The 144179-nt window shown below is 39.6% G+C and overlaps 1 long non-coding RNA gene across 1 annotated transcript; it reads left to right on the plus strand.

Annotated features, from left to right (window-relative positions):
- Positions 1-29907: 29907 nt before the first annotated feature.
- Positions 29908-101034, plus strand: LOC132593706 (uncharacterized). The gene is made up of 3 exons (XR_009559486.1): positions 29908-30036; positions 30391-30482; positions 100869-101034. It is a non-coding gene; the product is annotated as an uncharacterized lncRNA (long non-coding RNA).
- The last annotated feature ends 43145 nt before the right edge of the window (positions 101035-144179 follow it).

Genomic DNA, 144179 nt, shown 5'->3' on the forward strand with positions numbered 1-144179 from the left:
AGGCCATGCAGGGTCACATTAGGTTTGCACTCTGGAATGGAGTGAACACCAGGGAGTGTGGGAGGCAAGCTTTGTAGTACCAAGAGGATGAGATGCCCCTGGTTCCCACAGGAGGATGTGATTGGCAGGGGACTGAAACCCACTACTCAGAGTTAAGCAAGTACAACACTTGTCCCCTTGATAAGGAAGGTTGTTTGTCTGGGGGAGCTTATCTATAGCAGCAGAATATGGAGGGAAATTTGGGGTGAGGCCAGAGGAGGCCTTCCCAATTTCACCAGACATCAAGGCAGCACATAATATTGAGCCTTAATTTTAGGCCTTATACCACAGTTTTACTAGAGACAAGTCTTGAAAAATAAATGGGTGTGCTTCCACCAGGTGGCTGGATAAGGGTAGACTGGCATTCCAAACAGAAGAGTGAGAGAGAGCAAAGGTCCAAAGGCAAAAGGCAAGTTTATGCTTGATGGAAAATATGTTATACTTTGAAAAAAATGAAAAATTTCTACAGTTGTACAAAAGAAACCACAATCTGTCTTTGAAGGTTAAAATATTTAAACATTAGGGGTAATGAAAGAAGAGAAGAAATGTTAATTGAGAACAACATGACCCAATAGAAATATAACATGAACCAGAAATTTGAGCCACCAATTTAATTTTAAGTTTTCTAGTAGCCATATTTTTAAAAAGTAAAAAGAAATAGGTGAAATTAATTTTAATGATATAATTTATTTAACCCAATATATACAAAATATTATTTCAACATGTAACAATATAAAAATATTAATAAGATGTTTACATTCTTTTTTCATACTAAGTCCTTGAAATTCAATATGTATTTTTATAGCTACTGTATAACTCAATTTGGACTAGATGCACATTTCAAGTGCTCAATACCACCCTTAGCTGATGGTTACCATATTGGACACCACAGATTTAGAGCGTCTTGAATTAGCTTAAGTTTGGAACAAAATGCTATGTAGTTTTCTCATCTGTAAATCATCTGTTAAAATAGAAAGTTCACACAATTGAGTGTAAGTATTTAGATGAGGGATGGAAATGCCTGATATGTGTATTGTTACTGTCACAAACTCCTTACTGTAACAATTACAGATAATACTTCTATCCCAACACACTTTCCTGCTAAGTCTGCAGGCTGCCACTCTCAAAGACTGCAGTTGGCATGTAAGATGAACCCATATGCTGTCCCTTTCCCAGACATGCAAATATTAAGTCTCCTTTCCTAACTAAGCTTGAAACACTAGATTTTAGGACACTGGAAATATAATTCAAAAGGAGTTAGGGCAGTAAGTTTAAAAATACTCTTCAATTAATATCATTTATTAGATCCTCTAGATGACATCTGTAACTTAGCTGCTTGACCACATGACTATACAGATATTTTATATCTGAGGTTAAGTACCCTCTAAAAGACCTTATTTGTTTTTGAACTTCTGCATAGAATACTGATGGTTTTCAAGATATTTACACTGAGTTCTTCAGAAAATAAAGGCAACTATAATAAATAAGCTGTGTAGCAGATCCCTAAAGATACAATCCAATGATTCACACACACATACAGTTGCTCAACTTACCAAATATATTTTTAGTATGTCTATGTGACTCAGAGAATAACATATACCTGATTCAACATAGTTTTGTCAAGTCTGAATTTTTTGGTTAAAAGATCTGCTTTATTTTAATGATCTATTTTCAATTGTCTCTATGGGTTTTTTTTCTCTTAGTAGACGTATTTTCTCTTCTGACTGCACCTAGATTCTTTTGACATCTTAAAAATGCCTTTGCCTAAGAATTCATATTTCATGCCATGTACTTACTATATGACATGGTAAATAATTTATTTTTTGACATAGAGTGATAGGAAGAAACCTAGGAAAGGAGGGGCAAAGATTCAGAGACCTTGTTTTCATATTTGTTCTTAGTGTTTCAAAATGAAAAATAATTAGTTCTTACATATGTGGATTGTGATCTAACTGGGAGAATACTGTGCCCACAATGTATAGGATTCAAAGCATGGAAAGGTAATGGAAGGAGGCCCCAGTGTAGTCTAGCAGAGTCAGGATGTGCACTGATAAATAAAGGCAGTTTACAGGATTATTAAAATATTTATGAGGCAATATTAGAAAGCTCTGCTAGAGGTTAACTAATAAAGTACTCCGTAGAACACCTTATGGACCAAACCAACACCATTCTCCATTAGGACAAAGTGGAACTTTCTTTCTGATCATATAAAAGGTCCTTTGCTTGACGAATTTTTTCCCCACGAAATATATGCATTTCAGACTGAAAATTCCCCCAGCCCATCACTCTAAATTTTGTCTTTGACATACATTAAGCAAATAGAAAAAAAATTAAAAAGTAATGAGGAGGGGGCCGAACTGCTTTCAGAAGTTCCCACATATGTACTAATTAGTGATTCCATCTGAAAATATTCCCAGAAAGCTGGATGAGTAAAGCAGACTGAGATAAATAATGCAAAGACCCTGTGGCATTGTCACAAACACCATAAGCAGGGGTGTTTATGAGTTCAGAGAGTCTCCAAGTGCTATGCCTGAGAATAAAACATCAATGAAGTAAAACTGTGCTAATAACCTCGGGTTATCACATGTGTGAGTGGGAGTGCGCGCGCGCACACACACACACACACACACACACACACACACACCCCACTTTTTTCTTTCAACATTTTGGTTCAGCCTAAGCAACACTTTCAGGGTTTATATCTCACTCACCCCCCAATGTCAGGTCTGTTTTTACATAAAGTGAAGTAGAATTTCTTACATCTAGTTTGTAGTGCTGTTGAAATATGCAGTCTTCTTTCAAACACTGGTCCAGTTACATAAGCACATGGAGATGATTAGCTGTGAAATAAGGCATTAGTCCACAGCCTCAAACACCAGATGAAATACTCTTCAATTACAGGTACAGCAACCTCTGCAGTCTCTTTTGTGAAATGACAAGCCTGCTGGTTTAGTGTTCGGATACAACGCCCAACTGTGTTTTTTAAGTACAATTGAGTTTCATCAACCAAACCAAAAATACTGCGGTTGAAATGCATTCTGTAAAGTCAGTGGAAAAATAACACTAGTAGTTCCATAAATGAGGGGTAAATAGCACTATTATGGTAATTTCTGGTTTTAATGCTTTCAGCTAACACAGGAAGACTATGATTTGAAAGTTGCAGTGGAGGTATTAGAAGAAACACCTAGATCCTTCACTAGAAGAGCTACAGAAATGACAGCATAAATTGTGCAATTTCACTCTGGGCTCTCCCGACCACCAAAAAAAGGGGGAAAAAATCATTTAATGGCTTTATGAGTGTGTATGTGATGTGTGCTTGTGTATTTTATTAGCAACATTTCTAAGCCTCCCTCATTCAAGACATTAAGATTGCACATGAATAAGTCAAAGTCTCTCCTCCTCCCAGCCCTGCCCCACCTGCTGAGGAGTACTCTACAGCCTGATTGTCTGAGACAGAGGGGAAGCTTGGGCACCCCCCAGACAACCCACTGGTGTCCAGATTCCCGGCATAGCAGCAGCCTGGTACTTTGCAAAACCAGAGTGGGCTCCCACTCTATGTCAGTGACCCATTTACCGGACTGATTTTACTGCTTCCTCAAACTTATTGGGCATGAAAACAAAGTCTGCTCTATAGAAGTAAACACAAGGTCTGGAAACAGTTTGAAGCCTGCCTGCTAATGAAGGCCTTTGGTCTCTTCTTTCTGTGAAATCAAGGCTTCCTACAAAAGGAATAAACTGCCCTCCATGACAGGGATTCAGGTAACCAGGTATTCACATTTAGACAAGATAGAGTCTCATCTGGCAGGCTGGAAGAATGCCCAGCTGTCAACAATCAAATAAAGGCTTTCAGATATCTTTCTCAAAAGCCAAGGATGCCATTTGAAGAACAAAGTAGTGAGCAATTTCCCACTAACATCACAGGAATTTTAAAAACTAATTCTGTTTGAAAGACATAACCTGCCCATATCCATCGAAAAGTCTATGGTCCAAGACTTTAAAAAATATTTTTATAAATTTTAACATACTAGACTTTTCATTACTGCATAGTAAATGTTTTTTTCTTTAAATGGAATAAAAGATCTGGTGTACTGATTTTTCACTATACAACAAATTTTTAACATTTGAGGCAAAAAAGAGGTTTATCGCATTCTTATGTATATCCCAATATATGTTCTTTTTACAAGTTTGATGAAAATGTCAGAGTTAATTGCTATCCTATGTTTAAATCTTGTTACAATAGAAGATTATTCATACCATACATAAGGGTTCCCTCATTTCTATTCATTTTAATACACTAGGATACTCAGTAGTTTTGTGCCCTAGAATTTGGGTTTTGGGTGTTCCTGGAAATGTCTGGAGAATTATGGGGACAGGGTGATGGAATCCAGAGCTTCCTTGAATGACACTGGGGGTTGGAAAATGGGAGATAGCAATTCTGAGTTCAGTAAGACAACCCTCATTCAGACTACCCTCTACCTCAGCCTTCTTAGCCTCCTGCCTAGGTCCTGGTAAAAGGAATATGCAATAAAACAAAGTAAAATTAATAAATAAGTAGATAATAAATGCATACACAAATGCATATATACATGCAATATTCTATCATTCAACAAGTATTTATTGAGTTCATGGCACTGAGAATACTGCAATTACATTAATGAAGGACAGAAATCCCTGCCCATCTGGATCTTATAACCTGGTGGGCATGGGGAGTTGTGAGGAGAAACTGTATCTAAATAACATAGGTAATATATTTACAAGGTACTTAGTTCTAAAGGAAACAGATAAATCAGGGAAGGGAATATGAAACTAAGGAGGTGGGTTGACATTTTAGATAGGTTGGCCAGTTCTGTCATCTAGCTGAGATGATGCTTGAGTAAAAAACTGAAGGAATCGCTGAGGGAAAATCTTTCCAGGCAGAAGGATCAACAAGTGCAAAGGCCTTGAGTCTGGACTGTGTTCAGGGAGCAGTAGGCTGAGTAGGTGAAGTAGAGTAGAAGGTGGGTCAGGGTGAAAGGGTAAAGGCAGGTAAGGGCAGGTAAGGGCAGGTAGAACCCAATAGGGCCAATGTGACCATATATGCTTTTCCTAGAATGACAGCTATTGAAGTGTTTGAGAAAAAGTGTGACGTGATCTCAGTAATGACAGGACAGGGATAGAACAGAGAAGCTTACAATTGGAAAAGGAGACATGTAAGTTGAAACTTTAAGAAAGAACAAGAATTCACTAAGGCTAAGTAGGTTTGGGGGAGATGAGACAGAAAGAATTTTTACAGCCAAAAGATGTGAGATGGCTCAGCGGGATTGGTGCTGTGTTATCTGAACTATTGGCATATGATGGTAGTGATGGTCACACCTTCTACATTCTCAAAATCAGAGGTCAGTTTCTTTCCATGGAAGAGTATCATGAAAGCAGTCCTTGGGCATTGGCTTTTGTGAGGACAGCACTACCAGTATGCTCTGGTGTGTGTCCCTGTCATACCTGTGGCCTGGGTATCAGCAGTGATGAAAGACATGGCTACAACAGGCTGAAGCAGAAGAGTCAAAGAGTGGTAGATGCCATGTGGGAGACAGCAGAGACCCACCTGAACAATTTACAATTACTGAGACCTGGTCCTGGCTCAGGGCCTTTGTACTTGCTGTTTCTTCTGCCAATAAAGCTTTTCTCTCAGACATCCCTCATTTCCTTCAGTGTTTTACTCAGTTGTCATCTTCTAAGGTAGAACAACTTACAGTTACAATTACTAGTATTTAAAGATCTGAAGCTGGAGTTTTCCAAGAGTTAAAGCAAAGCCAGAGAAATAGAAAACAGAACTGTAGAAACAAGTGCTAAAAATGAAAAATAAATGGATAGAAATAGTGTGAATTTCTTTCAAAGAACTTTTGAATCTGTCACTTCTTTTTGTCCACATAAGTACACTGTAAGTTAGAGAGGGCAAATAAAGAAAGCGGGTGACAGAGAGAGTTAATGGATTATATAACACCACAGAGAGAATTAATGGCAGATGGGAGAATGTGAATACAAGACCCTTGGTATCTAACTCAAGTTCTTTTAGATCAATCCCTTCATGCCAATAAAGACAGGCAGGAATGGGGGGAAGAGCAATGGAGAAAAGATAGTTTGCGTCTCCTAGAACAATGACATAAAAGAGCTCTAAGTTGCCATATACTTGGTGACAAGATTATTTTCATGCAGCACAAAATAAACTTTAGCATGTTTTCAAGATGCTGTATCACTTGTTTGTAGGAGAAAGAATTAGTAGAACTTTGTGGGGGGGATTTATGATTTTAAAATTCTTAAAATCAGAATTTTAAGCACTAAAAACCTTAAATTTGATTACCATATAGTTGATGCTCTTTGGGCTATACATTGGTCTATAAGTAAACAAAACCACAATCATACTGCTTTAGAAATTAGGAACTGTATGGACTCACAGAACTAGATGTGAAAAGGCTGAGCAGGTTGCTGTCTTGACTTAGTCCAGTGGCTCTACTTCTGTTCCTGTAACTTCCCATGTTTGGGAAGAAGAGGGAGGAGTTGCAGGGACCACATAAGTGTCCAAAGTAGAGGATTGATTAAAGTGTGATGGACTATTATACAGCCATAAGAACATGTTGGAGTACTTCAAAGACTTGAAAGTATGATAATAATAACCATTAAATCAATCATGTTCAACATGATTCCATTTTTGTTGGAAAAATAATGGTGTATTTTTAGAGAAAGAACTAGACAGATATATACTGAGATGTTAACAGTTGTAAATTATAACTGAGCAATAGAAAGAAGGGATGTTTTTCTTCTTTTTTTGATATTGGTATTTTCTAAATTTTCTACAGTAAGCACATATCGCTTACAGTAGAAAAAGTAGAAATTACTTTAATATCATGTAATGATATTTTGGAGTTTTATGTTAAATTTTATATGTAAATTTTCTTCTCTGTTTTATGGTCTGGTACGTCTTAACCATTGATGCTTAAGTTGTTAGAGGTCAATGTGATATGGCTCAAGTCAACTAACCATGTGGAAAACTGCTGTGCTGGACTGCTGGGAGAACTACCACAGCCATCTAAGTAGATTATGTGAAAACAAGACTCGTAGAAGTCCTCACATTAAAATTATTTTGAAAATAAACTAGGTTGTTGACAAATAATCTAGGCAGTTCACTTCCATGGAAGAGCTTTCAAAGCTTCTCATGAATTTTCATTTATTGATAATAGCCATCGTTTGTTAAAACTCACAATGTGACTGGCAATGGGTAAGGACCTTTATAAAATCCTTTGATTAGATATTAATAATTCCATTTCACTGATGAAGCTGAAGGGGCTAAAGAGGTTATATAACATGTCACACAGATGGTGGAACCAAGATTTGAGCTCAGGCCTACTTACTGAAAAGTCTCTGGGCCTTTTCATAAGGCTCACATTGTTTCCAATCAAGCTGTTTGGAGTGCCTTCATTTTATAATCCCCACTCACCTTAGGAAACATTGTTTTTCATTACACAGAAGACTCCAACAGTTCATGATATATTTTGAAAAAAAAGAGAGATAGATAATTTTATTAATAAAAACCTTGCATGTGCTCAAATTTAAATATTGTTCATGAAAATTGTTCCCCAAAACATCTTCATTAGAAAGATGTCCTCCCAAATGAATTAGTCCTCATGAACACATTTCGAGTATAGGATCTGTCTTTCGATAGTATGTACTATATCCACATTAGCAAAACATGAAATAACCCATCACAGAGAACTAATTTCCTGGGCTAAATCACAGACATAGGAGTAGACCTTCCACCCAACAGATATTAATAACTAGGAAAGAGACCACGGATATGCTAGAATCAAATCTCTAAGCCGAGGAATGAGTAGAGGAGTAATAAAAATCAGAAAAATACATTAAACTGGTCTTTGATATCCCCCTTCTTTTCTCTGTGATGTCAAGAAATTTCTGGCAGTCTACTATTCCAAAATAGCTTATCCTTTGGTAGTGTTATAGTTGATAACACTTATGAAAGATAAGAAGAGAAAAAACAGTTCTAATATCCTTCACACGCATTCATTATGTATAACAATACTTCACTACAGATTGCTTCTGACAAAGTGAAATACCTTATATATTAATATTTTTCTCTGGAAAAAGCCAATTTATACAAATATATAAAAATCCATAAAATGAAAAATGTATTCTAGTCATTGAGTACTTCCCCACATAGAAATACAATCTCCCCAATATTCCTCTAATATATAATATACCACTGAAATATAATTGCAATATAGTCATTACAACACTTAGCAGACTATTCTTCTAAATTCTATCCTATCCATTTTTCTTCTCTGTATTATACAAAAATGATTAGTTCATTTAATGATGAAATTAATATATATTTTTAGCACCTTACCTCCATGATTTCACTCTTGGATCTGACCTTTTAAAAAAATGTATTTCCTGGTAGGAAATAAAGCAAGGAATTTCCTCTCCTCTTCTAAGGCTCACACATGCTGTGGTGATGCTTTCATCTAGTGTAAATCAAGTTAAACCTGTATGATATTTGACAAATATTTCACATGTCACAGTGAGCTTTTTGGTGGCTGACTTTTCCTGCTATATGATACATAATACTTTGTTCTTTAACCCACGGAATGGAAGCCAGCAGTATCACAACAGCATGTAGAGCAAACTTCCTGCCTATATGAATGAGGAGGATCCAGTATCTCCTGCTACAGAAATAACTGCAGAGGAGCACCTCTATTTTATGGCTTTGGAGGATGTGCTACCTAACAGCTAAGTAAGTCCTCCTAGCAGAAGAGGCCCAGGATATTATTTGAACACTGCAGGACAACGTCCATTTGAGATCCCCACAAGAAGGAAAAAACAACTTAGGTGCCAAGATCAATAAAATGGACCAAGAGCTGTCAAAAATAAGACCACACTTTCTTCTTCCCAGTAGAATTCAGAATCTTAGAAGGAATCTCTGCAACAAGTTCATATAATCTTTTACACAAGGAAAACTTGCTTTGCAGATTCCTGCCCTCTTGCCCCCACAGACTGTTTATAAATACCCCCTTACCCCCCACAAACACACCCTTGATAAGAAGTTTCCTCTTTGCACCTTGATGATTCCAGCCCCCTTTATCACTTGGCATCTGCCCACGTCTACAATCACATTTCCTGCTAATCATCTTTAAGACTCAATTAAGCATTACTTCCTCTCTGAAGTAATGTTTCCAGCTCCTTTCCCTGTTCAGAAAATTCAGTCACTCTGTTTTTTATGCCCTTACTCTGTCCAGGACATAATCTATCCAATATATGGCAGCACCTATAGTTATATTGCATTTATTTATTTACATATGTGACAGTCTCTATTAAAAACTATTGAGAAAAATAATCATGTTTAAACCATTATTTATCTCTATTACACAGAACTTAGTGTATAGTATTTGCTCAATAGATCTTTGATAAATAAACGAATAAACAAATCATAGATTAATGAGAGAAATGTGAAGTTAGAGAAATTAAGAACCTTGCCCAAGATCTCCCAGATAGGGCATGAAGCTACAATTGGAAACCAGACCCCATCTGTCTGACTCCACAACTCACATCTTTTCTACTATATCCAACAGATAAAATAAAAATTATTATTTTCCCTGCTTCAAAAGGATTGTTCACTTCAGTGTTTCAACATTAAGGGAATTTCATGCATCACCCAGGTTCAACAGCTCAGTGGTTTCCAGTGAACACAAACTCCTCCCCTATTCTCTCTCCACCCTGAGGATAGCCTTGTTTAGTCACAGTGACACCATCTGAAAGAGGACAAGGGCCCAAGGAGAAGGACCTGAGAACCCCACCCCACCATCTCTCGAGCAGCCGCCTCCAATGCACAGAACACTGAGCACCCAGAGCTCCACCCTCTCCGGCCCCTCATGACTATCCTACTGCTCAGAGTGCTACATCGTGAGCTCTGCTCTCCAGCACCCTATGAAGCCTCCAAATCTCCTCTGTACTGACAGCAACTCAGTACCTCCTTCCCCAGTCCGCCACAAGTGGTCTCCTCTGGTGTTGTCTCAAGCTCATCCCGGCCCCTTGGGAGCCTCAGGCTTCAGAGATCCTCACTCCCAGGAAGCCACAGAACTATGAGAGCTAAAGGCATATACAAAGTTCTTTCTTTTTTATATTCAGTAACATTTGAAACATCATTTTGCTGCTGTTCCAGCACCTATAACAATCTATCCATTCCTCCTTGTAAACCAACATTTAAATGAAAAAAAACAAAGGTTTATCTTTTTTAAATCATCTATACTCAATACTTCCAACAGAACAAAGCTAATTCACAAATATGCAAAAGGACTAAAAGTAGTCGAAATGAGACTTTGCCTATGGTCTTTCCTTTCTCCATCAATTAATACCCAAAGGAGAAGCTACCCAATCCTGATGTTTACAGAATGACATCCATCACACAGGTAATTACTCAGCCATCTTAATGCTTCCTTTTAAGTTTGCCCTTAAGAAGCCTGTGATCTCCCAAGTCAAGGGCTTCAGTAAAATCAATAAAACCTCGTCCTATCAGGCCACCAGCCAGATCATTTTCCACCTTTTAACAAGGCAGTGGTTATTAAATGCCTTGTCTGAAAACCCAAGTGGGGTCATCAGACTTTCATGATGAGAATAATCCATCAATTGTACATGTGTTATCTTTTCAGTGTCTTTGATATGAGTGATAAAGTAGGTAATGGCTTACAGTTTTTCAATATCTGAACATGTTCTCCATTGCAGCATAGCAAAGGGAATTTCATGACTGGAGGAAGCTTGTTAAGAGAGAAAGGAATTTCACTACATTATTTCAGTCAATGCATAAGATATGCTGTTGGCTCCAGCTTTGAGAGCTAGGCTCCAGGCTGTCAGTGCCTTCTTTAGCTATTCAATGACTTAGCTATACAATGACCAGAGATTCAGAATCCATACATTTACAGTAAGATACATGTTATCATAATGACTCATACCATACTTTTTCATTAGCAGAATACTTGCCCTGGATTTGTAGGGGGGATTAGAGATCAAGGATCATAGAAACTATGAAGTGTCAATTAATGTTGGACTCTTCTTAAATGCCAAACAATCTTAAAACAACTACAACAAAAAATCAAATACACTTTTTGTGGGTGTTTATGAAAATATCAATAGTTCTGTCCTTGAATACCTTTTTGGCATTGTAATTGCCAAAAACTTGTGTTCTGCCACCATCGGACATCTGTATGAATGACAAAACAATACATAACTTGGCAAATGGAAGCTCCCTTTCTTTATTCCATATCTGTTTGTTTTGGTTGGGAAAGCATTTGGAGATTATGCATTTTCTACTTAAGGCATAATCCTTTCTAGTGTTTCACATTAACGATGAAATAAAAAGGAGACTATCTCAAAACAATCATTGCATTATTCTAAATTTGCAGAATTAATCTAAAATTTTAATTCAAATTTCAATCTAAGAAAATTTCCATTAAGAGATGATTATCTGGCATTCTACTGACTAAAAATGACTATTAAGCCAGCACTCCTGCCCTTTGTCAGGACAATGATCATTGATATGATGGTAGATATTCTGAGAAACAGCAAGGTTCTTAAGCAACTTTGAGATTATTAAAGATTAAATATATAGTTTTGTGGTTAAATATATTTTTCTACTCTAAGTCTTTGAAATTAGGTAAACCTCAAATGGTTTATCTGGTTATCTCAATTTACCAGATTATTTAATTGCCTAGACACTTGATTTCCAGAATACAAGAGCATAACAGACAATAAGCTGTTCTCATCTTGACTGTTACCTGAAAAATAAGCTTTGGCACCCAGGCCGAAGCAATAATGCCACAGAGTCAATGAGACACAAATGCACTTTGTATTTCCTACTTATTCCTGTTCTCTTTAGCTTTTACTGGAATTTATTTAGAGAGAAAATAAATTAGGGGAAGAAATAAAATGGTTCAACTTCAGCCAGTTTACATTCCCTTTGTTAAAATGTAATAATAGAAGGAAAAATAATACTTAAGAAGGTAATGTGAATAATCGCAAGCCTTTTAGTTATGGATTTAAGTTTACTTTCCTGTGTTATTTCTGAAGACACACTCTGGGGTGAATGACGGGATGGTGCACAGCACCAGCTCCATGCAGGCAGCTGGGCCTCGGCTCAAATCTCTGCTCTGCCACTTACAAGCTGTACAACCCTGGACAAGTTATTTACTATTGTCTGCCTCAGTTTCTTCATCTATAAAATGGGGTTAATAATACTTACATTGTAACATTAATGCAAGGGTAAATGAGTTAACCATTAGGAAAATAGCTAAGATTCTCATGCTGTGTGCACAATGATTATGTGCATTTTCTTACCTAACCTGCACACTCCCTAAGAGCTATAATTGTTATATCTATTCTACCAAGGAGGGAAGTGAGGCTTGGCAAAGTTAAGTGACTTGCCTGAGGCCACTTGCCTAAATAAGTGGGAGTTTGGATCGGTTCTCGGTATACATTTACTCTTCCCCTTCCATCACCATAGACTTGTTCATGTCCTTTGCACACACTCTCCTCCCCTTTCCCTTTGCACCTGAGGGTCCCTCTGCCTGCAATCCGCTTCCCTCCCCTCTGCCTGCAATGCACTTCCCTCCCCTCTCTGCCTCCATAACTCCTACGTATTCTCCAGATCTCAATTCAGGAATGATTTCCTTAGGGGAGTCTTCCCCAAGGCCCCTTGTAGATCAAATTCTTCATAGTAAGCTCTCATTACACAAGTCCCTCTACAGTAATATGTTTTCCTATTTGAAGTTTTACAAGGCTTTGTATGACTACAAGTGTGATGAGGAACTGTCTTCTCCCCTAGACTGTAAGTTCCTGAGACAGGCTCCCTGTCAGTGTTTGCTCATCACCAGGTCCTCAGCACCCAGCACTCTTCCTGGCATGAAGGAGGTACACTATGATATTTTTAAAAGAATTGTGAATGAGTGAGTATACTAAGTGCATCATACATTCTGGCTCTTATTTCTATCTATTCATTTGCAGATGAAGAAACTAAGACGCAGTCAGGTTAAATAAGCTACCCAAGGTCACCCAGCTGTGGTGTTCTAAATTGGACTCAAACTGAAATCTTCAGACTCTTTGCAAGGCTCTCACCATCATACTCAATTTTTTTTTTTTTAGTGAATATCAAATTTAGATGTTTTGTTAGAATAATACCCCCCCAAAGATATCCACAGTCTAATCTCCAGAACCTGTGAATTTGTTACCTTATATGGCAAAACAGATTTTACAGGTGTTTAAGGATCTTGAGACGGAAAGATTATCTGGGTTATCTAGAGAGGACCAGTGTAATCACAAAAGTTCTTATAAGAGGAAGGCAGGAGGATCAGAGTCAAAGAAGGAGAAGTGATGAAAGAAGCAGAGGTCTGAGTGATGCCATTGCGGGAAGGAGGTCATAAGTCAAAGAATGCAGGGAGCATCTAGGAGATAGTAGGAAACAAATGGATTCTTGTTAGAGTCTCCAGAAAGAACCAGCCCTGCTGACGCCCTTCCTGTTTTTAGCCATGTGAGACCTACTTTCAGACTTCTGACTTCCAGAACTTTATGATAATAAGTTTGTGTTGTATTGTTTTGGGCTATTAAGTTTGTGGAAATTTATTCACAGCAGCAGTAGGAAACTAGTACAAATGTTAATAACCTCAGGTCCATTGATAAGGTTGTCTGTGTGGCAATGCAATAATAAAGTATCATTGACATTATGCAGCAAGATCAAGGTCAGTGGATGGATATAAACAACACACAACAATAAAGGACCATTTGTTGAACTCGATCTATGCAGTTAGTTACTCAAACCAGATATTTCAAATAGATGAACCAAAAAACCTATTCTTTAGTCTTTATGCCTGAATAATCTAAATTTAAAGAAAGCAAATCCCATGGAAAATTAATCTCATCTTCTTTTTGTTCTTAGATAGTGCAACATATTGTGAAAAGTCAGAAGAATTGATTTTAGGGTCACTCACTACTTTTTAGCCATGTGATATCAGGCTGTGCCCATGCCCTCTTTTTCCCCATTTGCATATTAGAGGAATTGAGAAGCAGATCCTGAAGCTACCTCCCAAATCTACCACTCTATAATCCCATCATATTATTACTTGGTCTGAAAGACTTCACTTTTTCAATTAAGAATGCTTACTGTATTCTAATCTGCTTCTCCCGCCATGACCCTTTCCAAGGTTCTTCTTACATATTGCCCCATATTGAAATCTAAATTTTTTTCTAAAGGCAAGCACACCATTTGTACAATAGTTCATGAAGATTACAAAAGAGTTGAAAGTTCAAGCTGCCACAGGTCATTTGTGTATAAGTCCAGAATAGTCCGTAAACTGAGTGTTAGAACGTGGTTCCACTATCAGTCTGCCTCTAAGGTATGGTAAAATCTACATGGGTCAGGAACCTCATTCTTAATAAATTCTCTGCCCTAACTTACAGGGATATGAAAAATAACTAATAAAATAAAGCTCCTTAAGCATGATTTTCAAAAGCTCACAGTTTTACCAATGAAATATACATATCCTTTCTCTTAGATTGCTTTTAGTATTTACAATTTTAAAGACTCAGACAAGAGAATAAAAGATATTAGAGAGAGTGATCAAAAGAAATGGGTGACAAGGAGAGTTTTCAAATAAATCTTTGTCTTTTTCTCTACTGGAGACCTGTAAAAGTAAAAAGATTTAGAACAATCAAAATCAGAAATGCTACAGGCGTCACCACACGCCTGCTGACAGACAGTTAATTTTGCTAATATACTCAGTGGAACTTGAAAAATTGAAAAATCTATTCCCTGTATATTGTAATGGCTCAAGCAATGAAAAATTTATATTAATATTGATAATGAGATCCTTGGAACAAGAAAGGAGCAGGGACTAAAAGAGCATTGTATTTTTAAACATCACACCAGACATAATTTCTGTAAAGACAGAGTTCCTGTCTTAAGTACAGTTTCAGTGGCTTATCTTCATTAAGTAATATATAGGATGAAGAATATTAGTAAGTTAGAGATGAGACAATAAAATGGCCTTCTTCCCAAAGAAACATTTTTCAATTTGCTGTATATATATACACCAATCAGCATTATTAATGCATAGGGATATTTATAGCTCTGTATACAATGTAGAATTGATTCATGGTTGGTTCTGAAAGGGAGTATCTAAGAAACCTGGCTCATGGCTACCTCTAGGACTAGAAGTGACCGTAGGAGCTCTCTCAGGAGCACCGTCAGGGAGAAGACTGATCTGTTGAGAAGCACCAATCTGCCAAACCTATCCTTGTATCTCTCAATGGGTCAGATAGAGCAGCCTCAGTTGTGAAGTTCCCTACAAAATCACTAGTTATAGTTTCATAAGGAAGGTAGGCCAGCAGCTTCTAAAAAGAAACAGTGAGTCATTTGTGAAGACCCAAGTTATGTAAGTCATCTAGCAACATCTCAAAATATTAGGTTTCTTCACTTTCCTAAGTCCAAATATTTACTGGGTTTGTTGGCTTGGCTAATATTTATTGAGTGTCTATGATAAGCCAACATAGACAAAGAGTGATAGACTAGAGTCAGAGTTGGAAGGGGCTTGTGGAAAAAGAGAGTAACTAATGGTTTGCTGTGGTACCAGCCTCCAAGATGGCCCCCAGTGATCCATTCTTTACACACTGGGTATTCACACTGCTGTACAGTCCTTCATACATTGAATTAGAGGGGATTGGGTGACCGATAGAATGTGGTGGGAGAAATAGTATGCTGCTTCTGATGTTAGATCATGAAAGGCATTCCTGCTTCAGCCTTGATCTTTTGAATCACACAACATAGGGGAAGCCAGCCACCATGCTGGAAGGACACTCAATAGCCCTGTTGAAAAACAGAAGTATAGATCAATGGAACAGGATAGAAAGCCCAGAGATAAACCCACACACATATGGTCACCTTATTTTTGATAAAGGAGGAAATAATATAAAAAGGAGAAAAGACAGCCCCTTCAATAAGTGGTACTGGGAAAACTGGACAGCTACGTGTAAAAGAATGAAACTAGAACACTCCCTAACACCATACATAAGAATAAACTCAAAATGGATTAAAGGCGACTTCTCTGGTCCCTTTCTCTTGGACCAGTGAACCTCGCCCGGGAGCATTCCCAAATAAAGCATGTTTAAGCTCTCAAAAAAAAAAAAAAAAATGGATTAAAGACCTAAATGTAAGGCCAGATACTATAAAACTCTTAGAGGAAAACCTAGGCAGAACACTCTATGACATAAATCACAGCAAGATCCTTTTGACCCACCTCCTAGAGAAATGGAAATAAAAACAAAAATAAAGAAATGTGATTTAATGAAACTTAAAAGCTTTTGCACAGCAAAGGAAACCATAAACAATATGAAAAGGTAACCCTCAGAGTGGGAGAAAATATTTACAAATGAAGCAACTGACAAAGGATTAATCTCCAAAATTTACAAGCAGCTCATGCAGCTCAATATCAAAAAAACAAACAACCCAATCCAAAAATGGGTAGAAGTCATAAATAGACATTTCTCCAAAGAAGATATTCAGATTGCCAACAAACACATGAAAGGATGCTCAACGTCACTAATCATTAGAGAAATGCAAATCAAAACTACAATGAGGTATCACCTCACACCGGTCAGAATGCCCATCAAAAAAATCTACAAACAATAAATGCTGGAGAGGGTGTAGAGAAAAGGGAATCCTCTTGCACTGTTGATGGGAATGTAAATTGATACATCCACTATGGAGAACAGTATGGAAGTTCCTTAAAAAACTAAAAATAGAACTACCGTATGACCCAGCAATCCCCCTACTGGGCATATACCCTGAGAAAACCATAATTCAAAAAGAGTCATGTACCACAATGTTCATTGCAGCTCTATTTACAACAGCCAGGACATGGAAGCAACCTAAGTGTCCATCATCAGATGAATGGATAAAGAAGATGTGGCACATATATACAATGGAATATTACTCAGCTATAAAAACAAATGAAATTGAGTTATTTGTAGTGAGGTGGATGGACCTAGAGACTGTCCTACATAGTGAATAAGTCAGAAAGAGAAAAATAAATACCGTATGCTAATACATATATATGGAATCTAAAAAAAAAAAAAAAAATGGTGCTGAAAAACCTAGGGGCAGGACAGGAATAAAGACACAGAAGTAAAGAAAGGACTTGAGGACACGGGGAGGTGTAAAAGTAAGCTGGTATGAAGTGAGAGAGTGGCATGGACTTATATATACTACCAAATGTAAAATAGATAGCTAGTGGGAAGCAGCCACATAGCACAGAGAGATCAGCTTTACAGGGGTGGGATAGTGATGGTGGGAGGGAGATGCAAGAGGGAGGGTTTATGGGGATATATGTATATGTATAGCTGATTCACTCTGTTATACAGCAGAAACTAACATACCATTGTAAAGCAATTATACTCCAATAAAGATGTTTAAAAAAAAAAAAAGCCCTGTGGAGAAATCCACACAGAGAGCAGCAAAACACCTTGCTAGCAGCAGCACCAATCTATCAGACACATGAATGAGCCACCTTCCAGTCCCAGTCAAGTCTTCAGATGGCTCCTTAACCAGCATCAGATTCCACCTTCATGAGAAGCCCTGTGTGAGGACTGCCCAGTGAAGACACTCCTGAATTCCTGACCCACAGAAACTGTGCAAGAAAACAAGTCATTATTGCTCTTTTAAGTGTCTAATTTTGGGGGTGATTTGTTACACAGCAATAGAAGACTAATACTTTCAAATGGATGGCATGAGTTTAAATGTGACCTAAAAGGCTGGGTGATTCTGTAAATTATTTTACCTTTCTAGACTTCAGTTTCCTTATCTGAAGAAGATGGATAATAATAGTATTTACCTATTACTGTGCACAAGGTCACATATTTCTGGACTGCATGACTACATGACCTCTAGAATCTATTCAAACGCTAAAATTCTGAAAGACTATATATATATATATATATATATATATATAAACAAAAGACAAGAAAGACACTATTTATTATGAAGCATTTATTCTATTTTGGCTACTGGACCAGATAGGTACCTTACATATTTGAGGCTGCCTTTGAGTAAAATTTTACTTGATATCAATCGGAGCCATATCATTGAAAAGCTCTTTGTTTTTAGAAGAATCCATCCAAGATGGAAGTTGACTGATAAAAGCTACTGAATTGTCATCAAATTCGACTGTGGCAAATTAATCTTTGTGCAAAATCTGCAAAGTATTTCATCAACCAGAAACCAAGAAGGAAGCTTTATTATAACCTAGTAGTGAGCTGACCCTGTGATCCTCGGAGGACAGGGAAAAGTAATCAATCTCTGGTTGTTTACAACCAGACAAAGTGAGGCTTAAAGGGGAGAAGCTTAGCCCCAGGGGGGCAACACTGCATGTCTGTCGACTTCCTGATAGAGCTCCTGGCCTGGACCCAGCACTCCCCTGGCCTTCGAGCATAACTTACAAAAACAAAACAAAACACAAAACTTTATTAAACAAGTCTTTTGTGATTGAGACCTGAAAAATTCACTAGGCTACAAGTATTTTTTTTGTGAAGCATTCTGATTTGAAATGATATTTTATTTTGTTTTCCTTTTGTTCTCTTTTCCCTGTCTGCTTGCCCCACAGCTTCTGGTAATCGTGAGAACTCTGGACATTATCATTCCACTCTCCATTTTTTGCCAATTCCAATTTGTCCTGAGTCCTGCAATAAATGAAATAAATAATAAATGAAAAGGCCAGAGGCAACAGCACCATCACCCTGCACACCCAGGGGAGAACCCAGAGGTTACAGGGAGCTCTCTGCAGAGAAGATGGGAAACAATGTCTCAGGGGCCCAATTATTTATTGTAGCTGCTGAAATGAGATGATTTATGTCAGTGACAGGCTGTCCTGGAAATAGTAACCAACTAATATAAATTTAGATCTATTATTAAAAAAAAGGCCCTTGGACCAAAAAAAGCCCAACGTAGAAAGAAATTAAATGACTCTGGATTGTACAAATACATACTGCACTTTATATGCATAGACAGGTATTTGGTATTTAATAATAACTAGGTATTCTGATATAGTTAATTGGTGGAGTTTCAAGATAAAAATAGAAATGTTTTGTATCTCAAAGTCCTAAGGTCACACAAAATAATTTGAGTTGGCCATAGGTGAAAGAGGATGGACTTTTAATTAAGGACCAGGCCTAACTGTCTGGTACTTTTTGTGAATACAGAAGCATTTAATTGGCCATGACCTTGGTAGAGAAACAGGCAAAGGTTAAACTCGCTTGACTGAGATCAGGATTTGGTTACTTCAAAACAACAGCCTACAAGGTCACATACAGAAACGAAAAATTCAAAATGTCAAATAACAAGGCTGGCTCCACTGGACCAGCATCAAAAGGAAATTCATTAAACCCTGGGAGAGTCCAAAGCATGAAATTCCCAGGCCTCAGATAGTCACCAAGGAAGAGGAGTCAGTGGCTGGCTAAAAGCTTAGAAGATCAAATTGCTGCATTGTCCAGAGAGTTGTAGTAAAGTTTTTTGAAGGTGTACACAGTCAGTTAAAGAAAAGTGAGCATGGATATTATGTGAATGTGTGTATTATCATTTATAAATATATATGTTCCACTGCACATCATATACATTATAAAATACATGAAAAATAAAAACTTAAAAAGCAACAATAGGGCTTCCCTGGTGGCGCAGTGGTTGGGAGTCCGCCTGCCGATGCAGGGGACATGGGTTCGTGCCCCGGTCCGGGAGGATCCTACATGCCGCGGAGCGCCTGGGCCCGTGAGCCATGGCCGCTGAGCCTGCGCGTCCGGAGCCTGTGCTCCGCAACAGGAGAGGCCACAACAGTGAGAGGCCCGCGTACCAAAAAAAAAAAGCAACAATAAATAAATATAATTATATGTCCCTTTATATTCTTCCAATATCTCATCACTGTTTACAGCAATGTTGTCAAGATTTAGAGATGAGGGACATTATAGAAATAGGACCCGGAATGAGGTGGGAGAAAAGAACTAGGCGGCATCATGACTACTGACATTTTAGGTCTGCCTGCCCAGTACTTAATGTTCAAGAAAATAGTGAGTGAGTGGATATGGTGGACATCAGTGTAATTTCTCACCCCTCCAAATAAATAATACTTTATTCCTTTCCTTGTGATTGTCAAGGACTTGCATCCACAGGGAAGTATAGTCTTGATTTGCCCTCATTCCACCACTTCTTGGACTCTACTTTTCTGCTCTCCACATGGTGGCTGGGAAGCCAAACACCAATGTGAACAAAGAAGTGAAAGTCAATAAACCCTGACACAGATTGTGGCAGTAACAGTACTGATGCCAGGATTTTCCCACAGACTGTCTGCCCATCTATGTAGAATGGCTCTCAGACTTCAGTCACCTACACAGAATGTAGATGTCTGAGCTCTACCCCATCCACTTGGAAATTCTGCTTTGGTTGGTGTCCTGTGTGCCTGGAATTCTGTCTTTTATAATTTCCAGATGGTACTGAGGCTGGTGACTAATTGCAGCCCTAAGGAAGTGGCTAGACTTCCAGATCCTGAACCCTTAGTCTTCCTTGCCCAGTCCCCTTCCCTCCACACCATTCTTCTGAAGACAGCAGATTGGAAGATGTTGGCTTTGAGGAATTGTCAGACTCCCTCCATGGAGAGGTCAGACAGGGCAGAAGTGAGTAGGTCCCCTTGACCATCTGTTACACTGAGATCCAGAGATGCCTTCTGCTACCGTCGCAGTGATCTCCTCCAATGACCAATCTGTGGGTGCTGAGCTCAGCCAGCAACCCTTCAGCTCCAAGCCCTGACAACAGGCATTTCTGTAGGACAACTGGAGCTGGAAGCACACTGGGTGAGGAGTGCTGGGACAGCCTGGGGATACTGTGAAGAAGTGGGAGTAAGGAAGGGCACTGATGGGTATGTGGGACTGGAGAGCATTCAGGACTTGGGCCTGTGGTGGAGGACAGGAGAGGTGCCATTGATGGGATTAGAAATCTACGTGAGGCAGACAGGGAGGGCAGTGAAATGCTGCTAGGGAGGTGGATATAATTCAGTAAGCAATGGGAGCTCCTGAAGGTGTTTTCAGAAGGTAAATAGGGACAGTAAGATGAGCCTGAGGAAACTAATCTCAGAGCAACATGAGTGATATATTAGAGGCATGGGAATTTGAATGCAAGAAAACCAGGCATACTTGCAGGTTCAATAATTCACTATTTGTCACCTTGTTGAGGAATTAACTAAGAAATTAATAAGACCTAGTGATAGGGATAAAAACAGAAATTCTCACCTATGTGTGGCTGCCTACATAGAGATACATGGCCACCTATTCACAGATAAATACATATACATCAGAGTCTTAAAGTCAATCAGCCTGTTTAATACAAAAATGCCTCCTCCACTCACTCCCAGTTCTCTATCCACACCACATCCATTATGACCAAGGAGAAAAAAATTTAGGATTCTTAATAATTGAATTTCATTTTACACATAGGGAAGGAAATTATTTTTGGTGATGCACTGGCTTTAAAATACAGAAATATATAACCACATATTTTTGTCCAGAAAGAGGAGGAAATGCTGAAAAATGATGTGGCATAGCCTGCCTTGCCTCCATGAAAACCCCCATCACTGTATTTTAAATTTCTGTTTCCCCTCTAGGTTATAAGATTCCTTAGGGCAGGGGTCAAATCTGTCTTGTTCATTGTGTTAATCCCAATAACTAGAGCAGTGCCTAGTTGACATACAGGAAATGCTTATGAAATACTCTTGATTGATAAATTGTTTATTCAGGTACATTATAATGTCATAGAAATAATTTCAGACCTCATAACCAGAAACAGGTATTTTAAAACCCTGCCAAATAAATCCAGGCCTCTGAGGACTGAGGTCAAGTGACCGGATTCAAAGGCCATTCAAAAGGGTGGCCTTTTCTAAACATGTTTACACCACGACAGCAGAGCAGGCTCCCCTCACGTTAAGTGTCTGTGGCCTGGGTCTGACACAGGGAAACTAATCTGAGGGGTCCCATGCAAGTATTACATGAATCACGGCCAACATAATGTAGCTCCTCAGAGAACTGAATGATCACTTATTTTCATGACCTATATTATGCATACTTGATAGAGTGAAGTTGCAATACCAACTTTGTTCAAGGTCTGAAGACCTTAATTCATATTTCTGTAAACAGTTATTGAATTAACTACAGTGTGTTATATGATTATGAGGATGAATTGGAGAAGCTAAAGGAGGTAAGTATAAAAGTGAAAGTGTCTACATCATTTCATTGGAGGGTGTACTAAGACAGAGTAACCACTACAATAAACAATGTCAAATTTCAGTGGTCTTGCGTAATATACAGTTAATACCTTGTTCATGCAAAAGCCAGGGCAGAGATTCCTAGTTACACAGCCTTCCTAGGGAGCCCACCACTAAGTGTGCCCAAGGCACCCAAGCTCTTTCCATCTCCGGAGACCATTGTCTTCAACACGTGAGCCCCACAGAAGGGAAAGTCAGAGACTAGAAAATCAAGCATGAGAGAGTTGTATAGGCCAGTTCTGGAAGTGGCAGATATCAACCAGGTTAATGGGAACTAGGGTTCAACAATGGACCCAGAAGGAAAATGAAGTAGATTTAGAGAACACATAGCATTATTTCTCCACAGATGTTAGCAAGGTTTCTGTTTATCTCCTTAGTCAGTGGTTTTACCCTAAAGTTAGACCTAAATCAATCAAGCACAAACTAAGAAGTGATGTGGTACATACAGTAGGAAGCTATAATTATTAAATTGTATTATATTGTATATAATTAATTATATGTAAATATTTATTAACACTATTTTTATCAAATAGTGGATAATTTTATTCCCATCTCAGTTTCATAAACCTTCTTTCTTATGAACTTTAGCACTTATACACTTGGCTACTTTGGTAGACATCCAAAATCAGGCTGGCGCTTTCTAAAGTTTTGTTTTACAAGTATGATCCACTTTTTCCATTCTAGTAGAGATGACCTTTATAAATTCGAAGATCTAATCATTTTAGTTAATTCAAAACAGGTGGAAAATACCTTATAGGAAGTCATTTGTTATGCACGAGATCAAGCTGAAATGTCATCGCCTCTCTGTAACTGTCTCTCCTTGAGATTTCCTTTCCCAGATATAAGTAATCGCCCCTCATCTGGGCAATCTGTGTTTTCACAGCATTTTACACGTACTCAGTTTTAAAATGAGTCATGTTATAGTATAGTTATTTGCTTATATATTTGTTTTCCCCAGAGACTCGAACTCCTTGGGGCTAAGAGAGTTTGTATATTCAGGGCCCAAAAGAATTTCTGGCACATAACAGGCACAGAGTAAGTGCTACTGAACAAATCAGTGATGTTTCTTTCATCATGCCTTGTAGCATTGTGTCCACACCAACTTTATAGCACTTAGAAAACTGCACTGTAATTTGTTGTTTTATGTGTTTGTTGTGTTGTATTGTTTTTATGTGTTTCTATGACTCTCTGGCTAGTAAATTGTGTAAATTAGGGCAGGAATAATATCTTATTGCCAATTGCCTACCATATGTTTTTCTATATATTCAAATCCTAACTTGTTCTAAAAATGATTTTGTATGCTTCATACCATATATCCAGTACAAGAGGATAAAAAAATAGATAACTGAAGAAATAATGGCAAAGGGTAAATAAGGGTAAGAAAAGTGATCTAAAGAGTCCAAAAGTGAGATGAGTACATAAAATGCCTGGCAGAACATCCTTTATATTATATTTTCAGTCAAACAATCCACAAATTAGGATCTCCATTTCATCACTCTAGACCTTCTCTGTGAAGGAAAGGATTTGACTTTCATGATTACTAAGTTTTCTTGCAGCTCTTTTAAGACAGCTACCATGTCCACTCAAATCTTGTGTCAAAGCAACTTCCAAGGAAGTCTGTAATTTTCTCTCTATTTTACATACACCATCGAGACAATTTGAAAGAACAGCTGCAATATTACAAACTTTTAAAACAATTTCTTGGCTCATATACACAAATGTTGTCTAAGAATCACTTTCACATAAGATCAGAGAACTGAAGTTGCTAGATAAATAATGACATGAGGGAATCATGTTAGTAGGTTTGCTTATCCTGGGACCTCTGGGCTTTGGATACAAAAAGAACCCAACATGCCTCACATAGAGCACGTCTGAAGTGCATGCAGTTTGTTCAGCTGATGCATTCAACTCTCAAGAATCACCATGTGGATATGTGTGAATTTCCATATGCTGGTAGCTCTAGCATGAAGGAATATGACTAAGACCCCAGAGAAGACAAAACATTCCATGAGACTCCCAGGGAATAAGCATTAATGAAAGAGGAATTTTGATAGATGTCAGATTGCACCTGGTGAAAGTACCAGGGTATTTGCATGCCTATTCCTACCTCTGAGCACACTCATACCCATTCACACACACACACAAGCACATACAAATACACAGCTGGTACAAATATGGGAGAGTCCTACAGTCAGGTGAAGACCCAGGGCCATGTGAAGAATTTGGGTCAGGGGAAGAATGGAAGCCTGGAGTACCCAGTCCTAGAGTACATGTGGCATGTTTGTCTTCTTCCACAGTAAGAATCATGAGAAATGGATCTTGCTTATTCATTTACATCCTGCACATCTCATTTAGACCTAGGCATACAATCAGTTATCAATGCGAGTCTGTTGAAAGATTGAATAAATAAATCAATGAATGTATGAACGCTAGACCAGAACAGTCCCCATAGACTAGAGCTCCTGTAGAATGACCATCCAGCCTCCTGATTGCTCCTGCTGCCCAGACAGGAGCTAGATAATAATACTGCCTTCCATTATTAGAGTGTTTTAAAAGGTACTAAGGAAGTTCATGTCTGTTAAACACATTTTATCCCCACAACAGGCTCTTGTTATGGAGGGCAGACACCTTGACCCTACCTTTACCTATTAGGGAACTATGGGGCACAAAGGTAAAGTAACTTGTCTCAGGTCATGCATCAGTGGAGCCTATTGATAGAAATGTACCTGAAGACATTCAGAGTATCATTCCCTGTCGCCTCTTCTACTGGGAGACACACACACACACACACACACACACACACACACACACACACTATACATCTAACAATCGATTTTCATTATTCGTGGTAGTTATGTTCTATAAATTTCTGCAAACACTGAATTAGTGAGTCAGTGAATACTGAATCATTGCTCCTAGGAAATGTATATGTATATCACATAGATCATAAATTCTAAAAGCAACTCAGATCAGTAGATTCTTTATTTTATTTTACGAAAGAGAAAATGAGGCTCAGAGGTGTTGAGGGGTTGCCCACAGCCGCTCCACTGACACTGCCGGAGTTGGGATTCAAATCTGGTCCAGTGGCCCCAGAGCCAGGGACTCTCACACTGTCCTGCACAGCCGCCTCTGGTCTCTACCCCTTGGTCCCTTCTATACAAGAAGGAGACAAGAACAGAGGGGCACTTAGTTCAGCCTCAGGTGGAAACTTGTCCTTAGGAGGACATGAATTGTTCTTACTCTGTACTTGTCTGTGAATGCCAGAGAAAGCACTGGAGTATTGATTAGAAATTACAAATAAATTTTAGTGAGGAGGCAAAGTCACAAATACAGAATCTGTGAATGTTGGGGCTTGACTGTTTGTATCATGTCATATCATATCACAGGAATGACCTCTCCCTTATGGCTGGTCTCTTGACAAGGGGAGGAAGGCCAGATTTGTGATAAAAAGATGACCCACTGGTAAGCAACAGAGACTTCCACCAGCTTTCCACCTCTACATTCAGTCTACAGTCTGTCCACCACACAGACATAGTTTAACTTCTGGCCTCCATACCTTCAGTATTCTTATAATAATTGTAGGTCCTGAACCAGTATAAAAAGAGAGAGGGGAATGTATCTTATACAACGGACTGTGTTCCCTCTCAGGTAACCACCCCCTACAGTACAGGAAGGGAACGACCTTTGCCAACAAGATGAGAGTGGGAAGCACAGTGAGGAAGCCACAGCAAGGCAAAGGAAGCAGAGGGAGGAAATTCGGATTAGGAGCTTCAGAGAGAACAATTCTGTTGTGCGGTCATCAACGGGGACACAGTTGATTTTGAACAGGTTTTGGGCCTGTCTGACATCTAAAGAGCACAGTGGCAACGTTGCTGGACTAGCAAACAAGGTAATGGCAGCAGGTCAGAGAACAGACAGCAGTGCCCAAGGTGAGGAAAGCAGAACACCTTCTGCCTTGATCTCTGCACCATCACCTGAGGAGAGCAATCAGGGCAGCAGCTCTGAGACCATCACCGCTATGCCCTGAGTCTCTGCTCCTAACTGGCCCTGTATTAGGTATTTTGGTATTAGGTATTAGTAAATGTACTAAACATTTAGTTCTCACAAGAACACCACCAGGAACGGTATTGTGCTTTTTCCACAAGTGAGGAAAGTAGGTCTTAAAGAGGTGAAGTGATTTGCCCAGGGCCATTCAACCAGTCAGCAGCAAGGCCAGGACTGAAACCCAGTGCTGGCTGAAGACAATGGCCATGTCCCCTCCACTTTGTAGATGCTCAGATGCCTTCCATGGGTAACAGAGAAACACATAGGTATGGATCTAAAAAGAGCTGGCAGCAGTTTCCCGGCACTAAAATTCTCTACTCTATTCAGTAATGAAGCCATATTAAAGGGCTACGCTGAGAGAAAGGAAAATGCAATTCATCAAATTGTTACAGGCTTGTCTTCTTATAATAAGAAATTGACCTTCTGAACTAAGTGTTTCAGTCTACATGGTAATAATGGCCATGTTCTAATAATTATAGATTTTTCATTCTCATTATCATTAAACAAATAATTTGTTATAAAAGACATAGCTCTAAAGTTATTCAACTACCTTATTGTAAAAAAATGCAAAAGGTTTTGGAATCATGTAGATTTTGTATCCTCTTATATATGAATCAATTTTAAAACTAAATATGAAGTAGCATTCAGCTAAATATGTTTGATGTTTTGCTGAATGCAAGACATTTGAAAAAATAATATTCTGGGATGTTCTATGATTCCCAAGCATGGCTGGATATACTCCTTCTTACCCAGGTACACATGAAACACACCCATCAAAACATAAGGAAACAGGCAGTTACCCTGTGCTTCCAGGAAACAAAAGCATTACTTCAACACTCTTCTATCCAGCTACCTCCTTAGTCTTTGCAGAAAAACAGATACCTTTCCTTCAGCTCCCAAGTTTTATGTATTGTATTTTTTAAATGATGTACAATTGATTCAGTGCCTTTGAACTTCCTCTAAACATCCAAAGCACTTAGGATCATTAAGATGCTTTCAGAATGCAGAGAATGTATCCCTCAAGTACTCTGCCACTTGCTGTAGATTGAACATTGCCTCTCTCTCACCCACCCTGGGTGTCAGCTCATGGCTCATTACTGTAAATTGCTACCATGGTGAATCATGGAGATGAACTGTGGAAAACTTAGTCAAGAGGAGTTACTAGGCCATGTGTCTGTGGGAGGTGCTAGATGTTAATGCAGGAATATAAGATTCAAGGGTTCTGAAGATATCTATCTTCTGAATCAGTGATCATACTGCTGTGCAGGAACATAGGATGAAATTTTTTAAAGTGGGCACCACTATCCTGATTTGAAGCCACTCATTCTGAGACATGCCACAGGTGTGACAATGTATAGGACCCAATGGGAATGACAGCAGAGGGTCCAGGCTCGCTGGCCAAAGGTAGAAATAACACCATGTTGAACTGAGTTCATTGTCTTGGGCTCCTCATTTGAGGGATCTCCAATCTATGGTGGTGAATGGCAAAGGGACAGGGACTCAGGGAGGTAAAACAAGTCAGGAGGCTTAATACAGGTAGGGACAGTGAGTTTAAAAATAATCAATACAGTTTCCATAAGTCACACAAGGAAATCAAGTATAATACGCTTATTCTATAGTAGGACTATCCTAATTTCTACTCACATACCTTAGACTTGTGAAATCTTTCAAAGTTGCCATCCTTGATGCTCATCTTAACCTGATTTGCCTTTGAAACAAAAACCTTAAAGGGCAATAAGTAGTTTCAGAACTACTTTATAAGTAGTTTTCTGTGTCTTTCAAATTTTTTGACTCTAATCCATAATAAAAAATACATTTTATATCACGACAAGTACAAATATATAAATACATAAAAGTATACATACATAGAGACAAAAGCTTAATGAAATGATATTTTAATAGGTGATGATGACTGTAGGAAAAAGAAAATAAAGGAAGATTATGACCAAAAAGTGATGTAGTATGCAGTTAATAATTATATTTATCTAGAATATTTCATAACATGGTACAATGTTGACAATAAAACAATAAAATGAAATAAAGGAAAAGATAGGCAAAAAATTGTGTACAAATGGTATGACCTCAAGTTTTAAACCAATGCTACCTTGATAAATTCAGTTTATTAATTCAATTTTTCTTTAGGACTCAGAAGGGAAAAGGACATTCTTAAAATGAACAGGGTCCAAATCCTACTTACTCTACAGAAAACCAACAGAAGTGTGGCTTATCAAGGAAAAAGATGAGAAGTTCCATAAAATTATAAAAAGGAAGCCACGGTTTTCTGATAAATTCAGACTGTGTACACAATCTATTTATATTATTAAAAGTATGAGTCTGAATTAATTAGAATAAGAGCAGTCACAACTATTAAGAACCTACATTTGGGAATACTCTTTCACCTACCCAAAAGAAAAATAGAACTAGAGTGATTCATAATTTGTGCCATGCAACTAATGAGAAATATTGAGTTATTTTACTACTTATCATTCATTCATTCATTCATTTATCTGAGCACCCAATATTTTCTAACCACCATGATATTCCTGGCTCTTTAAAAGGGCATGGAGACCCCAAAGATAAATAAGACAGAGTCTTGTCCTCAAGCAGCTCAAAACAGAGTGAATTATCCAGGCTAGTAGATACTGACATTGAACGTGATAAGCACAACACTTGAGTCAAACATAAAGGGCTTTGGGAACAGGGACACTCTAGGTCTTGGGAAAATGGGAAAAGATTTCTCATTTGGGCTGAGTCTTAAAAAGTGTGTGGACTTTACCAAGTAGACAAAGGAGAGAAAGGCATTCCCGAGAGAGAACAGAGGTTCAAAAGCTCAGAGATAAAAGAGGATGCTCCCAGCCTGGGAACCCATATGTTTCAGTATGACTAAAACATAGGAAAATTGACGGAGAGAGAATGGGAAGAGATGAAATAAGAGGAAAAAACAAAGTGGTTTTTATGCTATTCTAAACGGGTTGGGGTTCTCCTGAATGCAACTGAGAGCCCACAAAATGTCTGGGACTAAGAAGTAACAGATCTTTTTTGTGTTTTAGCAAGATTATTCTGGGATGAGTTTGGAGGCACGCCGAGTTAGAGACAAGGAGGTTTATTTAGGAGTTGGACTTAGGCCGCAGACACTTGTCACCAAGAGAATCTGCAAACAGAGACACTGCCCTCAGTGAATCCAACGTCCAACTTTAGATCCCCCAATTGCAACCGATGGAGACATGCTTTTTCTTGAGATAAATGTGTTCTGTTTCCTAGTACTTTGACACAAAGAGAAGTGCTGGCTTCATAGATATAATTAATCCTCTTTTTTCTGCCACTGGGATAAACAAAGGAAGAAAAAAGAAATAGATGTTATAAAAAAATAAAATCCAAGGCAGATCAAAGGGGATGTGGCGGAGGATTCAGCAACTGCCACCCTTAAGCAAAGAACAATAATGAAGAAATGAGTTTTGGCAGCCCAGCCAATGGGATATTAAAGAAATTAATCCAGAAGGGATGTAATGACCTGAAAAAAATGATGAGCAAAGACCAGAAGGATCAGATGCGAGAAGAAGGGAGCAGGCAGGTAAGAGCCATTTTCTTCTCTGTCCTATTTGAAGGATATCAGATTTAAGGCCTCAGCAAAGAAAGAAGATATGAAAAAGCAAGCCAAAGAATTGATTCGAGAAAGTCATTTAAATTTCTTATTTTTCTTATTCATTTCTGTTGTTAAGGCAAAGAATGGTATTTTAATTCACTGTCATAACAGAAGAACTGGCTATTATAAAGGCAGACTGATTCAAGAATGATGAAGTTCCACTATACTCAGGATGCATTTTCAGATACTTTGTTTTTCCAGCTAAAGATTAGATTAGAGTTGCTTTTGAGACTCAGACCTTTAATATACTGTATGTTGATGGTTTTTATTTTTTCATTCCAGAATGGACTTCAGTGCAACAGGGAATTAAACTGAAATCATTAAATTATTTCTACTTAGCACTTTAGAGAACATTTCTATCCAGCCTGCCTAAGGTTAGTGAATACTATAATAAATTGTTAATACTGAAGTCTTCGGGATTTATCTGATTTTTAAATGATTTTTCCACCTCATTAGGTAGAGTCTTATTTTCTTTTGGTTCTGTGAGTTAGAAACAGAGAGGATAATCTTGTTGGTCTGAGAATATTTTCCTAACCAAAGGCTCTCAAATGAACTTTGAAATGGCATGGCCAGTCACAAGGACAGGTCAGCATTTATAGCAAGTTCTGAGTAAAAGCTGCACAGGTTCAAATTCTCATTTATTAACTAGTTTGTGCTTTTTACACAAAATTGGATGTCTGTTCCTTGGGCCTAAAATGAGGGTGCTCATCGTTGGAAATTTAAACCGACCATTCAGTCCCATATTTTTGAAAAGATCCATCCTTACCCATTGTTTTATTAATCAGGAAAATGTGTTACCAAAAGTTCTGATTATTGAAGAAACTGCAGGATAAAAATCAAAATAAGGAACCCTCAGATAATTTGACTTCAGTAGTCAATACTATGCTCCAGAATATGAAAAAAAAAAAAAGTATGTAACATTATGACCATTTACCTTTTTTTTTTCCCCACTAAGATATCTTTTTAGTTCTGATATTCCCAATATTGGTTAAGTCTGCCTGTGGTCTGTTTTCTAGAATTTTAGCCTCTGTTTCTCTACCCTAGTTACTGCCCACACTGAAGAAAGAATTTAGACTCACTCCCCATAAGTCAAGGTAAGGGAGAATTTGCCAAGAAACCTGCCCTTTACCAGAAGTGGGTGAAGTGGCAGCCTCAGCAGACAACCTCCCAGAGGCGTTGTCTTGTGGTTGGCTGCAGTGAGAATGTTCTCAGCTTCCTAGGGGAGGGAGCCCTGACCCAGCTTTCAGCCGGGGCCTGCTGCTGCAAAACTAATTACCAGTGTGAAAAAAAGACTGAATTCAGGTCAATGTTCCCTCAAACATTGTTTACATTTGATTTTAAATCCATACAATGGCAGAATTGACATTTGCAGCTCACGACTACATTCATTTGCAAGGTTTTATGTTATTTTATTTTCAGGTTAGAAATGTTTGAAGAGGCATTTATCATTAAAGCCGTGGCCTTTGCTCCTGGAGCCTTGCCTCCCAAGTACAATAACAAAAACTGCTAATTAAAAGAGGGAAAACATCCAGGAGTGATCACAAAGGGGCATCACTTCCTCATCAGCATAGAACAATAGACCAGCTCCTTCCAGCACTCCAGACAGGGAGGCTTAGTATTGGGAAGCCTGCTCTACCCACCCAGGGCGTTCACTTAATTCTACTGGCTTAAGGACATGAGAGGACATCCAAGATATGCTAGGTTATGCACAAAAGCAAACAATTCCCAAATCTCTGTGATTGAATCCAACAAAAGTTCATTTCTCACAGTCACAAAATCCTTTGTGGTTCCAGGCAACACTCTGGAGAAACTTGCCCCCATATAGTGACTTAGTAATTCCACCTAAGAGAGGTGCTGCCATCTTGTCAATATACCATCTGGAATATTACCCTCCTTGTTCTATCCAGGTGGGGAAGAAAATGCTAGACTCACACCAGTAATTCAATGCTTCATCCAGGAAGTAATGAATGGCACAGTTAATTGGCCAAGCTGGTCACATGACCCCACCTAACTGTAAGAGGGCAAGAAAACATTCTTTCAGAGATAAAATGAAGAGAATCTGATAAGGATGAGCACTAAAGTATATACATAACACTTACATATATATGATCCTTCTCAGTTTATGTAACACTCAAATACATTGTGGGATAATTGTTTCTTAAAGAGGGATCCTTTCTCTTTTTCAATAAATTTTTAAATTACTCACAGATACCTCTACTTTCCTTTTCTCATTTATTTGCTCTTTCCATTGACATGAATTTTTTTCCTACCACATGTCAGGTAAGTCCGTTAAGAAAAATTGATTTATTCAAGAGAGAATATTCTTATATGTTTAACATAGCTCTCAAAAATGCATTTTGGTACACTCTACCACCAGAAACTATCATCCAAAAGACAATTTTATGACCTCTATGTTATGGACAAATAAAATGAGACTCTAAGGCAATTGTGTTCCAAAGCCCTCTGAATTAGGAAATGTTTGAATTAGGACCTTCCATTTTATATATGGGGAAACTAAAACATAAAGAGGTTAAGTAAATTGCCAAAGGTCACATAGCTAACTAGTGGCAGGGTCAGTATTCAACCCAGATATCCCGGCTATATATATCACTTTTAACCACAGCCTTATGTACAAAAAAAAATTTTAATATTGCCTTCTGTTAAAGAAGGAGTTAAAGAACATGAGTCTGGACAGGCAGACAGAGAACATATGTTGGAGGGCTTCTTGTGTCATGCTAAGAAGGATGGGTTAATCCTCTAAGCCAGAAACCAGCAAAATGTTTTCTATAAAGGGTCAGATAGTAAATATATCATGTTTTATAGACCCTATACTGTCTACAAATACTTAATTCTTTTTCATTGTTTATGGATTTTTTCATGTATGGAAGAGTTGAGTTTGTATATGAGTTTTGTTTGTATAAAAACAGATCATGGGCCAGATTTTTCCCATAGGCCATAGTTTTCCCTGCTCTAAGCAATGAGGGACCTTGGAGAATTCTAACTGAGCATTGATATAATTAGATTTGTGGTGGGTGGATGATGTTTGTGGTAGATGGTTGGTGAGGGGCAAGATTAGGAAAAGGAAGCAGCAAAAACTCTCCATCTAAGAAATGATAGGTGCCTAAATGGAGGCAGTGGCAATAGGAAGTGGAAGAGGGCATGCACAAGAGAGATCTTAGGCTAGAACACTGATGAGATTTGTCAGTTAACTGTGTGGGCTGAAGGAGGGAAATAAATCCAGGAGGACCATGGGTGCAGAGTGGTACCAGGCACCTCTTAAAGAATATCAGAAAGAGAGAGTAAAGGAGGTTGAAGGGGGAATATACCCTGGGATGAAGAAAGTTTGAGGTGTCTGGATTGGCCTGGTGTAGTTGTGCATTAGACACTTGAGCATTTATGTTTGGGACATAGGAGAGATATCTGAGTAGGACATATGGGCTCAGAGTCAACAGATGGATTTTAAGCTATGGGAGTATATGAGACAGCCCAGGAAGGACTAAAGAAGAGAAGAGGCTGATGAAAGATCCGTGATATCAATATTTAAATAAATATCAATATTTAAGGATGCTATGGAGAAAGAGACACCTGGAAAGGAGACCAAGGAGCTCAGTGAAGAAACCAAATGAGGGAAAAAATTAAGAAGGATAAAGAGGTCGGCAGTGGTAAATACTGCAAGGAAACCAAATAAGATGACTGAGAAGTGTCCGTGGAAGTTGACCATCAGAGGCTCATTGGTGGTTTTAGAAAGAAGAGTTATGTCAGACTGGAGAGGAAGGACGTCAACTTGCAAAGAATTAAAGAGAAAGATGAAAACAGGAATTCAGGTGAAAAGGATTTGTACATTGGGTGATGGGAAGGACCCACATGAGCCAAAGAGAGGGATTCTTTGAAAATATTGGAAAAAAGAGAGAGATAGCTTTATGGAACAATGTTACTGAGAGGTGCAAGGTGGAATCCAGAACACAGGGAAATGGGTTCACTTTACGTGTGAGGATGCAGAGAAGCAGGAGAAATGCTCAGTGTCACAGAGACTGATGCTCTGAAATAGACAAGCAGAATGGTAAGGAAATTCATAGCTGATGAAACTCTTTTGGGTCTGTGAATAAGAAGCAGTGCCTTAGGTAGCTGTATATCTAGAGATTCAAGAAAGGTGGTGAACAGGGTTTGTTCCCAGGGTCAAAGAAGCCACCATCCATCCCTACCTACAAGTTAGTAAGTCCAGATATTCTTTGCAAGGATCTACTGGTGTAGAAAAGGCAACTTCCACTACCTTTGGAAAATTTTGGCTAAAGTTCCTCTTAAAGGAGTCCCAAGAGCTCTTTGCCTTCTTTGATATGTGGCCAGTAGGTCCTTCACTACAACATTTCTATGTAGGCCAGTTATACCATTAGAATGTGTCTCAGTGGTGTAGGTAACATCTTCAGGTTGAGAACTCATGGTTTAGAGGGATTAGTTGACAACTAGCTGAATGCAAGAGGGGTGGTCTGAGCACCACAAGAGTGTGAGTGTGGTTAGGAAACCAAGAGAAGGTGAACTGTATTGAAGTTCAAGTTCACTTCCTTCATATGGAGACTTGTGCTGGCCTTGAGCATGGAGTTGTGGTCATGTGGCTGTTTGCAGCAAACCCCACAAAGCACTCGTTCTTTGCAGCCTTATAGTGCCCATGAAAGTCAAGCCTCTGGAAGGGAAAGAAAAACATACTATTAGTTATTTATGAAAAGGTATTTTTAACATCCTTCAAAATAAGACAATGTGGGAGGAGAGATTTATCTCTATGGGAATAGCAGTCTTGAGAGAAACATGACTATTGTTTTTAGAGATCAGGGAGACAAGGCAGTCCTGGAAGAAGGAGAATCATTCTCAGTAGAAATCCACTGTGGGGTGGGGGTTCCTGGGAAGTAGTATTCTGACTAGGGCATGATGAGTTTATGATATGCAGTACAGACCTCACACGCAAACACTTGGAGAGGCTGGGAGTACAGAGAGGTGTGCTGCCTTCTAATCTGAATTGCAGATGGAAGCAATGATGGGATGGCCTTGAAATGAAGAATCCTGACAGAGCCTCAGGCTTTTCATCCTGAGTCCTCAGATCCCTCAGAGTAGACACAATGGATGAAGGTTAATTGCAATGAGCCAGGGGAGGGTCTCAGTGAAGAGGTGACTCAGGGAACTTTCCTCTCCCCTTACCTCTTTCCCTCCCTCTTTCCCTCCCTTCCTTCCTCCCCTCTTCCTTCCTTCATGTGCCCTGAGTGAGGTTCTGCTCACTGTTGACCCAGTTCCAATATCAGCTCTTTGTGAAGCTTTCCCCGATGCTCCTCTCACCCCCAACACAATTTAGTGAGCCCGCCTCTGTGTTTCCATTAAATGAAGACAATATTTTCAACTCAGCAGCTTGTTAGTTGGCTGTGAATATGTCTTCCCTTCTCACTGGACTCTGAACACCCAGAGAGTGGCCTGTGCCCACCTCCTTCATCCTTCTTCCCTTGTTCCCTGACTAGGTGCTGCCCACGCAGAAGGAATATTTTTTAAAATGTTTGTGAATTTAAATATATGTGGGGATTTTGCAAATCAAGAATGTTTTTGAAACTTCAATTTCTTGGCTAATTAGACATAAAATTAGGAAAGTGACTGAATGACAAATATTAAACTCTGAATCCTCTTCAAGATGTATAATAATGTGTGGAGCAGCAGGAACCTTTATTCTCTCCCTCTGAAAATATAATTACAGAGCTAGAGAAGACTAGAAGAATCATTTGCCCCATTCTCCCCTGCCTCCAAGTAGGTTATATTAAATTATCTCAAACAGATGAAAATCTATCCTCCCTTTATTTCAAAAAATGAGATTTTAATTCTACCATTCTAGTATAAAAAAAGGCCTCAGTCAAGCATCTCATCCTGATTTCTTCTCTAAAGCCCACGTGACTCATTTTAAGTTAGAATAGAGCCAGCTTGATAAGATTCCTTTTGTCATAATCTTACAAATTATAAATACATATATAGTCTCGACCAAACCAGGTTTAAGATGTGAAACATGATGGTAAAAGGACACAATAAAATGGTTTTTAAGTCACTACATATACAGTAGTTTCTTCTCAATCCCTCTTCCCTGTACTTGAAATTCTAGGATGTAGGGACGGATGTAGGGATGTAGGGATCATTTATTCCTTTCTGTTTTCATGAGAATTTTAACTCTGAATCTGTAAACAGTAGTAGTCATCCCTACTAATAATCAGAAGAAACTGAATGGATTGGGAGGAGGAGAGAATGGTGAGGTATGGATTGAGGTTGTAGTGGGGAAGACTCAAGAGATTGGGGGATTGAGGAAAAGCCAACAGAGACTGTCCCACATCATGGATGGAGGAGGGGTGGGGCACACAGCAGGTGTGCCAGCCTAGGAATGGGGGAGGGGATCTCTGAGGACTACCCACATAGCTACTCCAAGGAGGTTAAGTATAAGTTCCCACTATCTCTTCCATGTCTTCTCTGTAGTTCCATGTGTGGGACTACAGTCAGATTTCAGAAGTGGATTTCCATAACTAGGAAGGAAAACAAAAATCAGAGAGGCATTGGATATCTGGAAAGAGGACCAAAAAGGAAAATAAGTTACATATTAGGATAAAATGATAGAGTTAAGAGTAGAGTTTCCGGGGTCAGCTGGATTCAGACTCCAGTTCTGACATGTGTATGTGAATTGGACAAGTAATTTGTTCTCTTTAGACCTTGCTTTTTCCATCCATAATAGGGATAATGATATTTTTCTTACAGGGTCTTATGATGATTGAATAAAATAATAAATATCTGTAATACAACATGTGCTCAGACAATAGAAGTTACTTCTGTATTGCTTATAACAAAGAAAAATATATGTATCAGTATCTTATTAAAGCTTAGCAGGAGGAAGATCCTGAAGGAGAGAAATAATAAACTATTTAGTTGTACAGCATTAATTAGTACTGATTTAAGATATGGAAAAAAACATTGATAGCATCTTTTTATTGTTACATTTCAGTAGAGGTAAAGAACAGATATGAGATTCCTCTTACCTTTACTTGCAGCCTTCATTTCTTATAAGGTCTTGTCTTCCTCAGATGGGAATTCTACAATGAGGCATAGTGGATGCAGTCATGCCCACCCAGATCCACCCTTGTAAGACCAAACACTCATTCCTCCAGCTGCTAGGCCTGTTGGCAACCAAAGGCTCCCAGCTGAGACCGTTCCCAGGAGAGAGCTGCCCTCAGTCATGGGGAGCTGCCTCACCCAAGACCATGCCCTCCCCAGAGCAGCCAGCCTCTGGTGCTATTTGATGTTGGTTTACGGAGACCCAGCCCCCATGCCTCCATTTGGGACAACTCAGAAGGGTCCCACAGGGGGTCAGCTGAGCCTTTGTTGTGACTGCAGCCTAGTCAGCTTCTCCCTCTGTTCTATTCTGCTGCTTTATGCCTCACAGGGGATGGTCCGGAGAGTATCTCCCAGGCTCCATCTCAGTTTGTTTCTCATGACCCAACCTGTGAGAAAGGGTTTCAGGAAAATTTTGCCATTGGAGAGAGATCACCAGGATTCCAGAGAGGGAAAAGAGAGGGATGTAGAGAGTGATGGGTACCCGTGTGCTCCAGAGGTCACTGATTATGACTGAAAACTTTGTGAAAGAGTTGCAGACGGGCCAAGAGGAGAGGGCAGAGGATGAAATGTGAGGTGGCTTGGCGTGAGTGTGGAAGATTCCAGACTCAAGAAAGCCCACAAAATTTTACAAGTCTCCAGGGGAAACTCAAACTCAGAGAGAGAGAAAGGCTACAGAGTCACCTCCACCTGGCCCAGCCATATCGGTGTGATGAAATGCCAACCTAACGTGGTTATCCCTATGCTAACACCTTATTCAACAAAAGTTTTCTTCTTTAGAAGTTTGCCCTCGACTCTACAGTAGAAATCAAAGAGAAGATGGAATTTATCTGACTCACGTTCTCTTTATCAGTATTTTTCCCCTGGGCCAAAACAATTCCATAACAATACTTAGTCCCCATTCAGCTTTCTATTGTTCAGACAAGAAACTGAAGCTGTTTGCTTTGACCTCTACAAACTCTGGCTTATAGCTTAAAGGGCATAAATGCTCTGTGCCACCAATTCTATGCTATTTTTAAAAGGGCAGATTTTATACTGTACCGTAAAAATACTCACCAGGTGTGCTGTAAACATGACTGTTTGAGAGTTTCCTGGCTAAGCCTTCATAATATGGGATTTATTGAGCATTTTATTATTTCTAGCTGATAGTATACTTATGTTTCTGTTTACACTTAGAGGTAGTGGTGAGTTTGATAAAACCAGGTCACTTCCCCCAGAAACTGATGGTCAGGTTGGCTTTCCATGGAGAAAATCCTTTCAATATTGAGATAAATCCAATAGCATCTTGAAAGATTGCCTAGCAGAGTGGTTAGTTAAGTGCCAAGTGAACAGTCCTTGGAACCAGACAAAACTGCCTGCAAATCATAGTTTTGCCTGTTCCAGGTGAGGGCTCCTCTCTCAGCCCTGGCTTTCTCACCTGCAAACTGGGGAAAATCATGGTTTACACTTTATAAGACATTTTGAAGGTGAGGTGAGAAAATATGAGAGATGCATTGGGTATTAAGGTCTAGGCACAGGTTCTGGGTTCAATAAACACATAAGCTATTTTCAAATGTCTCCCCTTCATTTAGAAAGAAAGAACTTCTAAGAGCACAGCCTGTGCCTATTACTTTAAAGAACTGTCTAAAACCCAAAAGAGCTATCAAGGCAAACATCCCAGCTCCCTACACTGCAGACAATGACATGCAAATTGGGTCAATTTGGATCTTACCCTTCAGGCCAATCTAGAAATCTATTGTTTCCAAGTTCTTCCAAGATTATATTTTCCAAAGAGAAACAAGTCTCTCTCTCTTCCTTTAAAAAAAAGTCACTGTCTGGGTCAATATATTCCGTGGGTCATGGAAACAAATTACAAAGCTAATACAATGGATTTGAGAAATTGCTAATATAATCAGATTTTGAACAAGCTTTGGAAATGGCTCCTATTTCACAGCACCAAGGGTATTTTTCTAAACCGTTCATTGCTTTCAACAACACCCATTATAAACCCAACTAAAAGTGAGAAAAGCAAATTCAGCAGCAACATCTCTTGTCAGGACCAAGAAACATTCCTCACCAGGAAGCCGTTTTCAGAGAAATATTCAATACCGAATAAACCTATCTGAATTTTGTCACTCAGAGAAGTTTTGGAAAGAGGGACTTGGTGGAAGAAATTGCAGTGGGAGGGGGGAATGGAGAGTGGGGAAGAGACACATAGAACATCTTTATTGCTATCAACGTAGACAAACAAGACTACTGGACCTTTCATTGTAGGAGATGAAAATGATGAGATCCCACACCTCTGCCTTTTAATATAATATTTGAACCTCATGATAAAACCCTGAAGACTTTCCCTGCTGGACCAGTAAAAGAGACACTAAAGCATGGAAGTCCCTAAGGCCTTGCTTAGCACATTGTAAATACTTAATTAATATAAGCTTTTTGTCATTTCCTATGTAAGGTGATCCATGTGTCCTAACTGCCCTGGAAAGTCTCAGTTTACACTTGTGGCCTCAACAAAAATATTTATAATGTCTATTTTCACTTTCAAAAATAACCCAGTTTGGACAATAAATTATATGGTAAGCACCCCGGGCAAAATCTGTGAATATCCCACCATTTAGTTTTTTTTTTATTTTTGGAAAGGACATCTGAAATTGCAGTTAGGATTTTATTTTCTTTGGGGAATTACTTTCTTTGATAATAGACATAAGCATCTTTCCTTTTGTGATTTTAGACATATGTTTTAGGTTTTTTTTTTAAAATAAATTAACTTCTGAGCAGTTCTATCAATCAACAAATATTTATTGAGTGTCTACTATGTGCAAAATAGCTTTGTATCCAGTACCAGTCAATATTCAGAAGTGCACTTGAAAGCTTTCATTCAATTGATGAAGATATTCTTTCTATATTCACTCAGTTACTTTTATAAGCCTTTTGAATTTGGAAATATATAAAGACTTTAAATTGGTATGAAAGTGAGGCAGTCATCCAGACTGGAAAGCACACCAGACTGGGCATTTGGAGACTTGGGTTCTCTGCCCAGCTGCTAATTAGCCATGGAATGCTAGGAAGGCATCTTTCCCTCGCTGGGTCCCAGTTTCCTCATCCATAAAATGAGAAAGTCATATGAGATAAGCTCTGAGGCTCCTTTTGACTCTAAAATTCTATGATCTGATGAACCATCTCTTTTCAATTGATTAAAATGAATGTTAAGAGATTTCCTAAAGTAAACAAGCCAGGCATGATTCCAATTTGTTTTGTTTTCCCATTTTTCTTTTCATTCAATTTTCCATCTCAAAGCCTTTGGGGGGTTGCAAGGAAAATATATCTGAATTGTCATTTAGAAATGACACCTGAAGTCTTCCCCATTTAGAATGTTTAACATGTTGCCATTTTAAAGTCATTTAGGCAGCAAATTTTTAAGGAAATAAAATCTATACAAAAGTTGAGTTAGTTTTAGCCAAGTAGAGAGTCAACAATCTTTCAGTTTTTTATCTTACAACTTGTAACTCAGAAGGATTAAAAAAGCAAAGGGAGATTGATGAAAAATAAACCCTAATATTCCCGCCACCAACTAAGGGATGGGCCAGCCCAAACCAGCTTAATGTTACATGTGAACTAGCCCCTTCGTGGATTTTCATAGTTTCTAAGCATCAAATGACCTCATTTGTTGGCTCAGTGGTTTAAAAGAAGCATTCTATTTCCCATGATTGTACTTTAATATGCTCTAATCCATAGGGATTATTGTGACAGAATGTTTCAACCCAGTGTAGCGTTCTGGCTCAAATAATTTTCATGAGAGCAAAACTCAGAGTCAATTTATGATCAACAAAGATATTAAAACCTTAAAGTTATATGACAGGTACCAAAATCAAACTATGTCGGTGAATTAGTTTTTTATTTTTAATTTACATTTTTGAAAGTGTTTTAACACCACACACACACACAAAAAAACCCTGCAACTTGAACCTTGATGGAATCAAAAAGGAATCTATGATTTTATTTTATGTACAGCTGGTGGCCAATGTGTTTATCTTGGTAGGGAGAGGGGGCAGGTGGGGGTTAAAAATAGTAGTTAGATAAAAGAATGATCTCAGTATGGAATTTTTAAATAAATGAGAGAAAGTGGATGGCAGAATTGAAAATCTATATACTCCATAGGAAGCCATGTGGGAATAGAAGAAGGAGCAACAGCTCACCTTCAGAAGAAGAACAAAATGAAGACATCATCAAAGCCCAGCACTTATTAGAGGTGGCCTCTCAGCTTCCCTTCTAATCTCAGGCTGAGAATCTAGGGCTCTTCTGAGAGCACTCCTATGTGCCTATTATGTGTCAGGCAGAACTGGCTACATAATTTAAGAGGCCCAGAGCAAAATGAAAATGCAAGGCCCCTTGTACAATGATTGGAAAGAATTTCAAGATGGCGACAGCAAAGCATTAAACAAAGGATAAGACCCTGTGCAAATGCACATGTCACATACTCATAAAGCAGACCCTGGTGCCAGATATATGCACACCCACATTAGATCTCATTGTCTCACAGAATTACACAACAACCTAGGAGGTGTGTACCATTACCCTGGCTTTACAGATCAGACCACTGAAGCTGAGAGAGGTATTTTACTCAAGTCAATCAGCTAATTGGAGCTCATATCTCCTTCCAAACAGGACAAGTGCTTTCCAACACCCCATTCACAATTAGCTTCTCTACAATATACGTAGGTCAGTAAAACCCTCAGTATTATAGCTGAACTTCTAGTCTTCCAAAGAAGATCTGGACTTCAATCAGGTAAGCCTCCCAAACCTGCCCTACTTGTTCTATTTGTACATTGTTCACAGTTTTGCCAGATAAGTATTAGATAAATAAATAAGTGGATAAACATGGCATTTATTACAATAATAATATACTTTGGTAAATCATTTTTTCATTTTTGAAAGCATCGGCACATCATTTTTAAATTTTTATTATTTTTATTGAAGTATAGTTGAAACAATATTATATTAGCTTCAGGTGTACAGTATAGTGATTTGACATTTATATACATTCCAAATTGATCACATGATAAAACTAGTAACCACCTGTCACCATACAAAGTTGTTACAATATTATTTACTATGTTCCCTATGCTGTACATTACATCTTCATATATTTTAAAACTGGAAGTTTGTGCTTCTTAATCCACTGGACCTATTTCACTCATTCCTCCTACCCTCTCCCCTCTGGTTACCACCAGCTTGTTCTCTGTATTTATGATTCTGCTTTTGTTTTGTTTTGTTTTGTTGTTCATCTTTTTTAGATTCCATTTATATGTGAAATCATATGGCATTTGTCTTTCTTTGTGTGACTTTTTTCACTTGGAGTAATACCCTCTATGTCCATCCATGTTGTTGTAAATGGCAAGATTTCATTCTTTTTTGTGGCTGAGTAATATTCCATCCTATTTGCTAAGCACTGTGCTAATCACTGGAAATAAATACACATATATGTAAACACAAATGCAGTGGGGTTTTTTTTCCCCCCTTAAAGGCCTTACTATCTAATTGGACTGACAGAAAAACGAGAGAAAAACACAGCAGTGTGATAAGTGCAAGATCATGGTGTGAACAGGCTTAGCACAGAAACAGAAATAAATCAGAATGGGGACTTGGGAAACGTTTCCAAAGGACAAGATGCTTTTTGAAGGTGAGTAAAATGTATTTAGATTAAAAAAAAAAAAAACTCTGGGAGAAAATTTCAGAAGTAGGAACAACATTTACCAAGGTCCACAAAATATCATATGGTAAGTTATGAAGAAAGGATGCATGTGCAGGGTGGTGGGAGACAAGAATGAGAAAGCTAAGGCAGACCATCAAAGGAGCTTGGGTGCAAAGCCCAGGACACCAGCTTTCTCCCAAAAGCTTTGAGGAATCATTCTGGGAAACAAATGACATTCCCATGACAAAAGACATGCTCTCAATCAGGAAATATTTGGAAATAGAAATCCTAGACTTCATAGCCAAAAACTGGCCTCAATCTTCCCAGCCCCATTTATCCTCAGTTCTCCATAAAAGTTATCCCACAAATGTTCCAAAATTCCTGAGAATGAGAAAGACCACACTTCATGGAATTCTTATAAGAATTGGTTTTATAGCTGAACATCCACCCATAACCCCTGGTTTGTTAAGGCCAGCCCCACCAGCCTTGTCACACCATTAAATGTTTACAGTCAGCCTTGCATGATGGAGGAGCTTCAGGTCTTGAATGGGGGATCCAGTCTCTTCAAACCAGAGTACCTTCTGTGGCAATTCTGTAGACTTAATGGACCTCTAAGTCACCTTGTATGCACTTAGTCTAAGGCCTGCTGATTTAAGCTATTTCTCAACCCTAACCAATTGCTATCTTGCTTTCACCACCCTAGTTCAGGGCTTTGTCTTAGATGATCACATTAGCCTCCTATCTGACCTGCAGCCTTAGTTTTCCTGTGTTTGAATTCGTTCTGCACCCAGCTGCCAGAACAACTTACATAAAGCAGAAATCTGACCAGTTCCATTCTCTGCCTCTACTTGATGAAGTACAGGCTCATTGGTTATGCCATGTAGGGACCCTCATAACTGGCCCTTACGTACCTCTGGGCCTGATTACCTCCCACCCTTCCCTGAATGTATCCCTTGACGTAGAACTGCTGTGGTTCTTTCACTCACTACATGTTTTACATCCCCATGCATTTTTCTCAATTCCATCTGCCTAAAATCCCCTCTTTACATTCTTTCCCTGGCTGACTCATTCTTTAAGAGTTGAGCCAGTTGCCATCTCCTCCAGAAATCCACCCTTCACTCCCTCAGCCTGTGATAGGTGTCGCTCTTCTATGCTCTCATAAACACTCTTCACATATATCTTCCTAAATGGCATCATCATGATCATTTATGTATGTATCTCCCTTTTGGGCCATGAATTCTTTGAGGACTCTAACCATATCTTATTTATCCCAAGAGTTAATAGAGTGCCTATACGCACTGTGAATGTGTGTATATATCATGGCTTTCTAAGTTGGGGTCCCAATATGAAAAGGAAGAAATTAGGTAGGATAGATAGAAATAAATGTTAAATGGCCATAAGGGGCCATAAAAGAAATAACTTCCTTTCATTTTATTCTTCCCTGCTGCCTAAATCTAGAACACCTCGTACTTAATAAATCTATCCTATAGACATTCGTGAGAAAAGAAAAGGAGATGATCTTTGCTCTGCCTTGGATTCACTCACAGAACAGGGCTTCAAAATAATTACCACCCCTCATGGAGGTCTAAAAGCATTAGGAGTTCTCCAATTCCCTGGACAAGATAGGCCACAAGAGGCAGCTTTATTAAGACAAAATTGACAGGGTATTGGCAGCCCTAATATTTTTTCCTTTCTGTCCCTAACTAAACTGTTAAAAGGCAACCATCCATTCAGAGATGGTAAAAAAGTCTCACTTGAGGTCTCAAGACAGCCAGCAAGGTAAAGCCTATTTTTTTAATCTCTCTCAAGTATAGCTCAGGACTAATTTGAGGACAAGAAACAATTCCAGTGCCTTGTAAATTGCAATCCACATTGCAACTGCTAGCAGCCACAGTTTAGCACAGTTAGAAGTCAATTAAGGGGGGCCCAGGATTAAGACGTCATGGAGACTGAATTATCTCACACCAGCAGGAAAGAGTTGTTTCTTCAGTTCAGGTTCATGGTCTTTGGAGCAGAAGTGGTTTCGAAAAGAAAGAAAATACAGGCAATTGTGGTCTGTTACTTTCTGCAAGACAAGGAAATAGAGAAGATTCCACCCTAAATATACAGCCAGCTCTTCAATATTCCTTAACTAATGAATTTATTTTTTAATACATTTCAAGTACAAATTTCAGGCCTTTAGGTTCATTGGAAACAGCTAAAAATACCAAAACATGGAGTAAACCACAACATCCTGCAGTTCCCTCCATATGTTTTATTTTCTCTCCCTGTGTATGGGATAAAATAGGTGAAATAAAAGTAAAAGTTTAATTACAAGAAATAAAGTGTCAGCAGTGAAGTTCACAGCCAATTTCTGTACTTGGAGCTATGTAGCATGCTTCTATGATATGATTGTAGGTTTTTGATTGTGCAGTAAAATAATTCCAACAATAAAAACCATTAGTATGCAGGTGTTCTACAATGTTCTCAGGGAGTTTTGCAGGAGTTGTCATGCATTTGGTAAATGTACTCTCAAGCCCAAGCTCCTATGCAGAGACATGTGGCTTCACATGGAAAAGGCTCTTGCGCACCTGCTGTAATCAAGCAAACACATACTGGGAGGTGAGAGGACTGAGGGACACACACCCTTCTCCCTTTGGGTGAACGTTGAAGTATTAGCGAGCCCTCACACACAGAAAGGCGGTATTGTCATTTGCTGACTGTGCCCTCCACATTTTTTCTAACTATCGTTTTAGAGATTCACATGTGACTCTTCAAATAACCATAAAAGTAGCAAGTCCAATTGCAATTTTATTATAAAATTCGAAGTCTTAACATGGCCTTTAAAGTTATTAGGGTTAAAAAATGCAAAGGATGTGAGCTTGCATCTAAGCCTTGCGCTGAATCCAGCAGAATCCTTTGACAGGGTCTTTTTATGCATCACCAACATTTAAAGCAGAATGAAGCAGCACTGCCTAGTGGCCAAAGGGACAGGTACCCTCAGCACGGCTCTGCAGACACCCGCTGCTCTAAGGTGTGCACGGCCTGGGAACCATCTCTCTAAACTCCAGCAAGAGAAAACAAATTGGGTATGTTTCATAATAATTTCAGGAGGGAATTACTACATCCCTCGTTTGTAAATGTAAGAATATTTCACTTCTTTCCCTTTGTCTGGTTAGCCAGTCTTAACTTGAGCCAACTGCTTCTAAGACCCGACAGCATGGAACTACAGCAGTGGACATGGAGTCATCCTTAGGTTCCCACCCAGCTCTCAGCTCACTTCTGCAGCATCTCTTGAGGATGTCCTCACAGAATAAACAAGACCAACCCGGAGGCAACATCCTTCCCTCAGAGTTTGAACAGCCCTTGAGAAGGAAAGTTAAAAAGTGTACTTAAAAGAAAAGGCCCTTTTCTGGTTACATACTATTCCAGCTTCAAGAAACTTCCCATGAGGTGATTTTTCTGGGTTCTTAAGTAGATAAGGCACTGCCTTGTCAGAGACCTCAGGTGTGAACAGAGCCTTCCTCCTCACTCCCTGTTCTATCTCATTTCCTCTTCACAACACCACCACTGCCCATCGTTGTGTCTACGAAAACTCATGGCAGTCAATTCTTCTTCACTGGAGGAAATCCAGAGCAGGTGATCAGTTCATGAGGAGCTAAAATTAGGTCAGGGTATCCTATCTAAGGCAACACTGAGTGGAAAGATTTGTGTGAGTCTAAGTCAACATTTATATAGATTGCTAAAGGTCCAACCAGGAAAACTTAATAGCAATACCAAGTTCAAAGGTAAGAATACGTTGCAAAGGGAAAATGAAACCAGAGGTCAGGATCTGGGAGGAAATAGGAGCAGAGCAGGTCAGGAAGGGAGCAAGACGATGCCAGGCAATTGTTCGAACTCTCAGTGGCCTTCTTTCAACTCATCCATTTTGGTTATTAAGCCAGTAATGGACATGGGCACTGGCTGAAAGGTTTAGAGTTGGTGCCAATACTCCCTGCTTCCAGAAACTTTTCTTTATCTATTTATCTATTTTTTTTAATTGTTACCTCTTTAAGTAACAGGTCCTTCTTTACTACTCATTGAGAGTGTAGCAGTAAAATAGATGAAAAATCTGGTTCCCTCTGATCTTGAAGAGCAGTGGTTAAAAACCAAACATCTTCCCCTTGTTGGGGGAAAAATGGGTGAGGGTAGCAGTAGACCCTATGATATGCCTAATCTAGCCTAAACTTTTTCTTCTGATATATATATATTTTTTTACTTCTGAATGCTATATTTCCAAACAGAGGAAGAAGAGCTTCAAGCACATAAAAAATCATTCATACAGCATCAATCTGTACTCAGCCCCATGCTTGGTGTTATAGAAGTTACAAAAATTACACAATACAGTCACCACCTTCAAAGTTTTTACAGTCTCTTTAGAAAGGCAAAAGACGTATATGAAGCTGCAAATGTAGGTGTGTTTCAACTGGATTTTCTTGGGTAACCACCCCCAAACTCTATGGCTTACAATAATAATTTATTCTTTCATGATTCTGGGGATTGGTGATTTGGGTTGAGACATCCTAGCTCTGCCAGACACAGTATCTGATGAGTTCACTCCTATATCTGGGGCCTCAACTGGGACAGCTGGCAAGTCTAGGACACCTAGACCTTTCTCTCCACAGGAAAAAGAGGTCAGGCTTGTTCATAGAGTGGACAAGTTTCAAGAGAGCAAGTTCAGAGGCTGTAAGGCCTCTGGAGGCTCAGATTCACAGCCTGCATAACATCCTTCTGCCACACCCTGCTGGTCAAATCAAGTCATGAGCCAGCCATTATTCAAGAGGTGGAGAAACCAAGTTCATCTCCTTATGGGACAAGCTGTAAAGAATTTGTAACCATATTTAATTGACCACAGTCAACTACTGGCTATATTTATTTGTATACCTCCCACATGTCAAAGGAATTCACCTTTTTCCAAGACTGCCAAAAATTGCACTCAGTCCAATGTCTCAGGAACTGCATCTGGTCCAGCAGTGGATGATATCCCTTGGGTTTAGTTTGTTGCACGTGGCTCCTCTTAATCCAGAAATCTGTGGTTTAACAGGCAAGTTTATTTGCTCCCTTCTCCCATATACCTAACATAATGATGGTGAGATGGCAACGAGATAATTATAATAAAAATTTCCATTCAAGAAAAGGAGAAATGGGAAGCACATAGGAGTCATTGATCCATAGCAATTCAAGAATCTAGTCATGTACCTATTACCATAAGAAATAGCCCTTATTTAAGATAAATATCTTGACTCATTCTGCTTCCTACTCAAAGAAATTTGAGGTCCCAAAGTCATCTTTTCACTTTGAACTGTATTGGTCCCTTTTATAAGCTTATACAACCTCCTTTAAAATTGTATGAGTTTCTTACGTATCAGACTATAGTCATTTAATTATACAAAGGATACACACGTAATTCTTTTTGATGCTGTCTCCTTTCTTCTTTGGGAAGAAAATGCTATGGGTTAATGCCCTTAAGATCTTTAGAAATTTTTTTGTCCAGTTGAGAGGATCTTGTGGAAACCATCATAAATCTTTCTGAGGTCTTCACAAAGTCCTTAAAGCCACCCCTTGATTAGATTTTGCAAGGATATTTTGTAAACTGGAGAGGTTGGGAATTAAAAACAATTTTATTTTCTAATCTAGAAAGTCCTGGGTGCTCTCTATGTCCTCTACTTTCTGCTTGCAAACCAAATAGTTTTTTCTTTAGTTCATCTCTTTCTTCCTATATAACATCAACATTCTGCCTGAAAATTTCCTTAACCAGATCCACGAGTTTATTAGGTGTGTTTTCTAACTTCTGAGTTACCACATGCAATAGTTTGGCCAATTGTTTTGATCCAAAACCAGTGCCACACATTTTAGGTGGCAGCATTCCACTTCTAGGTACCAATTTCTGTATCAATTAGCTTCTGCTGCACAACAAACCACCTCAAAAATTAGCAGCTTAAAACATTTATTTCTCATAGGTCTGTGGGTCGACAATTTGTACTGGTCCCAACAGCATGCTCATTGGGCTGAAAATGCAACCTGTCAACAGCAGAGATGAACACGGAGCCCCTGATATAACATCATTTCCTGGGGAACCTGCCAGCCGTCTAATGGCAGGTGAATTACACTGGACCACTTCCATGTAGTCTTCCATGAAAGGTAGAATTTTGTTCTCATGGAATGGACACTTACTCTGGATATGGATTTGCCATCCCTTTCCACAATGCTGATGCTGAAACCCCATCCACGGACTTACAGAATGTCTTATGGATATTACAGTATTCTACACAGTATTGTTCTTCATCAGGGAACTTATTTTTCAGCCAAAAGTGGGTCATGGGTTTATGCTCATGGAATTCACTGGGCTTACCATGGTCCTCATCCTCCTGAAGCAACTGGCTTGATAGAATAGTGGAAAGGCCTTTGAAGACTCAGTGCCAGCTGAGCGCCAATTCTTTTGCAGGCATGGTGTGCTCCAGGATGCAGCAAATGCTCCAGATTAGTGACTGTTATATTGTACTTTTCCTCCCATACATAAGATTCAGGAGTTTGAGAATCAAGGGATGGAAACAGAAGTGACTCCTCTCATATTACCCCAACCATCTACTAATAAAATTTTTGCTTCCTCTCCTCACAGTTTTGGGCTCTGCATGTCAACAAACCAATAGCCAAAGAAAGCAGTTACTTTACTGGCTGGGTGATTGATTCTATAAAGGAAAAATTGGTTTACTACTTGAGAGGTTTTTTTCTTCCCACCAATCCTGACACCAATTGGGTATCCTACAATTCAATTCAATTCTGATACTACCTGAGTGAGCCTCAGACCCCACAACTTTAAGGGCTCAGTCCCACAAGACTTCTCTCGCTTCAAATGCCAATTCCAAGTATTGGGTCCCTAGGTTACCTACACTTTTGTCCAACTTGGCTACAAAGTCAGGCATTCCCACAACCCCCTTCCTCAGGTTCGATAATTTGCTAGAACAACTTACAGAACTCAGGTAAATGCTATACTTACTATTAGTTTACCACGAAGGATAAAAATGAACAGCTAGATGGAAAGGCACATAGGGCAATGCCCAGAAGAGTCCTGAATATAGGAACCTCTGCTCTCGTGGAGTTCAGGTGCACCACCCTCCCAGCACACATATGTGTTTGCCAACTCAGAACCTCTCCAAACCCCACTGTTCTGGGGTTTTAATGAAGGCTTCATTTACATAGACATGACTGATTGAATTGTTAGCTATTGGTGATTAACTCAATCTCTGGCCCCTCTCCTTTCCCCAGAGGCTCGTGGGTGGGGCTGAAATTTCCAACCCTCTAATCATATGGTTCCTCTGATCAGTGGCCCCCATGCTGAAACTTCTTCTCACCAAGAGTCCCTTCATTAGAACAAAAGATGCTCCTATCACCCTATCACTCAGGAAATCTCAAAGGTTTTAGGAGATCTATGCCAGGAACTGGGGACAAAGACCAAATATTTTCCTTTTTATACCACACTACTATACAATGGGGCAGAGACCTTTTAATATTTCCATGCTCTGAGATAAAAGTAAACGGAAAACTACAATAACCTAGTATAGATGAGACTGCTAATACACAGACCCTTCAGGAATGAAGGTTTATATCCCCCTCCCATCATCAGGAGAAAACCATGGTGAGTTGAGGTACGCGCTCAGAGCAAAGGAAATGTGACATGGTTTCTGTAAGAAGGAAGTTATGAGTACCGGCTGTGCTGTGTGAACAGTTGCAGAAAAGAGGACTGTAGTACTTATTAGTATTTCTTCCTTATTTTGATATGAATATACAGAGTATATATTTTTATTTCTTTTCCTTTTTTTTTTACAGTGGCCAAGATTTTTATTAAAAGTAAAAAAAGAAAAAGAAACCTATTTCAAAATTTTGGACAGTTTTCATACACAAAGTCATATATGTTATTTATGTTTAATATTTTCTTTAAAAATATTAAGTACAAATCCAGTTATAATTTTCTAGTGTTAAAAATTCATTAATTATTTTTCCCATCTTCATTCTGTTATTTTTTTAATTTTATTATCATTATTTTTTAACATCTTTATTGGAATATAATTGCTTTACAATGTTGTGTTAGTTTCTGCTATGTAACAAAGTGAATCAGCTATACGTATACATATATCCCCATATCCCTAATAATAACATATATTTAGGCATTTAGAACATGTGTCTGGTATTTTATGATAAAATTTAGTAATTTTGCTTACTAGTTTGGCACTATGATGCTTTTATCGTTGATTTTTGAAAGTAATGCTAATCATTCTTATAGTAATTCACAAGTAACTAAAGCTCTTATTTAAATTTAACAAATTTGGATTAAATGTAAAGTTTCCTATTAAAATTAGGCACATAAATGATAAAATATGTCCATTTCAATCAACATTTTGACTCTAAAATTAAATACATGATATGCTAAAGCTGGAAAAACCAGATTAATTTTTCCAAGATCTTTTTATCAAGTATTTGAATTTTCTTTGAAAATTACCCGGATTTAAATGTTTTTTTCTGGATCTTCTTAACTCTATAACCCAAATTGTCTCCTTTAAATTCTATGAATTAAATTCTTTAAGCATCGGTTTCTTTTGTAAAATGACTAACAGTAGCTACATCTTAGGGCTGTGAAGATGAGATAAAGTAGAACTTTTTCAGTGATTGATGCACTGTTGGCCTTCAGGCAGTGTTAGTGTAGCTAAAGATTAAGGAACAGATTGATAGTAAAGGAAGGACCATAGCCATCATTCCCTGCTTATTGCGTACCATGCCACAAAGACAATAGAATCCTAGACTTGGGCTTTCTGAGCATTTGACAAGGGCCTCATACAGTGCTTTCCAACTAACTTCCAACTGCTGGTGACTGTGTTTCTGTGCCTGAGAGTTTTTCTCCACAAGGGGAAAACTGCTCTACACCTAAAGTTGGCTAGAAGTTCAGGGGAATTAACACCTCTGGGTGCAGCCCTTATCTAGGCACTGCCAATGGGAGTTAGTGTAGCTCAGCTGCCTCATTCTAATACCCTAAACTCTAGTTGCCCACAGCATTATTTGGCTCTATGATATAAACTTTATTGGCTGTTTTCCTTCCCTTGTCTTACTTCCCTACTCCTTATCAGTAATTCCTGCACTTCTCAAATGAACTATTGGCCCACAAATCCTTGTCTCAGGGTGTGCATATGAGGATATCCAAACTAAGAGCAAATTAATGTAAATTGAACAATCACCTCTTCTGCCATTCAGTTAAGCTTAATGTGAATTTGAGAAATTCTGCAAGAAAGTTGGACATAAAAGTCAATCAGGACACAGATGAGGGAAAAATTAAATTATTGATTTTGTCTGGGACTCAAAGATCTTTTCCTTTCCGATTCCCATAGTATCTAACATGAGATGTATTCATAATGGTTAGCATTATATATCAATATTTAAGCTACAAGATATTAGAGGGTGAATATGATTGAGCTGAAAAAGAAATGAACATCCCTCAAAGATGAGTAAATTGACATTTGAGACCATGAAATGATTTTTAGGGAGATGGGTTACAGTATTTTTAACTGTATTGTGTTAAGTAGAAGCAGGATTTATCTCTTGTCTTTACTTTGACGTTAAACGTGGTTAGAAGAGGAGAATATGGATGCCATGCTGTCAAGGTGTTGACTGTGCTGGATTGTTCTATCACCAACTTGTTTAAGCTGAGACCTATTTTTCCTGGAATCCCCTCCACTCTCCATGATTCCAGTCTAGAACTGGCCAAAGGAGGAGCTGAAAGAGAAGTGGTATCCATTACTCTCTAAGCTGTTCACAGTTAGATGAGGTTACAGATTGATGGGAGGTGCTGGGAGGCCCCAGCTTGTCCCAGCTCTCGTCTGCCTCGGGTCCTGTTCTCCCTGACTGTGGCACTGCTGCCTACAGCAGCCCCACCACCAGATGCTTGGTGACAGAAGCGCAGGGGCAGTAGCTACTCAGGGGCAACAGCTTCCAGAAAGTCTCCATTCTCTGTCCATTCATGTCTCACTTTGACAGCTGGAAGTGGTCGGCTACTCAGCTTTCCTTCTCAGACTGTCCACCCACCCCAGTGCTCCAGGATGAATGGTTAGTGATTCTCTGATCACCCATCTCTCCCTTTGAGACTTCAATTGCTACACTACTGTGTAAAGCTTAATGTCTGTAATAAATTCCTTATCTCCTAATACTCATAACCCCAACAGAATCAAAATATTGGATTGGCCAAAAAGTTCATCCAGTTTTTTCCGTAAAATCTGTTGGCCAACCCAGTATACAAAAATGTGACATCACAGACAGAAAAAGCCCCTGAAGAAATTTTTCTAAATGGGGTTGCTATTAGGGAGTAACACTTTCCCCACTCCTGATGTTTCTTTCCATGTAGGGGAAACTCCACCAGTGAAACCCTCCTGGCCTCTTTCCCCACCTACTCATATTCATCTGTTGATGAGCTTGGGATAAGGAAGTGGCTCCGCATAGCCCTGTCCCTTCCTCCTGCTCTTGGGAGTGAGCCTGCCGGCTGAGAGCACACTATAAGCTTGCTCTAAGCTTGACGGGGCAGGTCTCTGCAGTGGGCTGGCTCTGCCTGTGGTGGGGTGGGCATGTCCTTCTGATTCTGGATTGTGAGATCCACTTGCCACATTCTCCAGCCCTATTAGAATAAAGATCATATTTTAGGCTTCATCTGTCCTATTTCTGTATATTTCTCAACTGGTTCAGAACTCAACAAGGGAAGAGAAGTGTTTATTATTGGGCTCCCTTGAACCCCAGAACAGATTACTCAGGGAGACCTAAGGAAGCTCTCCACCAGCTCATAAAGGATGCAATGGCAATAGAACAAAAGAGAGTGAGAAGGCAGGCAAAGGAAAAAGCAAGAGCAAAGAAAGGAGGCAGTAGGCAGGAAAAGGAAGATGAGTTTGAAGAACATAACTAAGTTTTTCAGATGGAAAATAATGAGGGATGAAGTTTGACAAGGGATGGGACAGTGGAGCAGCTGATGGAGGGCCTTGAAGACAAAATTTAAGTTTTAATAAGAGTTACTTTAATTTTCCACCAATTATTCCACTTTCTCCTAATATTAAATTCTGTGATCAGCTTCACTTTAAATTTAATGATGCAATTGACTCTTTTATAGATCTTTTTATTGTTAATATGTGCTTCTTAATATCTAAATCAGAGGAACGCTCCACCTATAGTAATAATAGTCCCATGCTCATTTTGTCTGTCTCTGGCAGCATTCTTATTTTATCTGCCTTCACATGGAATATATTTTTCAGTCTTACAATATTAAAAATACTTATCAGGAGTAGAACCATTTTTCTATGCTGTGAAAATTATTTCAGGACCCTTTACTAAGAAAGACAAGGAGAGAGAGATTTTGGGTTGATAGAGTTTTCCCTGGCTCAGTATCTGTCAGGAATTTTAACCTGTGAATTGTACCTCAGGGTCTGAGTTCATCTGTGTGTTATGAATCACACTGTTGGAAAAGGTACCAAAATTTCGCTTTGGTCTCCCTACTCTTCGCCCCCTCCCCCTCCCCACATTTCAAATTCATTTTTGTTTCTGTTCCAGGCCTAATGAGACTGTGATCAATGTATCTGCAGCTGACCCTGCCTTCAGGTCTTCAATCATACATTCTCTGTCTAATCCACTACACTCTCCTCTTTGTCAAATGATGGATTTATTTAGTTAAGAAAAATAAAAATACAGTCACGCCTCCACTCCACAAACAGGCCTCCGGTTTGATTTTCTTCATTTTATGAAATCCAGCCAAACGCAGAAAATAAACCGGGTCTTTACAGAATCTGTCTCTGGGCTGATAATATATATATTTTTAACATCTTTATCGGAGTATAATTGCTTTACAATGGTGTGTCAGTTTCTGCTTTATAACAAAGTGAATCAGCTATACATACACATATATACCCATATCTCCTCCCTTTTGTGTCTGTTCTCCCACCCTCCCTATCCCAGCCCTCTAGGTGGTCACAAAGCACCAAGCTGATTTCCCTGTACTCTGTGGCTGCTTCTCACTAGCTATCTATTTTACACTTAGTAGTGTATATATATACATGCTACTCACTCACTTCTTCCCAGCTTACACTTCCCCCTCCCCATGTCCTCAAGTCCATTCTCTCTCTACATCTACATCTTTCTTCCTGTCCTGCTACTAGGTTCTTCAGAACCTTTTTTTTTTTTTTTTTTGATTCCATATATATGTGCTAGCACACGGTATTTGTTTTTCTCTTTCTGACTTACTTCACTCTGTATGATGGACTCTATGTCCATCCACCTCACTACAAATAACTCAGTTTCGTTTCTTTTCATGCCTGAGTAATATTCCATTGTATATATGTGCCACAACTTCTTAATCCATTCATCTGTCGATGAACACTTAGGTTGCTTCCATGTCCTGGCTATTGTAAATAGAGCTGCAATGAACATTTTGGTACATGACTCTTTTTAGCTTATGGTTTTCTAAAGGTATATTCCCAGTAGTGGGATTGCTGGGTCGTATGGTAGTTCTATTTTTAGTATTTTATGGAACCTCCATACTGTTCTCCATAGTGGCTGTATCAATTTACATTCCCACCAACAGTGCAAGAGGGTTCCCTTTTCTCCACATCCTCTGCAACATTTGTTGTTTGTAGATTTTTTGATAATGACCATTCTGACTGGTGTGAAGTGACACCTCATTGTAATTTTGATTTGCATTTCTCTAATGATTAGTGATACTGAGCATTCTTTCATGTGTTTGTTGGCAATCTGTATATCTTCTTTGGAAAAAAGTCTATTTAGGTCTTCTGCCTGTTTTTGGATTGGGTTGTTTGTGTTTTTGACATTGAGCTGCATGGGTTGCTTGTAAATTTTGGATAACAATCCTTTGTCAGTTGTTTCATTTGCAAGTATTTTCTCCCATTCTAAGAGTTCTCTTTTTGTCTTGTTTATGGTTTCCTTTGCTGTGCAGAAGCTTTTAAGTTTCATTAGGTCCCATTTCTTTATTTTGTTTTTATTTCCATTTCTCTAGGAGGTGGGTCACAAAGGATCTTGTGGTGATTTATGTCATAGAGTGTTCTGCCTATGTTTTCTTCTAAGAGTTTTATAATGTCTGCTCTTACATTTAGGTCTTTAATCCATTTTGAGTTTATTTTTGTGTATGGTGTTAGGGAGTGTTCTAATTTCATTCCTTTACATGTAGCTGTCTAGTTTTCCCAGTACCAATTATTGAAGAGGCTGTCTTTTCTTCTTTGTATATTCTTACCTCCCTTATCAAAGATAATGTGACCATATGTGCATGAGTTTACCTCTGGGCTTTCTACCCTGTTCCATTGATCTATATTTCTGTTTTTGTGTCAGTACCATACTGTCTTGATTACTGTAGCTTTGTAGTATAGTCTGAAGTCAGGGAGCCTGATTCCTCCAGGTCTGTTTTTCCTTCTCAAGATTGTTTTGGCTAATCGGGGTCTTTTGTGTTTCCATACAAATTGTGAAATTTTTTGTTCTAGTTCTGTGAAAAGTGCCACTGGTAGTTTGATAGGGATTGCATTGAATCTGTAGATTACTTTGGGTAGTATAATCATTTTCACAATATTGAGTCTTCCAATCCAAGAACATGGTATATCTCTCCATCTGTTTGTATCATCTTTAATTTCTTTCATCAGTGTCTCATAGTTCTCTGCATACAGGTCTTTTGTCTCCTTAGATAGGTTTACTCCCAGGTATTTTATTCTTTCTGTTGCAGTGGTAAATGGGAGTGTTTATTTAATTTCTCTTTCAGATTTTTCATCACTGGTGTATAGGAATGCAAGAGATTTCTGTGCATTAATTTTGTATCCTGCTCCTTTACCAAATTCATTGATTAGCTCTAGTAGTTTTCTGGTAGCATCTTTAGGATTCTCTATGTATAGTACCATGTCATCTGCAAACAGTGACAGTTTTACATCTTCTTTTCCAATTTGGATTCCTTTTATCTCTTTTTCTTCTCTGATTGCTGTAGCTAAAACTTCCAGAACTATGTTGAATAATAGTTGTGAGTGTGGACATCCTTGTCTTGTTCCTGATCTTAGTGGAAATGGTTTCAGTTTTACACCATTGAGAACGATGTTGGCTGTGGGTTTGTCATATATGGCCCTTATTATGTTGAGGTAAGTTCTCTCTATGCCTACTTTCTGGGGGGGTTATCGTAAATGGGTGTTGAATTTGTCAAAAGCTTTTTCTGCACCTATTGAGATGGTTATATGTTTTTTCTCCTTCAACTTGTCTATATAGTTTATCACATTGATTGATTTGCATGTATTGAAGAATCCTGGCATTCCTGGGGTAAACCCAACTTGATCATGGTGTATGATCCTTTTAGTGTGCTGTTGGATTCTGTTTGCTAGTATTTTGTTGAGGATTTTTGCATCTATGTTCATCAGTGATATTGGCCTGTAGTTTTCTTTCTTTGTGACATCTTTATCTGGTTTCCATATCAGGGTGATGGTGGCCTCGTAGAATGAGTTTTGGAGTGTTCCTCCCTCTGCTATATTTTGGAAGAGTTTGAGAAAGATAGGTGTTAACTCTTTTCTAAATGTTTGATAGAATTCACCTGTGAAGCCATCTGGTCCTGGGCTTTTGTTTGTTGGAAGATTTTTAATCACAGTTTCAATTTCAGTGCTTGTGATTTGTCTGTTGATATTTTCTATCTCTTCCTGGTTCAGTCGCAGAAGGTAGTGCATTTCTCAGAATGTGTCCATTTCTTCCAGGTTGTCCATTTTATTGGCATAGAGTTGCTTGTAATAATCTCTCATGATCCTTCGTATTTCTGCAGTGTCAGTTGTTACTTCTCCTTTTTCATTTCTAATTGTATTGATTTGAGTCTTATCCCTTGTTTTCTTGATGAGTCTGGCTAATGGTTTATCAATTTTGTTTATCTTCTCAAAGAACCAGCTTTTAGCTAATTGATGTTTGTTATTGTCTCCATTTCTTTTTCATTTATTTCTGACCTGTTCTTTATGATTTCTTTCCTTCTGCTAATTTTGGGAGTTTTTTGTTCCTCTTTCTCTAATTGCTTTAGGTGTAAGGTTAGATTGTTTATTTGAGAAGTTTATTGTTTCTTGAGGTAGGATTGTATTGCTGTAAACTTCCTTCTTAGAACTGTTTTTGCTGCATCCCATAGGTTTTGAGTCATCGTGTTTTCATTATCATTTCTTTCTAGGTATTTTTTGATTTCCTCTTTGATTTCTTCAGTGATCTCTTGGTTATTTAGTAGTGTATTGTTTATCCTCCATGTGTTTGTATTTTTTACAGGTTGTTTCCTGTAATTGATATCTAGTCTCATAATGTTGTGGTCTGAAAAAATACTTGATATGATTTCAGTTTTCTTAAATTTACCAAGGCTTGATTTGTGACCCAAGATATGCTTTATTCTTGAAAATGTTCCATGAGCACTTGAGAAGAAAGTGTATTCTGTTGTTTTTGGATGGAATGTCCTATAAATATCAATTAAGTACATCTTGTTTAATGTATCATTTAAAGCTTGTGTTTCCTTATTTATTTTCATTTTGGATGATCTGTCCATTGGTGAAAGTGGGATTTTAAAGTCCCCTACTATGGTTGTGTTACTGTCGATTTCCCCTTTTATGGCTTAACATTTGCCTTATGTATTTAGGTGCTCCTATGTTGGGTGCATAAATATTGACAATTGTTATGTCTTCTTCTTGGATTGATCCCTTGATAGTTATGTAGTGTCCTTTGTCTCTTGTAATAGTCTCTATTTTAAAGTCTATTTTTTCTGATATGAGAATTGTTACTCCAGCTTTCTTTTGAAAAAGAAAAAGAAAATGGATCATTCTCCATTCCCTCATTTTCAGTCTGTATGTGTCCCTAGGTCTGAAGTGGTTCTCTTGTAGACAGCATATATACAGGTCTTGTTTTGGTATCCTTTCAGCCAGTCTGTGTCTTTTGCTTGGAGCATTTAATCCATTTACATTTAAGGTAGTTATTGATATGTATGTTCCTATTACCATTTCTTAATTGTTTGTTATTGTAGGTCTTTTACTTCTCTTGTGTTTCCTGCCTAGAGAAGTTCCTTTTGGTCTGATAATATTTTATTCCTTTGTGAAGACGTTTTAAAGTTGGCCTCTTTCTCCTCAAGTCACTTCATGGGTAGAGTGCTCTGCTGGATGGCTTCCTGAGGCTAAGTTTCTGAGCTTAGATCTTGATCTCTACCCCTAAGCAGTTTTTTGTATGAGTTAGTTGCTCAGTCCCTCTATCCCCTAAACGGAGGCTCTGTGCCGGGTCAGCAGTGCTGAGGAAATGCTGGGATAGGCTGGGCAGGGCAGACACCCACAGATGCAGGGCAGGGAAGGGTGCTGGGACTGCACACCTAAGAAGACCATTTCAGGCTGCCTTCCTGCTTCTGTAGTTGTGCCAACTTTATGTTTAGTCCTAAGAGGCCTTTATGTTTGCACATTATTTGATTATTTGGACAAAGTGCTTTTATACATACTATTCCAGTTGTTACTTCCAACTTTCCTGAAGATCACCCCATTCTTTTAACTCTTTTTGGACACTACTACCTGAGCTCCTGTCAGTTAGGTTACTAAGTTAGCATGACAACTGAGTGACTGGTTCCAGCCATCTTCAGGCTCCTTCCTCCTGTGTCAGTTTCCTCAACCTGACCTCCATCTAACCTCTGCCACTACCACAGTTCAGCTCTTCATTTGGGGCCTCCAAAATACCATCTCCACACCTATCGTCTCATCTCTTGCAACTTCTACCCCTATGCTCCCTCCTCTCTGGGCTACAGAACTCCCAATACCTAGTAGTCTCCTCCAGCCATGGTTCCATCCCAGGTTCTGAATACTTTCAAGGGGTGTGTGGGGATTCTAAACCCCACCCAGGCGTGACATAGAAGTAAGCCCAATGCCTTGGATTAATACCTACACTTTAACAAACTGGAATAATAGAGGCTCATGGTATATGAGAAGGAAGGGAGAGAAACGGCATATAATTACCCCTTTGCCTTAAAACAAACAAACAAACAAACAAAAAACACAAATTTTTTTCTCTTTTCTCCCATTCTAGGATATAGGAATTCCTTTTAACCTGATTCTACCCAAGTGGAATTAAAGGAACACACTGTGATTTCTTCCACTCTTTTTTTCTTTGCCTAATACCTTTCTTCTCTCTGTACAATTAACAACATCCATGCACCTACAGTATCCACCAAGGTGATTCCAACACCTTGGGCCATCAACCTTCCCAGGTGACTTTGCTTCAAGTCTCCTTCTCAGGGGTGGCTTGCAACTCATGAAGAGAAAATGGAAGTTTCATCTTACAATCCAATTGAAATGAAATATTCACCAAAGTAACAGATCTCAATTAAATTGATCTCTCCTGTCATGTATATGCTCATTGTTTTGATAAACAATCATTTGCATTTGGAAAGGGAAAGAATCAAGTAAAGCATAATTGAATTCTGATACCACTGGGAAATATGGTCATAGGTGTGAGGATATTAAGATGGTGCCAGGGACACTAAGAAAATCATTTGTGCAGCTAGCACACTGTAGATTTTATCTGCAGATTCCTGTACAAGGTTCATGATGGAAAACATTCTGGGATCAAAAGTCATTGTACATTTTCCACAAGAGTGAAATGCATCTTCAATCTGAGGGCACTTTTCAGGAACAAAGCACTGAAAGAAATAGCTGTCCTGTAGCTGCCTCTATATTCAACCAGAAAGACAATCAAAATTTAATGACAGAAAAGCTGAATAAGGAATGATGGGGAGAATGGCATTTTTTACTCTTTAAATAATCTGCATTGCAACATTTTAATGCAATTTCAATTAGTCGAAGGGGAAAGTTTGGGACAATCTCATCCCATTTTCAGAAACCACCAATAGCACACATTTAGCACAAATAACGCTTTGTATCATGCTAAATACTTTTATATGTTTCTTACTTTTATTCCTGTAAGGCTGTCAGAAAGTGCGTTATTTTTGCAAGTGAGGAAGCTGAAAGAAAGAAAGCCTTTTGCCAAGGTTGACACAATTGGTTAGTGATGGTATTGGATTGGACCCTGAGTTTGTTGAACACCCATCCAGAACACCCAGCATCATCTGCCTATCCTGCTAGTTCTGTACTGGCCAGGAGCTTCCAGACATTCCTGGAATCCACGAAAACTGTATTTTTGATTGAGACCTGCTGATTAATTGTGCCCTGTGTTCTAGCCAAAGAGTGCCATATCTAATTTCAAAAAGTGGAGGTTTAAGTATAAATGCAGCCAGTGTCTTGCACGAAAGGTGCCTGCCTTGAATTTCTTGTAGCACCTCTCTTTCAAAGAGCTAAGGAAAGTTTGCGGCAGCTTGCTAATCCTCCCAACATGCCTGTGAAAGGACCAGTGGGCAGTTTTAATTATGCCTGGTTTACAAATAGAAAAAGTGAGACACAGATGGTGAAAAATGAAGCTGAGTAAGGGATTTTCCCAGAACCACCCAGCATATCAGACCCAGGCTGCTGTTTGCCAGGCCTGCACAATCTCTACTTGACCACATTTTCTAAGATGCTTAAAATGGCAAACGATCCTTAAAGGCTCTGGTGTGTTTCAATTGCAATGCACACATAGTTTGAGATGTAGTAAAATAAAGGTTTCAGAGCATGAGGTTGTTGTGAGGGGTAAAGGATATGTATGGAAAGCGCTTGTGGTCCCAAGAAATGGTAACAGGGAAATAAGTCTCTGCCTGGAAAGAAATAAGGCTGCTGATGTAGATACTCAATAAATCTGTGTAAAAGGAAGAAAGGAAAAAAGAAAGAAATTAGAGTAGAAGAAAACTTTTTAAATGGAAAATCTAGCTCACAGTCCTTTTCCTGTGTCTTGTTAGAGTCTGTAAAATGGTTTTATCTTCTGTAATATGGGAGTTTGGTGGTCTAAACATCATTTGAAAATGTATATTTTGGCTGAAACATTTCTTAAGACTACCCTTAATATAAGTCAACTCCACCTCACTGTGCAGGCTTCTTTGCTTGAATTACCAATAGTTACATCAACCTAACCAATAAATTTCATGCAAAAACACATTCTATCCATTATGGTTTGTTTCAAATTTACTATAAAAGAATTACAGCATTTTCAAAAGTAACTAAATAGGTTTGACTATATTGCAGTAGTTTCTGAGGTGTTCATCATAAACCATTTCTTTTCCATTTTTCAATCCTTTTCTTGATTATCTCCAAAAACCAAACAGCTTTCTTTTCTATATGCTAGATGCACTATGTGGTAGGTAGGGTGTACAGTTAAGATTCTGAAAAATTTGCTAGCAAATTGAAGGAAAGGTGTTGGGAAATTTCATGTAATTTACTGGCTATTTGTCTTTCTTTATGTCTAAAATTCAATCTTCTACCCCTCAATTCTAACACAGAGCCCCTGGCCACCAAGGAAGACTCGAAATGGTTGTCTGTCCTCTAGTTTATCAGCCTCCATTGCTCTGCTCACTATGATACTATTAACAATGCCTACATTTAAAAGCAAAGAGCAAACATGCTTTATTGCTTAGAAGGAGGAATTGCTAAATATGGAAAAATTGAATTGCTTTTAATCTTGCCTAGGTAGTGTATACAACTATTCTCTCAATGTTTAATCCCATTATTTAACGTGTGAAAATAAATAAATAAAAATAGGCTGACAGAGTGGCAAGATAATATCCTTTAATCTGCAGTTCACAGCGCATTTAAAAATAATAATTTTGAAAGTAGCATTTGAAAACATTTGATCTTAAAAATGCGTATTTTGCTTATTCTAGTGTTTGTTGATTTGAAGGCTTTGCGGTCAACCCAGTAAATATTCAGTTTGCTTGGCACAAACTGTGCAGGAATCTAATAGAAAGCAATATTGTTGAAAATGGATATCAATTGGAAACAGAGAGCAGTGTCAACTATTCCCCACTGGGAACAGACAACAATAAAACCAGTCAAGCATTACACAGCCGAGCCTGCCAAATGTCATTACAGTGGAGAAAAAAGGGAAGGAACATGGTAGGGAAAGAAGCACTTTGCTTTATTTTTTTTTTCCTCCAATTTAAAAAGAAAAAGAAAAAAAAAACTGGTGAGGGGTAAGAAGAGAACATTTGGAGAATAAGAACAATAAAATCGGCCCCAAATTGTCTGAGGCAGTGTCACCATTATCTTAGCGCTGGCATATTCTCTTTTCCTTCCCAAAGTGATTACATTATAAAGATTTTCAAATAACTGTTCTGTATCTTCAGCTGATCATTTTTCCCCTAATGACTCTTTTAATCAGGTGCATTTGTAATCACAAAGTTCCCAATTTTTAAACGAGCATTACAATGTCATTCATGGCAATCATGTTTCTATCCTCATTTAATTAATTGATCTGAGTATAGATTGAAAAGAAAAGGCTTTTGTAAATGTATACTTTTTCATTGTTATCACCAAGCTTCAGTGGAGAGCCTTTCAAAAAGAATAGGCTGCAGAGAAGCTCTATCTCTGGGTGAAAAGAAATATTTACAGTAGTTCTGAGATCTGTTAAATGACAGGAACACAAAAATAATTGCTGGGCAGAGGGGCCAAACACATCACCACCTCCATCCCCACCTGAAGGCAGAACTGGGAGCCAGTGACTTAGCCCTAAAGTTTCTGCCATATCTGTGGCATTTTCATTGATGATTTGTAAATTTTCAAACAAAGAAAAATTGTCTCCTGCAGACAATGGTCAAGCCTCTGAACAGCCAGCCAAGAGCTCCCCCTAGTGAGGTTGCACACATATTAGTGTGAGATCTCTCCTGTGTGAGGTCTCCCACGTGTACACGCGCACACACACACACATACATGCACACACTTGACTCTAACCCAAAACGTTGTCCAGACCCACATTCTTTTAAAACAGAGTGAAAAAAATTTCCCACACTCTCCTGGACTTTTCCTCCTGTTCACCGTTACACCCCACCATCAGCAACAAAGAGCCTAGTGGGGACTCCCCTAGAAGGCGAAACTGTCATTCTGATCATATGATTCTGAAATAGTAATAATCGCATATTGGCTCCAAATCTGCATCCTCAAGTAGATGCTATCAACATAGAAAGTCCTCAGGGGCAGCGTATTACCATGTAATTAGCATAATAACTTTGTTGTGTAAACAAAATAAACGACAGGCTTGAACATGAGAAACAGATCTTGTGCTAGTGTCTATAGCTTCTACAGAAAAATCTATTATCTTTGGTCAATCTTTTACTTCCTTGCAGCATGACTGTGATTAAACACCTACTGATACCTGCAAGCAGCTTTCTCTGTACATGTACTACATTCATACACACGCACACCCATGACCGTAGATTTTACTGCAGAACAATATACAGAACACTCGTCCTACTCATATTTAACAGAAGTAATTTGCTATAACCCCAGCACTGCATCTCCCAGATCAACCCTAATTCCTTCAAATACATTTTGGCTTCTTCCAAAAAGATATTTTATTGGTTTTATGAGCCTTGATAGGGCTCTGAAGGGAGAATAGATATTCTTTAGGGGAAGGAAGATAGCAACGTAGAAATCAGATGTAGAGATGAAAGGGGTTTTAATGTCTTCCTAAAAATTCTTTGAGAGCCATATCAACATTTTTAGTAAAATACAAATGACTGCAGTTTTATAATTAACAGCTGCTTGTGTTAAGCATTCAGTGCTCCCTAGCTCCTGCTAATATATATTTTTTAAAACTATAGATCCATCTTAGCTCTAAGCTGCTAAAGGTGACTCCATTTTACTGGGAGTTTCTAACCCTAGTATGCAGTTCATGAGATGCTATACATTTATATTCAAATCCTGAAACACTCAGACATCAAAACAACACAGGATAGGTTATTTTTTATGGTGTTACTTTCATCATCAAGCTCCTCTGAGTCAAAATCATATGCATATGAAAAATTAAACTTAAATAAACTCATTGGCTTATAGATATTACTATTTACCTCCCAGGAGAAAGGTGACAGTTTATGCTAAATTCTTTGCAAAGCTTTGTGGAAGTCGCTACCATATAGATATAAACAATAAAATTTTTGTTTTTATTACAATATTTTCTAGTGGATATTTTAACACGTTCATTTAATACACTGAGATCTTTGTCCTTTCCATGATTCTTACACTTCCACAGAACAAAAAGAAAACAGGTGAGGGGACTGGGGTAGGGGAAGGGGGAAGATAGCCACTCAATGGGACAAATAAGGATGTTATCTATTTTACTATCTTTTGCCAAATTATTAGGGCAGAAACTTCACTTTCATAAAATAGATGCCAGTGATGAACTCTTCTATGATACATTGTCCTCTGTGGGTATGTAACTCAGACTCCAAAAACTGATTTTCTTCCCTTACAAAAGGGGGAATTATAATGCTCAACATCTCCCTGAATCAAAAGGAGGGCACCATATAAAGAACTGAAATTAGATCTATTACATTAATTAAAATTCTGCAGGCATCTCTGAAAGTGTAATTTGGCCCAATGTGTTTTAAAAAAAACCCCAAAACGTCAAGAAAATTAGCTAATGAATATTGTGCAGTCACTTCCCTAACATAAAATAACTCAACCATTTAAATTGTACAAATTCCAAAATGGTCTAACTTACAATACATCATTGTTTGCTTGTTTGTTTTAGAAGTGCTTAACCTAATAACATGGTGAGATTGAATTTTTTTTTTATTTCAATCTTTTATGAATTAACAAGAGACTGGTGGCTGAATTTTCCTATGAGTTTAGCTACTACAACCCTAAATACTGAACTCTGATGGCGTTTACCTCTGCTTAAATTTATTATTCAGAATTGTTCCTGTCAGTTTCCACTAGGTTGGGAGCTAGGAATCTCAGGCTTTGGAGCCAGTGCTGACGATTACCCACTATTTGACCTTGAGCATGCCACAATGTCCTTGGACTTGTCTTCTTCATATGTAAATTATGAATTACAACATCTGCCCTGCTGGCCTCCTGGGGTTGCTGTGAGAATTAAATGAGATAGCACATATGATAAGTGCTTTAAATATTAGAAAGTGCCAGACAAATATATGCACTGGTCTTTTGAAAAGTAATATCTTAAATGTCATCTTTTAACTTTCTCCAATTGATTTCTATAAAGGGTTGTTTTTTCAGAAAACCATAAATGTTGAGTTATTTGCAGATATTTATTTTTAACAGATCAATCCCTGGTACCATGGGAACTTTAGTTTGGTATCTACCTCAGTTCCTGCCACTCTTCTATCATCAAAATTGTCCCCAAAATTGTATGAGCACAGTCCATATGCATAACCATCATGCTTCGTTGGTTCAGGTTCTCCTAGGCTAAACAGTATTTTCCAGTGGGTTTTCTCTGGAGAATTTGCCAGGAGGTCCCCACTGGCACCAGATAAGTCTCTCTCTGCCCTTAACTCCATCATAAACCAAGTGGAAGGATTAGTCACCAGATGTATTCCTATTTTAAAAGTGCAGCCATATGGAATACTATTCACTGACAAAAAGAAATGAACTACTGATTCACACAATGACATAGATGAATCTCAAATATTGATACATTTATGCTAAATGAAAGAAAGAAGCTAAACTCAAAAAGCTATATGTTGTATGATTGCGTTTGCATGACACTTTAGAAAAGACGAAACTATGTAAACTATAGGATGGGAAACAGATCAGCAATTGCCAAAGCTGGGGGTCAAAGGGAGGGAATTGACCACAAAGGGACACGAGGAAATTTCTGTGGTAACAGAACTGTGCTATGTTTTGGTGTGGCAGTGGTTACATGATTGTATGTTTGTCAAAGCTCACATTCAAAAGAGGGAATTTTTGTATATGCAAATTATAGGTCAAATAAATCTGACACTAAAAAATGAAAGAATCATGGAAAAGCCAACATGAGTTTGTTACCCTGCTTGGATTATGATTCTTCCTTTAAAATCATATTATATTTTCACGACAATTCAAACTGTTTTCTACTCAGATGAAGTCATATTAGCCTAATTAGACACTTAGTTGAATATGGTTAAACTTTGAAATAAAGTTTTCGCTACATATCTACCACATTGGTGATTAATTACCAAATAGTGTGATTGTCTTACAGTGATCACCGTTTCATTTTTATTGTTTCCCAGATGGGAGTAGAAGACTTCAAGTCTTAAGCATAGTTATATTGATTTTACCTCCCCTCCATCCTCATCTAGCCCTTAGAGAATTGTTTATAACTTTGCTTTATAAGTGTTGCCTATGGAAATGTGAATATGTCCCCTCCTATGGGGCTGTGAGTCAAAAATTTCAGATGCTTACAAAAGGAGCTCACTTGAATTGAATTCTGAGTAAATTATGTACCCAGAAAAAACTAATCAAGGGCCCAAAGAAGAGAGAATAAAATGAATGAATCAAAAATAGTCCCTAGAATTCTGCCAAGAATTGAAGCCCGTATATTGTATAGATGTGCCGTAAAATATTAATACTAGAAATCTTTTCTTCCTAAAGATTGTGGTGCAGCTTCCAGCTTCAGTGATTTTCTTATCAATCGAATTATATAATTTAAAATACCGGCAGAGGGCTCAGTGGGCAGCTTCTTCCTGGGACACCGTTGTTGTGGGGGATTATGGAGGGTGCATATTTGGAGTGGGCAGGAGTGCAGAGGAAAGAATACCATTACCCAAATCCCCATTCCAGTCCTTCTATTGTAAAATGTTATGTAAAACAATGCACGAACAATCTATCCCTGGAAATACAATTATTTGCAGGTGTCTCGAAGCCATTTAGGCTCATTCACTCTTCTTTTCTCCTCATTGACATTAGTTTAATCTGTGAAAATCAGATCACAATCATGTCAGACTTTTTACCTCATTAGTTTTCTATTGTCTGTTCAGAGGCATTGCATCCATCTTTACCTCCAGGCAAGACTGGTTCCTGTCGGCACTCCATTTCTATCCCTTCTCCCTCCTTATTCTTATGAGTAAGAAACACTTTTAATCCAATAATAACTACTCTGGAGCTAATTCGAAAAGGTTTCACATGCATTTTTTTTAAACTGGCAACTTTGGTGCATAGACATGTTTCTGGTTGTTCTCCCAATCATGCATGAGATATACATGAAATGCCCACATGAAATGCTCTCTAGACAAACAATAATTCTCTGTAGGTGGCACGTTATATTAAATACATATAATTCCATTTTTTCATTGTGTTAAAGCACAGCAAAGTCATCTTCTTGGTGAATTCAGTCTCCTGTGTGTCGTTATCACTATGATAAGAAAATCATTGCTTCGAATTACTTTAACTATATTTGGATTGGGGTGAAGGCATGCACTCTGTGTAGCCGATCCATGGGATCAAACCAGGGACATCAGTGAGAGGACGGAGCTGTTTTCTGCAAACGCTCACATTTAAGCATTTAAGATTACAGCGATTTTAACTTCTCCCCATGCTGCTCTATACACATAGTAGATAAAATGTTGAAACTCCTTGTCCACTAATTATATAAGAAAATGTGTCTCTTTTCATATTTCGGCCACTACACCGTCTCTTAATGATTTTGATACATATTCGAGGCTCTGAAATCTAATTTTCTGATTGGGGTTCAGGGTCAGTTACCGGAGCCCTCAGAAATTGGGGTCAATAAAGAAAATTGCCCATAGTTCTTTGAGCGACTACATATTTCAGTGTTAGCTAATCTATTTAATTTTCAAGAAACCTAAGTTATATTTAAAGAATGTCATGAACTGTTACATTCGTTGTTTATTTCCTTATTGAATATCAGCAGAAATTATCTACCACACCAAGAAGCATCAGATCTCCCGACTAAACAAGTTTTACTTCCTTTGGGGAAAAAGAATAGTAATAAAAACCTTTGATTGTACAAGAACATCATAATCCATGTTGTCATTCCTGATTCAGCCGATGCCAAGAACACAAGACGATTTACATATGCTCTAATCAAATATTTGGGGGCTGGGGATTCTCACTGCATATCTCCAGATCAGGATTATGTGACATGCCCTGGATTTCAGCCAGGTTTAAGGCTCTTCACTTTTAAAACAATAACCACCTGCTAAAAGAAGAAAGAAAGCCATTTCCTTCTTGACATTCGTTAGTTTAAGATCAGCAGAATCTTCCTGCTGCTGAGATTGAAATGTAATAGCTGCAAGGTTGAAAACTGAAATCTTGCACTAAACACTTCATTGCTGCTGGCTTGATATTTTTTTTTCTTTTCAAAAATTACATACACAAAGCAGTTTTAGACTTTGTAATCAGATATTTTGCCTCATGGTACTGTGTGATTTAGGATGTTTTCTTTTTCTTTTTTTTAAGAAGTAGATCTGCCCAATTAATGCATTCAGGGTATATACATAAGCTACATGGGACACTGGTCTCTCACTGCTTCTATATGACATTTGCAGAATTTTGACCAAGCAGATAAGTAAGATGAACTCAGACTAGTTAACTCTCATGGGCCCAAAAGCCCTCAACTCAGATGTATTAAACTCATTTTTGTTTGCATGGTGTTCAGCACTTCGTCAGTAGATGTATGCATGGTAAGGAGAAGAGTCTTGGCAAGGGAGAGGTGGGAGTGTGGAGAGGCCAAAGGAAAAAAAAAGGCTTAATTTTAGCCTTGGAGGGTTGCTTGATAGGGGGCTCAGATTTTGCAGGGTCATAAAATGCATGGAGTTTAGCTGAGATACACTGATTTGCTTGAGTGTCCTCTGGTTTCTACCCATGCTGAGCTGACAGCGGTGTTATCACCTTATGCTCTAATCAGTCTACATACCTATAGTGAGGAAGCACTTGAAACATATCAGATTTGTGAAATTCATAAACAGCAACACATAACATTTTGAAAAGAATGATATGTTTTATTTGCAAAATAGACAATTAAAACAGCATGGTATCTGTAGCTTTTTATGCACCACCACTTTAAAACTGACTATTTCTCCTCAAAATGTGTTATTATCTATAAATGTACTCAGTTAATATCTGTATTTTTAAAAAAACATAATACACTGCTTTGGCATACTGTATTAATACACTTCCATTTATAAAAATTTGAATTTACAAATTTTTTCAGGTTCTTCAAAATGGAACTCTTTCTTTACATATCTTTCTCTATGTGTACTATTGTGTGTGTGTGTGTGTGTGTGTGTGTGTGTGTGTAAACTATTCAGGTTTTTATTAAATGTTTTTGCCTCAGATTTAACTTGTTCAAAACACATCATCCACCCTTTAGTTCTCAACTTTCCACATCACACCTTATCCATTCACCCAGATTAAAACTCTGAAATTATCTTGGAATCCTTCCTTCCTTCCATATATTTATGTAATATCAGAGAATAAAGGAAGTAAGCAACAGAATTGGATCAGGACATATTTATGTTTCAACTATTTATCTTAGAATATATAGAAAGCAACTACATAATAATGCAAACTAAAGCTAAGATGTGACTATAAATCCATATTTCTAATAGTCTCTTTGAGAATTAGAAAAACTTTTGGTGACCATTTTGTCATATCTGATTGGAATGTGTCCGATTTTCAGTCTTTACACTGAAATAGAGATGAAGAAGCACTTACACTGGGGGCATGAAAACTCTTTGCTGTGTGTGCTGGCATTATTAGCATTCACTTCAACCCGTACGTGGATTCTTTGTAAAGAGCATCTGAAACCATTCATTGTATCAGAGTTGATTTAGCTAAACCTAGATAATATTTTCCATAAATACATTTAAACATAAGTGTATTTTTAGGCAATTGCAAGGTGCCTGAATACCCTAAAAACCGATGACAGTGGGAAGACACCACCAGCAAGTTCTTTGCTTTATGGAATGCCCCTTCTTGCCCATGAAACTCAGGCCTCGTATATAATGTGACCCTCTGATATGTGGATCCAGGAAAGGTGTTGGTGTCAATCTGCATATTAAACATTCATGAGTGGAATTTTTTTTTATTTCTTTGGATTTAAAAAAATCTACAGATAGAAGCTCTAATATTTTCTTGAAACATCCCAGTGGAGTCTTGAGACACACACAGAGAGAGAGAGAGAGCGCGCGAGAGATTCAAGTAAGAGTTGATGTTGCAGTCCTGATGGCTGGAAACTCGGGTAGAATTCTTATGATGCAGGTTGAAAGTAGAATTTCTTCTCTGGGGAGCCTCAATCTTTTCTCTTAAGACCTTCAACTGATTGGATGAGCTCCACCCGCATTATGGAGAGCAATCTATTTTCCTTAAAGTCAACTGATTGTAAATGTTAATCACATCTTAAAAATACCTTTACAGAAACATCTAGACTATTGCTTGATCAAACAACTGCTAACCATCGTCTAGCCAAGTTGTCACATAAAATTAACCATCACAATCTATTACTATGACCTAAGCTTTGATGATGACCCATAGATAGGAAAGAGGAACCCCAAAGGCAGTCAGAAGAAATGGTAGGCTGCTCCCCTCTTCTTCCTTCCTAGCCCCACCCCAAAGGCCACAGCACAGAAAGAGCAAAGGAAGAGCAAAGAGAAAACAACCCCCACTCTTCTCTGGATTCAAGCTGGAAACTCTTCTCTGTCCTAAGAGAAGAGAGCTTTGGATCAAATCAAAGCCTGAAGATTAGAAATCAGCATGACTAAAACTTAATTACTAAACTGAAGCTGCATTAATCCCTGGAGGGGACTGGAAAGTTGTGCTATTGGACTGAGATGTCATTGAGATAAGTGCAAAGTGGGAAAGTGGAGACACAGCACAACAGAATGATAACCACATAGGAAAATATAACACAACACAACACAATACAACACAACAGAATGATAACCACACAGGAAAATATAAAGTTTTAGAGAAATGGCACATGTTGAGAATTCAGAGGCATCCAGTTGTGTGCAGGTGCTAAGAGCAGAGAATGAAGACACTGCAGAGAAAAGTGGGTCGGGCTAATGGAAGGAAGCATGGAAGCAGGGTCACCGTGGGAGTAACACAGGCCTTCCAGATGGAGCATGTGGACAGGCTTGCCAAGAGCCATGGGCAACCTAGTATAGACAATTTATTGGTAGGGGTTATCAAGCATCTAGAGCACACATTTCAAAGTCAGGAACATATTGGTCTGGATCTGGACTCTGCCACTTTAAACATGTTGCTTAACCTCTTTAGACCTCAGTTTCCTTCACTGTAAGATGAGAATGATAACAGTACTTACTTTTCAGGGCTGCTAGTAGAGGTAAATAATGGCATGTAGTGAGTGTTCCAGTCAGTGGTACTCAGAGTCATCATCATCATCGTTCTCTTCATCATCAGATGGTAGAATTTTATCCTCCTTCTGCTAAAAGTAAAGCATCTGATAAATTCTTGATTCACTCTTCTGAAAGTTTTATGTCTTAAGAGAAGTTATTGGCTGCCTTTTACAGAACTCCTATATCATAACAGGCACTCTGCTAAAAGCATTTCTCATTTAATTGCCACAATAACCCCCAAAAGCAGACACCTTCCTCATTTTACAGATCAGAAAGAGCTCTGAGGCTTAGAAAGGTTAACCAGCTTGCTTAAGGTCATACAGCTCATGAGAGGCAGAGCCATGCTATCTCCACCATACCACACTGCTTCCTGCTGAGCGTGGAGCTCATTCCAGAGAACTTGTCGGTGGTATGGAAGTGATAACATTGAAAGAAAGTGCTGTGTTAACAGTAAGTCTGAATTATAAAAGAAGAACTAAATGCATAATCATAAACGTATAGTTGATTTTAGGTGAGCAAATTTCAAAGTATTTGGGAGGGGTGAATGATGGATATGTCACCATGAACTTCGATGCTTTGAATGGGAGACTATAATACGGTCAAAGAGGGACACAGGAGAGACGAGGCAATCAAAGAAGTAGGTGTGGCCCCAAAGGGATTTCTCCAACAAAGTTGGATTCTAAAAGACCTTGATTAAAATGTGTAAGTCATCAAATTATGAAGGGGCAGCACAAATCAGAACCATTAGTGTTTGTTTGGTCCGGAACTAGCTGAGGCTTGAGGAACATGCCAAAGACAACAAATATATCGTTAAACTTTTATGGGAGCAAAAAATATAAAGTAATGGACAGACCCATTGCTTGGAATATGTGATATAATGTTGAGAGGATGACAAAGAAAAGGCAGGATTATTCATCTCCAACTTTGCTTATTTTTTCCCTTCAAACTGCAAGTGTTAAGGTGTTTATGGTAAATATAATCTACAGCTGCTTTAAACTGAAGTCTCCTATCCCAGATGTATTTCATCCTCAATAACTTCCTGATGGAATTGCAGGATCACTACTAATAACCCAAGAGAAATCAAAAGTAGATAAAAACAAAAGTCAAGCGTTAGGTTTTCTGAAAATTCCAAATAAGTATATCAAAGTATGTCCTGCCTCCCCAGAAGCATCAAATGCTGCAGCCTGAGCTACCAAAAGGGAGAATGAGCAAGGACAGCAGAAATTATTTTTAAAAAAGCTAAGTTAATATATCAAAATTTATCCTTTCAAGGAAAAATAAAAAATGTAGTTTCTAGAGACTTAGGATTAAGGATTAGTAGATCTTGGTCTCTATTTCCGATAAGATTACATGTATCCACTTTTCAACTTCATGCAGTTACTACTAGAAACTGAGTCTAACGTTGAACCAAAGCCAGCATTTCTACAACGTTCTCTCTCTTTATGGACTTATGTCTGGAACTTCTGGATCAGAGTGCTAACTCTCCATCCACGAACTGAATTCAGCCTGCAGGCTTGCTTTGCTGTGTTTTGGTTCATTTGTTTGTTCTATTGGTTTTTAATGCTTTGCAATGGATCTCACACTGAACACAATCCCCAGGACCCCCTCTTGTCTTCCAGTCCATGATCCAATCACGTACACTACCTGCCCACTGGCTGTGGTTATCACTTAAGTGTGCAACCTTTCTCTGGGGCCACGTAAAATAAATCTAATCCTTCTCCTTTTGCCCCTCATTCATATCCTTAAAACCTGAAGATGTTTTAAACAAGATTACACCAGACACTGAGCCCTTCACCAGGTTACTAAGGAGGCATCTGTCAGTGACTTTCAAATGTTTTTATTCCAGCCCCCATCTCAGGGCCAGTTATCCTGTGACACATACCTCCAACCCCTCCCACAGTTCCAGAACTTAGTAATAAAGAACAATTACAGAGGATCCAAATTTTAAAGTTAAGAAACATTGCTAACAGCATCATTGCTCATTTTTTATCCCATAGAGAAAAATAACATCTTACACATAAAATGTCCATCCTGCCTCTGTCTCTGTAGACATTTCTGAAAAATAGGAATACTTGTCTTTCAAAATCATCACAAAATCACAGGAGCATATCACCCATAAAGTGTTACGATGCAAGCAAATTTCTGATGGAGAATGAATCAATCTTCTTTAAGAAAAATATACAGGTTATTTACATTTGAATAATAACACCACTATGCCTTAAAGTCAAGTTTTTAGAAAGTTAGAAGCCAAAAATACTGCTGAAATAAATATGCATCTTAAATAAGCCACAGCCAATTAAAACGATATGAAGAAACCAAGTTAATAATAATTGATCATTAACACCTAGAATAAAGCTAGAATAAAAACTGAAAGCAACAGCCAACTCAGTCACACCGATAAAAAGGGACGCTTGCTGAACTTGGGGCAGTCTGACCAGCTGGATGTACACTGGCACAGAGGATGCTCTGCAGGGTCCCTAGCAGCCAGGCCACACAGTGCAGCAATGAACTGCCCCTCCAAGCCCTGGGGAGGCACTCAGTTTACTTCATGTATACCAAATCTAGTAATCAGTCAGAATTCACCTCATAAAGGAAAGGCCGTGAACCTACATGCCATTTTGTCCATAAGAGCCAAAAAGCCTGGCTGATAGAGCAGCCATCATCTGGAACATTTCTGGCAGAGAGAAAAGAGTGCTCTGGAGAGCCTTGCACCAGCAATTAAAAGTTAGCTCTGGAAATGACACACATCACATCTGCTCACAACTCATTGGCCACAGCTGGTCACAGAGCCTCACCAACACCATCAGGCTGAGAAGTACCATTCTATTGGTGCCCAGAGGCAGAAATCTAGATATATCCAGGAAATAGAATTAATTTTCACATCACTAAAAGACCATTTCAGTGGACCATGACAGTTTGCTTTGAAGCCCATAGCTGACTTAGAGTTTTAATTTACCTGCTATTGCCGTATGTATTGTGCCTTTCTTTGGTAGCCACCATGGGTGATGATGACTTTTGTTATCCTCTTGCTTTTGTGAAGGATAAAACAGCTCACAATTATAGAGGGCTCACAATATGCCAGCACTGTGCTCAGCTTTCTACAGTCATTATCTCAGTTTATCCCAACAGCTTTAAGTTGCAGTTATTTTTATTATTGCTATTTACAACTATTTTCATTGCAGCTAGAAATATGACCTAGATGTATCAAGAGCTGGAAAGCTGGACTTTTGAGAACCAAATGCATATGGGTGGTAAACCAAGCCTAGAGGAGGAATAAACTTGCTCAGAGAAAGTATTCAACAGAGGGCTAAAGAGAGATAAAAGCAGAGGCCCAAGGCTGCATCTTGAGGCACAGCAGTGGGAAAGGTGGGCAGAGGGAGGGGCTGAAAGAGACTGAGAAAAATAACAGAGAGGCAGGAAGTACACTAAGAGGAGAAAAATTCAAGAAGGTTTTGACCCAGTGACCTACATTTATGAAAGTTTTGAGATCAAACTTTAAGTATTAAGTAGAATGGGTATTTTAAAAGGATTTTGGATTTGGAAGTGAGAGGGTCATTAGTGACCTTAGACAGAGAAGATTCTGGGACTGATAGGGCTAGAAGCTTGGTTGCAGGAGGATGGGGATTGTAGAGACCATGAGAAAATAGGCAATGTGTTTGGGTTTTCAAGAACTGTGGTAGCGGGGCTTCCCTGGTGGCGCAGTGGTATCTGCCTGCTAATGCAGGGCACACGGGTTCGAGCCCTGGCCTGGGAGGATCCCACATGCCGCGGAGCAACTGGGCCCGTGAGCCACAACTAACTGAGCCAGCGTGTCTGGAGCCTGTGCTCCGCAGCAAGAGAGGCCGCGATAGTGAGAGGCCCGCGCACCGCGATGAAGAGTGGCCCCCGCTCGCCGCAACTGGAGAAAGCCCTCGCACAGAAACGAAGACCCAACACAGCAAAAATTAATTAATTAATTAATAAACTCCTACCCCCAACATCTTAAAAAAAAAAAAAAAGAACTGTGGTAGCAGTAACAAAGCAAAAGTTTGATAGCATTTGGGGAAGCAGAATAGAAATCTGCTGATTAGGGGGAGGTACAAATTTGAGGAGGAACCAATGGAGTGGGAGATATTGAAAATGCAGAGGCCACAGAGGATGCGAGCAAAGTCTCCAAAGAGCTGAGAGTTGGATTCTGGCAAAGTGGGCGTGCCAGCTGTGGTCACCTCATGTATGGAGGGGCCAGAGAGGTTCCCTCAGATGAGAAATGCTCACTCATGCTTTAACCCACTCTTGGTTGAGCTGTTTGTCCTCTCTTGTTGATTGTAGCTATATTAACTCCAAAGGCCGAAGCCACGTTTGCCTTAAGAAGGAAGAAATAAAGATGGGAAAAAACATAGAAAAACCCTGGAACAGAAGGGCGGAAATCAGAAGAAATTTTTCTTCATATTTCAGCGAAGGACAAAGCAAGGGTCAAGGGAATAGGCAGTTTCATGAGAATAATGATACTTTTTATTATAGGGGATTAAAAATTCAAGCCACTCAGAGATGAGTAAAAGATTTGCTAAGCATCAAGTCCCAAGTTTGACAACTACCGGAAGAATTGTGCCCTTTTCTCCATGGACACAGTAGGAGCTCAGCAAATGCGTACTGAACGAATGAACGAATGAGTGAATGAATGATTTTGAAGACTCATGACAAATGTGTACCTGCTCTGTGACTCCATGAGTTTTCTGTCTCCAGACTAAGGCTCAGAGTTTTTCCTCAATTAAGTCTGCTGACTCCTCTCTCTCTCCACATTGCTGTAGCTTTAAAATATGGGTCCTGGGCTTCCCTGGTGGCGCAGTGGTTGAGAGTCTGCCTGCCGATGCAGGGGACATGGGTTCGTGCCCCGGTCCGGGAAGATCCCACATGCCGCGGAGTGGCTGGGCCCGTGAGCCATGGCCGCTGAGCCTGCGCGTCCGGAGCCTGTGCTCTGCGACGGGAGAGGCCACAACAGTGAGAGGCCCGCATACCGTAAAGAGAAAAAAAAAACTACAATGAGATAAAATATGGGTCCTTTTTATCTCCACATGGTGCTCACTTAAGACCAAGGGGGCCAGTAACAGCAGACCAACTTCACCGAAGACCTGAGGATAACAACTTGGAAATGACAGAGTGAAAAGTGGCTATCAGATTATCAAGGGACACTGGCCCATGCCCTCCCAGGGCATCCCAGCTGCCCTTCTGTTTCCATCTCTGGCTCTGCCACAATGTTACTGGGAGGTCAGAATGCTCCCCCTCTCCCATCTCCTCACCCAGGCCCATTTTATTGGCTTTCCCTGCTGCATAGAGAAAACAAGCAAATGCACAGACAAAAAGGTAACATGACAACAATCTCGCGTCTCTAAGAAGACACTCATGCTTTATTATAAACAAGAGCTAAGTTCATGGCCCCAAGTCTCCCTCCAAAATATGCCAGGCCTTTGCATAATTGAAAGCCTATTCAACTGTCCCCTTCCCCCAAAGAGAAGCACCACTTTCTTCAACTGAATCCAGTTGCCAGCTTTAGAACGTGGACAGCAAACAGCTCAGCAAAAAGACCACTTATTGTTATTTCTGCCAGAAGGACTATAGAGGGTGAGGAACAAGGAGTTTTCCAGACAGAGAAGGAATAGAAGGGCATCACAAGGGAATTGCTCAGGCATGAAAGTGCGCAGCGTTCTGGGTGGGTGAGAAGGGCGGTTTGCCTGGACACAGTGGTGTAGAGCTGGGAGCTGAAGGGGAAGGAGAGGCACTGACCGGGCTGCCTTGCCGCACTAAGCAAGAATCAAGCTTTAGGCGAGAGCAGAGCTTTGCAATAGGCAAGACCGTGTTCTGACTTGTTTTTACATAGTTCACTCCAGCAACAGTAAGGAGGATAAACTAGAAGGGAAACTGGTGAGACATGAAGCAGGCAAGAGTCTTTGGAAGAAACACAGACAACAGAACTGGCGTGGCCTCAATGTGCCTTGAACGCACTCCCTTTCACTTGTTCCTATATTTCCAGAACTTAGTTTAGAAAGCTTCCTGTGGGGCTTGTTAAAAGTACATTTCCCTAGGGCCCACCCTCAAGACTCTTATTCAGGAAGGGGTAGGGAGAGAATTTCAGGAACTGGCATTTTAAACAAGAACCCCCCACGGAGTGGCTTTTGTGCAGGTGACAAGTTAATACTGGTCCCTATTACCTAGATCCTAAACCCTGTCCAAGAACCTCTCTTGTTCTCCATAAAGTCTTTCCCCACAACTCCAGTCTACACCAACCTCACTCAGAGCTAGCTTTTCCTGGTGCTCACTGTTTACCCGAGAATTTCTTAAACTTTAACATGGAGATCTTGTTAAAATGCAGATTGCATTCGTAGCAAACTCCCAGGTGATGCTGCTGCTGCGGGCCCACATTTCACACTTGGAGAACTAAGGTCACCGCATCAGATGCTTGGCACCACACCTCAATGGCCATCCCTTTGTTGTTTAATGTAAGCGAGTCTTGCCTCCTAACTTTACTGTGAATCCCCAAACAGAGACCAAATTTTGAACGCCTTTAGGAACTCCTCACATCACCAAGGACTGGATATACAGCTGGTGCTTTATATCAGTTGTATATCAGCCGTATAATTGTAGTCTGCAATTACTAGGCCCACCATCACGTAGAAAAATTATGAGTTCAGTGATACGAGATCAGGTCCCAGTCTCAGAATAAGTTGGGGTGTTTTTTTTTTCTTTTAGAGTCAGGAAATTGTGTAGACTCAAACGGGAATCCCAGATTCTTACATGTGGCTATGTACTGATTAAGTGATACACTTGCCTGAACCTGTTTTATGCTGCCAAGTTTTTAATATTTCTATTCAGACACAAGTATAGAATTGAATAGTAGCATTAGTGTTGGGCAAATTCGGTAAAGCCTACTAAAGCCAGAGCAACAAAGATCCAGAAGGACTTTATAAAAAAAGAAAGTGAGAGACAACTTCTTGGCCTGAAGGAAAATGTACAGACAAGTAATACAGAGGAGACACATTTTCCCCATCCAAGTGGGATCTGGCAACCCATCCAAACACCAGAACACAATTTAATGTCCCAGATTATATTCTAAAACCAGAGAGTTTACAGCGTCAGCCAAGGCCATTTTGTTTTCTTTACTTCATACCAAAACAAACTATTCCCTTCCTTGGGTCTCCTTCTAAGAAGACATTTTCGACGTCACAGAAGAAAACTGGAATATAGTAACATGCTCCGCCCCTAAAGATCACATACGTCAACATTCTAAGTGCAAGGAGAAGAGCTAGATTTTATTACAAAAAGAATTTTCATAGCTACCTATATTTGAAAGAAAGCAATTCAAGACTCTAGAAAACTATGCCAGACATCACACATTCTAATATAACAAAATATATTTAGGCAAGATGTTTTAAACCATTGTCACTAGTGAAAGGATGATTTAATTTTAGCAACTGTTATAGGGTGTTGTGAGTAAATTAACCCATTATTATGTCATAAAGTACCTTGTTTCATAATATCAATTTTGCTATTAGGACTTGAAACAAGAGTCTTCCTGGGGATACATATTTTTATGTGACATTAAGGTCATTTGTATATACTATAACATAACCATAACTGTGATAATTATTCTTTTGTGCAAATATTTCAAGTAATCCTTCCATCAGAACATTAAAAGATTATAATGTATGTGTGTGATTATGTGTGAGTATGTGTCAGAGAGAAGAACTAATGCACCAATGAGGCTAAGCCCATTAGGTTAGCTTGAGAATCTGGGGGTTTGTGATTTGTCATGAAAGGGCGTGTCTAGCACAGTGGGTGGGCCGGTGGGGAATAGGGGGCAAAGCAAACCTTGAAAGAGCTGGAATATTTTTCCTGCTTCTTTTGTTAGTCTGAATGGATGGCATAGAAACCAATATGCGTCCATTACTCCAAGAAAGAGGCTTCATTTGGAAAATGCAGTTATGTTTTCCAGATATCTGGCTTCATTTCCATCAGCATGATAGAGAATGGAGGGATGATCAACTACCAAGTCTCTTGTAATAACCCCACGCTCAACCCCTGCTGATGGGATGGAAGCAGATGGCAAACAATGTTTCTTCACCAATTCTGTTAGCAATTCTAATGTATTCATAGCAACAAGGCACAGGGTGTGCATAGGCAAAGTCATTTGAAGTTAATATTGTCTTACATCTAGTCCAGAAAGCTTGAAGTTTTAGTATAACTGATATTATTTTTTAATGGAGAAATGGTAGCTATAGGGAGATCTTCAGGGACAGGGAGTGATTAGAGAAAGAGGACTTTCTTGGTAGATCCATTCATATGCCTCTAATCAGTTGAGTAAATTTAGTCACGTGCATTGCAAAACAGAAGCCAATCCTGTATATGGCATTTTGGATGAGTATGATTTGCCCTCACTGAATGTTTTTAGGGCATTAGAAGGCTCCCATCCATCCTAATCAACTTTGTGTAGACATGATTCAACATCCAGTGTTGGCTCCGATCAGTGCAAGTGTCAGTCACTGAGCAGATTCTTGCCCACAGCCCTCTGTCCTCATTTCCTCGTGGCGGAATGTACGTGGTTCTTTCAGGACAATTCCCTTTAGGCCTGCATTCCAACCCTGACAGGCTTGCCGGGCTGTGGCACTGACCATATGGCGAGGCTCAACTCCACCCTCTATCTTAATAATTCCATCTCCCTTCCTGCCCATCTCAGACTATTTTCACGGAGGGCATTTGTTTGTAGACTCTCCTCCAAATGACCCATCTCAAAAATGTATCCATGATTCTAGGTAGATGAGAGGCTCCTTGGCACCCACATACTCTCTGGGATAGATCTTGCTGATCATGGTTTATGTAGCTTATTTCCAAAAGGAATTAATTCAAAACTTGTATAAATACTATTGTCTTTAATGTCCCAGCTTAAATTCCATTCCATTAATCCTTATATTGTGACATATATCTACTTTGCACTTCTAATTGTCTAATTGTCTAATTGCTATTGATCTCAAATCTGACATATATTAGAATAAATTGGGTCTTTTCTCAATATCTTATTTTAAAGGAACTTTAAATGTCATTTTTTAAACTTTCCTTTTACTTGATTTTTACCCCAACAGAAATATAAACATTCAATACACTATTGGGGGAAATCTAAGACAATGAAAGGCTCTGGGAAGTCTTGCAATAAGGTAATTTTCAATATTGTTTACCACCCATGCTCTAAGACTTCCCAAACTTATTTTTTTAATAGACCTTTTTTTAATCCAATATTTATTGCCTTAGTCCATTCAGGATGCTATAAAAAAAATACCACACACTGGGTAGCTTACGAAAAGCAGAAATTTATTTCTCACAGTTCTGGAGGCTGCAAAGTCCAAGATCAAGGTGACAGCATAGTGACATTGTAGTGAGGGCCCTTTTCCTGGCTCATAGCCAGCACCTTCTCGCTGTGTCCTCTCAGGGTGGAAGGGGCCAGCAAGCTCTCCGGGGGTCTCTTTTATGAGAGCACTAATCCCATTTATGAGGGCTCCACCTTCATGACCTAAGCAGCTCCTAAAGGCCCCACTTCCTAATACCATCACATGAGGCATTAAGATTTCATATATGAATTTGGAGGGACACAAACATTCAGAACACAGCACCTATTAAGAAATGCACTGCACTAAGAGGAAAAGAGAAAGAAACCACTTTCAAATACTCTCTAGTGGGAGAAAAACATTCTCTGCCGGCTCTTAACTCACTGCTTCCAGGATGGTCTGATCCAGTTCCAGCAGCCAATTGACTCTATGCAGCTGGGATGAAGTAAATATCAGCAGGAGAAACCGAACCCTGTGCACCTCTGCTCCACTCTGGGGACCTCACTTCTGGAGAGCAAAGTGTGCTTGAATCACAGTGTAGGTGACACGTTTAGGACATGTTAACTGATATGCCGTGCCATGAGAAGAAAAGGTGACCAATCCCCCTTGCATCTTCCTTGCATGTCCCATTTCCTGCATGTTCTCCCTGGAAGTTGAAGTATTTTGTTCAGATTATAATTATCCTTTTAGGTTCAGCTCAACATATTACTGGAGTAATAAGCAAATCAGTTGTTTGAGAACAGATTGGCCCCTTGGTCACTGTGTTCCTGCCCAATGGACTTTTTTCAGGTCTAAAGCACGCCAAGCTCTTTCTCAACTCACAGACTTCCCATATGCTGTTCCCTCGGCCAAGAACACTCTTCTCTTTGTGCTTCACATTGCATTTCTTCCAGCTTAGACGTCAGCCCCACTGAGAGACTTTCCTTGATCGTCCCACACGCTCTCCTATTATTCCCTGCAGCCTGCTCCTTCCCTTCATAACACTAGCCCAGCTTATAATTCTATGTTGATTTGTCTTCCTATCCATTGCCCATCTCCCCGTTTTGACTCTAAGCTCCACAGGGCAAGGGCCACATGCTCTGTTATCCATCAATCTGTCCCCAGCCTAGCACAGTACCTCATGCAAAGGTGACGCTTTAAAAGATAACAGTTGAACAAACGAATGAAAAGCCCAGCTCTTTGGAAGAGCAAGAGTGCCATTTCTCATGCTAGCTTTGGCCTCTCAGAGCCTCTACGCACACCAGTTCATCAGAGGAGCTCCTCTTCTGCTGATCCCAGCTAGAAACATATTCTCTAGGCTACCTCCCAGCAGGGAGTAAAATTAATTTAGGGGCTTTGTTGCCAGCTTATCACAATGGTGTTTATTACACAATGACTGCTGGCTAAATACACAGGCTGAGAATTCTCAGTGATCTAATTTTGTTTTTTTTAATTCAGAAATGTTCCATGTCATCTCATGCCACTTCCTTCATGCAGAACTCACTTAGTTCTAATCCATGTTAGCACACAGCTGTGTGAAAGCAGGAAGGAGCAGACAAGAATATATAGACTCCTTTTCTGGGTAAGGAATTAGGCTGGGTGACTTATCTATGTTGTCTTATTTAATTCTTTCTGCTACAGCATAGTGTGTGAAACAGAATGGACATTGCTTTGTGAGAGAAACGACAAGGACAAAGTTTTCAGTTGGGCTCAGTTCCTTTGGATATTATTCTGGGAGAATAATAAAGCAAAGTCTTTTTGGTCAGGTACATCTCAGACTTAATAAATCACATTTATGTGATTCTAAGATAGAATTTTTTTCATAGTTTCGCACCTGAAATCAAGATGTGCCTTGCAAGTGGTTCAATGTGTTAGTGCTTCTTTTTCTCCCCAAAAGTTATGAATCTGATGATGTTACAATCAAGGGTGACTTGGAATCAAAGAAATGTGGTTTAATGGTTCCTCTGATGGTGCTAGTAAAGGGACCCACAAATGTTTTCCATTTACTCCTAATCATATTTAAAATAAAATTACCACCAATTAAGTATTTACTATACACCCAGATATTATATTAAGTGATTTTTTTATCATCTTATTTAATTTTCATCAAAATAATACTACAGAGTAGGTATTTACATTAGTCCTTATTTTCTGAAGAGTGAAACTGACATTCAGAGAGGTTAATTAACAAGCCCCAAATCACACAGCTCTTAAATGACAAAGCTAGGATTCAAATGCCAGTCCACCCAAGCCCTGAGAGGATGTTTTTAATCACAGTAGGACACTAGTTCCTGACCTAGCAACAGAGTTTGAGACCTTCCACACTCATGGCAGGACACGGGGGCCATAATGGTTACATTTCTAACAGCCATCCATTAGCGTGAGCAGCACGGGGTACAAAGTGCTTTCTAGCACAGGGGGAGTGTGAACCCTCCACTGCAGCACAGCTGGTCTCTAATCCTTGATGAGAGGGCTGCTGCCAGCACCAGCATTGCCCGCAAACTTCACGGCAGAGGTGGTCAAACTGTCACTCCACAAAACACCATCAGCACCAGATAATAGGGTATTAGTGTCCTGTAAAGACCCTGCGTCTACGGCTTCAGTCTTCCCAAGTCCGACTGAAAGCAGCTGGAAACTCAGCCCATGTCGCTACCTATTTTCGCCAGAGTCCACAAGGCTTACGCACAATCTGATTTACCAGAAGAGTCTGTGTGCTGTTATTTTTCGCTCCAACATAGGATCCTCAAATAGGTACTCATTTGATCCTCATTTCACTCCTCACAAATTCCACACCTGAGGAGATTGCCTGAAGTGCCTTGGAGCTGCTACTGATCTCTCCTCCCCAGCAGATAGGAAGGCAGGGGAGGTGGTGATTGAAGAAGTGGGCTCTTGAGTCAGGCTGCTGGCTTGGAATCCCTGGTTCTGCTACTCGGCAGCTTGTAACGTGGGTGACCACTAGTGCTCTCAGTTCCTCAGTTTTCTCACCTATAAAATGCTGGCTAATATTGAGTCCTACCTAATATTAATATTATCAGTTATCGCAATGTTGTCACAGGGCTGTTATGAGGAATTAATGAGCTGATGGATGTGATGTGCTTAGTGTAACACCAGGCACAAAGCAACGCTAGGAATTACACATAGGTGAATATTCAGGTGAACCTTGTGGCCATTCTACTCCATGTATTGTGTTTCGTATCCTCTACTCCTATACACAGTTGTCCTTATAAAGTCCGAAATTAAAAGAACCCTTTTCAGGTGTTCAGGAGAGCTAGCTGAACCGGATCACCACCCAAAAGGCATTTAGAAACGCCTTTCTGGAATCCAGATTGGGTTGACCAAGTAAGTAACCCTCCTCGTAAAATAGATCTTCCCAATTGGCTATGCCAACTCTAAACTGACAAATGATATGTATTTGGTATTTATCTAAAGCAGAGATCACGTATTAACACACTTGCAGTAATACAAATGGGTCAAGTACAAGAACAATATAAAATAATAGAGAATAAGGGCTTCCCTGGTGGCGCAGCGGTTGAGAGTCCGCCTGCCTATGCAGGGGACACGGGTTCGTGCCCCGGTCCGGGAAGATCCCACGTGCCGCGGAGCGGCTAGGCCCATGAGCCATGGCCGCTGAGCCTGCGCGTCCGGAGCCTGTGCTCCACAACGGGAGAGGCCACAACAGTGAGAGGCCCGCGTACCGCAAGAAACAAAAACAAAAACAAACAAAAAAAAACACAAATAAAATAATAGAGAATAAGAAAAACAATAGAGTGTAAGAAAAACAATAAAGTGACTGCCAAGACGAGTGACAAATGAACTAATTCTGAGAGCCAAGAGAAAAATAAGTGTCCTACCTAGGACTGGGTGGAACTGGGGAGCCCAGCCTCTAAGGAGTTAGCTGTCACTCAGCCCTGACTAAATATTGTCCATGGAAATGCAGGTCCACTGTCACCAGAATTTCCTATTTTTCAAGCAAAAGAAAAAAATCTAGATTCTCATATGAAATCTCCTGATTTATAAATGAAATTCAATTATTTTTAAAACTATCTTTAGGCCAAATAAAATAAGACTAAGTAATATCTATATGCTTCTGGTTTGCACACATGACAACAGTCCCAGGCAACTTCTCATCCGGCAGCAACCTTTTATTAACTCTGGATGTTGACCCATTTGTTTAGAAAGGCTCTACTTTAGGCACTCTCCACTTCTATTATTCCTTCATTCTTTGCTGGTGGCCCATTCCTTCTGTGGCCCAGCACAGTCTAGAAAGGAAAGAGATTTCGAATTCTGGAGTTCCTCATTTTTCCTTTCACAAAACTGAAGTCAAGAGCAACTTGCCCAGAGGAGCCTCCTGATGCCCAATCTACTACCCTCATGTGAGAACAAGCCAGGGATGTCGCCATAAGCCTCGAGCAGTCGCTCAGTTGTATCCTAAGAAAAAATCAATGAGTTTACTTTCTTTTCTCCAAATCACCAAGAAGGCATGTGGAGGACATGGAACTTAGTGGGAACTTCCCTGAGGTGAAAGTGTAGCATCGCCTTTGGCCCGTAGATAGGAAGGAGAACGTGGGAGGGGGTGGGGATAGGTTTCCAGTCCCTGATGGATATGATACTTATGGCATGGTTTCTCCAATTGGTTGATGGGTTCAACATTTCCACCTGAACCAATATGGGTATTAAGTAGATTCTAAATCTAAATGTAAATCACTATTTATCCATGTGTTGAATTAATTACGCTATTGCTCCCTTCCATCAGCAGTGATGCTTGATCTTCCAAGGTATGGCTTGCTTTCAAGTTTACTACCAACATCCACTCTATTTAGGAACTTGTTTTGTTGACATCTGGGCGAGTCACTATCAACAGCAGATGATCCGCCTAATTACACCTGTGTTGGCTTCTCAACTCTCTCAATTTATCCCGTTGTATGGGTACACCATTTGAAGCGTAAACACTTCATCAGCTCCTAGCCAAAATGTAGAGTAAAAGAGAATAAATCATTCATCATTTTAAGGGAATCTGGAAGCAGGTTCTGGATTCAGACCTACAGTCAAACCTCTCTTTATCCATGTATGAGCTCGGGCAAGTTATTTAACACCTCTTGTGCAAGGGTACTTACCTAAGAGGGAGGTTAAGAGGATAAAACAATCTAATAGTCAAAGAAATATCAGTGGTATAGAGGAGTATTAAATCACATGCAAAAGTGTCAATTATTGAGGGCACCCTTATGCAGCCGGTCAGCATGTGAAATATTTTACACATGCTATATCATTTAATCCTCCCAACAACCCTACAAATTAGGGATTACTGATTCTCATCTTAAGGAAAAAAGTTGAGGCTTGGAGAAATTTCCATTTTAATCATGGGAAAACAAAGCTTAGCAAAGTCAAGTGATCCGCCTGAGATTATACAGCTCACAAGTAAGAGGGTTGACATTTGAACCCAGACAGCCTGACTGTGGAGCCCATGCATCTCCATTAGGCGGGTGCACACAATGATGCCCAGGGGTGTAGCCAGTTTTAAGCGAGGGGGACCAAGCGAAGGATCAGGCCACCGAGCTGGAGGGTGATGTACCCTGGAAGGCTAGCCAGGGAGGGGGAACTCTGGGGCTGAGGCTGAGATGCTGCAGGGCAGTGGGCAGTCCAGTGTGATAGGGACAGGACTGCACCAACCATGGCTGATAATAAGGAAATCCAAAGGCTGACCATGGGTGTTCCTAGTGGCATCGCTATGCTGCCTCCTCCCTGATATTGGACAGCCAAAAGTTTGGATGTCCCTGGGAGGCAGACAGTTTGGAAGGTGTCCCAGGAGGCAATGCATTTGTCTTGCTCCCCAAGCACACTACCTTTTTCCTTTTGCCTTACAGACTAGCCTCCTCAGTCAGGGCATGGGCTCTGCACTGTTTCTTCCACACCCAGACTGAAAACCAATCCCTGACACGGGGGATAGGAAGTCCCTCAAGTACTTGCAAACACGTTCAATACTGGCACGCTTCTTCCGTGAGGGGAGATTCCCCCGTTGAAGGGTAAATAAAGAGTAATTGGTAACAATTATTTTTAAAGGTCTCCCCTTTCATAGGAAGGAAAACTGTGCCAGATCCTGCTAACATAGGAAGTAGTCCCAGATCCTGCTCTTTCTGCAAAAAAAGAAAAAGAAGACTAAGTATAAAATTGTGCTTCAAAACCCCTGATTTACCTCTTTTAACACTTGAGTTAAGCAGGAGGCTGCAGGAGACCATGTTATTACTAAATTATGCTTTTCTTTTTCTTTGATGTGCCTGATGCGGTTTGCTTGCACATATTGGGTTATTTAGTAAATGAACCCTGGGTCCTAGTTATTTATTTATTTACCAATTTCCCTGGCATTATCAAAAGCAAGGAGCAGCTGTGATTTTCCCAGTTCAAGCATGCAGCTGAACGTTTAAAAGGCCGGCCTTGCCCAGGCTCCTGCACGCTGTAGAATTACATTCACTAATACAGGAGAAAGGGCGTCAGAGCAAAACCTGGGCATCCAGCTGTGGGAGGGTATGTTCTCTAAAACCTTTGGGCTTGTAATAGATGACTTACTGATAAGCAAATGGAAAATCCAGCTGATTCTGGCCTTTTGGAAACTTGGAACCCGTAAGTGTCTCCTCAGTTAAGTCAGAGGGAAGAACAAAAAAGGATTTCCACCTTCCACTCCCCCCACCACAGGGTCTGTGCCTTCTGATTCAGATGATACTATCTGAAATGAGCTTCTTTGAACTGGCCCAGGACTGATATCCAGGAGAGAGGCACTAATATGAGCATGCTGATATTAAAACATAGACGTACTCATCCCAGTAGATATTTAACCCCTTCTCTGAGCCCCACAAGTATCTGTAGGTTGCCCCACCCTTTCTTCCAGAACCACATGCAACCCTCCACAAGGCAGCAACTAGAGTGCACCACGGCCCTGGCACCACAGCATGCTTTCAGCACCCTGCTCAGTGACAAGGCTAATTTCTGGTTGGTTGGTATCTGTGCCAGTCAGATTTGTGAAATATTTTTATCATCACTTTATTGATCTCATTTTTTTACCCCTTACAGAATTCCAAGGCAAATGTAGCTTTTCCCAGATTTCCCTCTATAGCAAAGAGAATTATAGAAATATTCCTGTGTGTTCAAGTTTTCCATGTTGTATTAGTTATCTAAGGCTCTGTAACAAAAGGCCCCAAAATGTAATGGTTTAGCTCCATGCTGCAAGGAGCCCTCAGCCACACCGAGGTCTAGGCCACTGTGCAGCTGGGCTGCATCCAAAGGGCCGCCACCATGCGAGCTGTGTGCCCAGAGATGCCCTTGCTTCCCTTGGACCCACCCTCAGCTCACAGTGACTGCAGGAACCACCATCGCGCCATTGCCTGTTTGTCACTTTCAAAGAATTACAGTACCATATAGTACTGTAATTCCTCTCTCTTGGAATTGGAGAAACCGCATATCAACCCATCATCACAGTAGGTAGACCTTCAAGATGGCAGAGAACTAAGACATGGAGATCACCTGCCTCCCCACAAATACATCAAAAATACATCTACATGTGGAACAACTCCTACAGAACACCTACTGAACACTGGCAGAAGACCTCAGGCTTCCCAAAAGACAAGAAAGTCCCCACATACCTGGGTAGGGCAAAAGAAAAAAGAAAAAACAGAGACAAAAGAATAGGGACAGGACCGGAACCTCTGGGAGGGAGCTGTGAAGGAGAAAAGGTTTCCACACACTAAGAAGCCCCTTCACTGGAGGAGACGGGGTGTGGGTGAGGAGAAGCTTCAGAGCCATGGAGGAGAGCACAGCAACAGGGGTTCAGAGGGCAAAGCAGAGAGATTCCCGCAACAGAGCATCAGTGCCGACCATCACTCACCAGCCCGAGAGGCTTGTCTGCTCACCGGCCAGGGCAGGGTGGTGCTGGGAGCTGAGGCTCAAGCTTCGGAGGTCAGATCCCAGGGAGAGTACTGGGGTTGGCTGTGTGAACACAGCCTGAAGGGAGCTAGTGCGCCACAGCTAGCCGGGAGGGAGTCTGGGAAAAACTCTGGACCTGCCTAAGAGGCAAGAGACCATTGTTTCAGGGTGCATGAGGAGAGGGAATTCTTTCCCTGTCTATCCACAGAAGTAAGAGCACTGCCTAAACGAGCTCCAGAGACAAGCATGAGCTGAGGTTATCAGTTCAGACCACAGAGATGGGCATGAAACACTAACACTGCTGCTGCAGCCACAAAGAATCCTGTGTGCAAGCACAGGTCACTATCTCCACCGTCCTGGGAGCCCATGCAGCCTGCCACTGAAAGGGTCCCGTGATCCCGGGACAACTTCCCTGGGACAACACATAGCATGCCTCAGGCTGTTGCAACGTCATGCCGGCCTCTGCCACTGCAGGGTTGCGCCGCATTCCAATTATAACTACCATACCCTGCCCTCACCCTGGCATGAGTGAGCCAGAGCTCCCTTAGCAGCTGCTGCTTTAAACCCGTCCTGTCTGGGTGGGAACAGAAGCCTGAGGGAAACCTAAACTCAGAGGGGGTGTCAAAACAAAAGCTGAACCCCAGGAGCTGTACGAACAAAGAAGAGAAAGGGAAATTTCTCTGTGCAGCCTCAGGAGCAGTGAATTAAATCTGCACAATCAACTTGAGGTACCCTTAATCTGTGGAATACCTAGATAGGCAATAAATTAACTCAAAATTGAGGCAGTGGACTTTGGGAGCAACTGTAGACTTAGGCTTTGCTGTCTGTGACTGACTTGTTTCTGATCTTTATGCTTATCTTAGTATAGATTTTAGTGCTTGTCATCATCGGTGGATTTGTTTATTGGTTTGGTTGCTCTCTTTTTTTTAATCACTTTTTTTATTTTAATAATATATTTTTATTTTTTTACTCTAATTATTTTTTCTTTATTTATATTTTTTCTTTCTTTTTTCTCCCTTTTCTTCTGAGCCATATGGCTGACTGTGTCTTGGTGCTCCAGTCTGGTGTCAGGCCTGAGCATCTGAGGTGGGAGAGCCGAGTTCAGGATATTGGGCCACCAGAGACCTCCCAGCCCCATGTAATATCAGTCAGCAAGAGCTCTCCCAGAGATCTCCTTCTCAACAGTAAGAGTCAGCTCCAAACAAGCTCTAGTACTGGAGGTCCCATAGCAAACAACTAGCAAGACAAGAACACAACCCACCCATTAGCAGAGAGGCTGCCTAAAATCATAATAAGGTCACAGACATGCCAAAACACACCACCGGGTACAGCCCTTCCCAGCAGAAAGACAAAATCCTGCCCCACCCACCAGAACACAGTCACCACTCCCCTCCATGAGGAAGCCTACACAAGTCACTGAACCAACTTAACCCACTGGGGGCTGACACTAAAAACTATGAGAACTATGAACCTGAAGCTTGTGAAAAGGAGACCCCCAATACAGTAAGTTAAGAAAAATGGGAAGACAGAGAAATATGCGGCAGATAAAGGAGCAAGGTAAAAACCCAGCATACCAAACAAATGAAGAGGAAATAGGCAGTCTACCTGAAACAGAATTCAGAGTAATGATAGCAAAGATGATCCAAAATCCTGGAAATAGAATAGAGAAAACACAAGAAGCATTTAAGAAGGACATGGAAGAACAAAAGAGCAAACAAACAATGATGAACAACACAATAAGTGAAATTAAGAATTCCGTAGAAAAAAATCAAGAGCAGAATAACTGAGGTTGAAGAATGGATAAGTGACCTGGAACATAAAATAATGGAAATAAATACCACAGAGCAGAATAAAGAAAAAAGAATGAAAGAATTGAAGACATTCTCAGAAATCTCTGGGACAACGTTAAATGCACCAACATATGAATTATAGGGGTCCTAGAAGAAGAAGAGAAAAAGAAAGGGACTGAGAAAATATTTGAAGAGACTATAGTTGTAAACTTCCCTAACATGGGAAAGGAAATAGTCAATCAAGTCCAGGAAGTGCAGAGAGTCCCAAACAGGATAAATCCAAGCAGAAAAATACCAAGACACATATTAATCAAACTATCAAAAATTAAATACAAAAAAAAATATTAAAAGCATCAAGGGAAAAGCAACAAATAATATACTAGGGAATCCCCATAAGGTTAACAGCTGATCTTTCAGCAGAAACTCTGCAAGCCAGAAGGGAGTGGCAAGACATATTTAAAGTGATGAAACGGAAAAACCTACAACCAAGATTACTCTACCCAGCAGTGATCTCATTCAGATTTGACAGAGAAATTAAAACCTTTACAGACAAGTAAAAGTAAAAAGAATCCAGCACCACCAAACCACATTTACAACAGTGCTAAAGGAACTTCTATAGACAGGAAACACAAGAGAAGGAAAAGACTTATAATAACAAACCTAAAACAATTAAGAAAATGGTAAAAGGAACATACATGTTGATAATTACCTTAAATGTAAATGGATTAAATACTCCAACCAAAAGACATAGACTGGTTGAACGGACACCAAAACAAGACCTGTATATACGCTGTATACAAGAGACCCACTTCAGACCTAGGGACACATACAGACTGAAAGTGAGGGGAGGGACGGAAAAAGATATTCCATGCAAATGGAAATCAAAAGACAGCTGGAGTAGCAATTCTCATATCAGACAAAATAGACATTAAAACAAAACCTATACAAGAGACAAAGGAGGACACTACATAATGATCAAGGGATCAATCCAAGAAGAAGATATATTAATTTTAAATATTTATGCACCCAACATAGGAGCACCTCAATACATACGGCAAATGCTAAGAGCCATAAAAGGGGAAATCAACAGTACCACAATAATACTAGGGGACTTTAAAACCCCACTTCCACCAATGGACAGATCATCCAAAAGGAAAATAAATAAGGAAACACAAGCTTTAAATGACACATTGAACAAGATGGACTTAATTGATATTTATAGGACATTCCATCCAAAAATAACAGAATACAATTTCTTCTCAAATGCTCCTGGAACATTCTCCAGAATAAACCATATCTTGGGTCACAAATCAAGCCTTGGTAAATTTAAGAAAATTGAAATCATATCAAGTATCTTTTCTGAACAAAATGCTATGAGACTAGATATCAATTATAGGAAAAACACTGTAAAAAATACAAACACATGGAGGCTAAACAATACACTACTAAATAGCCAAAAGATCACTGAAGAAGTCAAAGAGGAAATTAAAAAAACAAAAATACCTAGGACTTCCCTGGTGGCGCAGTGGTCGAGAGTCCACCTGCCGATGCAGGAGACATGGGTTCGTGCCCTGGTCCAGGAAGATCCCACATGCCGCAGAGCGGCTGGGCCCATGAGCCATGGCCCCTAAGCTGGCATGTCTGGAGCCTGTGCTCCACAACGGGAGAGGCCACAACAGTGAGAGGCCTGTGTACCACAAAAAAAACAAACCTAGAAACAAACGACAATGAAAACATGACAACACAAAACCTATGGGATGCAGCAAAAGCAGTTCTAAGAGGGAAGTTTATAGCAATACAATACTACTTCAAGAAACAACAAACATCTCAAATAAACAACCTAACCTTACACCTAAAGCAATTAGAGAAAGAGGAACAAAAAATGCCCAAAGTTAGCAGAAGGAAAGAAATCATAAATATCTGATCAGAAATAAATGAAAAAGAAATGAAGGACAATAGCAAACATCAATAAAACTGAAAGCTGGTTCTTCAAGACGATAAACAAAATTGATAAACCACTAGCCAGACCCATCAAGAAAAAAAGGAGAAGACTCAAATCAACAGAATTAGAAATGAAAAAGGAGAAGTGACAACTGACACTGTAGAAATACAAAGAATCATGAGGGAGTACTACAAGCAACTATATGCCAATAAAATGGACAACCTGGAAGAAATGGACACATTCATAGAAATGCACTACCTCCCAAGACTGAACCAAGAAGAAATAGAAAGTATAAACAAACCAATCACAAGCAATGAAATTGAAACTGTGATTAAAAATATTCCAACAAGCAAAAGCCTAGGACCAGATGGCTTCACAGGAGAATTCTATCAAACATCTACAGAAGAGCTACCACCTATCCTTCTCAAAGTTCCAAAATATAGCAGAGGGAGGAGAACTCCCAAACTCATTCTATTAGGCCACCATCACCCTATACCAAAACCAGACAAAGATGTCACAAAGAAAGAAAACTACAGGCCAATATCACTGATGAACATACATGCAAAAGTCCTCAACAAACTACTAGCCAAGAGAATCCAACAGCACATTAAAAGGATCATACACCATGATCAATTGAGGTTTATCCCAGGGATGCAAGGATTCTTCAATATACACAAATCAGTCAGTGTGATACACCATATTAACAAGTTAAAGGAAAAAAAACATATGATCATCTCAATAGATGCAGAAAAAGCTTTTGACAAAATTCAACACCGATTTTTCATAAAATCCCTCCAGAAAGTAGGTATAGAGGGAACTTACCTCAACATAATAGAGGCCATATATGAGAAACCCACAGCCAATATCATTTTCAGTGGTGAAAACTGGAACCATTTCCTCTATGATCAGGAAGAAGACAAGGTTGCCCATTCTCACCACTCTTATTCAACATACTTTTGGAAGTTATAGCCACAGAAATCAGAGAAGAAAAAGAAATAAAAGGAATCCAAGTGGGAAAAGAAAGGATAAAACTGTCATTGTTTGCAGATGACATGGTTCTATACATAGAGGATCCTAAAGATGCTACCAGGAAACTACTAGAGCTAATCAATGAATTGGATAATGCTGTAGGATACAAAATTAATGCACCGAAATCTCTTGCATGACTATACACTAATGATGAAAAATCTGAAAGAGAAATTAAGGAAACGCTCCCATTTACAATTGAAACAAAAAGAATAAAATACCTAGGAATAAACCTACCTAAGGAGACAAAAGACTTGTATGCAGAAAACTATAAGGCACTGATGAAAGAAATTAAAGACGACATAAACAGATGGAGAGGTGTACCATGTTCTTGGACTAGAAGAATCAATATTGTGGAAATGACTATACTATTCAAAGCAATCTACAGATTCAGTGCAATCCCTATCAAATTACCAATGGCATTTTTCACAGAACTAGAGCAAAAAATTTCATAATTTGTATGGAAACACAAAGGACCCCAAATAGCCAAAGGAATCTTGAGAAAGAAAAACAGGGCTGGAGGAATCAGGCTCCCTGACTTCAGACTATACTACAAAGCTACAATAAGCAAGACAGTATGGTACTGGCACAAAAACAGAAATATAGATCAATGGACAGGATGGAAAGCCCAGAGATAAACCCATGCACATATGATCACCTTATCTTTGATAAAGGAAGCAAGAATATACAGTGGAGGAAAGACAGCCCCTTCAATATGTGGTGCTGGGAACACTGGACAACTGCATGTGAAAGAATGAAATTAGAACACTCCCTAATAACATAAACAAAAATAAATTCAAAATGGATTAAAGACCTAAATGTAAGGCCAGACACTGTAAAACTCTTAGAGGAAAACACAGGCAGAACATTCTATGACCTAAATCACTTCAAGATCCTTTTTGACCCACCTCCTAGAGAAATGGAAATAAAAACAAAAATAAACAAATGGGACCTAATGAGACATAAAAGCTTTTGCACAGCAAAGGAAACCATACACAAGATGAAAAGACTACCCTCAGAATGGGAGAAAATATTTGCAGACGAAGCAACTGACAAAGGATTAGTCTGCAAATATACAAACAGCTCAAGCAGCTCAATGTCAAAAAAACAAACAAACCAATCCAAAAATGGGCAGAAGACCTAAATAGACAGACATTTCTCCAAAGAAGATATACAGATTGCCAACAAACACATGAAAGGATGCTCAACATCACTGATCATTAGAGAAATGCAAATCAAAACTACAATGAGGCATCACCTCACACCGGTCCGAATGGCCATCATCAAAAAATCTTGAAACAATAATTCTGGAGAGGGTGTGGAGACAAGGGAACCCTCTTGCTCTGTTGATGGGAATATAAATTGATAGAGCCACTATGGAGAACAGTATGGAGGTTCCTTAAAAAACTAAAAATAGAACTACCATTGACCCAGCAATCCCACTACTGGGCATATACCCTGAGAAAACCATAATTCAAACACAGACATGTACCCCAATGTTCATTGCAGCACTATTTACAATAGCCAGGACATGGAAGCAACCTAAGTGTCCATAGACAGATGAATGGATAAAGAAGATGTGGCACATGTATACAATGGAATATTACTCAGCCATAAAAAGAAACAAAACTGAGTCATTTGTAGTTAGGTGGATGGACCTCGAGTCTGTCATACAGAGTGAAGTAAGTCAGAAAGAGAAAAACAAATACTGTATGCTAAAACACATATATATGGAATCAAAAAAAAAAAGAAGGTTCTGAAGAACGTAAGGGCAGGACAGGAATAAAGACACAGATGTAGAGAATGGACTTGAGTACGTGGGGAGGGGGAAGTGTAAGCTGGGACGAAGTGAGAGAGTAGCATGGACCTATATATACTACCAAATGTAAAATAGATAGCTAGTGGGAAGCAGCTGCACTGCATGAGGAGATCAGCTCGGTGCTTTCTGACCACCTAGAGGGGTGGGATCAGGAGGGTGGGAGGGAGAGGCAAGAGGGAGGGGATATGAGGATATATGTATACATAGAGCTGATTCACTTTGTTATACAGCAGAAAGTAACACAACAATGTAAAGCAATTATACTCCGATAAAGATGTTAAAAAAATAAATTTAACATTATGTAATGGTTTAAAACAACACATCATCTCACAGTTTCCTAGAGTCGGGAATCTAGGGAAGGCTTAGCTGGTTGCTCTAGTGCAGGTTCTTTTCCTTGCTTTGATCAATGTGCTCTCTGGGCTGCAGGCATCTCAAGGCTTGACTGGAGAAGCGTTTGCCTCTGAGCTCACATGGTGGGCAAGATTTAGCTTCTCACAGGATTTTGGTCAGAGGGCCTCGGCTCCTGCCTGGCTGCTGGCCAAAGCCACTCTCAGTTCCTTGCCATGTGGGTCTCTCCATAGGGCAGCTCACAACATGGCAGCTGGCTTCATCAGAGAGAGGGGGAGAGGGGAGGGAAAGGATGAAGGGAGAGAGGGCGAGGGATCATTTAGTTCAAACCCTCTCCTGTAGGAAACAAATGAGTTTTGTCCATCATACGGGTACCAAATAGTGTCTCCTACAGATTATATCCAACTGCGAATGAATCAGATTCCAGATACAATAGCAAAAAAATGCTTTGTAATCTATCCTGAAAACTATCACTTCTTCATTCAGGTTAGGGACATGAGAGTATTTCAGTATTTTTACTTAGAGCAGACAAGGAGCTCCCATCAGAGCTGGTAATGGGGAAACAATGGGCCATTTTTAGGAACACATTTTTTTCTGCTGCAAAGAGCTTTTCATAGAACGTTCCTCTCCCCTGTTATTCCACCCCCACCCCCTCTCCTCCCTCACCAGCAGAACCTAAGCACACATTATCCCCACTTCATGCACTCCCTGACATCCTAAGGAGTGAGAAATTGGAAATGAAACACACTATATGCAGATTGGTTTTAATCACCTGGAACGGATGGTGTGGAAAGTGGCAGGTAAGTGCAATTTCGAATTTCCTTTGGATGTTTCTTAAAATGCAGAAACAACAAAGAAATTAAATGGACTATCAAATATCAGTGTCAGTTCTGCCTTTGATCAGCCAGGCTTCACTGTGTCTATACATAACCTTACTACTATCTAAATCTATTTCCTCACTTCTCCGTTAATTAACTAACATTTGATGAGCTAAATGCAAGAAGATATACATAGAAACAAAGCAGTCATGTTTTACTTCTTGGCTGTGGGAGAATGGTAGGGAGCCCAGTAAATGCATGTTAGCCCAGCTCACCTGAGCTCTGCACTATAACAGGTAATTGCAATAAATCATGCTTTGCCCCGTGATCCCAGCCTAGTGAAGATTAATGGCAGTAGACACTAAAGCTGCCAACTTGGAAGATTTCTGTGGTGGTGGAGAGGAGGCTATGCATGAGGAATGTGTGATGAAATGCTATGCTGGGAACATAATAAACGGGCTGGAAGGGAGCCGAGGTCCTCCTCCATAGTGCAGAGACATTAAGACCTGTCTGATTGTGATGACAGACAGGTATATGAGCACACTGGCAGCTATAAAAAAAAAAAATAGCTAAAAGCTAATGTCAAGATGTGATGTAGTCCTGCCACCTACCATCAGAAGTCATTATGGCTGGACTCCTGATGGAGAGTCAGGGTGGCACTTGTTCATAGGTAGGGCAGAGGAAAAAATATTGTATCTGACTGCAACATTTGATTTGTGGCCCTGATGGCATGACTGGCCACACTGTCACCCTAGTGATGAAGCAGCAGAGCCAGACACTGGCAACTCCTCACTGTAGAGGATTTGAGGGCTGACTTGCTTTCACTCTCTCTAGTTAGGAGGAAGCGAGTGAAGGGAGGAAAGGATGCTCTGAAGACATTGACTGGATGCTGTCTACTCAAAGGAAAGACCAGGCTGGACACAACTAGAGATGTGGACATCAACCCAGGACCTCTTTCAGAAATAAGAATCTCGGGCTTCCCTGGTGGCGCAGTGGTTGAGAGTCTGCCTGCCGATGCAGGGGACATGGGTTCATGCCCTGGTCCGGGAAGATTCCACATGCCGCGGAGCAGCTGGGCCCGTGAGCCATGGCCGCTGAACCTGCGCGTCCGGAGCCTGTGCTCCACAACGGGAGAGGCCACAACAGTGAGAGGCCCGCATACTGCAAAAAAAAAAAAAAAGAAAAGAAAAAAGTACCACAAACTGTTAGCTTTAGCAACAGAAATTTATTGTCTCAGTTCTTGATTTCAAGCTAGAGGTCTGAAATCAAGGTATTGGCAGGGATGGTCCTTCTGAGGGAAGGATCTGTTCCAGGCCTCTCTCCTCAGCTCACAGATGGCCATCTCAATGTGCACATAGCATTCTCCCTATATTTGAATCTATTGTACCTCCAATTTCCCCTTTTCTGAAAGACACCAATGTTATTGGATTACAGCCCACCCTAATAACCTCATTCTAACTCGATTATCTCTACAAAGACCTTTTCTCCAAATAAGGTCATATTCTAATGCACCAGGGATTCGGATTTAAATGCATGAATTTGTGAGGAACACAATACAACACATAGCAGGTCCCTAGAGGAATCCACTGGGCCAGTATATATGGAAATTGAAAGTTCTCATTAGTCAGAGGAAAAATGATGAGGTGTTCCTGCAGTGGAGGGAGGTCAGGTCAGTAGGATCTGGCGGGAGGCAAAGACTGCTGGGTATGTGGGGCAAATGTGGGTATGATGTCCACAGGTATGAGGATACAGGCAGGGCCAGCATGAGAGGGCAAATACCGCTGGCAGAGCTCAAGTGAAAGCAGGCAACAGAATGAGGGACCACTAAATGGAAGACAGACTTTGAGGTCCCAGGCAGCATCAGTGGACAACCCAGGCTCTGAAGTGACACAGAAGGACACAGGAAATCTTTTTTGATAAAGACCAGAACATTGTTATGCCCTTTGGTTTGCCTTGGTTCAGATCTTAGTCAACCTTTTAAAGGATAGAGCTGGTCATACAGGCCCTGACCCTGCATGGGGGCAGCATGTCCTTGTCTACCCAGAATCTACAGGGTTAGTGCCCATGGGATGTTGGGCACTTTACTAGGAGGATCCGATTCTCCATGAACTGGGTAGGAAGTTCCTTCAAAACACTCACAATTCACTTCATGAAGGTATTTTTCCTTTGGGCCTTCCTGAGCAGAAGACAGAAGACTGGTATGTGGATTCTTGACCAGATTTTGACAGTACCATAACAAATTAAGGATGATATTGCCACAGAAACATCTGTTACTGTTACTCTGGAGATAATTTAGAAACTTTAAATTATGGGGGTATGGGGTGGGTAGGGAAGAGAGGAGGAGAGAGAGAACAACTTTGCAATGAAAAGAAAGAAAATATAATTGCTTCATAGGATTATCCCCTTCTATCTCTAACAACTAAATTTGAATAAAACATTAGATTTTCAGTCATTTTGTCTGAAACATTATCTTGATAACTAACCAGAAAAATGGAGGTGTAACATACCTTACCTTCAAACTACATGACTTCTCAACAATTCTATTCTCCAGGTAAGAAAATATGTCAAAGGAATTTTTTTTAAGAAAATGAATGGTCCTGTTTTCATTAACTCATAACTTTCTTACATGTCCTTTAGGATTTAAAAGTTCTTATTGTTGTCTCTTCTCAAAGGTGTCTTTAGGATTTGAAAATGAGATTTGAACTTAAATCATTTCACCTGATAAATATTAAAAAGAAGTATATAATTATGTTTATGGTATAAAACATTCTTTTCAATAACTGAAGTTTAACTACAGTATCTAGATTTGAGAACCTGGAACCTTGCTTGTCTATGGTATTCCATGAAAAAGAAATTCTACTCATTTGAAAGCACCACAGCAGACATTTTTACGATTGCAAATATTATATGGTGAATGGCTAAGCATGTGAGTCAAGCATTTCTCTAAAATTCATACATTTTCTACCCAGAGATATATTCATGGCATACCTGTGGCCTGCAACCAAGTTTTTATTTCTTTGAACAGGAAATTAATAGTGGCCTATTAACTTGAAAAATCAAGACCAAAAGTAAGATCACTTAGCAAAATGGTTCCCCCTCCCAAAAAAAAATTATTAATATAACAAGTTCCCCAAATAAATTCCCATTTATATATTAATTCAATTTACTGCTATTATCTTTCAATATTATTATTTATTAAGCACCTAATGTGGGCTTAATAAGCTTGATAAGCACATTGATAACCTTAATAAACACTGCCACATAGCATCATCTCAAGTTTTCTTCACAACCACCCTGCAAGGTAGATAGTATTATTCTCAATTTGAAGATATGATTGACGCTCAGAGGCATTATGTACCATGACCAGAGGTACCTCAGAGATGTGTAACCTGTGCAGTCACGCAGGGTCTTGCACTGAAAAGGACTCCTTGCTTGGTTTAATGATCTAATGCTACTACCTTAAAATTCTTAAGTTTTGAAAAATATCTTACTTTGCACTGGACCCCACAAATTATGTTGTGGGTCTTCACCAATGTCCCACAGGTCTTAGAGGAGTGAATCAGGATTCAAAACCAAGTGAGCATGATGTCAGAGCACTCTACCATTCTGCTTGTGTTTCGCTGGATTGTATCTTCTTACTATCATCCTTTTTCCAAAAATGTCTTAACAATGACAGTGTGATCATATATATGAAATAATATGAGTATCAAGTGATAAGTGTAATGACAAATTGTATTTTCTACAGGTGACCATAACAACATCACCCCACATGGAGAAGCCACTAGAACATGTGTAGATGCTTCAGTCCACAATCCAAGCTAAACTCCCAGTCAATAGCCACCATCACGCCAGCCATGTGAGTGAGTCAGACTGGTCAAGCCTTCAGATGGGAGAAAGTCAAGCATCCAACTCAGCCCTGTCACCACAGAACCATGAGAGAGAATAATAAATTATCTTGAACCACTACATTTAGAGATGGTTGGTACATAATACTAGATAACCAGAACAAGTATTAAGACAAACAAATGATTTTTTCCTGATTTGTTGTTCTTGTCCTTTTTTACTGGATTTTGTCCTACTGACCCAGAGTTGGTCTGTGTGTAACAGGTCAGTTGATTGACCAATAGGAGGAGTTACTTTAACTCTTTCAGTTCATTAAGTTTCTATTTAGATGTCATTATGCTAATACTAGATAAACATGTTCACAGCTAACCTGCCATCTGAAAGAGATAACACCCTTCTAAAGGCCTCTAGCAAGACGTCTTCTTGAAGTAACACAGGCTGGGAAGAGATGTTCTACCAGTAAACCCAAGTTCTAGTTCTCTAAAATTAACTTACCAACATCACTCATCTAAGAGCTGACCCTCATAATTTCAATTCTCTAGACTCACTCTAAGAATTAAGATGTCTCTTCAAACACTATATAGTCTACAAAGAAGCAATGATGTACTTGTCCACACAATTATTTGCATGCATCGGCCCATCCTAAGAAGGTGTTTCCAGAGAGAAGCTAACAGCAGAAAACTGACCAATAGATGATAATTCACACAATCAATTATTAGGCAGAAATATTATTTTTTCTCTGCTCTTTTGGAATCATTGCTTAGCCAACAAGCAGCAAACCTGCAAAAGATATTAAAATAGCCAGTTCCTATCTATTCTCCTAATTCTACAAATGACCATCTGTACCACACACACACATGGGCATACTCATACACATGAAAGTAGAGTGTGTGTGGTACCTAGGATAGAGTCAGAATCTAAGAAATATGTATTGAGTAAATAAAAAACACAAGAAGTCATTGGTGCTTCAAAAAGGAAAAGTTCTTAAAAAATAATCTGTTCATCTACCAAAAAAGTTTACCTGATGTGCTATAACACAAAATAAAACCAATCTGTAAGTTTTGGTAAGTTTTATCAACTCTCCTATGTCTTATGTCTGCCTATCCTGTTTCTCTCAATTACCAGAAGTTACACACTGACCTTTTAGTAGAGCATGCTATGCTTTGGTAGAATGTCTTGTGAGGTTAAGTTATGTTCTGTGTTAGGAAAATCATTAGAACTTATCATTCCAGTCTGACTTCCTTCCCAACGTAGCCATCTATGCAAAATATTCCATTTAGAGATTGTCCAGCCTCTATCAACCTAAATTATTTTCATATAACACACTCTCCTTGCTTCTCTCTCTGTCTCTTTCTCGCTCTCTCTCTCTCTCTCTCTGTCTCTCTCTCTCTCTGTCTCTCTCTCTCTCTCTCTTTCTCTCTCTCTCTCTCTCTCTCTCTCACACACACACACACACACACACACACACACACACACACTTCACAAGTAAGCTTTCAATGCATTTTCTGTATTTCCAGTCTCTTAGTGTCAATGGGAATTTGTGTCTGGAATTAAGGCCATTCGCTGTGAATTCACAAACAGCTTACAAGTTCTCCAAGCAGCAACTATCAGATCAGTTGCAGAAATCCCACCAGACATGATTTCTGGAGAATCGCGGAGAGGGCTGAGAATCTGCTTTGGGTTAGCCAGACTGTTTCCACTGAGCACATCTGACTCTGCTAACATTTAAGATCATGTATCTCCCTAACCCAGAGCTTGTGACTTGCCAGCAGGGATAAATAGGGCAGCCCAAGTCCTGAGCCTGGGCCTGAGGGTTATAGTTTCTGAACAGAATCAAATAATGGACTTGGACTTTCCTTCCTCCTAAGGAATAAAGATGATTCAGGCCGAAGCTGCTGAGAAGCATGGAAATCATTAGCAGGCTAAACTGTACATAACCAGCAAAGTATTAAGAACCCTCAGTAAACAAAATGACCAGCATATCTGATCTCCCAAAGTCCCCAATTTGAGAAACATGGCCAAGAGGACTCATACCCACCCTCTGAGCCAGCCTCCTTCCCCTTGCCCAGTGATTTCTCCACCACTAAATGCTGGCTTCTCCCTTCCTGCTGCTTTCCAAAGCACCACGTCCTGGGTCTTGCTTCTTCTGCTATCTTGGATTCCACCTACAGTCTACTTCCAGGGATGAGAATGACCTTGTAGTCTGGACCTTCCAGGGGATCTATGTATTAAATGGGGGGAGAGGAGGGTTGCTGCTTTCCTACTGTCTTCTGTTCTCTGACCATGATGCCACTTTAACATTAGTAGGGGTTGAGGTATTCATGCCTGCCTTCTAATTAACTGATTAACATTGAAATGATTTATCAGTCCACTGACTTGTAGGGATAATCTGCTCTTCTCCATGGGGGAGGCACCACCCCTTTCCAAAGGGTGATCTTCAGACATGTATAGGGACATTTCATTGGTTTCCACAATGACCGGAGGACACTACCAGCATTTCATGGTGGGACCAGAGATGCCAGACATCCTGCAAAGCCCAGGAGAGTTCCCTGCAGCAAATCATCCCACCCACAATGTCAGTCGCCCTCCATTGAGAAACACTGACAGAGCATACTAGCTAAGGAAGAATCCTTCCTCTCTCCACCTCCATCAGATTGGGGAGGCACGATGGAGTGGAGAAAACATCAGAATCTGGGTCGAGGGCCAAGGTTTCCGACACAGCTCCCCCCGTGACAACTGGACTTGGACAAATTACAACTTTTCTGAGCCTGTTTTTTCATCATAAAATGAGGACAAAACACCTAATTCATAGAGTGAGTGTAAGGATTAAATGAGAATGTACATAAAATTGTTAAATGTAGAAATGGAGAGGATTTTATTCACCTTTCAGCTTTCCAAAGAAAGAAAAATAAAGAGAGAGAATGGACACTGCTTCATGGGGAAGCTGCAAGAAGAGGGTACCTCAGTGGGGGCTCAAGCATGGATTTTTGAAAGACTCAGGAAGTGTGTAATGCTGGGTGTCTGGGGCCAGGGAGCAGTAAAAGGGGAAAGTGAGTTTGAGAGCCAGCTGCCAGCAGGATACTAGCAAAATATTTTAACTGTTCAATGTGACCTCCAAACGGTCAGGAAAAGTAATAGAAAAACATGCTGTTGTGAGGTTACATGTCTTGTGGAAACTTGCAGGGGGTAAATTTCTCATCAAGTTGGCTCAAAAATAGAACCTGTGTGGAGGCAGGAGAATTACGCTTAGGGTCAGAAGAGATATTAACCGGGATGTAGAGCTGGTGATTCCAATCCAGTTTATCTGAATTTCAAACACACAGAGAAGTAGCCGGTCACAGCAGTATCAAGTAGGTACTGAAAACAAATATTTTTTAATTTGAATTAAATCTCAGCTCTCCCATACCCTATCCTACTCTGCCATAGAGACTCAAACTTATAACTGGCCAGTATTTATTGAGATCTTAACTATGTTTGTCCATCTTGCAGTGACTATAAAGAAGCTGAAAATGCAATCATGTCCACAGGCATACAGGCTTCTAGAATGGGCTTTGGGGTCAAATAACCCCACATGCAATCCAGGTCTATCATTTCCTTACAGCCTCATCTTGGGTCATGTTATCTTAACTCTTGAGTCCCAACATCCTCATCTGTAAAATGGCAACAAATATAGTGTCTATGTCAGAGGAATGTAAGATAATCCATGTAAATGCACACTATTGTCAGTGGTACTTCATGGGACATGTGACTCAATGTGTCTGCTAAAGTAAAAGGAACTAAAGTGTATCAAAACTTCCATATGTTTGTCCTTTTTGAGTTATCACATTTGTACACTGAAGTCACCCGTGATGGAATTAAGTCAGACTAGATCATGAGACACAAAATCCTGGTTTGTACACCCACTGATCCCTTGATTCTTTTACTGAAATCCTAACACAGCAGTTTTTTGAAATGAGACACAGGATCCCATTAAAAGAATTTCTGTGATCGTATAAATTCACAGAAACATATTGCTCTCAAACTACTGAAAGCAGATGCCTCCTAGAGAATTGAGCAGACTCAATGCTTCCAAAATCCTGCCAGTGTCTGGCATAACATGGATACTGCATTAAGGTTTGCAGAAGGAATACTTTAAATGCATACTCTAGCTATTGAGATATTTGATGTCAGTGAACCTGCTTCCCAATGTTTACATGCTGAAATGCTTCCTCTCTATTTTGAAGTGAGTATGACAGAAATCTGGGTAAAATGAGCTGACAATATGTGGGACTAAAATGTGTGACAATATGACCTTACAAGTCTCCTCCTTCTTCTAATGGATGGAATTGTGCCATTACACATGAATCCAACCATTAAATTATTTTACATAAATCTAGAAGTGTTCTCTTTGCATGATGAGAATAAAAAACTCAAGAGAAGTTTCAACATCTGATCAAATAATATTCTCTCAACCCATGTACACATACCTGTAGGCTTCATCAGTGGTGCTGTCTTAATGAGAAAATTATTTGGGGGAGATGACCAGTAACCTATAAACAAGACCCTAAACCATGCCCCATGCTTAATCATCAGGCAATATCTTTAGATTATAAACTCCATGAGAGTAGCTGTAGATTGTGTTTATTTTGTTCATTACTAGATCCTCAGTGGCCAGCATAGTGTCTAAAAAGTAGGAGGTGTGCGACAAATATTTTTAGAATAAATGCTTCCTGAACTCCAATCTAATTATTTTGAACAGCATCTATGTTGGCACTCTGGGAAGGGATGTGGCCTCCTCACCAGGTTTCAAAGTGTTTAATGCTCCACCTTTGGGAAAAGAAGAGAAAACAACTATTTTTAAACCCCACCGGCAAGGACCTTTGACACATCCGAAAGATGAAAAGGAAGGTGCCAAGCAGTGAAAAGTAGTGATAGTGCCAGGAAGACACCTATCTTTCTGACCAGAGACCTTCATTTAATTTACTTCAGTTAATACTGTGTAATTTGTGGAGAGGATCTCCAGACTTCCAGCTAAATTTCAGATCAAGGATGCTGCAGGCTAGTGAAGAGCCCTAATGTGGAAAGTTGTTAGAGAATCATCAACATGTTTGTGCACGTTATTACTTACATTACCCCGTGGATGTCAACAATAGTATGAAACAGTAAGGACAGTGGACTCTCACAGAGCACTCTGCTCTGTCTTCCATAGGTACTTTCTCACTTAGTACTCACTCAGGCACTATGAGATAAATACTGCTGTCCCCATTGTTTCAATTGCAAAAACTCATCATTCAAAGAGCATAAATGGCTCCACAGAGGTCTCACATGTGCTAAATGATGGAGTCGGGATTTAAAATCCAAAAGCTCTGATAACTAGATGAATTTCTAGTTAAGTAATACCTTAAGATTTGTCTCCACCTTCTTCCTCCAAACTTAGATGAAGACTTAGATGACAAATAAGAATAACCTGGATATTGTTGTTCTATTTTTCTTTATTCATTTCTACCACAAGGGTTAACATGATCTAGACCATGAGGAACTATAATGACATTCCAGGGCCTGTCTCACACAGGTGTCAGGGTGGAGGGACTGGAACAGGATAGCCATGTTCAAAAGGTAGGAGTTTCCCTTCATCTGCCATTGCAGAAGCAGAGCTGATAAGGCATTTGCCATTAGAAGACTTAGACAAGTAATTCACTTCTTTAAATCTCCTACAGGGGAAAGAGCATGAGCTTTGGATTCAGAAACAGAAGGAGGACACCTGGGAACACACCAGAAACAGAGTGAGGAAGCTATAATTCTTTGGTCATTCCACCTATTGCAGTGGAGTCATCAGACATCTCTGTATTCATTCATGTAGTGCAAAGATGGTCTAGATCTTTGCTACCCAATATGATAGCCATAAACCACATGTGGCTATTTAATTTAAATTAATTAAAAGTAAATAAAATTTAAAATTCAGTCCTTCAGTTGCAATAGCCACTTTTCAAGTGCTCAGTAGCGCATGTGGCCAGTGACAACTGTATTGGACAGGGTAGACCTTGACCATTTCTAGAACACCCCAATCATCACAGAAAATCTAGATTAAAATCTAAAATCTAGATTAAAAAAGAGAGCAAACCCTTGCTGGTCAATGACTGGTATTTAAAGGAAAAGGGGCCATGTGCTTTGATATTAGTGTTAGTCTAATGCTAGGTTTCTTTTCTCATGGGTTGTATTAGTCCTGACTCATCCAGCTATAAGGAGAAAAATACCCAACTTGAAAAAACCTTTAGCAAAAATAGAATATGTATTTGTTTTTATAGCTAAAAAATATCTAGGAATAAATCTCATCTGGATCCAAGGATTCAAACCTCTCATTGAAACTATACCTCTGTATCTCTCAGCTCTATTCTTTCTTATGTTGCTTTCTACATAGGCTGGCTGTACTCATATGAGGGCAAAGGTGGCCCCAAGTAGACTCAGGCTCATGTAATTCTTTGAGATGTACCCACAGTCTCAAATTCGTCCCCCTGTATCAGTCTCCTTATCCATCCCTATGTCCAGTGGTATGGACTATTGTAACTGGCAAAGACCGAGTGCCACTTTGGAGTCAGGGGGCAAGGAGAAGGTCACACTAACCCCAATCACATGGACTAAGAATGGAAACAGGGTGGTTTCTCCAAAGGAATCTGAAGCTAGCAAACACACACACACACACACACACACACACACACACACACACACACACACACATCCACTACAGCTACCTAATCATTTGAGTCCCTATAATTGCTAACAATGGCAGTAGTATTAGGTAGTGGTATGAAGGTGAAGTGTCTCCCGAGTAGTCTTTGCTGAAATACAGGGATGTTTATTAAGGACTGCTATTCATCAGAAAGAGTTTACAGCATAAGAGAAGAAGAGGCATTATCTTCACATATTTAAAAGATAAAAAGTATCCAAACACACCTGGTTCTAGTCTGGACTCTAACTTATGACCTTGGGCAAACTCTAGTCCTAACTTCTCTGTGCCTCAATTTTCTCATCTTACAATGGGGATAATAATACTAACCTTATGAGGTCCATTTTGAGGATAAATGGGACATTCCGTATAAAGTGCTTAGCACAGAGTGGAATGAATAATTCACTCTAAAGGCTAGCTATTGTCATCTCTGTGATTACTATAACCATCCAAGGCAGTATAGGATAAATGTCCAATAGTAGTAAAAACCTTCTGTGTTTTAGGAATCAGGAACGCAAGCAATCGCTGTGAAGTGGTGTGTCCCAGAAGGATCTGACAGAAGACACAGGACAGAAGCTGAGTTTGTAAGCACAGGCACACAGGCAGAGGCAGAGTGGGAGAGCTCTTCTCACAGCAGCCCCAAGAAACTCATGCCCGTGTCTCTGAAGCCACGTTTCTCACTAAGGATTAGAAAGCAACAGAGGATGCAGGTAGGAGTTTTTCTTTAATCGTCATCTGCAGACAAATTTTAGAGGCAACTTGATTTTTTTTTAACATTAATAAAGAGAGCACAACAAAACTGAATCAGAGAAGCCAGGCGTGTCTCCTGTGCCATTCCTGCACTGAGCTCTCAGTGCTGCCTGCCGGTGGTTGATGGTGATGAGGGCTCCGGTGGGAGGGGGAGGAGAGAGCCTGAGCAAACTGTCTGGTAGGGCTCAGTGCATCTTCCAAATGCCTGTCTGTCCACGGGGGTGGAGGCCTCCGAACAGCTGCTGCGCTGCTTTGTAAACAAGTGGGGGACACACTTCTTTAACCTGGAATCCTGCAGCTGAAAAATGTGTTTACCTCTCCAAGGATTTGGCTGGAAATGCTTCAAAGATTTCCGCCTGTCCCAGAAAGCTGGAGCTCAGTATGAAGTGATGTGCTTCATTTCTGAGAACAGTGCTTTCCTTGGGTGAGAAGAACAGTATTTTCCAGCTTGGCAGTAAATAACTTTCTGACTTGGGCAAGAGCACAGGACCAGATTACCTCAGAGGTACCTGCAGTTTAGCTCATGTGCAAAGTACCTGGGAAGAAAATGTTCCCATCAGAGGTGGGGGCCAGCATTGTGTGTGAGAAAGGCACACGACGAGACATTTCCAGGGCCTGGCGTGATGACTGGATCATTTCCAGAGACTGCCAAGGAGGGCCTCTGGGCAGCTGCAGCTTTAGTGAGGCTTTATCATCCCCCACTCTACCCCACCACCCAACCCCAGCTGCGCGCAGGCCTGTGTCTCTGTGTGTGTGTGTGTGTGTGTGTGTGTGTGTGTGTATGTGTGTGTGTGTGCAAGCACCAGCCAAAAACATTCATTAGCATGCTTTTATGTATCAGAGCTTAAAAGCCATCAGGGCAGCTGTTGTCTAGAACCAGGGAACTAAATTCAAGTCACAGCTCTGTCATTTGGCCACATGACCTCTGCCAGGTCATCTCATCCCTCTGAGCTTCGGTTTATTCATTTGTAAATGAAAATGATAATACTTGAACCAATTAACTTAGGGTTTTGATGAAAAGCCAAATTAAAATGACATGATTTATAGGAAAGACTTCAGCAAACTCTAAAGGCCTGCTTCTCAAGGTATGGACCACAGACTAAGCAGTGCTGACTTTACCTGGGAGCTTGTTAGCGATGCAGGGCCACGGAACTGACCTCGGACGTACTGAATCAGAATCTGCTTGTTCACACTATCAAGGTAGTTGATATGCACATTCGAGTTTGAGAAACTCTTCTAACGCACTATGAAAGTTGGATTTACAGACTAGTTGCAAAATTGAATAAAACCCATCCACCTCTTGGCTACCAAAATGTCAGCCACACAGCTGACTTCCTAAGTCAGCCCTGCTTCCTCAGGGGACCAGAAATGCCCAGAGAGCAGCCCCACTGTCACTTGTTAATTCTCGGAGACCTCCAACGCAACGTGAATAAGCCTTACCTCATAATAGCATGACAAATAGCATTCTTATACAAGAGTTTTGTATTTCTTATATAGTTAAAAAAAACTTACCCTGGCTTGAAATACCCTACAGGACAATCTGGCCTTCCATCACTAACTGCATCTACTACTCGTCCCTTGCTCCCTCCCCTGCCGCCACCCTGGCCTCCCTGCTCTTCCCCAAACATGCCAGGCAGCTCCTGAAGGAGAGCATTTGCACTGCTATTCCCTCTCCTTAGAATGCTCTTCCTCTCCACAGCCATGGAGCTCAGCCCCCTGTCCTTGAAGTCTTTGCTCAAATGTTACCTTCTCAATGACACCCTCTCCAACCCTTCAATTTAAAATTTCAACATCTTCTTTCACTTGCATTTATTTCTCTCCATAGCATTCATCACTTTCTAACACACTATATACTTTACTTACTTATTTTGTTTCATTACCTTACCCACTTCTGCCCCCAAGTAGAATATAAGTTCGTGAAAGCAGAGATTTTTGTCCATTTTTTTCACAGCAATATTCCCAGTCCTAGCACACAACTGCTTGACATTTATTGAATGGATGAATGAATATCCAGGAGAATGGCTTTGGACATGGTATCTGCAATCAGAAAGACTTGGGCTTGAATGTCAGCTTTGTCAACATTAGCTGTATGACTCTTTGCAAATAGTGTATGTTAACAGTCCTGGTACAGTGCCTGTCATATAGGAAATAGCTCTGTCTGAATTAGTTATTACTATTAAAACATTGTTATTATTATCATTGAATACGAGCCTCGTGCCCCAAAGAGAATCATTAAAAGTTATAATTTATTTTAACAAATAGGCCATGTCAACCAAAACAGGACTAAGGACTGTGACTCATTTCGCAGCATTCAATTATTTTTGCATCAGCAAGAAAGAAAACAAAAAAAATTAAAATTTGCATTCATGAACATAATTCACTAAAGAATAAAGATCCTTGTCTTCCTTTAAGGGGCAGACCAGGAAATATTGGTTTCTATTACATTTCCAAATAAAATATAGCATCTGACATTGGACAAGTGAAAACGTGGGCTGAAATATCAAGGACTTATTCACCATCATTAGACTGTAAAACTGACCAGATGAAGAGACAGCTCTCTCAACCAATGAATCACTTAAATGTACAGGAAAAGGAACTGGAAACTTTTTCCTACATGCTCAGACCCATTGCAAATAGTTATAAAGTAAGTGGTGAGTTTCTCATAATAGTTATCACAAGTATTTTTCTTAGCTGTAAGAATTAAATATAAACAGACTATGTTTAATTCCCCTGCCTCGTCCTTTTGACCTTGAACGACACTCATTTCTTTACCTGTAGTGAAATCACTATTTGTGTGGGGAAACCACCTCCTCTCTTGGAACCTCAATTCTGTTTTCTCTAAAACAGGTCATTGAATCAGTAGTATCCAAGGTTCCTTCTGGCTCTAATCTCAGAGCCATATCAAGGACTTAGAGCATCACATTCTCCCACATCCCTCAACTCAGCTCTTTCCAATTCATCACTAAGTTCTACTGAAGTGACTTGAAAATATATTTTAAATCTGTCTACCTCTATGGTGACCACCCTGAAATTTACCCACCTGGACTGACTTGGGCGCTTCCTAATTGGTCCTTCACTCTCATACCTCTCCAACCTGTGCCCCCACAAAGCAGCCAGAGTGCTCCTCTAAAATAAAAATTTGATTCTACCTATTCCTCTGCTTAAAATCATTCAGTGGTTTCCCTTTGCACTTAAAATAACATCTCATATCCTTACCATGGACAATAAGATGATGGAGGCCCTCCCTGCCTCCTTCCGCCGCTTCATTTTGTGACACTGCCCCCTCTCACTACCATCAGGCCACTCTCTGCTCTTCAGGTCCTCAGCTGCATTCTGGTCATCCACATGTGTTGAGTCACCTGCATGCCACTCAGCCTAACTCTTACCCTTCATCCCATAACAAAGGTCTCTCTCTCAAAGGGGCCTTCTTGGATTCCTCTCAATTCTTTTACTTCATAACACTCATCATAATCGGAAGGTATGCATTTTTTATGTGTTTCTTCACTTAATGTCTGTATCTTGTTTTAAACTCTAAGCTCCTCAAGGAAAAGGACTATTTGGTTTGTTCAGTACTATATACTCAGCACCCAGCAGACCTCCTAGCATACAGCTGGCAACCAACAAATATTTGTGGAACAAATGAATGGATGAATGAAGTATTACCAAAGCCATCTATGAAGGGAAAGATAAGAATATCACTTTTCCTTACCATCTTATGAAGTTATTTAAAATAATACACACAAAGTAAATTGAACTCATAAAGAAATAATTCTTAAAATCCAAGGCATTATTTTTTGCCATTAAAGTCTTAACATAATTGTTCAATGTTAACTAACTCATTGCTAGGGTTTACTAAGGAAAATATTCTAAAGTTCTGCTTAAATTTTTACAAAATAATAGATTTATGGACCAAATAATAAAACTTAGTATCAAAAGATATGGATTCCTGTTCTAATGACTCAAATATTGTGATAAGTATTACTGAACCTGTGGCTTTAACCTGATCACTTAGTAAATAACCATGTGCTTAATATCCTTCTTGTACAATCTGATAAACAGTGATTAAAGTGCATAATTCCTGTTTCCCTGGAGTTAACAGCCAATAGACAAGAGTAGGTTGGGCTATCTGAAATGATATATCAAAAAGGAAACCTTCAACTGCAGCAACTTTAAGTATCTGTTATAGGAGAGGAGTGCATTATAATTATCAAGAAAGTGACGTACAATTCATTCTGCATAGTTTTTTTTACCATTTTTATTCACCTTTGGTTAGGTTTTCTGAATTTCTGTGGCAATGAGTTCGGCAATGAATAAGTTACAAAATGTTTTTATATCAGGTTGGGAATGTGGTATGACAAATAGAGGGAAAGAAAAACAATCTAAGGTTTGGTGACTGAAGAAGGTGAGGAAAGAGTAGGAACCCACTTGGAAGTAAGCTTGGCTAGACATGAGGATGCAGCCATAGGGTATGGCATGGCAATGAGGAAAAATGGGAAGGTACGTTTCCATGCCCAGGTAGCTGAAAAATAGAAATAATGATCCCTGGCCCCAGCAGCCAATAGGCAATATTGTGAGAATAAATTAGATACAGTTTTCCTTTGGAGGAAAAGCACTGTATAATTTATGATATTGTTATTATGATCGTTAGTCACCTTTGCCTACATTTATGGAGTGACTCATCCTAAATTAAGCCTTTGGAACAATAAGAAGAGGGAAATTTATGAGACCTACAATGATTTTGTAGTCTCATAAAAGATTGTAGCACTTGATTCTTGAGATGTTGAAATATCTCTGCCTCTTAACAGAAGGCTACAGGGACCATCCTTTGATTCATTATTTGATAAGTCTTTCAGGTCTCCATCCTCTTGCTCCTCTTGGACTAATAATTCAGTGAGCATTTTAACAGTCACCTTGGCTGTCACTAAATTATTTTAACTTACCTTTAGAGTGTCTGCTACTTCTCTTCTTTTCCTATAAGAATAACAATTGTTACTTTTTTAATCCCTTAATTTTTCTATATATTCACTTAATAATTTTTCAGCACCTATAACACACAAAGCAATGAGCTAGATGTAGCATTATAAGGGGAATAAGATCCTGTCCATCTCTCAAAGAGTTTGTAATCTAGGTAAAGAATGTAACTAAGGGGACCAGATCTGAACACTATTTTAAGGAAGACTGACTGGATAAACAGTGTGAAAGAGAGGGCTGAGTACAAGGTTTTCTCTCCTGACAGAATGGATGGAAAATGATCCTACTAACCAGATAGGGAGCAGACCTGGGGAGAAAACATTCAGCTCTGTTTTAGGCACATTGGGCTGAGGATGAATAAGATATCCAGGAAGAAGCTTGATACATAGGTCTGGAGCATGGGAAAGAGGCAAGACCAGAAACAAATTTGGATTTCATCCAAAGAGAAATCCTGGGAATGTGCAAGATACTCATTGAGAGAATATGAAACAAGAAGGGAAGCCAAGGGAGTTTGATGGTTAAAAATGAAAGAAGGAAAAAGACAACTAATTTTTGGAAGAGATAAACAGGATCAGAAGGGCTAATGAAGACAAAATAAAGGAGAGGGAAAGAGAAATGGCAGAGAGATCAGGGAGGAAGAAGAATCTCATTGAAGAGCACAGATTGGAAGACTTACATTTGGAAAGAGCCTCCTTCCCTCTCCCTAAGCAGGAGGCAGTGAAGGGCAGACAAGTACAAACATATTTTGAGGTAGATATAGGAGCAACTGTTGATTCGAAAATGAAAAGTTGCATTGGAAGAGGTTGTGATGCGCAGAGAAAATGACAATGTGTAGAGAAAGGAGCATGGACTTTGGAATCAACCAGATATAGATTCAAGGTCCAACTCTTTCCTTATTATCATTGATTCCTTGGGGAAGCACCTCTACCAAATAGAGCCTCAGTTTTGTCTTCTGTGCAAATGACAAGTAAAAAGGAAATATTTCATAGGGTTGTTTTGAGGATTAAGAAAGAACATGTGTGTGAAGCCCCTGACTCTGGCCTAGGCTTTGGTGGAGATGAATGGTCAGAAGAAGCTGGGCCGAGAGACAGAGCAGAGCTTCTCACACTTGAATGAGCATCAGAACCAGCTGGAGGGCTCTCCAAACACAGATTTCTAGGTCTCACCCCGAATCAGCTTCTGGTTCAGTAGGTTTGGGGCGGGACTTGAAAATCTGCATTTCTAATCAGTTCCCAGGTAACGCGGATGCTGCTGGTCTGGGAGCTACAGTTCGAGGACCTCTGAGGCAAAGAAATCCCCTGAGAGAAAATATCAAAGGGAAAAGAGACATCGATGGCATCAGAACACAGAGCCCAGAAGAAGAGGATCACATCTCTTTTGAGAGTTCATTTTCCTTTAACGCACTTCATCATTTTATCTCCAGAACACTGGCTAGTCTGTCTCAGAAACAGGCACTCTCTCTTATCCCAGAATCCCAAGAACTGGAGCAGGACCTGAAGTTTAACAGGAACTCATCCAACTGAGTGACTGGTGTGGTGGATGCAGACAGAAGGGGTAATTCTGAACTGCATGAAGAGAGAGAAGAAGGAGAGTCTAGCAGATCTCAGTGTTTCCGCCAAGGGCTTTGAGCAGAGGCCACCAGGAAGGTGGCAGTAGTTTGGGAGCCAGGCTGAGACAACATGGCTTTTACAAAAGTGAAAACTGTCAAAGTTTATATATTATTTTAATTTTGCTCCATCTTTTCAATATTGCATGGCCCAAGTGTTTAATATTTCATGTTTCTCTCTTTTTTTATCTTAAGTTACTTTTTATTTTTTGTATTCTTTTCCCCAGACAAGTACTTTTATTGCTAAAAATGGTAGTTTATAACCCTTTACCATGGATCAGATGATCTCTGAGCACTCTCTTTTCCCTTTTTTGCTCTTAATTCCTTCCCATTGTATTATTCAGTTATTCCATTCTATTGCATCCATTATTCACTACTCTTTTTTTCAAAAATGGATTCTGCAGAAATCGAACACCTTCATTTTTCATTTCTCTTCCAGTTACTTTGTAGAAACTCAACTAGATTATAGCTCCTAATGCACTGATGCTCTGCTGAGTGCATATCGCCCAGCATGTTTATAAGTTCTGATATGAAGTCAAACCCTATTCCTTTTCAAGATTTTCCTTTCATATATCATTTAAGAAAATTACTCAACCATCTAGCTTGCTTCTACTTAGTCCCTGACTCATTTCCTAACTACTGAATGCCCCATCATCCTTCCCACAGTTATATTTTCATAAGGGAAAAGGAAAATTAACCGGACATTTAGTTGCAGTGTCACTGAAGCTGCACTCGGCAGCTGGGGTCTGGCTGGGGACAGCAGAGGCAGGAGGACGACGCTGGTCAGTACACAGGCATCAACCCCTTTCTCCTCTCTGCATCAAGTGCCAACACCTCACCTGTGATCTTTCTCATCAACAAATTTTTGAAATTATTCTCACTTTCCTTAAAGATATGGTGCTTAGTCTGTTGCTTTGTGCATGGTAAACACTCAAAGCCATGAACAGATGAATGACGATGACAAATGAATGTAACACAGACCCAACACAGCCGGCTCCCGGCTCCTTGCTCAGTTACTGTCTTCCCATTACCTACTTTCCTGGGGGTATGTTATTCGGAACTCCTCACACTTCCCTAAATGTGGCATGCTCCACACCGATACGTGGGTCACTTCCTTTTCACCTGCTTTCTCTAACTAACGTGGCATCCCTTCCTTCTCCAGAAAAATCACCCCTGAACCCCTGCCTGGGTTGGGTGGCCCTCCTATGTGTACTGAAAACCTGTCCACTTCTTTGTTCTAAAATAGTACAATACTTCCATTGTCAGCTTGCTTGTCCTGTTCCTTAACTAGAATAAGGGTAACTTCAAAGCAGAGACTGTGTCTCATGCATAATTGCAATTCCAGCTCTTACCTGAATGCTCAAATGGTGTTGTTTGGGGTGAAGGAGGATATGCTGATATCCAGGTGAAAGGCAGGGGCATTTTAGTGTGAGTAGCTGCCATAGGTGTGGAGAGGAGTAGAAAGCTGTGGCGTACAACAGAAAGAGAATCTTTCAGATGGAGCAGCTCATTAGATGCAGGGCAATAGGATGGGGGGGGAGTGAAACATGGCAGCTGGGGGCTGGGAGGATGCCAAAAATGATTTCAGGTGCTCATTACTTTAACAGAGACCTAGGGATTTAACTTCCTAAACAGAACAATAGTAGTTCCACACCATATAGCCTATTCACTAGCATTTTTATTAGGGACAAGTATTATTTACTGGAACAAGACAATGAAGTAGCTAAATCACTTTAAAAGATTCCAAATAATTCAAATCAATATACGGGTACTTTAAAAATAAAGTCCCAGAAGCAAAAAGGAAAGGTATGTGGTGTGGTTCCATTCACAATGAAGTCATTTCCTCATTTTCTCTTTTATTTACCTTACCTCCTCTCCTTCAAGCTGCGGTCCAATACAGGGACTCCTTGTCAGGCTTCTTTCCAGCTGTTAAGCAGGTGAAATTACACCTGTTAACACACTGCTGTAACATTTTCTTAAGCCTTCTAAGAACAACAGTGTCTCAAATCTTTAAATTTCAAGGTTTAATTTCTCCTTTTTGGAGTAATGAGTCCCTCCCTCCAACTCTATCTCATTCTCTCCCTCCTCTCCCTTTTCATATGTGTTCCTACCCTCTGAGTCGTCTTTGCATGGAGGGAACTGAGTGGTACAGTAACCCCTCCCTGAGCAGATCTGGCCCCTTCCCACTCTGCTTTGGTGAAAGAGGTTCCTGACTTAACACTGGTCCTTAACTCCAACAAATCCGATATGGGCTGGAAGAATTTAAAATCTATGCCTATCTCATGATCCTCCTTTCTCTACCTCTATATAAGTCCTACCTTTCCTTGCCTATCTAGCATCCTATCCTTGTCACTCAACTAATAAACCCTCCTTTTAATTCTTGGAGCACATGTTTTCTGTAACGATAGAAAATAAGTGCTTGTCTCATACATTTTCCTTGGAGTGCTCCTAGGAGCCGGCCTGGGCTTCTCCCTATCAGTGTCCGGGAGGAGAGAGCACTCAATAGACTCAGTAACTACCTGTTACATTTAATGGACTACCTCTGTGTTTCAAGCAATGACTTTGCTCCCTATTTGGAATAAATGTTTGGTGAAGTTTCTGAGAACATTCCACAAGAAACAGAAGTTAGTCCTGCACATAACAGCTGCTTCCTACCATGTAGTTTTGACTCCGGCTCTGGTTCTACCCAGCTAGAGAGCTAAGTGGTCTGTGTTTTCTCATCTTGCTGTTAAGATAGCCCATTACTCCATATAAGAAGCCTTCATGCACTCACAGGAGCCCAGTATATCAGGAAGTGATAGCACACTGGTAAGCAGAAATTCGGTCTCCCGCCCCTTCACCCTAAATCCCTCCCTGCACACTCCCGAGGGGGAAGCAAGCCGCCCGGCCCGCTGCTGAGCAGAGAGAAGGGGGGAGCCGCAGAGGGTGAGGACCCGCCGCCTCCTTCACGACGCGCTGGAGCCAAGTGCAGGTGCGCGAGGACCGGCGTCTGCGAGGATGATTACCCTCATCATGCGAGCTGCCAGACAACTTCAGCACATTCTGTGGCATGTAAACTGCCGAGAAATAACACTGTCAGCAGTGTCATTTCTAACGAGGGAGAAACAATATATGAGGCAGGGAGAAAAAGACAAACCCCCCCACCCCGGCTGTACCCTAAACATCCTGGTGGGTTATTTTGCCTTTTCTCTCCTCCTGACTCCCTGTGGCAGGAAGCCACCCCAGAGGGGCCCTGATATTAGCACTGTCTGACATAGGAGGCAAAGGGTTAGAAAAAGTAGAAACCATGCCATTGCAGAGCCCTGGGAATCTAGATAGTTGTTGCTGCACAACCCCGTCTACTTCCTGACTGCCTTCTTTTATTTTGTCCAGAATGGTCATATTTTGTATGTGTATATATATACTTATTTATTCAGAGAGTGTCTTGTATCATATTCAGGTGGGTTTTTTTTTCAGTTTGTTTTAATTCAGCTATTTTTTGGTTAAAAAAAAAAGTATCTTGGTTAAAGATATTTTCTAGCCTTTGCAAATGACTTGAGGTTGTGGAAACTTTACTTTTTTAATAAAATTGATAAAGTTGTAAGGTTATAGAGCATATATATATATACACACACACACGCATACACACATACACACATGCATATTGGCAACATACGTATTGGCACACATATATTGTAACACATATTGGCATGTGGCATGTGGGAAATAATAAAGCAAAATGCATTCCATGGTATAGCTGCTCCTTCTGGAAACCCTTCGCCTGTTAACAAACACCCTTCTATCCTGAATTTCCTCACAGAACACCCCTCTCCTTGCCCATCTTCATTGAAATCTGGCTCTCACATGAGGCCACCCCATCCCCTGCTGCCTTTTCAGATGAGTATGTTCATTCTCCTACATTACACATGCCTTAAAGTATGCCAGGAAGTGGGCTTCGTGTCCTCCTTTTTCCCCAATTGTCCTTCACTCTCAGTCAGCAAAACAATCCCAAGTTAATAGCACTTCAAGACATATTTTCTGTTTATGTTTCTGCTTATGTTGGGGTAGAATGGTAAACTCCCTCTCTGCTGTAATTCTCATTCCCTAACAACTCTCAGTTATTCCAGTTCTTGGATTTATGACCTTTGTTTTTCTTCCCTAAACATATTCTGTTCTTGATCTTATAGTACCATTGTGTTTATTCTAGTAACCAATCACGCCCCCCCTTTTTAGAAAAAATGCTACATTTATTGTCTATGCAAAAGCAGTTCCATGTTTCTTGTGTGCAGTTTTCTGATTGCTATTTGAATACAGTCAAAAAGAAATTGGATTTTTTGTGCATGCCTGATTCCCTTTCATGCACGCTTTTGTCAAATTTTGACACAGTAGATACAGACCTCCTCCATGTGGACCCCAATTGATTAATTAAAGAGGAGATTCACTGCAAAATTGCCGGCAGCTGTTGGCTAGAATGGAGGCTGGGGAGTCACACACTAAAAAGTCTAGCAGTGGAACAGAACCACTTCTAGAGGATGTGTCTGAATATTGTGGAAAGTGAGTTCTACTTCCCAAACTGAACCTTTTTTTTATTTTATGGACTATTTAGAATATTTAATTTATTTTCCATTGAAAAACAAGCAACTCACATTTAATATTTTCTTTTTACTTTTTTTTTTAATTGAAGTATAGTTGATTTACAATGTTGGGTTAGTTTCTGGTGTTTAGCAAAGTGATTCAGTGATTTTTCATATTCTTTTCCATTATGGTTTATTATGGGATACTGAATATAGTTCCTATACAGTAGGACCTTGTTGTTTATTTTATATATAGTAGTTTGTATCTGCTAATCCCAAACTCCTAATTTATCCCTCCCCCACCCCCTTTCCACTTTGGTAACAATAAGCTTGTTTTCTTTGTTTGTAAGTCTGTTTCTGTTTCATAAATAAGTTCATTTGTGTCTTTCTTTCTCTCTCTCTCTCTCTCTCCCTCTTTCTCTCTTTCTCTTTCTCTCTTTCTTTCTTTCTTTCCCCAGACAAAGGGTAAAGACAGGTGTGGCAAGACACATTGTTCAATACCAGGACATTTCATCAGCATCAAAAGGCACACCAAGAGAGAAATTCATTTGGTACAAGACCGAGGTCAAGATCATTGAGGGAGAGAAAGCTAAGACAACTTCAATTTGCAAGCTTTCTGAATTATGTAATGCCATATTCTGAGTTCTGCTGTCAATCGGGAATATGCGTGGCCATGTGGAATTTCAGATCCATCCAGAAGGGTAGATAGACGCTTCCAACAAATAACAAGAGAGAAGGTTGTCAAGAATAAGGATTCAGTCCATAGGCATAATTAGAGGTTGTGCAGAGGCAGAAGCGGAGGAAGTCAGCAGTGGAGGGGAGTCAGGAGAAAGTGTTCAGAAGTATAAAGTCTCCAATAAGTCATGGCAGTGGCAATTCCTAAAGGTTCTTCCTGATCCTCTCAAAAAAGCTGAAGTTGACATTTTCTCCATCTGTACTCCACCTCTCCAGGAGCTCATAAATCTGGGCTCTGACTTAACCATGATGGGGAACTCAGCTGGGAGAGCAGGTTATTTCCCCCAAACCACTGTACACAGCATCAGGGGCCACCTGTGAGTCACAGCCTCTGGGAGGTTGGGGAACATCTGGCCAAGTTCATCTCCTGCCACCACCACCACCAAGTCTGCCTCTGTTACTCGTGTCTGTTTTAAATGCACTTCTCTCTCCAACACAACATCTTTGGAACATCAGGATGTTGCATAATAACTGAGTGGAATCCAAAAACCAAGCCACACATGTAGAACTATGAGAAACCACATGTGTGAGAGAAAAATAACCTCAGCTTGAGCATTATTTTTCTTCTCAAAGCAGTAAGTGTGTTGGAGGCCACACTGAATATTTGATACAGACTGACAAAGGGTGTGGATGAGCTTTGCTTGTAAACATCTGCACCAAAGGGATTTGAGGTATGTTTTCAAAATAACCTTCAGAGCTATCATTCACTGAGTACCTACAAAGTGTCAAACACCTTATAGACATTAGTCCTGATTATCCAATATGGTCATGAAGTGGTTATTATTGTGTTCATTTTTTCTAATTAGAAAACTAACCACTGAGATAAAAAATGACTCATCAAAGTTCCACAACTGATAAAGGGAAAAGGTAGTCTGGGAGGTGGCTTCTTTTGTCTCCAAAGCCTACAGTCCTTCTACTTATTACACTTTCTTCCCAATCCATCTAGAAAGGCTAAAAGTGACAAGTGTTGATTCCCTGTGTTTGCTCAACTCCATTAAGCAGGCAGAGCATAGCCAGGGGCTGCATCGAGGGATGTGTGTGTGTGTATATATATATATATATATATATATACATATATGTGTGTATATATACATACATACATATATATATATATATAGAGAGAGAGAGAGAGAGAGAGAATATATCAGGCTAAGATATGTATAGAGAATTTCTGGCTAAAGTTGACTGGGGTTGAGGCAGGAGATAGATGGGCCCCAGGCCGAATAGCTGAATTTCGTCCCCTGTGGACAGAAACTCCATAATAGCAGAAACTCCATAAAAGCAAGATTTTGGAGGAGGCTGGGCCCTGCCCATATAAGAGATAAAAGACCACATATTTCTCATTCTCAAATCAAGAAGACCTCCTGACTACACATGTGCTGAAAGGCCCCTTGGAGGTCAAAAACGGAGGGAACACCACCCCATAGTAAGTGATGTCAATTATCCATATTCCTCTTCGCTAGAATCCATCTTGGCTAAGAGGTGTGCACACAAACTTGGGAGGACCCTGAGATATACCAAATACAGACTCAGAACCAGGCAAAGCAAGATAACTGGTCAAAGGAAACCCAGAAGAAATGCCCCATAAAAGTGATTCAAACTACCACAGGGGCGTGATTCTCTCTCTGAGCCCACCCATGTGTCTATCCACATGTACTGTACTCCTTACTTGTCTCACTACTTTCTGTCTTTGTAGGAATTCTTTCCTGCAAAGCTGAAGGGCCAGGGCCTTGTCACTGGCCACTAGTCCCTGGTGGTCTAGTGGATAGGATTCGGCACTCTCACTGCCGCAATCTGACCTCAGTCTATAGCCGGGAACAAAAACCCTTCTTCAAGCTACTGCATGCCAAGGCCACCAGAGATCAGGGTCTCCAGAGCTAATGATGGGGAAAGTCAAATCTGAATATGCCTAATCTTTCAAAGGAATATTGTACTATTAATATATGTTCAGAATTACTAAGGCTCAATGGTACCAAAGCAAGCCAGAGACATCAATAAGGATTCCTTTTCTTCATGAGGCTCATTGATCCTCAACCACAGTGGTAATAATTCACCAAACCTTTACCAGCAGCATCTGCTGTCCAGAAATTACCTCAATTCACTTTTATGAAGTCTACTAAATCTTATAAGAAGTGGAAAAGCAATAGTATCATCAATTTGAAGCCAGATCACAGCAGCACCTGTCAATGGATCTTTCCTTCTGCCTTTCCTCTTCTTGTTCACCTGGTTCCAGCCCTCAAGGACTCAGAAACCACAGCTGGCAGGATCAGGGAGAATAAATGAGTGTGCAAAGGAAAGAAAAAAAGAGCCAGTCAAAACTATTGCCTGCCACAAGCTTTGGGCCTCCAGTTTGAAAGAGACCCGGGCTCCAGTTCCACATGTTGGGAGGAAAGACGTTAATGTTAAATAAGCGTCAGAGTTTTTATTATTATAAAACAAAAACTGATATATTATGAATTTACTTGATACTGTGTTTGGGGACTGAATGTGACTATAGGAACTTCTATCACCTAAAAGTGCTTAGAAATGAGAAATAGTGAATAGAATGAAAGTGAATAGAATGAAACATGAACTCTCTAGAGATCACTCTGGACCCCTTATGTCAACACCAAAGAAGGTTCAATGGGAGAATATTCCAACCAAATAAGAGTGATTGGGTTGCATTCTTCCTCTTAGCCAAGAGTTCTAAACCTGAGGTCCATGGTCCCTTAAAAAGAACAAGAAATATTTTATGTACACATGTACATGTGCCGTTTTCTGGAGAGAGTGTCCACAGCTTTTATCAGGGTCACAAAAAAAGTTTAAAATTATTCCCAAATCAGAGAACTTTTGGAATCCCAAGATAATCTTAGGCTTCGGCTTTAGATCTGGTTTGTTTCTCCTCCAGAAACAAACATTGGCCAGTACCCAGCTGATTCTATTTTAAAGAGGACCTGAGAGATGGGACACAGACTAAACCATTCTCCAGAAAACCCTTTTGACATAGTTTCAGGACACGTATGGTTTAGATCGGGAGAAGGTAGAAATTAGCTTTGAAATTCAGGGTATAGTTTTCTAGGCTACAGAAACCTACATCTTCTAAGAACTTTGTGGCTCCCTGAGGTTACCTCTGTTCTGACTACATTTTGAATCTTTTCAGTGAATTGTGACATACATGGGTTTTGAACCTGTGTTTTGACATAAAATGCATGTAACCCAAGTGGTCTGATTTCCTAAGGCTCAGCTCCTGACTACTGGCCTTCCAAGGCATTGGCCTCTCTCTAGTGTCCACAGTGAGATTAGCTGCTGCCTGAAGGGTAATGTTAACCCAAAGCATCAGGTCTCCGTCAGGGGGCAGAGTCAAGATGGTGATTTGGGAAGACGCAGAGTTAGCATCTCCCCATGACTAGGGCGTCTGCTGGTTGCTGGTGGGCCCTGATGCCCAAGGAGCAGGGAGGAGCCCCCAAGCAAATTGGTAGGACGTGGGGGGACTGAGGTGGGGAGGAGAAGTGGAGGCCAGACAGGATCGGTGTCCCTGAGGCTGGGGAGATCAGGAGAAGCAGGTGGGAGGGGCCCTCCCAGAGGAGGATCCAAGGGCAATTGCCCTGCCTACTCGGGCCAGGGAGCCTGCTGAGCTCCCAGGCCAGTCCCCTGCCCTCCAAGGCCCCCCATCTCCCTGGCTGCCTTGGTCCTGGGGGCATAGGAAGGAGGCCAAGGGGAGAACAGGAGAGGCAGGTGGGAGGAGCCCTTCAGGACCAAAGGAGCAGGAGAGGAGAGTAGGGCATTTGCTCTGACCACTCAAGCCCAGGAAACCTTCTGGGCTCCCTGGTGAGGTCCCCTGCCCTCTGAGACCAGGAATGGGGGGCACGCCTGGGTCCCTTCTGTTCCATTGAGCCTAAGCCCCACTCCCCCACAGGCACCAGGGCCTTTCCAGCCTTGTGGATCCTAAGCATAGGCCCCACCCACTGCCCAAACCTCACCCTTGCTTAGGCACAGCCCTCCACAGCCAAGGCCTTTCCCTCCCTTTTTTTTTTATATTCTTTCTAACATATCTGTTAGTTTCCTAGTCTAATTTTATTTTTTACTTTGTTATTGTTCTCTCTATTTGTGTGTGTGTGTGTGTGTATGTGCCGACCCATGCATCTTGGGGGATCTTGATTCACAAGCTGGAGGTCAGGCTGAAACTCCTGCAGTGGGAGCTCCAAGTCCAAACCACTGGACTAACAGAGAAATTCAGAACCCAGGGAATATTCATCAGAGTAAGGTCTCATGGAGTTCCTCATCTCAGCACCAAGACCCAGCTCTACCCAACAGCTTACAAACTCATCTTGTAAGCCTCAGGCCAAACTACCAGTAAGACAGGAACACAGCCCCACTGATTAAAAAAAAAAAAAAAAAAAAGAGAGACAGCAAAAAATATATCACAGATGAAGAAGCAAGGTAAAATTGTACAAGATCAAATAAATGAAGAGGAAATAGGCAATCTACCTGATATAGAACCCAGAGTAATGATAGTAAAGATGATCCAGAATCTCGGAAATAGAATGGAGATGTGGATTGAGAAAACACAAGAAATGTTTAGCAAAGACCTAGAAGGACTAAAGAACAAACAAACAGATGAACAACACAATAACTGAAATGAAAAATACACTGGAAGTAATCAATAACACGATAACTGAGGCAGAAGAACGAATAAGTGAGCTGGAAGACAAAAGGGTGGAAATAACTGCCAAGCAGCAGAATAAAGAAAAAAAGAATGAAAAGAATTGAAGACAATCTCAGAGAGCTCTGGGACAACACTAAATGCACCAACATTCAAATTACAGGGGTCCCAGAAGAAGAAGAGAAAAAGAAACGGTCTAAGAAAATATTTGATGAGATTATAGTTGAAAACTTCCCTAACATGGGAAAGGAAATAGTCACCCAAGTCCAGGAAGCACAGAGGGTCCTGTACAAGATAAACCCTAGGAAAAGTACACCAAGACACACACATATTAATCAAACTAACAAAAATTAAATTCAAAGAAAAAATATTAAAAGCAGCAAGAGAAAAACAAAAAAATAATATACAAAGGAATCTCCTTAAGGTTATCAGCTGATTTTTCAGCAGAAACTCTGAAGGCCAGAAGGAAGTGGCAGAATACACTTAAAATGATGAAAGAGAAAAACCTACAACCAAGATTACTCTACCCAGCAAGGATCTCATTCAGATTCGACGGAGAAATCAAAAGCTTTTCAGGCAAGCAAAAGCTAACAGAATTCAGCACCACCAAACCAGATTTACAGCGAATACTAAAGATACTTCTATAGGCAGGAAACACAAGAGAAGAAAAAGACCCACAAAAACAAAAACAAAACAATTAAGAAAATGGTAATAGGAACATACATATTGATAATAACCTCAAATGTAAATGGATTAAATGCTCCAACCAAAAGACATAGACTGGCTGAATGGATACAGAAACAAAACCCGTATATATGCTGTCTACAAGAGACTCACTTCAGACCTAGGGACACATACAGACTGAAAGTGAAGGTATGGAAAAATACATTCCATGCAAATGGAAATCAAAAGAAAGCTGGAGTAGCAATACTCATATCAGATAAAATAGACTTTAAAATAAAACTGTTACAAGAGATAAGGAGGAACACTGTATAATGATCAAGGGATCAATCCAAGAAGAAGATATAACAATTGTAAATGTTTATGCACCCAACACAGGAGCACCTCAGTACATAAGGTAGAGGAACTTCAAGATGGCAGAAGAGTAAGATATGGAGATCACCTTCCTCCCCACAAATACATCAGAAATACATATACATGTGGAACAATTCCTACAAAACACCTACTGAACGCTGGCAGAAGACCTCAGACCTCCCAAAAGGCAAGAAACTCCCCACGTACCTGGGTAGGGCAAAAGAAAAATCAGAGACAAAAGAATAGGGATGGGACATGCACCAGTGAGAGGGAGCTGTGAATGAGGAAAGTTTCCACACACTAGAAGCCCCTTCGCGGGAGGAGACTGTGCGTGGTGGAGTGGGGGAAGCTTCGGAGTGATGGAGAAGAGTGCAGCAACAGGGGTGCGGAGGGCAAAGCGGAGAGATTCCTGCACAGAGGATTGGTGCTGACCGGCACTCACCAGCCCGAGAGGCTTGTCTGCTCACCTGCCGGGGAGAGCAGGAGCTGGGAGCTGAGGCTCGGGCTTCGGAGGTCAGATCCCAGGGAGAGGACTGGGGTTGACTGCGTGAACACAGCCTGAAGGGGGCTAGTGCATCACAGTTAGCCAGGAGGGAGTCCGGGAAAATGTCTGGAGTTGCCGAAGAGACAAGAGACTTTTTCTTCCCTCTTTGTTTCCTGGTGCGCAAGGAGAGGGGATTAAGAGCACTGCTTAAAGGAGCTCCAGAGACAGGTGTGAGCCACGGCTATCAGCGTGGACCCCAGAGACGGGCATGAGACGCTAAGAATGCTGCTGCAGTCACCAAGAAGCCTGTGTGCGAGCACAGGTTCACTATCCACACCACCCCTCCCAGGAGCCTGTGTAGCCCGCCACTGCCAGGGTCCCGTGATCCAGGGACACATTCCCTGGGAGAACACACGGCGTGCCTCAGGCTGGTGCAACATCACGCTGGCCTCTTCCACCACAGGCTCGCCCCACATTCCGTACCCCTCCCTCCCCCCTGCCTGAGTGAGTCAGAGCCACTGAATCAGCTGCTCCTTTAACCCCGTCCTGTCTGCGCGAAGAACAGATGCCCTCAGGCTAACTACACACAGAGGCAGGTCCAAATCCAAAGCTGCACCCCAGGAGCTGTGTGAAAAAAGGAGAGAAAGGGAAATTTCTCCCAGCAGCCTCAGGAACTGCGGGTTATATCTCCACAATCAACTTGATGTACCCTGCATCTGTGGAATACCTGAATAGACAACGAATCATCCCAGATTGAGGAGGTGGCCACTGGGAACAACGATATATATATATTTTTTTCCCTTTTTCTCTTTTGGTGAGTGTGTATGTGTATGCTTCTATTTGTGATTTTGTCTGTATAGCTCTGCTTTTACCATTTGTCCTAGGGTTCTGTCTGTCCGTTGTTGTATTTATTTATTTATTTTTTTAGTATAGCTTTTAGCACTTGTTATCATTGGTGGATTTGCTTTTTGGTTCAGTTGCTCTCTTCTTTCTTTTTTTTTTATTACTTAAAAAATTTTTTAACAATTATTTTTTATTTTAATAACTTTATTTTATTTTACTATATTTTATTTCATTTTATCTTCTTCTTTCATTCTTTCCTTTTTTTTCCCCTTTTATTCTGAGCTGTGTAGATGACAAGCACTTGGTGCTCCAGCCAGGCATCAGGGCTGTGCCTCTGAGGTGGGAGAGAAAAGTTAAGGACACTGGTCTACAAGAGACCTCCCAGCTCCATGTAATATCAAATGTGAAAATCTCCCAGAGTTCTCCATCTCAACGCCAAGACCCAATTCCACTCAACGAACAGCAAGCTACAGTGCAGGACACCCTATGCCAAACAATGAGCAACACAGGAACACAACCCCATCCATTAGCAGAGAGACTGCCTAAAATCATTATAAGGCCACAGACACCCCAAAAGACTCCACCAGACATGGACCTGCCCACCAGAAAGACAATATCCAGCCTCATCCACCAGAACACAGGCACTAGTCCCCTCCACCACGAAGCCTACACAACCCACTGAAACAACCTTAGCCACTGGGGACAGACACCAAAAACAACGGGAACTATGTACCTGAAGCCTGTGAAAAGGAGACCACAAACACAGTAAGTTAAGCAAAATGAGAAGACAGAGAAACACACAGCAGATGAAGGAGCAAGGCAAAAACACACCAGAGCTAACAAATGAAGAGGAAATAGGCAGTCTACCTGAAGAAGAATTCAGAATAATGATAGTAAAGATGATCCAAAATCTTGGAAATGGAATGCAGAAAATACAAGAAATGTTTAAAAAGGACCCAGAAGAACTAAAGAACAAACAAACAGTGATAAACAACAAAATAAATGAAATTAAATATTCTCTAGAAGGGATCAATAGCAGGAAAACTGAGGCAGAAGAATGGATAAGTGAGGTGGAAGAAGGATAGTGTAAATAACTACTGCAGAGCAGAATAAAGAAAAAAAGAATGAAAAGAATTGAGGATAGTCTCAGAGACATCTGGGACAATATTAAATGCACCAACATTCAAATTATAGGGGTCCCAGAAGAAGAAGAGGAAAAGAAAGGGACTGAGAACATATTTGAAGAGATTATAGTTGAAAACATCCTTAACATGGGAAAGGAAATAGTCACCCAAGTCCAGGAAGCACAGATGGTCCCATACAGGATAAACCCTAGGAAAAGCACACCAAGACACATATTAATCAAACTAACACAAATTAAATAGAAAGAAAAAAATATTAAAAGCAGCAAGGGAAAAACAACAAATAACGTACAAGGGAATCACCATAAGGTAAACAGTTGATCTTTCAGCAGAAACTCTACAAGCCAGAAGGGACTGGCAGGACATATTTAAAGTGAAGAAGGAGAAAAACCTACAAACAAGATTACTCTACACAGCAAGTATATCATTCAGATTTGACGGAGAAATTAAAAACTTTACAGACAAGTAAAAGCTAAGAGAATTCAGCACCACCAAACCAGCTTTACAACAAATGCTAAAGGAACTTCTCTAGGCAGGAAACACAAGAGAAGGAAAACACCTACAATAACAAACCCAAAACAATTAAGAAAATGGTAATAGGAACACACATATCGATAATTATCTTAAATGGAATAAATGATCCCACCAAAAGACACAGACTGGCTGAATGGATACAAAAATAAGACCCATATATATGCTGTCTACAAGAGACCCACTTCAGACATAGAGACACATACAGACTGAAAGTAAGGGGATGGAAAAAGATATTCCGTGCAAATGGAAATCAGAAGAAGCTGGAGTAGCAATTCTCATATCAGACAAAATACACTTTAAAATAAAGACTATTACAAGAGACAAAGAAGGACACTATATAATGATCAAGGGATCAATCAAAGAAGAAGATAAAACAATTGTAAATATTTATGCACCCAACATAGGAGCACCTCAATACATAAGGCAAATACTAACAACCATAAAAGAGGAAATCGACAGGAACACAATCATAGTAGGGGACTTTAACACCCCACTTTCACCACTGGACAGATCATCCAAAATGAAAATAAATAAGGAAACACAAGCTTCAAATGATACGTTAAACAAGATGGACTTAATTGATATTTATAGGACATTCTATTCAAAAACAACAGAATACACATTTTGCTCAAGTGCTCATGGGGCATTCTCCAAGATAGATCATATCTTGGGTCACAAATCTAGTCTTGGTAAATTTAAGAAAATTGAAATTGTATCAAGTATCTTTTCCGACCACAAAATATAAGACTAGATATCAATTACAGGAAAAGATCTGTAAAACATACAAACACATAGAGGCTAAACAATACACTACTTAATAACAAAGTGATCACTGAAGAAATCAAAGAGGAAATCAAAAAATACCTAGAAACAAATGACAATGGAGACATGACGACACAAAACCTATGGGATGCAGCAAAAGCAGTTCTAAGAGGGAAGATTATAGCAATACAATCCTACCTTAAGAAACAGAAAACATCTCAAATAAACAACCTAATCTTGCACCTAAAGCAATTAGAGAAAGAAGAACAAAAAAAACCCAAAGTTAACAGAAGGAAAGAAATCATAAAGATCAGATCAGAAATACATGAAAAAGAAGGAAGGAAACGATACCAAAGATCAAAAACTAAAAGCTGGTTCTTTGAGAAGATAAACAAAATTAATAAACCATTAAACAGACTCATCAAGAATAATGGAGAGAAGACTCAAATCAATAGAATTAGAAATGAAAAAGTAGACGTAACAACTGACACTGCAGAAATACGATGGATCACGAGAGATTACTACAAGCAACTCTATGACAATAAAATAGACAACCTGGAAGAAATGGAGGAATTCTTAGAAATACAAAACCTGCCAAGACTGAACCAGGAAGAAATAGAAAATATGAACAGGTCAATCACAAGCACTGAAATCGAAACTGTATTGAAAAATCTTCCAAGAAACAAAAGCCCAGGACCAGATGCTTTCACAGGCGAATTCTATCAAACATTTAGAGAAGAGCTAACAACTATCCTTCTCAAACTCTTCCAAAATATAGCAGAGGGAGGAACGTTCCAAAACTCATTCTACGAGGCCACCGTCACCTTGATACTAAAACCAGACAAAGATGTCACAAAGAAAGAAAACTACAGGCCAGTATCTCTGATGAACATAGATGCAAAAAATCCTCAACAAAATACTAGCAAACAGAATCCAACAGCACATTAAAAGGATCATACACCATGATCAAGTGGGGTTTATTCCGGGAATGCAAGAATTCTTCAATATATGCAAATCAATCAACGTGATACGCCATATTAACAAATTGAAGGAGAAAAACCATATGATCATCTCAATAGATGCAGGGAAAGCTTTCAACAAAGTTCAACACCAACTTATGATAAAAAACCTGCAGAAAGTAGGCACAGAGGGAACTTTCCTCAACATAATAAAGGTCATATATGACAAGCCCACAGCCAACATTGTCCTCAATAGTGAAAAACTGAAAGCATTTCCACTAACATCAGGAACAAGACAAGGTTGCCCACTCTCACCACTATTATTCAACATATTTTTTGAAGTTTTAGTCACAGCCATCAGAGAAGAAAAAGAAATAAAATGAATCCAAATCAGAAAAGAAGAAGTAAAGCTGCCACTGTTTGCAGATGACACGATACTATACATAGAGAATCGTAAAGATGCTACCAGAAAACTACTAGAGCTAATCAATGAATTTGGTAAACTAGCAGGATACAAAATTAATGCACAGAAATCTCTGGCATTCCTATATACTAATGATGAAAAATCTGAAAGTGAAATCAAGAAAACACTCCCATTTACCATTGCAACAAAAAGAATAAAATATCTAGGAATAAACTGACCTAAGGAGACAAAAGACCTGTATGCAGAAAATTAGAAGACACTGATGAAAGAAATTAAAGATGATACAAATAGTTGCAGAGATATACCATGTTCTTGGATTGGAAGAATCAACATTGTGAAAATGACTCTACTACCCAAAACAATCTACAGATTCAGTGCAATCCCTATCAAAGTACCACTGGCATTTATCACAGAATTAGAACAAAAAATTTTCACAATTTGTATGGAAACACAAAAAACCCCGAATAGCCAAAGCAATCTTGAGAAAGAAAAATGGAGGTGGAGGAATCAGGCTCCCTGACTTCAGACTATACTACAAAGCTACAGTAATTAAGACAGCCTGGTTCTGGCACAGAAACAGAAATATAGATCAATGGAACAGGATAGAAAGCCCAGAGATAAACCCATGCACATATGGTCACCTTATCTTTGATAAAGGAGGCAAGAATATACAGTGGAGAAAAGAAAGCATCTTCAATAATTGGTGATGGGAAAACTGGACAGCTACATGTAAAAGTATGAATTTAGAACACTCCCTAACACCATACACAAAAATAAACTCAAAATGGATTAAGGACCTAAATGTAAGGTCAGACACTATCAAACTCTTAGAGGAAAACATAGGCAGAGCAGTCTATGACATAAATCACAGCAAGATCCTTTTTGATCCACCTCCTACAGAAATGGAAATAAAAGCAAAAATAAACAAATGGGACCTAATGAAACTTCAAAGCTTGTGCACAGCAAAGGAAACCGTAAACAAGACCAAAAGACAACCCTCAGAATGGGAGAAAATATTTGCAAATGAAGCAACTGACAAAGGATTAATCTGCAAAATTTACAAGCAGCTCATGCAGCTCAATAACAAAAAAACAAACAACCCAATCCAAAAATGGGCAGAAGACCTAAATAGACATTTATCCAAAGAAGATATACAGACTGCCAACAAACACATGAAAGAATGCTCAACGTCACTAATCATTAGAGAAATGCAAATCAAAACTACATTGAGATATCAACTCACACCAGTCAGAATGGCCATCATCAAAAAATCTAGAAACAATAAATGTTGGAGAGGGTGTGGAGAAAAGGGAACACTCTTGCACTGCTGTTGGGAATGTAAATTGTTACAGCCACTATGGAGAACAGTATGGAGGTTCCTTAAAAAACTACAAATAGAACTACCATAAGACCCAGCAATCCCCCTACTGGGCATATACCCTGAGAAAACCATTATTCAAAAAAGTCATGTACCAAAATGTTCATTGCAGCTCTATTTACAATAACCAGGACATGGAAGCAACCTAAGTGTTCATCAACAGATGAATGGATAAAGAAGATGTGGCACATATATACAATGGAATATTATTCAGCCATAAAAAGAAATGAAATTGAGTTATTTGTAGTGAGGTGGATGGACCTAGAGTCTGTCATACAGAGTGAAGTAATCAGAAAGAGAAAAAAAAAATCCTATGTATGCTAACTCATATATATGGAATCTGAGAAATATATGTATGCTAACACATATATATGGAATCTAAGAAAAAAAAATAAAAAGGTCATGAAAGACCTAGGAGTAAGATGGGAATAAAGACACAGGCCTAATAGAGCATGGACTTGAGGATATGGGGAGGGAGAAGGGTAAGTTGTGGCAAAGAGAGAGAGTGGCATGGACATATATACACTACCAAATGTAAAATTAATAGCTAGTGTGAAGCAGCTGCATAGCACAGGGAGATCAGCTAGGTGGATTGTGACCACCTAGAGGGTTGGGATAGGGAGGGTGGAAGGGAGGGAGATGCAAGAGGGAAGGGATATGGGAACATATGTATATGTATAACTGATTCACTTTGTTATAAAGCAGAAACTAACACACTATTGTAAAGCAATTATACTCTAATAAATTTGTAAAAATAAATAAATAAAATGGACAGCTAGTGAGAGGCAGCCGAAAAAAAAAAATACATAAGATAATAGCTAACAACCATGAAAGCAGAAATTGACATTAACACAATAATAGTAGGGGATTTTAACACCCCACTTACAACCAAACAGAAAATAAACAAGGAAACATGAGCTTTAAATGACACAATAGATCAGATAGATTTAATTTATATTTATAGAACATTCCACCTGAAAGTGGCAGAATACACTTTCTTCTCAAGCACACACAGAACATTTTCCAGGATAGATCATATCTTGGGTCACAAATCAAGCCTTGGAAAATTTTAAAAATTGAAATCATATCAAGCATCTTTTCTGAATACATCACTATAAGATTGGAAATCAATTACAGGAAAAAAAAACTATAAAAATCACAAACACATGCAGGCTAAACACTGCACTACTAAATAACCAAGAGATCACTGAAGAAATCAAAGAAGAAATAAAAAAATACACAGACACAAATGAAAATGAAAACATAACGACACAAAAACTATGGGATGCAGCAAAAACAGTTCTAAAAGGGAAGTTTATAGCAATTCAATCTCACCTCAAGAAACAAGAAAAATCTCAAGTAAGCAATCTAAGGTTATACCTCAAGCAATTAGAGAAAGAAGAACAAAAAAACCCCAAAATTAGCAGAAGGAAAGAAATCATAAAGTTCAGATCAGAAATAAATGAAAAAGAAATGAAGGAAACAATAGCAAACATCAATAAAATTAAAGCTGTTTCTTAGAGTAGATTAAAAAAATTGATAAACCGCTAGCCAAACTCATCAAAAAAAAGAGAGTATGCAAATCAATAAAATTAGAAATGGCAAAGAAGCAATCACAACTGACACCTCAGAAATACAAAGGATTATCAGAGACTACTACAAACAACTATATGCCAATAAAACGGACAGCCACGAAGAAATGGACAAAATGTTGGAAAGGTCCAATTTTCCAAGACTGAACTAGGAAGAATTAGAAAATATAAACAAACCTATCACAAGTAATGAAATTGAAACTGTAATTAAAAATCTTCCAACAAACAAAAGTCCAGGACCAGAGAGCTTCACAGGCAAATTCTATCAAACAGTTAGAGATGAGCTAACACCGATCCTTCTCAAACTCTTCCAAAATATTGCAGAGGGAGAAACACTCCCAAATTCATTCTACAAAGCCACCATCACCCTGATACCAAAACCAGAAAAAGATCACAAAAAAAAGAAAATTATAGACCAATATCACTGATGAACACAAATGCAAAAATGCTGAACAAAATACTAGCCAAAAAAATCCAACAACACATTAAAAGGATCATGATCAAGTGGGATTTATCTCAGGGATGCAAGGATTCTTCAGTATATGCAAATCAATCAATGTGATATACCATATTAACAAATTAAGGAATAAAAACTATACGATCATCTCAGTAGATGCAGAAAAAGCTTTTGACAAAATTCAGCACCGATTTATGATAAAAACTCTCCAGAAAATGGGCATAGAGGGAACCTACCTCAACATAATAAAGGTCATATATGACAAACCCACAGCAAACATCATACTCAATGGAGAGAAACTGAAAGCATTTCCACTGAGATCAGAAAAAACACAAGGATGTACACTCTCACCACTTATTCAACTTGGTTATGGAAGTCCTAGCCACCGCAATCAGAGAAGAAAAAGAAATAAAAGGAATCCAAATTGGAAAAGAAGAAGTAAAACTGTCACAGTTTGCAGATGACATGATACTATACATAGAGAATCCTAAAGACGCTACCAGAAAACTACAGAACTAATCAATGAATTTGGTAAGGTTGCAGGATTCAAAATTAATGCACAGAAATCTCTGGCATTCCTATACACCAACACTGAAAAATCAGAAAGAGAATTTAAGGAAACGATCCCATTTACCATCACAACTAAAAGAATAAAATATCTAGGAATAAACCTACCTAAAGAGGTAAAAGTCCTGTACTCAGACATCTATAAGACATTCATAAAAGAAATCAAAGACAACACAAAGAGATGGAGAGGTATACGATGATCTTGGATGGGAAGAATCAACATTGTGAAAATGACTATACTACCCAAAGCAATCTACAGATTCAATGCAATCCCTATCAAACTACCAATGGTACTCTTCCCAGAATTAGAAAAAAAAATATTTTACAATTTGTATGGAAACACAAAAGACCCCAAATAGCCACAGCAATCTTGAGAAAGAAAAATGGAGCTGGAGGAATCAGGCTCCCCAAATTCCAACTATACAACAAGCTACAGTAATCAAGACAGTGTGGTACTGGCACAAAAACAGAAATATAGATCAATGGTATACGATAGAATGCCCAGAGATAAACCCATGCACGTATGGTCACCTTATCTTTGATAAAGGAGGCAAGAATATACAGTGGAGAAAAGACAGCCTCTTCAATAAGTGGTGATGGGAAAACTGGACAGCTACATGTAAAAGAATGAAATTAGAACACTACCTAACACCATACACAAAAATAAACTCAAAATGGATTAAAGACCTAAATGTAAGGCTAGACATTATCAAACTCTTAGAGGAAAACATAGGAAGAACACTCTTTGACACAAACCACAGTAAGATCATTTTTGACCCACCTCCTAGAGTAATTGAAATAAAAACAAAAATAAACAAATGGGACTTAATTAAACTTAAAAGCTTTTGCACAGCAAAGGAAACCATAAACAAGATGAAAAGACAATCTCAGAATGGGAGAAAATATTTACAATTGAAATGATGGACAATAGATTAATCTCCAAATATACAAAAAGCTCATAACGCTCAATATCAAAAAAACCCAAACAATCCAAATAAAAAATGGGCAGAAGACGTAAAGAGACATTTCAGCAAGGAAGACATACAGCTGGCCAAGAGGCACATGAAAAGATGCTTAACATCACTAATTATTAGAGAAATGCAAATCAAAACTATCACCTCACACCGGTCAGAATGGCCAATATCAAAAAAGCTAGAAACAATAAATGCTGGCAAGGGAGTGGTGAAAAAAGAACCTTCCTGCACTGTTGATGGGAATGTAAATAGATACAACCACCACGGAAAACAGTTTTGAGGGTCCTTAAAAAACTAAAAATAGAACTACCATATGACCAAGCAATCCCACTACTGGGCATATACTCTGAGAAAACAATTCAAAAAGAGACATGAACCACAGTGTTCATTGCAGCACTATTTACAATAGCCAGGACATGGAACCAACCTAAATGCCCATCAACAGATGAATGGATAAAGAAGATATGGCAAATATATACAATTGAATATTACTCAGCCATAAAAAGAAATGAAATTGAGTTATTTGTAGTGAGGTGGATTGACCTAGAGTCTGTCATACAGAGTGAAGGAAGTCAGACAGAGAAAAACAAATACCATATTGCTAATGCATATATATGGAATCTTAAAAAAAAAAAAAAAAGGTTCTGATGAACCTAGGGGCAGGACAGGAATAAAGACACAGACATAGAGAATGAATTTGAGGACATGGGGAGCAGGAAGAGTAAGCTGGGACAAAGTGAGAGAGTAGCATTGACATATATACACTACCAAATGTAAGATAGCTGGTGGGAAGAAGCTGCATCTCATGGGGAGATCAGCTTGGTGCTTTGTGACCACCTAGAGGGGTGGGATAGGGAGGGTGGATGGGAAACACAAAAGGGAGGGGATATGGATATATATGTAAACATATAACTGATTCACATTGTTACACAGCAGAAACTAACACAACATTGTAAATCAATTATATTCCAAGAAAGACGTTAAAAAAAAATAAAACAAACTTATGATTGCCAGGCGGTAAAGGGGGGAAGGATAAATTGGGAGGTTGGGATTGACATATACACACTACTATATATAAAATAGATAACTAATAAGGACCTGCAGTAGAGCACAGGGAACTCTACTCGATACTCTGTAATGGCCTATATGGGAAAAGAATCTAAAAAAGAGTGGATATATGTATATGTTAAACTGATTCACTTTGCTGTACACCTGAAACTAACACAACATTGTAAATCAACTATACTGCAATAAAAAATTTTAAAAATCATTAAAAAAAAACAAATACCATACACTAACTCATATATATAGAATCTAAAAAAAAAATTGGTACCAATGAACCTAGTTGCAGGGCAGGAATAAAGACGTAGACATAGAGAATGGACTTGAGGACACAGGGTGGGGGGGGGAAGCTAGGGCGATGTAAGAGTAGCATCAACATATGTATACTACTGAATGTAAAATAGCTAGCTAGTGGGAAGTAGCAGCATAGCACAGGGAGATCAGCTCGGTGCTTTGCGATGACCTAGAGGGGTGGGATAGGGAGGATGGGAGGGAGGCTCAAGAGGGAAGGGATATGGGGATATATGTATGCATATGACTGATTCACTTTGGTGTACAACAGAAACTAACACAGTGTTGTAAAGCAATTATACTCCAAAAAAAGATCTATTAAAAATAAAAAGTATAGTTGATTTACAATGTTGTGCCAATCTCTGCTGTACAGCAAAATGAATTAGTTTTACACATATATACATTATTTTTTTAATATTCTTTTCCATTATGGTTTATCCCAGGAGACTGGTTATAGTTCCCTATGTTATACAGTAGGATCTTGGTGTTTATTCATTCTAAATCTAATAGTTTGCATCTACTAACCCCAAATTCCCAGTCCATCCCTCTCTGTCCCCACCTCTCCCTTGGTAACCACAAGTCTGTTCTTTATGTCTGTGAGTCTGTTTCTCTTTTGTAGATAGGTTCATTTGTGCCATATTTTAGATTCCACATATAAGTGATAGCATATGATATTTTTCTTTCTCTTTCTGACTTACTTCACTTAGTACGATAATCTCTAGTTGCATCCATGTTGCTGCAAATGGCATTATTTTGTTCTTTTACATGGCTGAGTAGTATTCCATTGTATACATGTACCACATCTTTACCCATTCATCTGTCGATGGACATTTAGGTTGTTTCCATGTTTTGGCTATGGTGAATAGTGCTGCTATGAACATAGGGGTGCATGTATCTTTTTGAATTATTATGTCCAGATATATGCCCAGGAGTGGGATTGCTGGATCATATGGTAATTTTATTTTTAGTTGTTTTTTTTTAACATCTTTATTGGAGTATAATTGCTTTACAATGATGTGTTAGTTTCTGCTGTATAACAAAATGAATCAGCTATACATATACATATATCCCCATATCTCCTCCTTCTTGCCTCTCCCTCCCACCCACCCTATCCCACCACTCTAGGTGCTCATAAAGCACCAAGCTGATCTCCCTGTGCTATATGGCTGCTTCCCACTAGCTATCTATTTTACATTTGGTAATGTATATATGTCCATGCCACTCTCTAACTTTGTCCCAGCTTACCCTTCTCCCTCCCCATGTCCTCAAGTCCATTATCTACATCTGTGTCTTTATTCCTGTCCTGCCCCTAGGTTCTTCAGAACCTTTTTTTTTTTTTTTTTTTTTAGATTCCATATATATGTGTTAACATACTGTATTTGTTTTTCTTTTTCTGACTTACTTCACTCTGTATGACAGACTCTAGGTCCATCCATTATTTTTAGTTTTTTAAGGAACCTCCATACTGTTTTCCATAGTGGCTGTACCAATTTACATTCCCACCACCAGTGTAGGAGGGTTCCCTTTTTTCCACACCCTCTCCAGACTTTATAGTTTGTAGATATTTTGATGATGGCCATTCTGACTGGTGTGAGGTGGTACCTCACTGTAGTTTTGATTTGCATTTCTCTAATAATTAGTGATGTTGAGCATCTTTTCATGTGCATACTGGCTATCTGTATGTCTTCTTTGGAGAAATGTCTATTAAGGCCTTCTGCCCATTTTTTGATTGGGTCATTTGTTTTGTTGTTGTCGAGTTGTATAAGTTGTTTATATATTTTGGAGATTAAGCTCTTATCGGCCACATCATCTGCAAATATTTTCTCCCATTCTGTAGCTTGTCTTTTCATGTTTTTTTTTCTTTAGTGGTTTCCTTTGCTGTCAAAAAGCTTGTAAGTTTGATTAGATTCCATTTGTTTATTTTTGTTTTTATTTCTATTGCCTTGGAAGACTGACCTAAGAAACCATTGGTATGGTTTATGCCAGAGAATATTTTGCCTTTGCTCTTTTCTAGGAGTTTTATGGTGTCATGTATTATGTTTAGTCTTTAACTATTTTGAGTTTATTTTTGTGCATGGTGTGAGGGTGTGTTCTAACTTCATTGATTTACATGCAGCTGTCCACCTTTCCCAGCAGCACTTGTTGAAGAGACTGTCTTTTTCCCATTTTATATTCTTCCCTCCTTTGTTGATTTATTTCTGAGCTCTCTATTCTCTTCCATTGATCCATATGTCTGTTTTTGTACCGATACAACACTGTTTTGATTATTGTAGCTTTGTAGTATTGTCTGAAGTCTGGGAGTGTTATACCTCCTGCTTTGTTTTTGATCCTCGGATTGCTTTGGCAATTCTGGTCCTATGGTTCCATATAAATTTTTGGATTATTTATTCTAGTTCTGTGAATAATGTCATGGTAATTTGATAGGGATCACATTAAATCTGTAGATTGCTTTAGGTAGTACTGCCATTTTAACAATATTAATTCTTCCAATCCAAGAGCATGGGACATCTTTCCATTTCTTTGTATCCTCTTATTTCCTTTTATAATGTTTCTCAGCATATAAGTCTTTCACCTCCTTGGTCAGGTTTATTCCCAGGGTTTTTTTTTTTCGGTGCATTTTTAAAAGATATTTTTGTTGTTGTTGCTTTACATTCTCTTTCTGATATTTCATTGTTATTGTAAAGAAATGCAACCAATTTCTGAATGTTAATCATGTATCCTGCTACTTTGCTGAATTCATTTATTAGATTTGTAGTTTTTGTCTGGAGCCCTTAGTGATCTGCATGTAGTGACAATTTTACCTCTCCCCTTCTAAGTTGGATATCTTTTATTTCTTTTTCTTGCCTGACTGCTGTGGCTAGGACTTCCAATACTATGTTGAATTGATGTGGTAAGAGCATCAGGTCTTAATGAAGCTAGTAGCCCAACCTCTTCCATTTACCCAAATCATAGGTATTTTCTTCCATTTGAAAGGCTATCTGATTGTCTATCTGTCCCTAGCAGCATCAGTCTGCTAATGGTCATAGCAAGTAAGTCATTAGTATCTCAAGCTAGAATTTCAGAAATGATTTCATAGAGTGTCATAGGATATGGTTAATTTGAAACACAACAAGGTAAATTGGGAAACATTAACTCTCTTTAAGAATGAAGCACAAATAATAAAATTAAAATTGATCTATAGAAGAGATCAATTGACTGCTAGAAATAGTATTTTACAGTCAGTTCTCAACTATCCATATTCAGAAAAAGTGGCACAGATAACTGAACACAGCAGTTAAGTTTTAAATAGTATTTGTCTTTAGAACCCTTTATTTATTTATTTGTACCAAAGTTACCTTTCTAATAATGTTTTGCTTATATTAATTTTTAAATGAGGATGTAGCTCCCTAATAAGCAGCAATTGATTACAGAGATGACTCATAGTCATGCTAGCTAAGAGTAGGAAGTCAAATGAGAGATTAAAATTTTACTATGCATTACATTTTCCAAACTCAAATAATTGAGAATGAGCTCTAAGCTTCTTGAATATGACCTCTTCAGCAGCTGCTCTCTGACCTTCCAGTTATACATGCCTGTGTGGGCCTCTCAATTTTCTTTATTTCTTCATAACACTTACCACTCCACATATAATTATATGCTCAATCTCTGTTTTCCACACTGAAGCACGAACTCCAAAGAGGCAGAACAGAGTCTGCCTTGTTCTGTATTTTATCCCCAACATCTTGAAAGTTCACTGATACACAGTAGGTGTTCAACAAAAGTTTGTTCATTGAATGAATAAAATCTTCATCATTCTTCTAAATCATCTATGAAAAAATGAGAAATAATTATTTAACATTATACAGAATACATGATCATGTCCCCATGAGAAAGCCTGATCCAGGATGGGGGCTCCATGGACCCCAGTGGTCTTGTTCACTGCTGTGCACCAGCTCGGGGCACAGTCCTCGATTGATTGTAGGTTCTCAGAAAGTAGAATCAAGTTAGTAGGCCTACCACCCCCACTCACCCAAATTATATGTGCTTTTCTCCTATTTAAGAGGCTATCTCACTTGTGTCCCCAGGCATTGCAGCATCAATCAGCTAACAGTCACAGAAACTGTTTGGGACAATGAACAAGAAGAACCAAGAAAAACTTGTAAGACAGACTGTGCATATCTTTCCCACCAAGTTGCAGAGAGACAAAAAGGAGGTGTGATAGTTTTCATTTTAGAGAGGGCTGGTAGGGCTGAGAGTTGGTAAAGCTTTGCCCAACTAGGAAGAGAACCTGGGGCTCCTGATGTTTATTTCAATGGTAAAGTCATTAGTTTTCTCTCCCTCTCTCCCATCCCCCCTCTGTCTACAGCTGGCCTAATCTCTACTTATCTGTACTTCCATCATCTTCCTTGGGCACATCAGTACTTTAGAGTATGTGCAACCAATCTCTCAAAGTATTCTTTTGTTACTTTTAATTTTTTGTTACTATCCCACCCTAATGTTTCCCTCACATACAGTGTTCAGAATAGTAACCTTGCCGTTAGAATAAGGGTGGTCAGTGATATACTACATATTTCTGCCGTGAGATTCAGAGATGGAAGAAAGAGTGAGGGACTTGAAAATAAGTCAGTACAGGTCCCATAACACAGCCTTACACAGCAAAATGAATGCACATGAAACTTCCATCTGTCCCAACAACCATGGAGACCACCTAGTGCAGTGTCCTCATTTTACAAATCAGGGACACCGAGGCCCAGGCAAAATGACCATAAAATTTCAGAACTCACGTGAGATCCCAAGAGTCACCTGGATAACAAGGGAAACATTTTCTCTTTGTGGCAACACTCTAATTCAATGGATGGCTCCATCCCTTCAGTATGTAAATAGATAAAGTCAACCCAATATTGAAAAAGTAAAATACAAAAGGATGAAAGCTTCTCCCTCAAGCAACCATCCTATGTATCCTAACTTTCATAACCAAACTCCTAGAAATAGAATTTGGCACTTACTGGTTTTATTTTCTCCCCTCAATTCCTCTTCAGAATCCCCACCCACTCTCTCAGCTCTTGTCCAGCTGCTAAGGGATCCACTCCAGATTCCAGCACTTAATTTATTCCTTCTCCTCCAGGATATCTGCTTTCACTTTTCCTCTTGGGAGGAGAGGGTGGGTTGCCAAAAGCCTATGAAACAATCCTAAAAACCTCTCAATTAAGTAAGATAATATTTATTACTTTTAACCTAAAGGACTCTTGTTTCAACAGAATACAATTTCACATCTGTGCAGATGGAGCCCAACTGATGGAAGACTCAGTAGATTGGTGGAGTTTTAATAAAATCATCTTCTTCCTGGTGTTTGAATGGTCCTATTCTCCTGCTATATGCAGCCAAGAAGAGTAAGTCAGAGCCTGGTGCTGTAGTGATGAGCTGGCATGTGGATCTTGCATTCTCGTCCCCCAAATAAACAAAAATTTCTTTATTCAATCCAATTTTCTAAATTTTGCAAAATAGGCAGGATATCAGTCAAAATGAATCCTGACCAATTATTCACGTCATTCAAATCACATGACATCCTTGCTCTATCAATTGCCATGAGGTTGGGAAGAAAAGGACAGGTCAGTTCTTGACTAGAAAAGTCTGGGCTTTGCTGTTGGTATTGCCACAATCACCAGCATCCTTAGTGACATGGGAGATAAATGTCTCAGCCTGGAAACAGGGGTGCTTTATTTGAAAAGTGGAGTCCAGAGGCAGTGAGAGTTAATGAAAGGGGAATGTGACAGGGCAGGCTTGGGAAGCCACAGCGTGTCACTGCACTGACCACCGCTTTACCAAAGCGACAATACACACAGCTGGTGGCTCAGCAGGTGCAACTACTCAGCCACCTGGGATGTCTCCAGATGCGCTGTGCAGAGAAGCTACTCAAAGCAGTCCCTTCAAGGAGGAAGGAGAGGAAATCTTTCTGTTCAGCTCCTTCCCATCTTCAGTCTCCCAGCTTCACCACACAGGGAGTTCCTTCCCCAAATTCCAAGTCAGGTCATCCAACTCCCTCAATGGCTGCTGAAAAAGCCCATCCCAGTGATGCAGTGACCTGCTGCATCCAAGCCTGGATACGGCTGAGGAGCCAGAGACCCCAGGGGTACAGCTGGCCAGCCTCAGGTGGCAAAACTGGACAGGCCCACACAGAACCAATCAGTCTCATTAGCAGCTGAGGGCCTGGAAAGTAGGTGAGGTTTGGAGAATCTGATGAAGTATAAAAGATTATACTATACAACAGGAGTTAGGATTAAAATCATATCCAAAGCACAGAAATATATCCTCCTTCAACTTTTACCGAATATCTCTTTGTGCTTCGAGCCTGGACTATGTCCCTAATGACAAAAGTATAGTAAATATGCCAACCTAGGCATCCCAAAGTCTCAAACCAAATCACATGTTGTGTACCTGGGTGTGTGAGAGTGTTTGTGTGCATTCTAATTCCTTGAAAAAGACCTTGTGGTCTACTGTGAAGGCCACCAATGAGCTCCTAAGCACTAAATGCAATGAGTACCTTTCAGTGTTTACTTAACTTGATCTCTTTACAATATTTCACACAGCTGAACCTTTTTTCAATGTGAAACTTTTTCATCCCTTGGATTCCAAACCTGGTTCTTTTCTGACTCTCCTCTTCCTTTTTAGTCTCCTTTGGTGGGTACTTTTCTTCTGCTGACCCTGTGAAAGCTGGTCTTCCTTGGGTCTCCTTTCTCAGCCTGATGCCCTTTAGTCTACATGTTCTTTCT

The sequence above is a fragment of the Globicephala melas genome, chromosome 17, assembly GCF_963455315.2.
Source record: "Globicephala melas chromosome 17, mGloMel1.2, whole genome shotgun sequence".
In the NCBI taxonomy this organism is placed as follows: Eukaryota; Metazoa; Chordata; class Mammalia; order Artiodactyla; family Delphinidae; genus Globicephala; species Globicephala melas.